Source organism: Drosophila kikkawai, chromosome 3L, assembly GCF_030179895.1.
Source record: "Drosophila kikkawai strain 14028-0561.14 chromosome 3L, DkikHiC1v2, whole genome shotgun sequence".
Classification (NCBI taxonomy): domain Eukaryota; kingdom Metazoa; phylum Arthropoda; class Insecta; order Diptera; family Drosophilidae; genus Drosophila; species Drosophila kikkawai.
Genome location: NC_091730.1, coordinates 33,811,302 through 33,955,480, shown reverse-complemented (window position 1 = coordinate 33,955,480; position 144,179 = coordinate 33,811,302). Strand labels below are relative to the sequence as shown.

The following is a 144,179-nucleotide window of genomic DNA, read 5'->3' as shown; positions in this document are numbered from 1 at the left end:
GAGCGCTGAGGACTTCTTGTTCAGGGTGGAACATCTACAGGAGCACTATGGAATGCCATGGCCAGACCTATTACGGGATTTTCACCGATTACTCACCGAGGAAGCATCTGAGTGGTACTGGCTGCAAATCAGAAGCAAACCTCCGAGGACCTGGGAAGACCTTAAAGAGGCATTGCAACGGCGCTATTGTGACAATAGAAGCAATTACGACCGGATCCAGGATATCGCCGAGAGGAAGCAGCGCCCGGGAGAATCTCTGGAGGAATACTTCACAGCCCTCCGGCGACTAGTGGCATCTATGGGTGGTAGAGTGGACCAGGAATGGGTGGTTAAAACAGCGAAGCGAAACTTGGCGGAGCCGATGAGACAGTGGGTCTATTCGATACGAGTCTATACGCTGGAACACCTCCAGGACGAGTGTAAGGAAGCGGAACGCACTTTGGATCCTGAGCGTGAAAGACGGAGAACACAATTGCCAATCAGTTACAGACCCCGGCAGGAGCTGCGAACTAGCAGAGTGGAGGAAATCCGAGGCTGCGATCTGGAAAACCAGGAATCTACTGATGGAGCAGAAGGATCGGTAGAGGCGATATCAGGTGGAGCACCTAAAAAGTTGCTGATATGGAATGTGAGGCGGTGCAGCGGAAGCTTTTCTAATATAAATGCGGATTGGCAAATACCGTTGCGCCCAAATGCCCTAACTGTAGGCAGGGAAACGTCTTGCGGAACGTAGTATGGACGGGCGAGCCGCGTTCCGTGAGAGACCCACAGAGGAGATCCCGGACCAATTAAGCAGCAAGAAGGAAGAGAGCGCAAAGCCGATGGTGCGGGGACCAGATCGGATGTTCCTGACCCTAACTGAGCGAGTTCGAAGGTACAAAGACGCTCGTCAACGAATATTTGGTGAAAATCAGCTTGCAGGTATAACCATGACAACAAAAAGGATACAAAAAGCCATGGATCGGTTCAAGAAAAGGAAACAGGAACGAGGCAGGGTACAGCAGTCGGTGAATTCTGTTCGAGACCAGAGGAAGAATATAGATCCACGCCCGTATGCGGTCGTGAGCATCCTTGGAAGGATGGTACGGGGTCTTTTAGACTCAGGAGCATCAGTCAGTCTACTGGGCAAAGGTTGTAGAGAGCTTTTGAAAACGCTGGACATCACCTGGAAGCCGTACTTCGCGAGAGTTCGAACAGCCAATGGGACAACACAGCAGATCCTGGAAAAAGTGTAAGTCCCTGTAAAGGACAAAAAGAACACTGCCACGATAAACCTGTTTTTGTGCCCATCCCCCGAGCAGGAACTATATCTGGTGTAAGGATGCGTTTTGCTGGGGTCGGCGTCTCAGTCCGCCCAGAGTCGTCCTCATCAGACAAATTTATTTATCTTTGAGACAGTTGAGGAGGGGTTTCATAATATTCTATTTGGGGAAAACTTACTCGGGTCACCGAGTCGCGTACCGTTGGCTATGCCGCGACGGACGCTTATGGAAGAAAATATATATGAATAGGAGAATCTATAACGCATATGTATGGCTACGCTCTGACACTATCGTAGCTAGCCCTGGTGGTACAAACTTTGTGCGTGTGCCCGAAATACTCACGGCCGGCGCTGTCGCGGCCAATCCTGCCCAGAAATCCTTCTACGAAAATGCCCGGAGTACTCACGGTCGGCATTAACGGAGGTAACACTGGTGGCCACAAATATTGTCACAGGCCCGAAATACTCGCCGACGGCACTGTCGCAGCTAATTCTGACCAGCAAAACCTACTACGAAAATGCCCGGAATACTCACAGACAGCAAAATCGGAGGTAACACTGGCAGCCCTAACTACTGCGCAAATGCCCGGAATACTCGCAGACGGCACTGTCGCGGCTATTTCTGGCACGCAAATCCTACTACGAAAATACCCGGAATACTCACAGACAGCAAAATCGGAGGTATTACGACCAGCCCTAACTACTTCGCAAGTGCCCGGAATACTCGCAGACGGCACTGTCGTGGCTACTTCTGGCACGCAAATCCTACTACGAAAATGCCCGGAATACTCGCAGACAGCAAAATCGGAGGTATTACGACCAGCCCTAACTACTGCGCAAATGCCCGGAATACTCGCAGACGGCACTGTCGCGGCTACTTCTGGCGCGCAAATCCTACTACGAAGATGCCCGGAATACTCGCAGACGGCAAAATCGGAGGAATTACGACCAGCCCTAACTACTGCGCAAATGCCCGGAATACTCGCAGACGGCACTGTCGCGGCTATTTCTGGCACGCAATTCCTACTACGAAAATGCCCGGAATACTCGCAGACAGCAAAATCGGAGGAATTACGGCCATACCTAACTACTGCGCAAATGCCCGGAATACTCGCAGACGGCACTGTCGCGACTAATTCTGTCGAGAAAACTACTGCGCATGTGCTCGGAATACTCGCAGACGGCACCGGCGCGACTAAACCTGTCGAGAAAACTACTGCGCACATGCCCGGAATACTCGCAGACGGCACGATCGGGGCTTGACAATTGCACCAATAATTCTAACACTTTGATTCCGAGTTACTTTACTTTTATTTTCTGGATTTTTCTTTCTAATCCCTATCTGTCCCTGTCGCACTCTTTATGCTCACCCTGCTTGCCGAAGCCAGTGTTTCTGTGTCTCGTCGGTTGATTGCTTCCACTTCCTGGCCACGCGTCGGTTCAATCTTGGACTTGGTGTCTTTCTTCCTCGTTTTCTCCGCTTTTCTCAAACTCCGAACTTTTCTCGCCGCGCACAAAATTTCAAGTCCCGGAAGTTAGTGTGGCTGTTGGTCTCGTTTCCAAGAAACCTCCCCTGTGGGATTTTATCGGGGATTTCTTCTTAGTATTTTCCATGGCGTGATCGTGGTTGGTGTCCTGGCTTCGGCGGGAAATTCAACTATTCTCCTGACTTATTCGATAGTTTTGGGTTGCCACTTAGGGCTAACTTAAAATTATTTACTTCAGGGATCTGTCTCTTAAAAACTACTGCAGTATATACGCTTAAAAACTATTGATTGTGAACTTAAACTACTTAATTCTAACTATGTACATATAAGAAACGTAAAAATGTGAAGGCAAAAAATGTGAGTCTTCACACCCCCCCTTTACTTTGGGGTGGGTGAAAAGTTGGTGACGCGCCCACTCCTGGAGAGATGGACTCTGTACGGCCTGCCGTCGATCTTCTCCTGGCGTCGTATGTCCCTGTTTCGTGGTAATCCCAGCTCTCCCTCTATCCAGGTGCGTGATTACCCGTCCAGCCGTCTCCACTCGCCACTGGGCCGGGGCCACTACCATGGAGGGTTGTTGTCGCAGTTCTGCTGGTGTATGGCTGCCCGTGCCCTGGCTGCTTGGCCGGATGTGCTGGGGCCCTCCAGGAGCAGCTCGTCGCTGAGTCGCCGGGTGTTGTTGTGGCTCGGCTGTGGTGCATTTGCCAGTGCCCTGGCTGCTTGGCTGGATGTACTGGGGCCCTCCAGGAGCAGCTCGTCGCTGAGTCGCCGGGTGTTGTTGTGGCTCGGCTGTGATGCAGTCGCTGCTGGCAGGTGCTTCTTGGCCATGGTGCGGGGGCTGTCGTAGGGGCCTGGTCCGAACAGTTCCTGGTACGACGGCGGTGGGGTCTCTGGCCGTGGTGGTACCTCCCTCCACAGGGGCGTGCTTCGGTCGTCGGAATCCGAGACTTCTATAATCTCCTCGGGCCGTGGCTTCTGCCTCGTCGGCACTGGAGATGTCCTCGTACCGTGGCTGTGGGTTGAGCATCTCGCCGGTCGTCCTGGTCGACCTGTCAACGCTGGGTAGTGTGGCGTCGGCGGAGGAACCACCCGAGCTGGGTAGCAGTACGTCGGCGGAGGAATCACCCGAGCTGGGTAGCAGCGCGTCGGCGGCGCAATCACCCGAGCTGGGTAGCAGCGCGTCGCCAGAGGATCCGCTGGATCCGGGTAGCAAGGCGTCACGCGAGGATCCGCCCGAACTGCCCGGGATGGTGCCGCTTGATGTCCCGCTGGATGCTTCGCTGGCACTAGTTGGTGCTGCGGCGTCAGCAGGGGGTCGCTGCCGTGGCGGACTCGGGTTGCGGTAGCTCCCAAATCTGCCGTCTGGTTCGACTTCTCCATCGCCGATACTTCCCAGCGGGTCCCCTGATGCGACGCAGAGGTCGAGGGCATCATCCAGGGAGAGGCCGGTGGCCTCAGCCTCCAGGATCAGCTGGTCTGCTTCCCACAGTGGATCGCTCAGGAGGTCTCGTATTGAGTTGTTCAGCGCCTCCTGCATCTCCACATCGTCGTCTGCACCTACGGTGCCCGTCACTGGGCGTCTCGGGTCTCTTGAACTCATGGCACTGCGGGTAAAGAAACTTAGTATATCTTAAATATTTGATATCCCTATGAGTGCGAATGACTAAACTAAGCTTAACTCCTTCCTATGTAACTCGTGTTTTCTTAGTCTAACAAAGTTTTAGTGATAATAGTAAATGACAAAAAAAAAAGTTTTGAGTGGCCAGTCACTGAGTTCCCCCTTGATGGGGAGGGACGTTGGGTAGTCGCAACTACCAGCAAGTGGCCCCCTTTTCTCAAGACTTGTTCCCCTCGGCGGCAGCGGTTGGCTCGTCATCGTCGGTATCCTCGTAATGGTATTCCTTTACGTCCCCTAGTCCGGCTGTGCGTCGTCGTCGACTCCCTGGTACCTGTAATTGTAAGAGATTAGGAGACAGGAACTTGTGATCCTTGTATGGTCCATCGTATTTGGCCGCTTTGCAGTGAATCCCTCTGAAGCCTTGGATAGTACGTGGCGGCGGAGGAGTACCAGTGATCCCACGGCCGGCCGCCATTCCCGGCGTCTGAGATTGTAGTGCCGTCTTTGTTCGTTGGATGCTCGCTCGCTGTTGTCTTTGACGATCCAGAACAATTCCTGCATCTGTTCCGCCTTCTTTCCTGGTGGTGGCTGATTCGACGTGTGACTCGGCGTGGCCTGATCGAACAATGTATTGGGTAGTCTCGGTTCCCTCCCTTGCATGATGAAGCGCCAAAGCGACTAAGAATCCGATTCCGGAAAGATCGTTCGAGATGGGGTGTCGTCGCTTTCCGGAGTGGGACTAATTCTACCCATTTGGTGAATGGATCCAAAAATACCAGTAGCATGGTATTTCCATGACGGGAACGGGGAAATGGGTCCATGAAGTCCGCACATACCACGCTGAACGGTTCTTCGACTTGGCGTGTGAACATCCGGCCGCGCTTGCCGGTTTTCCGTGTCCCGAGATGTCCAGCTGACGGATGATCGTGGCACTCCTGTAGGACTCGTTGCCGGTACTCCTGGCCAACGCATAGCTTCCACGGAATCTGGTCTTCCTCCTGGGGTGTATTCCCCGTCATTCGGTACAGCTGGCCTCCTTCGATCCGGTAGTCTGGAAATTTTCCCGGTTCCTGAGTTACTTGAAGTATCATCCTGCGCACCCATTTGCATTGCGATGGCTCTACGTTGGCTTGTTGTACTGTGTCCAAGGGCTGACGGGAAAGAGCATCGGCTACTATGTTGAATTTCCCTCGTCGATACTGAACGTCGAACTGATATTGTTGTAGTTCGAGTGCCCATCTGGCGATTCGTCCGGTTGGGTTGTCGATTGAGTTTAACCATTTAAGAGCCAGATGGTCCGTCACGACTTCGAACCGATATCCTTCCAGGTAGCAACGCATTTTGCGAATGGCCCATACGATCGCGAGGCACTCCTTTTCTGTTACCGAGTAATTTTCCTCAGCTCGGGTTAATCGTCGACTGGCATAAGCTATGACCCGTTCCACTCCGTCGATGCTTTGCAGTAGGACTGCTCCTAACCCGTGATCGCTAGCGTCGGTTTGCAAGAAAAACTTCTGCGTAAAATCGGGGCACGCAAGTACTGGGGCTTCGGTGAGTCGGGTTTTAACAGTCTCGAAAGCTTGCTCCTGTTCCGTGTCCCAACTCCATTTCCTTCCTTTCCGGAGGAGTGTGGATATCGCTTCTACGATTTCTGCAAAGTTCGGGACGAAACGGCGGTACCACGACGCGACACCGAGGCAGCGTCGCAATTCACGGACATTCGTAGGCGGTTGTAGTTCGCGAATCGCGGCGGTCTTATCACGGTCAGTGTGGATCCCTGACTCGCTTATCACGTGACCCAGGTATTTTAGACTCCGCTGAAAGAAACTACATTTGTCTCGGTTGAGTTTCAAATTAGCTTGCCAGAGTCGCCTAAATACTTCGCGCAGGTTTTCGATGTGTTCGTCGAGAGTCGTGCCGATAACAATGATGTCGTCTAAGTACGCGAAGGCTGAAGGTTCTAACTCCGGACTTATGACGCTATCGAGAGCTCTTTGAAACGTCGCGGGAGCTGAATGTAACCCGAATGGCATCACCTTCCAATGAAAGAGGCCTCGTCCCGGGACGGTAAAAGCGGTGTATTCCCGACTGGAAGGCGCGACCGGAATTTGCCAGTATCCACTCTTAAGGTCGAGAGTGGAAATGAACCGCGCGTTCCGTAAGCGTTCCAGAATGTGATGAATTCTGGGTAGGGGATACGCGTCGGGAACTGATCGCGCGTTCAGTTTCCGATAATCCACGCACATTCGGATATCGCCTGTCTTTTTCCCGACTAGTACTATTGGTGCACTATGAGGGCTTTTTGATGGCTCGATCCGTCCATCCCGCAAAAGTTCATCTACTTGTTTGTTTATAACTGCTTGCATTGCTGGATTTTTAGGGTAATATCGCAGCTTAATGGGCTTATCATCCCTCATAACGATGTGATGTTCCGCGATATTAGAAGTGCCCGTCAGATGGTCAAATTTATCTAATTCGGTCTGCAGAAAAGCACTCACCCTCGGATCCATGGTGTCCGGTGCCGCTGTCAAGCTCGTGTTGGTGTCGATGCTGGCTAGGCTTTCCTCTCTTCGGATGTCCGTTGATGTTGATCCGTCAGGCCTAACGCCGTCTTCGCTTTCCACAATTGGTTCTCGGAACCGGACTTTCCTAGTTGGTAGAGGTGTCGCTGGTCCTTGTCGGAAAGGATTGTGTTGTCGAGCGGTCTGGCTGCTGGTAGGCAAGGCCGAAGTCCAGCTAGGTTGGGCCTCCCTTACCATCGGGTCTCCGTGTCGGTTTCAGTTCCGTCTGGCACGATTCGGTCGTCTGTGTTTGACTGTGGGGGCCTCCTTTGTGTCCTCGTTGCTCCTGGATATTCCGGGGGAATCAGCCACGCACTCCTCGTTCGGTGCGTCGTTCCTCGCTGAAATTTCCAGATTTTCCTCGTTGCTTCGCAGGATTCCAGAAGGAGCAGCCACGCACTCATCGTTCGGTGCGTCGTTCCTCGCTGAAATCTCCAGATTTTCCTCGTTGCTTCGCAGGATTCCAGAAGGAGCAGCCACGCACTCCTCGTTCGGTGCGTTGTTCCTCGCTGAAATCTCCGGATTATTTTGTTCCCCGGAGGTTACCTCGAATCCAGTTGCAAGTGTTCTCCTCCGCAGCTAATGATGGCCTTGATGCCACAAAGGAAGTCGATTCCCAGTAGTATGTCATCTAGCACCGTGGGCATCACTAGTAAGAACAGTTTTACCTGTTGTTGGCCCAGGTGAATGGTTACTACAAGGCCCCTGGTGAGGTCTCGATGGGATCCATCCGCCAATCGGATCCGGGTGCGAATCTCTCGCCAATCTCTTCCACGTCCGATCTGCGCCGCCCGCTGTTCGCTAATGAAACTTCGGGTGGCTCCCGTATCCAGGGTGGCCTTAAACGCGTTTCCTTTGATACGGACCTGCGCCTGGATCCTACCCTGCTTTAGTCTTAGAACTTGGCTTACTGGCTTGGGGAAGCTCTCGGGTTCCTCGGGCGATCCTCGCCTGCTCGAGGCCCGTAGCCGTTTCCCGATCTGCGGCAGCATTCCACGGTGCGAAGGCCACGTCTGCCGCAGTCCCAGCAGAATAAAACTTGCGGCTGTCGGCATTCCCTTTGGAAATGGCCATTCTCCCCACAGTTCCTGCAGGCGTTGAGCGCGATGATCGGGGCCTCTGATTCCGGCATTATGGTCCCATGCTGTATCTCAGCACCTGGTCCGTTCGGCCCCTCCGGGTTTGAGGGTGTGCGTACACCAATCAGGTGGGCACCTGTAGTTCCTCGGTGGGGTGCACTAAATCCTTCGCGCTCCTGACTACCCAATTGGCTTCCTTGTCCTCGACTTCTTATGATCTCGAAGTTTACCACTAGTTGTGTCAGCTCGGCTAGCGTGTGAAAATCCTGACGCCTTGTGTACAGTTGGTACTCCGGCAACATATTTTCGTACACGCGCTCCAGTTCTTGCGCCATGGTGTATCCCGCTCGTTGCATGAGTATGCGGAGATCGATCATGTAGAATTTGAACAGGTCACCTGGTCTCTGTGTATGCGTCCGTATCTGGTCTTCCAGCCTTTGGAAGTACCGTGGTGGTAAGAAAAATTCCAGAAACTCCTTCTTAAAAGTTTTCCATGTCGTGCCCTGCAGTCTGCTCGTTCGGAACCAGCTCTCTGCCCTTCCGGCTAGGAGCACTGGCATTGCCTGGGGTAGGGCCCTTAGATCGACCTGATACGTGGCTGCTCTTTCTTCCATGTGTTCCATAAATCGGAGTGGGTCGCCAGATCCATCAAAAGTAAGCCCCCATCGGGCCATCTTGTCCACCAATGTGGCGCAAGAGGTGCCTTCAGGTCGCGCGCTACGACGTTCGCTGCTTGCAGCAGCGACACCAAATTAGGAGCCGAATTGGTCCGTGGTAGCTGGAGGGTGTGACTCCTGCAGTCGCCCGATACTTTTTCGCTCGTAGGTTCAACCACGACGGCAAGCGGCGATTTTTGGTCAGGAGTAACTGCATTCCCGTATGCCGTTTCCATTTTCGCCAATTGTCCTTGCGTTTCTGGCGACAGATCCTCCCGCCTCGAAAATTCGACGAGTCGTTGGCGTAATTCTTCGACGGTTCCAACGCTATTTAAACCGAACGCGGCGGTCAGGGTCTCGAGTTCCTGTTTCCGACGATACGAGATCCACTTAACACCCATTGTTTGAGGGTATACACGCGGTTCGACTCACGTGACGTTTAGATTCCCGACGATGGCACACAAAAAAAAATTCTCAAATATTGTTTCGATGACCACGGACTACTGTGTTGTTTTTCGTTTGAAATGCCAGCCGCGAATGTTTAATTAATTAATTTTTATCTGTATGGTGCACGTGGTTCACGATTTTTAATTGCACAATGCACGCGGTTTTATTCCTCGGCGACGCACGACTGTACATGTTTTGCACGATGCTCACGATAAAAAAAAAATGTTCTTGTTGTTTGCTGGTCTTGACCGATGTTGACTGCTTGAGCTCTCCCGAACGACTGTCCTCCTGACGATGAGTTCTCGTTGTTATATACCCGGTGGCGGCGCGATCACGTTGCTTCTCGTCGGTTTTTTTTTTTTTTTCGGGTCAAACTCACGCACGTGGTTCTCTGCTTACTATGGGTATTATGAGCGTGCGATCTCAGAGGTTAGGTAGAGCCCTGTTTTCACTACTGTTACTACTATTACTACTACTTTTGTTAGTATTTTCCTCATTAAAAATTCTTTTCGTGTTTTCGGATATGTTTTATTTATCTCGCTGATTCCGAATTTTTCAATTTAACGTTTCTCTCAATGCATTCGGAATTTCTTCTCAACAACAAAATGTAACAAAATTTCTCCCAGAATTTTTCTATGTGTATTTTCCCCTTGACAGAAATTTTCCCAGTGGTGGAGAATAAAATGATCTAGTGGTTCTTTAGGCCACGATGGTTGGAATTTTCCCCTAAATTTCCTCAACTAGTCCCTGCTCGGGCGCCATCTGTAAGGATGCGTTTTGCTGGGGTCGCGTCTCAGTCCGCCCTCATCAGATAAATTTATTTATCTTTGAGACAGTTGAGGAGGGGTTTCATAATATTCTATTTAGGGAAAACTCTTACTCGGGTTACCGAGTCGCGTACCGTTGGCTATGCCGCGACGGACGCTTATGGAAGAAAATATATATGAATAGGAGAATCTATAACGCATATGTATGGCTACGCTCTGACACTATCGTAGCTAGCCCTGGTGGTACAAACTTTGTGCGTGTGCCCGAAATACTCACGGCCGGCGCTGTCGCGGCCAATCCTGCCCAGAAATCCTTCTACGAAAATGCCCGGAGTACTCACGGTCGGCATTAACGTAGGTAACACTGGTGGCCACAAATATTGTCACAGGACCGAAATACTAGCCGACGGCACTGTCGCAGCTAATTCTGACCAGCAAAACCTACTACGAAAATGCCCGGAATACTCACAGACAGCAAAATCGGAGGTAACACTGGCAGCCCTAACTACTGCGCAAATGCCCGGAATACTCGCAGACGGCACTGTCGCGGCTATTTCTGGCACGCAAATCCTACTACGAAAATGCCCGGAATACTCGCAGACAGCAAAATCGGAGGTATTACGACCAGCCCTAACTACTGCGCAATTGCCCGGAATACTCGCAGACGGCACTGTCTTGGCTACTTCTGGCGCGCAAATCCTACTACGAAAATGCCCGGAATACTCGCAGACAGCAAAATCGGAGGTATTACGACCAGCCCTAACTACTGCGCAAATGCCCGGAATACTCGCAGACGGCACTGTCGCGGCTACTTCTGGCGCGCAAATCCTACTACGAAGATGCCCGGAATACTCGCAGACAGCAAAATCGGAGGAATTACGGCCAGCCCTAACTACTGCGCAAATGCCCGGAATACTCGCAGACTGTCGCGACTAATTCTGTCGAGAAAACTACTGCGCATGTGCTCGGAATACTCGCAGACGGCACCGGCGCGACTAAACCTGTCGAGAAAACTACTGCGCACATGCCCGGAATACTCGCAGACGGCACGATCGCGGCTTGACAATTGCACCAATAATTCTAACACTTTGATTCCGAGTTACTTTACTTTTATTTTCTGGATTTTTTTTCCTAATCCCTATCTGTCCCTGTCGCACTCTTTATGCTCACCCTGCTTGCCGAAGCCAGTGTTTCTGTGTCTCGTCGGTTGATTGCTTCCACTTCTTGGCCACGCGTCGGTTCAATCTTGGACTTGGTGTCTTTCTTCCTCGTTTTCTCCGCTTTTCTCAAACTCCAAACTTTTCTCGCCGCGCACAAAATTTCAAGTCCCGGAAGTTGGCTGTTGGTCTCGTTTCCAAGAAACCTCCCCTGTGGGATTTTATCGGGGATTTCTTCTTAGTATTTTCCATGGCGTGATCGTGGTTGGTGTCCTGGCTTCGGCGGGAAATTCAACTATTCTCCTGACTTATTCGATAGTTTTGGGTTGCCACTTAGGGCTAACTTAAAATTATTTACTTCAGGTTTCTGTCTCTTAAAAACTACTGCAGTATATACGCTTAAAAACTATTGATTGTGAACTTAAACTACTTAATTCTAACTATGTACATATAAGAAACGTAAAAATGTGAAGGCAAAAAATGTGAGTCTTCACACTGGGCGTAGATTTTTGGAAGAGTTTCCGGATAGCACCCGAGGTATTTGGTGTAGAATCGATTCAAGCCAATTCAGACCTGCAAATAGAAACTAAAGGGGAACCAGAGCCACACGAACTGACCGAAGACCAACAGCGGAAGTTACAAGAAATCCGCGACTCCTTCTTTACCTTTAAAGCCAATGGCCTGGGAAGAACTACTAGGATGAAGCACACGATAGATCTGGTTAAAGGAGCAGTCCCAGTGAAAGATCGCCACTACCCGGTGTCACCAGCAGTACAATCTCTTATCTACAAGGAAGTAGACGAAATGCTTCGCTTAGCTGTTGCCTTTCATAGCGAACGGTCGTGTTTTTGTTTTGCGCTCCGAACTTTTGTGTTGTTTTGCATTTAAACCACCGGGGTCCAAATTTTAAATTGTTAAAATACAATTCGTAATTTTGCCGTTTCGCTACGCGAGTGCATGTGCATGAGGCTTTCAGTGTTTAATTAATATATATATAATTAATCACCTTTAGTTTTTGCGTTTTTTCTTTTTCTTATCCCCTCTTTGTGTTGTCCCGTTTATTTGCTTCTAGCAGCAGCACTTAACCGGCTCCACAGCTTTCGTGTTTCTCTTCTCACCCACGCTTACGCTCCCGCTCTCTTCTTTTTTTTTTTCGGTACTGCTTATCTGCGCACCGTGGTTAAAGGTTAGTGAAAATGGTTTCAAATATCATTTGTGATATTAAAGGCTGCCAAAAAGAGGGTTTTGGCAGATCAGCCCGGGCTTTACTGCTGGCTTTGCGATGCGGTCGTTCACGCTAAGTGTCTAGGCTTAACGAGCCGTATCGCTGACGCAATTTCTGCCAAAAATGGCTTGCGCTATTGTTGCCAAGCCTGTCGTGAGGTGGAGAAGGATATGTTATCCTTTATGCGGCAAACCAGAAGTGGTTTTAGTGAACTTAGGGTCAATTTTCGCAAAACAAATGACCTGTTCACAGCGCTAGACGCTCAATTTAGCGGCATGAAGCTGCTAAGCGAGTCGCCGAAGCGCAAAAAATCGGCTGCTGGTCGGCTGCAGTTGGCCGAACCCCAGCCACCAAAGATTTGGCACACTCCCTCGGCACAGCCCCCGACACTGACGCCAACTCCCATGGTGTTGAGATCGGGAACGGCTAAAGATTCGGCATTCGAAGGAGCCGGGGCAGTAATGGAAGCAGATCCCCCAGTATTATCAGTTGAGTCCGCTGCGGGGTCTCAATCTCTGACACCGCAGACTTCAAAAAAAATCTCAGCTATCCCAAAGGGCAAAAATAGGGCTGAACCACTAGCAGAAGTCGGTAATGCTGCGTTACCAAAGACCCTCACCGATATTCCACCATTAAAAGCATTATTTGTTTCTCGGCTTGCCCATGACCTCTCATCGGAAGATGTGTAAAACTATCATTTCCAGGTAGATTTATCTATATAACATGTTCTTACGTTCCTCCATCTGCTGAAGAGCTTATTTATTGGAAACACATTTCGGCAATTCAGGCCGTTTCCAACATGCTTTCGGATAGAGACCAACTAATAACTCTAGGAGACTTCAATATACCTGGACCTCGTTGGTCATCAGATGGTACGTCCAATGTCCTCCAAACTGCGGCACAGCATAACCTGATAGATGGCTTGCTTGACATTTCCTTGTCCCAAGTTAACCATGTCTTAAATTCTTTAAATCGCCTACTAGATCTGTGTTTCGTCTCTGATCCTGTAGGTGTAAACTTAACAAGAGTCGATCCATTGACGCTTCCCAAAGATCCTTACCACCCTACTTTCGAAGTGACCATCGATTTGGGAATTGTCGTAGAGACCAAACCTGATCTGAGTCGCTCAGCCACTAAAGTTCGCTGCTTTCGTAAAGCAAACTTTCATAGGCTAGATATCTTGATCTCTGAATTCAATTGGTCTGAACTTTACAGGTGCACTGACATGGCGTCCGCCGTGGATATTTTTTACAGTGCCATGAATGCGTTCTTTGCATCGTGTGTTCCGTTGACCTATCCTTGGTTCACTAAAGAGCTGACACGCCCAAAAAACGTTAAGTCTAGGCTTTATAATCGCTATCTATCTATATCCTTCATCGCTTTCGTTCAAGAACGCTACAGCAAACTCTGATCAGGCCATCGCCGATCTCTTTGCCGAGTTTTTCAAAACTACGTATTGTTTCTCAAATAGCTTAGATCAGACTTACTCTTTTGATTTGCCCAGGTCGAACCTAATTTTCAGTCCTATTTTATCCGAAAACTCCCTTAGTTAGGATCTTCGTCGTGTAAAACCAGTTTACTCACCGGGTCCCGATGGAATACCAGGCTGCGTGCTCAGGTATTGTGCTGGAGCTCTGTGCAATCCCCTTCTGAAATTGTTTACCTTATCTTTAGAAACCTCAGAATTTCCCCTTATTTGGAAGGAATCATTTATCATTTCTCTCCACAAAAAAGGTAGCAAATCGGACGCCAGCAACTATAGAGGAATCTCTAAGTTGTCGGCAATTCCAAAACTTTTCGAGAATGTAATTACTCCCCACTTGCAGCATTTATGCAGATCCGTAATTTCTCCATGTCAGCATGGTTTTATGAGGCGAAGATCGACCACTACAAATCTCCTGGAACTCACCTCTTTCGTTATTAGAGGTTTCAACATAATTTTCAAACCGACGTGATTTACACAGACTTCAGTAAACCTTTTGACTCGGTTAATCACTCTCTTCTTGTAAGGAAGCTTGACTTAATCGGGTTTCCTGTCGATCTTCTTGCATGGATTTTGAGCTATTTGAGTGACAGAACTCAAAATGTTCTGTTTAAAAATGCTCTATCCAAATTCCTCAGAGTCATTTCTGGCGTCCACCTCGTCCACCTAGCCACCTCGGCCCGCTGCTATTTACATTGTTTATCAATGACCTCCCGCTGGTTCTAACGAATTCTAGAGTACTTATGTACGCTGATGACGTTAAGCTATGCTTGCAGTATAAGGACAGCTCTTGCCAGTCAGACCTGCAATCGGATCTAAATAACTTTCAAGCATGGTGTCGTGCTAATTTATTACATCTCAATAGCTGTAAATGCAAGCTGATGACATTTTCACGTGTCACTCCCTAGTTTGCCACTTATATGAAAATGATTGCGCTCTTGAAAGAGATATCTCTTGTTGATAATTTAGGCGTTGGCTTAGACCCTAACTTTCGTTCTCTGAACATATTTCGTGCATGGTTAATAAAGCCAAAGGCATGCTCGGTTTTATTAAGAGGTGGTTGAAGGAATTCGATTCCCCTTATATATATATATAATATATAACGAAGACCCTTTTTACTTCATTAGTTCGTCCTATATTGGAGTATGGTTCATGCGTCTGGAGTCCTCAATTCGGAATCCATATAAACCGTATTGAATCTGTACAAAAGAACTTCTTACTTTTCGCCCTCCATGGCCTACCTTGGGATGCTGATGAGAGGCTACCGTCCTATTCAAGTAGACTCGTATTAATTAACTTACCCTCCCTAGCTAACCGTAGAACGATGCTTGGTGTCGTATTTCTTAACAACTTAATAAACGGTGATGTTGAAAGCCCCTATCTCTTAGGGCAGCACAATTTCCACGTTCCTCGACTAACATCTAGAACCCCTATCCCTTTAGTAGTAAATCACTGTAGGCGGGAGTTTGAAGTACATGAACCCTTTAGGGTTTTATGTACGGATTACAACCGCCTCTCTGACATTATAATTCGTAGCGATAGCCCTTCTGTACCAAAAACTTTAATACATGTTGAGTTAGCTCGTAATGTATCACCTTAGTCTAATTTTACATGCGTTCTTATTTATTTATCGTAGGTTTTAGTTAGTTACATTATATTATATGGGCATTTCCACAGAAATGTCAACTGCGGCCAAAAGACTAAAACTTCTCTAAAATATTTTTTTTCCAACATAGTAACATTAGGAAAAGGTCAATTGATTAAATTTGAAGGGCTTTATCATATTCTAAAACAAATTTCGAAATATTCGAATGCATATTCGCGCAAACACGATTTTTCATTATTTTGATGACAAACATCATAAAAATGGGCCTGTTTTCTTTTGATAATTACATCCAAACCGAGGCATTATGTATTAAAACTATTGGAACAATGTAATCTCTAATCCTATAATATGTATCGATAGTTTTAGTTTGCAGTCTCCAGAAGTATCGAATAAAAACTTCATTCCTTTTCTTGTTTACTCAACCTACCGGACGTGTGTTTTCCACTAAAGCAAATATAACACCAATAGGTTATGGGCCCAGGTCACACACACATACACATGTATGGGCCACGCGTTTTTGAGTAAAGAAATTTCGAGAAGTTGCGAAATAGGCTCTTGCATTACGAGTGCAAGCAGTGTAATTGGAATCGGATCGCTACATACAAAAGTTTCAGCATGAGTGCGCTATACCAGATTGACAAACTGGAAGAAAAGAATTATGATTCTTGGCATATACAGATGCGGAGCGTACTGGTACACGCGGAGCCATGGGACGTGGCGTCAGGCGAGTTAAAGCAGGAAGATGCTGGCGAAAACTCGAATTGGGCAAGCCGAGACAGTAAGGCTCTTGCCATGATTACCCTCAGCGTTAAAACATCGCAGCTGAGTTACATAAAAACGTGTGAGACATCGTTTGAGGCTTGGACAAAGTTGAAGGAGACACATCGACCGAGTGGGCCAGTCAGGAAAGTATCGCTCTACAAGACGTTGCTGAGTTTAAAAATGGAGGACGGCCAAAATGTTTCCAGTCACCTAAATGCGTTCAGCGAAGTGTTGGATCAGCTATCGTCGGTGGGAATTGACATAGGCGAGGAGCTTCGAGCTATAATCCTTCTATCGAGTCTACCCAAGGAGTACGAGAATTTCGTGGTTGCCATCGAGACGCGCGACACACTGCCGGAGTTCGAGGTACTGCGAATCAAGGTCAAAGAAGAGGGAGAGAGAAGATCTCAATCTGGATCGAGCGACATGCGCGCACAGGCTTTTGTGGCAAGCAACACAAAGCAAATTTCCAAAAAGAATTGGAAGAATGTCATATGTTATAACTGTGGCAAGCGTGGACATGTTAAGGCCGAATGTCGGTCAGATGGATCTCAGAAGAATAAGCAGACTCCAATTGTTCAAAAGCAGTGCAGCTTATTGGGAGCCCTAGACGCAGACGGTTTTGGACGCACAAAATGGTGCTTGGATAGCGGAGCTACAAGCCACATGTGCTGTGATGAAAATATGTTTTCAACACTGGAGAAGCACACCGAGTCAATTAGATTGGCAGGAGACGGATTTCTGCAGGCGGAGGGAAAAGGAGTGGTCAAGCTAATCACAGATCGATACACCCTTGTGCTGAGCGACGTACTATTTGTTCCCATGATGAAGGGAAACTTCATGTCCGTAAGTCAAACCGTTTCGAAAGGCAATTTGTGTCGAATCAGTGTTTTGCTGCTTCCAGTGCTGATGGAATTTTGTGGCATATGCGATACGGTCACATAAATTATCGAAGCCTGGCTGATATCGTCAAAAAGAAAATGGTTCGTGGAATAGAGAGTTGCAATCTACCAAAGAATACATCCTGTAAAACCTGTATGTTGAGCAAAATACATGTTCAGCCATTTCCACACAAAACTGAAAGCAGAGCTAGTGAGATTTTTGAACTAGTACATACCGATGTATGCGGACCTTTTAGTACAAGATCAATTGGTGGGAATCGATACTTTCTCACGTTCATCGATGACAAGTCACGACGCATCTTTGTTTACTTTCTGAAAGGCAAAGACGAAGTATTCTCAAAGTTTGTGGAATTTAAGGAACTCGTTGAGAGGCAAACTGGAAAGCTTCTCAAGTGCATACGCAGCGACAACGGAAAGGAATTTGTAAACGCAACCTTTGACAATTTCCTGAAGGCGAATGGGATCAGGCGGCAGTTGACAATCCCGTACACCCCACAACAAAACGGAGTAGCTGAGCGAGCTAACCGTACGTTGGTCGAGATGGCCCGATGCTTGCTGACGCAATCTGGCCTAGTGGAGTCCTTATGGGGAGAAGCTATATACACAGCCGTGTATTTGCGGAACAGAGCGCCTACGAACGCGCTGAGAGATATGACGCCGATGGAAGCGTGGAACGGTAAAAAACCATCAATATCTCATTTTAAAGTTTTTGGTTCGCTCGCAGTTGCACTGGATAAGGGTCACGCAAGGAGCAAATTCCAACAAAAAGGAAAACAATATCGAATGGTCGGATATTCTCGAACAGCCAAGGGCTACAGGCTCTACGACCCTAGCACTGGACAAGTTATCGAAAAGAGAGATGTGCTTTTCGATGAGAGAGCTGATTACGTGTCGAAGGATGGCGGATACGTGTTGTTTGACCTACCACAAGGCGGTGGTGTTTCAGACGGCCAATTGGAGGATGAGAGGGACAACTGCAGCAACGATGGAAGCTCAGATGGCGAAGTCAACCCGAATTTGTACGGATACGGTAATTCCGAAGATGAAAGCTCATTCGACCAAGACAAGGTCGGCATAAAAAATGATCACAGCAGCGACGAGTTCATCAGTGCAGACGACGTGGACAGCGGAGAAGATGACAACACCGGAGAGGACGAGAACACCGGAGAGAGGGACAATGCGCAGGATGGAACCAAAGTGGGTCCTGGCAGACCTAAACTAATCCGCACGGGCAAACCTGGACGCCCACGGAAGCAATACAATGTCTTAGGAGCAGCAATCAACAGCGACGTGTATATTCCGGTGAGCTACGACGAAGCAATTAGATGTCCAGATTCAGAATTATGGTTGGAGGCAATGAATCGAGAGTACGAGGCTCTTATGAACAACCATACATGGCAGATAGTAGATCTTCCTAAGACAGAACGCGTTATTGGCTGCAAATGGGTTTTCACTGTGAAGAGGGATGCCAACGGACAAGTACAGCGATATAAGGCACGACTAGTAGCCAAGGGTTGCTCGTAGCAGTATGGTATTAATTACTTTGACACTTTTTCACCTGTCTGTCGAATGGAAAGCATTCGTTTTATACTTGCCCTGGCTGCACAGTTAAAATTATATTTGCACCAGATGGATTTCTGTACAGCTTATCTGAATAGCGATTTATCAGACGTTGTTTACATGAAACAGCCAAGCGGATTTGTAGCCAAAGATCATGCGGACGGCGTGCTCTTGCTAAAGAAGGCAATATATGGCCTTAAACAGTCTGGCAGAGAATGGAACTCTAAATTGGATGGAGTTCTGCGTAGCATTGGCTTTAATCCATTTAAAAACGAGCCTTGTCTATACATGAACAGAAGTGGACCGCATCTCGCACTTATTCTTGTATATGTCGACGACCTGATCATAGCTTGCCAAGATAAAAGTGATCTCATGAGCATCAAAAGCAAAATAGCTCAATCTTTCGAATGTGTTGATCACGGACAGTTGCACCTGTTTCTTGGTATGGAAGTTCAACGAGGAGGTGAACTAGACGAGATAATGCTGAGTCAAAGCCAATATATTGAGAATCTGCTTCAGCGGCACGGCATTAAGGAGTGTAGAGCAGCTGCAACTCCACTGGATGCAGGATTCCAGATCACATGCGACAAAGAGGGATGCGAAATTGTCAACGAGAAGGCATATCAAGCGGTCATAGGCGAACTGATGTGGTTGGCGCTTTCATCAAGGCCAGACATTCTACATTCTGTATCTAAACTGGCGCAGCGCAACAAGAATCCCCACACTGAGCATTGGACAGGAGTAAAACACATACTCAGATATTTGGCATCGACAAAAGACCTAAAATTGCATTACAAGATTTGCAATGAGCCTCTAAGTGGATATGTGGATGCTGACTGGGGAGGCGACAAAACAGATAGGAAGTCATACACAGGATACCTTTTCTATCTAGCTGGAGGACCGATATCCTGGAAATCTGAAAAGCAACGCAGCGTAGCCCTCAGTAGTACGGAAGCGGAATACATGGCGTTATCATCCGCATGCAAGGAGGCGATTTCAATAAGAAGACTTATATTGGAAATCGGTTGCGGCGAGTCTGAAACATCAACAGTTGTGCATACCGACAATTTAAGCGCTCAACAATTGGCTAAGAATCCTGTACATCACTCGAGGTCGAAACACATTGACATCAGATACCACTTTGTAAGAGATGTAATTAAGGAAGGGCAAATAATCTTAAAGTATCTATCAACCAACCAGATGATTGCAGACATATTAACGAAGAACCTTCAGAAACAAAAGCATTGTGAGCTTACTAAAAAGTTAAGTTTGTATTAAAAATTATGATATGTAAGCTTACATTGAGGAAGGGTATTAAAACTATTGGAACAATGTAATCTCTAATCCTATAATATGTATCGATAGTTATAGTTTGCAGTCTCCAGAAGTATCGAATAAAAACTTCATTCCGTTTCTTGTTTACTCAACCTACCGGACGTGTGTTTTCCACTAAAGCAAATATAACACCAATATTATGCTTTGACTGTTGTTTACTAACATCACAAGAAGAATGCAAAAAAATCGAATTAAAATGGATATATGCTCTTCTAATTTACTTAAATAGTAAAAAATTACATGCAAAGTATGATGATAAAAACTGTCGCGTGCGACCTGTCGCGTGCGACACCTTATTAAAATTAAATAAAAAATAAACTACGCTAAATTTCTGATTGTAAATAAAAGCATATGAAATTGACATTATCGCATAACATTTTAAAATTTGTTTCATTAAAATATTCCCAGCCGTTTCGCTAAAATCAGTGTTTAAACAGCTCGCCGCGTAAAGTGACTTCTGTTTTTGTCGCGTGCGAACTCTTCAATTTTTTTTAAATTTCTTAAATTTGAGCATACACTCAAAATCATTAATAACACCAATTATAGCCCTTGGCAAGAGCTATAAGTTAATATTTTTAAAAGAAATAAAAATAAAATTTACCATACTTTTTTTTTGCTTTGAATGCGTACGAATGTCGCGTGCGACACCATGGAAATGCCCATATATTTTTTTTTTATATTTATTTTGCATGCGTTTTTACTTATATATATATTTTATTATATTATATTTTTTTCTTATTTAATTTTATTTTTGTACTCTCGTAACGTTTCCTTGTTCTTTTCTTCCTTCATTCACCGCGTCTATCTAGTTCGCGATTCGTGCCGTACGTCACGCGGCTGCGCCCCTCGGTCGGTTGGGGGGGGGGTGGAAGCGGGGCCCCGCGCGAAATAAAAAAAAAAAAAAAAAGAGCTTAGATACCTGGGTTTTATTATAGGCGGCGGCGTTCTTAGAACTGATCCCAAGAAGGTCGAAGCCATTCAAAATCTAGGAATTCCCAGTGAGGAGCTTCTTAGGCACGGCGGGTTGGTACCGGAGGTTTATCCGGAACTTTGCAGACCTCGCAGCGCCGCTGACAGATACTTTGAAAAAGGGCCAGAAATTCAAGATGACAGCGGTGGCAGAGGAAGCGATTAAAGCCCTAAAGATTGCACTAATCGCTGCGCCGGTATTAGCCAATCCTGACTTCTCCAAGAGGTTCTTTGTGCAGTGCGATGCGTCGGATTCCGGAGTCGGAGCAGTATTGTTCCAGGAGGAAGATGACGGCGGCGAACGACCTTAAGCATTTATGTCTCAGAAGCTGAATCCGTGTCAGGTTAACTACAGCGTGACAGAAAAGGAATGCTTTGCGGCCGTATTAGCTATAAAGCGATTCCGACCGTACATCGAGCTCATGCCGTTTACGGTGATAACGGATCACTCGAGCCTAAAGTGGTTAATGTCGCTGAAGGATTTGAGTGGGAGACTGGCGAGATGGTCGTTAAAATTGCAGGCCTACGACTTTTGTATCTAGCATTGAAAAGGTTCGGAGAACGTAGTGGCGGATACGCTATCTAGGATGGTGGAATCGGTGGAGGACTTAGAAGACGATTGCATGTTGGGATTTCAGACCGTGAAATTCGAGTCGCAGAAATATCGCGAGCTACGTGACGTGGTCGAAGCGGAAAAGAATAAACGGCCAGATATCAAAGTGGTGGATGGTTTCGTATTTAAACGGACCATGTCCAATAGCGAACCTGAGCTGGAGGAGAACCGCTGGAAGCTGTGGATCCCAGCGTCGCTGACCAGCACATTGATAGAGCAAGCACACGAGCCGCTGACAAAGGCTTATGGCGGAATGGCCAAAACGCTGCATCGTCTGCGACAATGGTATGGGGTCTCAGGTACGGGGATTCGTTCGCGACTGCCAGATATGCAAGGAATCTAAACCGTTGTATGGAGGTCCAAAGCCGGGACTGGGAACGGAAATAGTAACATATCGGCCGGTCCAGAAGATTTATATCGACTTTCTGGGAAAATATCTTCGGTCTAAGAAGGGTCACGCCTACATTTTTATTGTGGTGGACCACTTCTCGAAGTTTGTGTTCCAAGGGGCAATGAAGGAGGCGACCACGCTGGAAGTCGTCAAGTTCTTGACCAAAACAATATTCCACACGTTTGGAGTGCCGGAGGTTATACATTCGGACAACGGGAAGCAGTTCGTAGCGAAGCGGTTCCTGGAGATGGTCGAGCAGTATAAGATTAAGCACGTGAGAACTGCTGTGTACTCTCCTCAGTCGAATGCAGCCGAACGGGTGAACCAGTCGGTGCTCAATGCAATCCGGGCGTATTTGGAGGAAGATCATTGGGATTGGGATTTGTATCTCCCGGAGATCGAGGTGGCTTTGAGAAGCTCAGTGCACCAAGCTACAGGAGTAACGCCGTACTTTGCCTTGTTTGGGCAGAATATGTTCACCAACGGAGCTGATTATCAGCTGGCTCGGAGGTTACATGCGTTGGAGGACAACGACCTGGAGGGCCTGGAAACAGGAGAGAGGATGGCGCTGATGAGGGACACAGTAAGAAAGAACTTGCATGAGGCGCACGAGAATAGTGCAAGGTTTTTCAATCGCCGGACACGAGAGATAGCATTCCGCCCCGGACAAAGGGCGTAGTGTTTCGGGAAGTGTTTCAACGCAAAATTTGCCAGGAAATTTCTAAAATACCGGATTCGAAGACCCATAGGCAACCTCATGTACGAGGTGGAGGATATGAATGGGAAGTTGGCAGGGTGTTCCATGTGAAGGACCTAAAGCAATAAAGGACACGCGGAAGGTGAATTGTTCCCTACACAGAATGGGGTCTACGACCAACGATGAGGACCTGGAAGAGAAAAAGGGAATAAATCTGGCATTTCAAACGCACGGAATCACTTGCTCGGAATGGTAACGTGGAGGTGATGCTGGCCAAAGCGATGAGGGCGTCGGATCGTGGATTCAGGGTCGTGGGAAGTCTCCCGCGTTGGGCGCTTGTAAATTCCAAGGTCCAGCGCTAATCTGGCTCGTCAGGTTTCCTTTTCTTTAACAATAGCCGGAATTCTGACATTTTTTCACTGCCAATGTTTCTTTGTTTACATCGACCATTGTCAGTGTGGTGTTGTGTCCGACGGACATATCGGTGATCGAAGGTCACAGATATCGATAGGTGGGAATGGGTAGCACTGGGAATAGGACTGTCAACTGAGCCCATTTAGGGAAGTGGGTTCATTCACCCGATGAAGGAGAACTCGAACAAGAAACCTAACGGAGTTCGATTTCGAATGGCGTGTTGTCGGTTGTCGCTGCCTCCGTTGGTTTGAATCCGGAGAGAAGGAAATTCGATCGAGCACGAGACAGTGCGGCGGTGCGAAAATTTGAAAATTGTGAAGTGGCCCAAGAAAAATTTAAAAAAAAAACTATATATATTAATACCAAGTGGCAATTAAAAAATAATAATCAAGTGGAGCAGTTATATTTTTTGGAGACAAACAGAAGGAAGTAGGAACCTGGGAAGCTGGATCGGCGAACCCTCGAGGTAAGTGGTCGGGGACTAGGCAGGACAGTTAGAAGAAGATAAAGAATTTTTTTTTTTTTAATATAGAAGCCGACCAGGACCAGGTTACAAAGAAGGAACGCCAGGCCAAGATCCGGGCCTGGCGAAATTTTTTGGTGCTGGAGCATAAAATTTTTATTGTGGGCAAATTATTTTGGTGAAAACATAATTTTTGAGCGTGGTGTATATATTCGGTGGCTGCGTAATTTTCATATTGTTTGGCCGCAAAATCGGTGGTTTTCACAACTAAGTCTGTTGGACTTCTCCACCGGCCATCGAAAGCAAGTTTGCCCAAAATTTTGTCCCGCGACTGTGGTTCATAACCTCGCCGGCACAGTACCACCTACCTGAGGACCGACACGCCTACCAAGGGGCGGCATCGGGAGCCACCGAAGGCTTCAGCCACAGTTTTTTTTAGTCTGTTTAGAGTTAGTCGTCGTTTTGTTTTTTTTTTGGTATTATTTATTGTTTTTTTTTTTTTGTTTATATTTATTTTTTTTTTTTGAGTATTTCCATTATTTATTTATTTATTACTACAATGTTTAATTAAGTACCTATTTATTCGTTATTTATTTATTAATATTTATTCCCCAATATTTATTTATATTTTTATTCAATGTGTTAAATTTTTGATGGGTTTTGCCTAGCTATTGTTTTTGTATATATTTGCTTTGTGTATCCGCTTCCCCTGGAATATTCTTCCCCCCCTAGGGCGGGATGTTTAAAAACAAAAAAATTGTATCTGGTACGTGTGTTAGTGGGCCGGGCCAAGAACCTGTGCCCGAGAGTGCTAGCCGAGGCATGACCCTAGCCGATGGCTGCATACGCAGGACCTATAGGGTCATAACAAGCCCCGCAGCTCCCGCAACGAAAACTCTCGAGCAGTTGTGCAGCACATTAAATACTCATTACACGCCTCCCACAATATTATTTCAGGAGCGAAAAAAATTTCATATAGCTTGCAAAAGAGCCGACGAAACAGTAGCTGAATGGTTTGCGAGGGTCAAACATCTTGCCCTTAGCTGCAAGTTTGGCTTACATTTAAATGCATTTGTCTGTGACAAATTCGTCGTAGGAATGAGTAATGCGATCTTCGAGCGGTACAAGGACTGCAAGTGCCATATCTGCAAGAAATATGGACATCTGGCATCAGTTTGTAGATCTAAGGAAGAAAGAAATAGAAATGTTAATCATGTATCAGTATCCAATTCAAGTTTAAGCGAAGAACAGTATATTAATCACAGTATTTTCAGCGTAAACAGCAACAGTATCACCAATGGAGACGAAATGTACACACTGCCAATTGAAATTCAATGCATAAATGTTGTGGCAACCTGTGATACTGGTGCGCCATATACTCTGATTCCAGCCAACATGTTACATAAACTCAATGTATCGCTAAGACATTGTAAGATCCCATATGTGGAGTATAGTGACGACCGTATTCAAATTAAGGTGAGTTTGATGCATTTATAACGTTTCGCAGCACAACTAAGAGCATTGTCGTAATTGTATCAAATAACAATAACCCAGCCTTGCAGGTAAAATCATTTTTGAGAGCATTTAACTTGGAACTTTGTCAAGTAAACTCAATTAATAGCGGTACTGATTACACAGCTGTAGCTAAGCAGATTGGAAATGAATTTTCGGAAGTCTTTCAGGAAGCACTAGGTTCATTTGTAGGTCCGAAAATTTCATTAAAATTATCAACGGAAGTTAAGCCAGTATTTTTCAAACCGAGACCTCTACCATTACGTTGGAAGGCAAAAGTAGAAGAAAAACTTAGAAATTTAGTTGATCAAGGCATGTTAGAATTTATTGACGATAGTGAATGGGGAACACCTCCAGTTCCAATATTGAAACCAGATGGCGACATTCGAGTATGCGCAGATTATAAGATCACAGTCAATAAGTTCCTAAGTGACTTTAGATATTCATTACCTCGCATAGACGAGATCTTTGCAACACAACAAGGAGGAGAGGTATACACTAAGCTTGATTTATCACAAGCATACAACCAATTACTATTGGATGAGAATTTTCAACTTTTATGTACCTGGAGTACACACATTGGCATTATAAAAGTAAAACGATTACCATTTGGCATAAAAACAGCAGCAGCCATTTTTCAGAAAACCATTGAAAATGTGTTGAGAGGCATTCCAAATGTAGTGGTATACCAGGATGATATAACCATTACAGGTCCTGATTTCAAAACACATTTATCCAACCTAAAAACGGTCTTAAAAAAAATTGAAAATTGCAGGTCTGCGATTAAATAAAAATAAATGTAAATTTTTCCAAGATAGCATTTCGTATCTTGGTTTTACCATAAATAAAGAAGGATTAAGAAAGAATAATGAAAGAATCTCTTCTGTACTCAATGCACCAGCACCGACAAATGTTTCAGAGCTAAGAGCATTTACGGGCATGGTCAATTATTATTCTAAATTCATTGATAAGTTGTCTCAGAAAATGTATCCACTATATCTTTTGTTGCAGAAGCATTAAAAATTTATATGGAATTCAGATTGTCAAGCTGCATACGACAACATGAAGAAAGATATAGCATCTGAAAACATTTTGATTCATTTTAACCCTGAGCTGGAAATCGTTCTTACAACAGATGCATGCAACACTGCGGTTGCAGGCATACTTTCTCACAGAGATAAGAACAACACTCTAAAACCTATTGCATTTATATCAAGGGCACTTCAAAAGAATGAACAGAAATATAGTACAATCGAAAAGGAAGCTTTAGCTATTATATTTTCAGTTATGAAGCTAAGACATTATTTACTGGGCCAAAAATTTACACTGCGCACTGATCACAAACCACTTCTTGCCATATTTGGTGAAGGAAAAGGTCTTCCGTTGATGGCGTCTGCTAGAATGCAACGCTGGGCGCTAATCTTATCTGAATACGTGAAAGGCATTTCCAATGAAGCTGATCACTTCTCGAGGATTCCTCAAGTTAAGACACCAGATAAAACACACGATGAAAGTACTTATGTACTGTTTGGACTATAAGGAGATAGCAAGGCAAACACGACGTGATCCTATCTTATCAAAGTTACTAAGTGCAATTGATGACGGATCCGTGGCTAAATTACAAGGTGAAGAATACAAGGCATTCAAGCTAAAAGATATTGAACTCTCAGTAGAGTATGGTTGCATTCTATAGGGTTACCGAACAATCATTCCCAAATGCTTACAAAAACATGTTCTTGAATATTTACACTTGTCTCATTTGGGAGTAGTAAAATCAAAAGCCATGGCAAGGTCATACATATGGTGGCCAATTGCGATCCCTACCAACAGCAGGAAAGTCCGAATAAGAGTGCCTTGATACCGTGGTACCCGGAACGCATCCATATAGACTTTGCAGGTCCAATTAAAAATAAATACTTGTTTGTAATTATAGACTCTTTGTCAAAATGGCCTGAAGTTTTTATAACGTCAGACATCACTTCTCATTTCATTTCATTTGCAGGTATGGTTTAGTCCGAACTTTAGTCAGTGACAATGGACGACAGTTCACTTCAGACCAGTTTAAGGAATTTATGGATATAAATAAAATAAATCATATTCTCACAGCCCCTGGGCATCCCTCCACCAATGGCCAGGCTGAATTTTTGTAAAAACACTAAAGAAATCCACTTATGCGTCACTCAAAGATAATCCAAATGAAGACTTAGAGACTGTTGTCAATAGATTTTTAGCAGATTTTAGAAATACTAAACATTGCACTACAGGTGAGACTTCTGCGAAGGTATTCTTAAAAAGATCGTTGAACACTAGCCTCAATTCACTTAGACCACCACTTGTTCGTGACAAAATTTTGCATGAGCAAAGTAAAAACATAAAAAACTTTAAGGGAAAGAGAGAATTGCAGTTCAGTCATGGGCAACACGTCTATATTAGGGATTATAGGAACGTCAATAGAGCTAGTTGGTAACCTGCGAAAATAGCCAAACAACTTGGAAAGCGAACGTATTTATGCACTCAACTGGCGGCAGAGTCCTTGGAGAACGTGGCGCACCCAATCGACCTGGAATGTTCAAATAATATGAAAAGCAGTATGGATATTTCGACTCCAATGCGGATGTTGAGACCGCGCGCAGGAGGCAAGGTAGTTAAGAACTACGAGAGATTGCACACCCATTGTTAAACAAATTGAAGGGGTAACGTGTTAGGTATTTGCATAACGACTAATTTGAATTTTAAGATCAATCTGACAACGCTAGTAATACGTTACACAGTACTTAAGAATACGTTGTACAACACTAGTGAATAAGAGACAAAATCAATGAAGAAGTAACTGTGATATGGAATAACCAGAATCGGAATAAAAACCTCGTGAGAAGACATCACATATAATATAATATAAATATATAAATAAATAAAAACGCATGCAAAATTAGGAGAGAACTAAATAAATATAAAAAAATATATAATATAATGTAACTATATAAATAAGTAAATAAATAAAAACGCATGACAAAATAAGGCTACGGTGCTACACTAAGAGCTAACTCTACAAGTATTAAAGTTGTTAGTATAGAAGGGTTATCACTACGAATAATAGTATCAAAGAGGCGGTTGTAATCCGTACATAAAACCCTAAAGGGTTCATGTGCTTCAAACTCCCGCCTACAGTGATTTATTACTAAGGGGATATGGGTTCTAGATGTTAGTCGAGGAACGTCGAAATTGAGCTGCCCTAAAAGAAATGGGCAGTGACACGTGAAAATGTCATCAGCTTGCATTTAGAGCTATTGAGATGTGATAAATTAGCACGACACCATGCTTGAAAGTTATTAAGATCCGATTGCAGGTCTGACTGGCAAGAGCTGTCCTTATACTGCAAGCATAGTTTAACGTCATCAGCGTACAAGTACTCTAGAATTCGTTAGACTCTGAGGAATTTGGATAGAGCATTTTTAAACAGAACCTTTTGAGTTCTGTCACTCAAATAGCTCAAAATCCATGCAAGAAGATCGACAGGAAACCCGATTAAGTCAAGCTTCCTTGCAAGAAGAGAGTGATTAACCGAGTCAAAAGCTTTATTGAAGTCTGTGTTAATTACGTCGGTTTGGAAGTTTCGTTAGAAACCTCTAATAACGAAAGAGGTGAGTGTCAGAAGATTTGTAGTGGTCGATCTTCGCCTCAAAAATCCATGCTGACATGGAGAAATTACGGATCTGCATAAATGCTGCAAATGAGGAGTAATTACATTCTCGAAAAGTTTTGGAATTGCCGACAACTTAGAGATTCCTCTATAATTGCTGGCGTCCGATTTGCTACCTTTTTTGTGGAGAGGAATGATAAATGATTCCTTCCAAATAAGGGGAAATTCTGAGGTTTCTAGAGATTAAGGTAAACAATTTCAGAAGGGGATTGCACAGAGCCCCAGCACAATACCTGAGCACGCAGCCTGGTATTCCATCGGAACCCGGTGAATAAACTGGTTTTACACGATGAAGATCCGAACTAAGGGAACTTTCGTTTAAAATTAGGTTCGACCTGGGCAAAGGTTAATTCGGTGCAAAACAGACCACTTTTCAAACGTTTATTGTGGCGGAACGGCTAAAGTTTGATTAATAAATTAAAAACCATATAATAACACAACATTTGAATAGTTTTTGATAAATTTTGTATTGAAAACTATTTAGAGGTAGATGAGTTATTGGGAATCTCCCGAGTCGTCTCCAAAAAAAGATGGTTTGCGGTGTACATCCTAACTGTCCACAGAATCATCCGATCAAAAAAAATTATACCTCATTCGTTAAAGGATAAATGTCCCGAGGTATTCACGAAGCGTTTTTATATTAACATTTTTTTTCCCGATTTTTTATCATAATTTGAAGTCAAAATTCTCATGCATTGAACATTAACCGACCTTCGTTCAACTCTGCATAACTTCGTCAATTTTCCTATGATCGATGTAAAACTTGGACACAATATTCTTAAAAAATTGAACTTTAAAATAAAACAAAAATTTACGAAAAAAAAATTAAATACCTTACCCCCCCTTAACGGAACACACGATGCAAAGAACGCATTCATGGCACTGTAAAAAATATCCACGGAGGACGCCATGTCAATGCACCTGTAAAGTTCAGACCAATTAAATTCAGAAATTAAGAAATCTAGCCTTTGAAAGTTTACTTTACGAAAGCAGCGAACTTTAGTGGCTGAGCGACTCAGATCTGGTTTGGTCTTTACGACAATTCCCAAATCGATGGTCACTTCGAGAGTAGGATGGTAAGGGTCTTCGGAAAGCGTCAATGGCTCAACTCTTGTTAAGTTTATACCTACAGGATCAGAGACGAAACACAGATCTAATAAGCGATTTAAAGAATTTAATACATGGTTAACTTGGGACAAAGAAATGTCAAGCAAGCCATCTATGAGGTCATGCTGTGCCGAAGTCTGGAGGACATTGGACGTACCATCTGATGACCAACGAGCTCCAGGTATATTGAAGTCACCTAGAGTTACTAATTGGTCTCTATCGGAAAGCATGTTGGAAACAGCCTGAATTGCCGAAAGGTGTTTCCAATAAATAGGCTCTTCAGCAGATGGAGGAATTTAAGAACAGGTTATATAGATAAAACTAACTGGAAATGATAGTTTTACACAGATAAATTCAATACCTGTTAGATCGTCAATTTGTACGGGCCATAGTGAGTACAAACAAAGTTTTTCAAGTTACGATTCAGAGGACAAGAGCCTATTTGTCACATCATACGTACCTCTCCAACTAATTTCAAAAAGTAGTCATACAATAATTTGGAAGAATCCGCTGCCTTCATCGACACGTTACTGCAGCCAGTTCGTTTTCAAAAAGGAGACAACTGAACTGTCAATCGAAGAGGAAAAATACTTTAAGGAGAAAATACATCAACTCAAGCCGACAGAATTTTTGAGTCGCTTTAAGTGAGTCGTCCTCTACAAAATGTTATATATGTGGAGCAGTTCCAAAAGAAATTAATAACTTGGATAAATGTTTAAAGAAAGACGTGAACAGAGAATATTTCGAATTCGGTTTATCCCCACTTACGTATGTTTCTTTGAATACTTTCTGCATCTTTCCTATAAGTCCGTTATCAAAATGTGGCAAGCTAGAGGCCCAGAGCAAAAATTAAAATTTTTAGACCAAAAGCATAAAATTCAAGCGGCGTTTCGGAAAAAATTGGGAATAATAGTGGACAAGCCCAGAGACGGAGGCAGGGGATCGTCAAACGATGGAAATGTGGCTAGAAAATTTTTTTCAAATCCAAAATTGGCTTCTGAAATTACAGGGCTTAATTAAAACTTTATCCATCGCCACTATACTCCAAGCTATCGCCTCGGGGTACAAAATAAATTTGGACAAATTTAATGATTATGCCATCGATCCTGCTAAGGAATTGATAAAAGAGTATCCATGGTACTATTTGCCAACAATAGTCCATAAGGTGTTAGTTCATGGATCTTCTGTAATTGAGCATGCACTCGTGTCAATCGGAGAGGTTTCGGAAGAAGCTGCCGAGTCTAATAATAAGGAATTTAAAAAATTTAGGTTGTATCACAGCCGAAAAATGTCCAGGATTGCAACAAAAACAGACATATTGAACACACTCATTTTACGGTCGGACCCATTTATAACTGGGCAACGAAAACATGGAAAGAAGGATAAATCAACGTTACTTGAATCTGTGTTCAACTTACTTGAAGAAACATTATAAATCTTTTTTATAATTATATTAATTCGTTAATAGCTGTGAAAATATTAATATAATAAATTGGCTTACAATATGATTGTTTAATTTATGATTTTTTGATATGATATTATTTTAGAAGGTGTATAAGCTTGAGAATTAGACGGGGAAAGATATTTAAATTTATGAAATATAAGCAAAATAGTTGATTTTTCCTATGGCAGCAATTGTAAAACTACACCAACCTTATAGTCTGGGAGTTTAGATTTTCATGCTAATTTTGTATTTAAAACGATCGTTTCTATAGCAACTATGTTATATCATATAGATATGGCCATTTCTTATACTATACATATATTAATAATATTTTTTTTTAATTTTGGGGAAAATTTTGTAACAATATAACAACCAAAAGTAATTATGGCCGCAGCTCCATACAAGCCGAACCACTGTGCAAGTGTGGAATGAGTGAGGAGGAGTATACTGGATAGCTTCAATTGGAATCCAGATTCGGACGTTTGTGGCCAGTCAATCGCACAAGGGTTGCGATTTTCTGACCTGTGGAGAGTGACGTCATGGATGACGTAATTGATCGCGAGAGTGGCGATCAGAATGCTGAAGCCATGGGCATTGAGGACGGTTCTGTTGGAAGCTCTAATTGTAGCTTCACAGGACCATTCGCAGGCTTCTACGATGGAAGCTCGACTGCACAGACCGTGATGGGGTCGAATCGGTGCTCGCCGCTTCAAAGTGCGAGCACGCCGATCAATGTGAACCAAGCGCGTTTCGACATGTTGCAACCAAATGCTGCTACACAGTTTTCTGTGCAGCAAATGAACACAGTAAACGGAAATACCCCATGGACAACGGCTCCCTATTTGCAACAGAGGGCTGCACGTAGTCCAATCTTGACGCCTGTTCCCTATGCACGATCACCGTACACCGTGGCCGGTTCCATAACGAAATGAGGTTGGATTTATGGCAAATAATGGAGCACAGGCCGCACCACCAAGGGGCGCGGCAGGATTCATACCAAACAGAGCAGAGCAACCAGTACTGCCAGGGAATGCTGCTGGATTCATAGCGAATAACGAAGCCATGTTTGGATTCCAAGGCGGTTCAGCGGGATTTGCCCCGCCATTCAGTGGATTGGGTTTCATACCACAATGTAACCCCAATACGGCGAACTTTTCCCAACCCTACAATTCTGGAGTTAATGCCGGCAGGCAGGGAACAATGCAGTTATGCTGACGCCGACTCAGATAGCTGCCCGTGCCTTAGAGGATCACCTTTAGATGCTGTACAAGGTAAGCATATGGTTCCAGCTATGCTATGCTATATGGACGCTCGGAAATAGTGCACGCTAGTCTGCAACGTAAACTAAAGGAGGAACCAGCAATCAAACCGAACAATTTGAAGTCCGTAATACGTTTGGCACTTGCGGCTTAGAATTATTGCGCGACCATGTTGTCGATAGGTCTACGTGATTACCTAAACGATTCAGCCCTGCTGTGTGATTTGGTAGTTAAGCTGTCGAACAATTTGAAGCTAGATTGGGGCAGACATCGTTTGGCTGCAGGCGGCGGAAATTTAGCAGCCTTTGATAATTGGTTATTTGGCGTAGCTATGTGCGCTTTGATGGTGAAGCCTTATGATTATCAGCCAGCAGAGAAAGAAAAAGGTGGCAGACACGTGAAGGAATGCCTATTAGTCCACAATACGGTGGAAAGCGATGACAATCAGAATCTGCAGGATGTACAAGAATCATCGTGCCCAGGATGTGACGATGACCATGAACTTGTAAAACCCAAAGAATTTTTGGCCATATCAATCAAGTCTAGATTGGACATAATAAAGGCAAAACGACTATGCTTCTGTTGCTTTGGGAAGCATATTGCTCGGAACTGTAGAGAAAAGAAGACTTACAATGTCAATGGATGCAATTTACAGCACAATAAGCTTCTACACTTGGAGCGACTTGTGAACGAGGACCAGATCGAACCAGAGAAGAAAACTAGCGATATAATAACTAGTGAGTAAACTGTTTTCTTCCATGATAAAACGACAAAAAAAGGAACTCAGGCCTGCTCCGGTAATCGAAAACGGCAAGATTTTTTCGGTTTCGTTTTTGAAAACGAGAAATTGGTGCTCCGGTAATCGAAAACGAAAGATTTTTTCGATTTGAAAAACGGGCACCTTTTTCTGGCCGGAATGAAAAGTAAATGGCTTTTTTATATGAAATCATATCTTATTTACAAAAGGAAAAAAATAGTTTACTCAGTGGCCTATTGATGTTTATTCCACACCACCACAAGATCATTCTGGCAGGTAGTTATTTTATAAAAAAATTATTTCTGACCCCTCCTCAGATTTGACAACAAAATTTTTGCCCTGTTCAACCAGTTTTCTCGTTTTGGCGATAGGCCGATAAGTTCACCGCAAAAAGTTATCGCCAAGGTTGCCATATTGTTGGTGGAACGAAACAGCCAGTTAAAAATACTTATAAAATATAAATGAATACATTAATAACTTTAAAGGACCGCCAAAATGGTTGTTTATAAATAATGCTATTTAATGTGATTACTTAAATAGTCAAAATTAACCAAATAATTATTTGAGACCACCGGAATTAAAACTGTGAAAAGTGTGGCAGCATCTTAGGTGCATAGATTTGCTTAACTCTACCATTTTTGCCTTTTTCTGGCTTAGAAAAAGGGCAATTGTAAATATAAAAGGCAGTTCTTCACGTTGTTTGCTTAATACCAAATACACAAGTTAGCTGCTTGAGCAGTGAGAAACGATGAGAAAACGAAACATTCCGATAGCAGAAATTTGCCGAAAACCGGAGCAGCTAAAAACGAAAACGGTTCGTTTTCGCCCAAAACGAAATCGAAAAAATTTTACGATTACCGGAGCGGCCCTGACTGTTCCGATATATACCAGTAACTTTGCACAATGGATCAAGATCCGTAGATGTCTTGGCCCTTATCGACGAGGGATCATCATATACGCTAATGGTGCGCAAGTTAGCTGATGAGCTGGGCTTAGACGGACCAGAAGAAGAGCTCTGTTTTAAGTGGACCGGCGATATGACGCAGACTGAAGCCAAATCCAAGCTCGTCTGTATCAATGATTCCGCTGCCGGTTGCCTAGATGTGAAATATGTGCTGAAAGGAGTGCGCACTGTGAGCAAATTGGATCTGCCATTGCAAAGTATTGATGATCAAATGCTTAATGATCACAATCACCTAAGGTCCGTTCCTGTCTCGACGTACTCAAATGCTAGAGCCCAAATGATCATTGGACTGGATCACATTAAGATCTGTGTGCCACTGCAGGTACAAGAAGCTTCTAATGACGATCTTATTGTGGTTCGTTGCCAATTGGGATGGTCTGTTTATGGCCGATATGGACTTGAAGAAGCTATGCCGCCACGTGTGCTGCATGTCTGCCAGTGTACATGCGCTACACGAGCACTCGACGAGGCTGTGAAGGACCATTTTTAGTTGGAAGCTATTGGTGTGAGCCTTCCCGCAAAACCACTGCGATTGAAGGAAGATGAGTAGTCGCTGAAGATCATGAACCAAACTACGAAGTACATTTCCAATGACAGTCGCTGGGAAACTGGATTATTGTAGAGATACGAGAATGTTAAGCTGCCTGATTCCTATCCCATGGCTCTTAGACGTCTCAAATATCTCGAGTCAAAAATGCTTAAGGATCCGGAGCTGAATGAGTTTTTCACTGATACTATGCGGAACTACGAGAAGAAGGGTTACATTCGAAAACTGAAAAAACGAGAGCTGACTCATAATCAACGTTCTTGGTATCTGCCTGTCAACAAAAGAAAGAAACGTTTGGTCTAGGACGCCGTAGCACAGGTCGATGGCGTGTCTTTGAACGATACACTTTTAAAAGGACCGGATTTGTTGGTATCATTGATGGGAGTACTGCTCTTCCGAGAGCGACCTGTGGCTGTAACAGGTGACATACGAGAGATGTTTCACCAGATTACAGTTCGCGCCTCCGACCAATCTTCGCAGAAGTTCTTATGGAGAAATGGAGAAATGGAGAGAAACGGAGAAGCGCGATAAAGGCGATCTTTCGAAACACGTTTGTTGACGACTGGCTGGAGTCGGTAGATACGGAAGATCAGATGATTCAACTGGCAACAAATGTGAAAGATATCCACACCAGAGGTGGATTTGAAATGAGGAATTGGCTTTCAAACTCCAAAAGCGTCCTTCAATCCCTGAATAACTCACGGGAGGCGTCACCGAAATATCTGTGCGTGGAGCATGAACTTCAGGAGAAAGTTTTAGGCATGTGGTGGCTACCGGAATCAGACATGCTAACGTTCGTCATCAGGCCCGAGTTGTTGCAGAGGTCGGCAACCCACACAAAGAGTCGAGTGTTGAGTATTGTAATATCCATCTTTGATCCCCTTGGGATACTTCGATTTTTCAACATCTGCGCCAAAATCATCCTGCAAAATATATGGAGATCAGGAGTGAGCTGGGATGACCCCATTAAAGAACCGGAAGAGAATGACTGGATGGCATGGAAGGCTTTACTGAAGAAACTTGAAGAACTCCGCATTCCACTCTTGAACAGGACATGTTCAAGTTCCGTCAAAAGGGTTTTTTTTTTTTGTATTCATTTTTAATTTATTATGTAATAATAAAAATAAGAAATATATATATATATATGTCGCAGATTATTTTGTTAATTCAAATTATAACGATTTTTGTGGGTACACACTTGTTTAATTTATTATTGACTCTCTGTTCTTTCGTGCGAGGCATACACTGTTTTGCCAACGTAGCCTGGGCGTGGGTATGAAAGAGACGGATATTGTTTTCTGAGAACTCACCACACCTGCGTGTGTGTTGCAAGGTAAAGAGGAGTTGAAAATGAATGACACAGCGTTTTTGAGTGGCAAGCAGATTGGTTGAAGATTTGAGGAATCATGCCACGCGCCAGGAAACGTTTCGCAGAAAGTCCAGTTGAGGACTCCGATGCTGGATCGTCGTCATCAGAAGTGGGATTACCTCCGCGTCCAGCCAATGATGCAAATCTTCTAACAATTCTGGAGCTGCAAAACCGTAATTTCGTCGAGTTAATAAAACAAGTACAGTGCTCTCGAAATGAACCAAAAGACGCAAAAACCATTGTGCTGCCAAAGTTCAACCCTGATCGGGCAGGATCAGACGCGCTGTCCTGGTGTTCAACAGTCGACTACATATTGTCTGAAAACCAGCTCGTGGGGAGCACTCTTGTAATGGCCCTCAGCAATTCATTGGAGGGCACCGAATCTCACTGGCTCTCGCAGACATGTTTTCCCGGCATTACATGGACGCAGTTTCGAGAATTATTTTTGCAATATTTTTCCGGAACTGAGACTTTGGCCGCGACTGTTATGAATTTGCTAAACGCACGCCCAAATGAAGGAGAGTGCTTGTCGTTATATGGGAGCAGAATGGTCACCTCACTAATGGCCCGCTGGAAGTCGCTCAGCGTTGAGCAGATTGCAGTATCCGTCACGTTGGCACATGCAGCTGGCATAGATACACGGTTGCGCCGTTTGGTTTTTACGACGGACATCAAAAGCCGAAATGAGCTGCATCAGGAACTCAAAGCCTTTTCGTTTGACGCCGGACAGAGACAGCATTCGAGTGACAACGTATCGGCACCAGAAGGAAAAAGAGACACGTGTTACAACTGTGGCAAACCCGGCCACAAGAAGGCGGAATGTCGCTTTAACAAAGAGACAACTCATTTGGAGCAGCCCCGCAATCAACAATCTGGATATAAAGGAGCAAAAGATCTATCATCCGTGATCTGTTATAAATGTGGAAAATCTGGACATGTTTCTACGGTATGCCCGGATCGTCAGAAGCGTTAACTGGTCACGAGCAATACAATCAAAGATGCGAACATATGCACCGTACTTGACCCATAGGAACGTTGCTGCAGTTTGGTGAGTCGTTCCAATTTTACTTCGACTCCGTGTGTCCGCTCATCGAAGAGACTGTGTTCTCGAGATTATTAAAAATAAACAACAACAATATGTTTTGATTTGTGAGCGTTATTTTGATGTCTTATTTTACGTAGTTCATATTAAGTACGACGCTCCGATTGGTTGCGAAATTTTGAGTAGGGGCATCGGTGTAACAATTACATCAAGCGCACTTATGGTTAATGAAAAAAAAATAGGAAGAGGACCGTTTTAAGTGACAGAAATATTAGGAGATTGATATAGACTTGAGGAATTAAATAATAATTATTGAGACATATGCCTGAGAAGGGGATTACCACGGAATTTGGTGGTGATGAAGAGAATTGGATGATGAAGGTGGTGATGGAGAGACCACGGAATTGAATGATGAAGGTGGTGATGAAGAGACCACGGAATTGGATGATGAAGGTGGTGATGAAGAGACCACGGAATTGAATGATGAAGGTGGTGGTAAAGGTGCCACAGATCAAGCCGGTGAGGGCTGTGATTTTGAAGTAGAATGAAGACGTGTCATGACACGCTCGAATAAGTTCCAGGTTTCAGAACTTTCTGTGCAGGTGGGTGCCCGAGTTATGTGGTTCGCCATTTGTTGCAGGAAGGCTGAAATTTTGGTAACGTTCGATGAATTGTTATTTGGCCGGCCTGTGGACTAAATTGCGAGCTATTTCAGATGGCCGGTTTGTCAGGATATAAGCTGTGGGCTAAAGTAACTTAATAATTGACTGGCCAGTTTATCTTGTGGATGACTGTGTGCTAGTGGTTGGCATGATGTTTGAAAACGAATGAATTGTTTGGACTTAAGTTGGTGGTAATCCGGATCTCATGGCATAAGTTGTTTAAAAGTAAGAAATAAGAAGTCTAAGAGAAAACTTTAAAATAGTTTGTTTGATTCTGATTCTGAAATGATCTCAGAAAATGTAATGAAGAAAAAAGAAGAAATGTAATGAAGAAAGAAACTTGAATGAAGATAAGAGAATGAATTTGTAAAACCGTTATGTTATAGACTCACGAGGACGTGAGATATGTCAGGAAGGCCGTGTCGCAGATTATTTTGTTAATTCAAATTATAACGATTTTTGTGGGTACACACTTGTTTAATTTATTATTGACTCTCTGTTCTTTCGTGCGAGGCATACACTGTTTTGCCAACGTAGCCTGGGCGTGGGTATGAAAGAGACGGATATTGTTTTCTGAGAACTCACCACACCTGCGTGTGTGTTGCAAGGTAAAGAGGAGTTGAAAATGAATGACACAGCGTTTTTGAGTGGCAAGCAGATTGGTTGAAGATTTGAGGAATCATGCCACGCGCCAGGAAACGTTTCGCAGAAAGTCCAGTTGAGGACTCCGATGCTGGATCGTCGTCATATATATATTTTTTTTTTCGCGCTGGGTCCTGCTTCTACCTCCCGCCCAACCGACAACAAGATAGACGCGTTAGAAGGAAAGACGATAATGAACGAGGAAACATTAGAGAACAAAATATAATATAAAATAAATAAATCTAATATAAATATATAGGTAAATAAAAACGCATGCAAAATTAGGAAAGTATTATATAAATATATAACTATATAAATAAATAAATAAGTAAACAAAAATAATAAAAAAAAATACAAAAAAAACAAGAAAGGAAGCTAACTTCGGCACGCCGAAGTTTGTATACCCTTGCAGATATTATTTCATTGCATTCTACCTATACTTATTATGTTGAGAGTTTGACAGTTACAGTTATACATTTCCAGTTTTACATTTTCCCTACATCTACCGATCGGTTTATATGGCAGCTATATGATATAGTTGTCCGATTTTCATAAAATTTATACCAAAACTCTGAACTAATAAAATAAGCTTATATCTCAGAGTAGATAAAAATAGTTTGAAAAACAACGAAGTTATAATTTTTTTTCTATTAATTTCCTGCTCGTTCCTATGGCAGCTATATGATATAGTCGTCCGATTTTCATAAAATGTTTACAAAATTCAGAAATAATATAAAATGGTCATATGTAAAAAATAGTGCACATATGTTGGAAAACAGCTAAGTTATAATTTTTTTTCTAAAAATTTATCGAACATTTGTATGGCAGCTATATGATATAGTCGTCCGATCCGGCCCGTTCCGACATATATAGCAGTGAGAGCATATAGAAGACTATATGCAAAGTTTCATTCAGATAGCTTTAAGGGGGTTTCCTGAATTAGGAGGCAAAAAAAATCGATTTTTTTTTTATTGCTTAAATCGATAGATAAACTATCTAAGAATATACCACAAAAATTTCAGAAGCCAATTCGAAGTATTTTTGAAGATACAGAGATGAAAGCAAAGGAGCGCCGGGTAGGTTTGCAGGCGCTTGGCGAACTTTGAGGCCCGTTTTCTCACTTTTAATTTTTACGATTCTTTCGAATTGGCGGGAAAGATAACAAAAAAACTTATGGACCGATTGAAACGAATAAAGGCTTATTCTCTTTAGAATTAAATTCTCTTCTATTTGAACTAAAACGGTTGTTGAAAACCGCTTTTTATATTTTTTACAGCATGTTAAAGTCAATATTTCATTTTTCGGGATAAAATATTGACTTTAACATGCTGTAAAAAATATAAAAAGCGGTTTTCAACAACCGTTTTAGTTCAAATAGAAGAGAATTTAATTCTAAAGAGAATAAGCCTTTATTCGTTTCAATCGGTCAATAAGTTTTTTTGTTATCTTTCCCGCCAATTCGAAAGAATCGTAAAAATTAAAAGTGAGAAAACGGGCCTCAAAGTTCGCCAAGCGCCTGCAAACCTACCCGGCGCTCCTTTGCTTTCATCTCTGTATCTTCGAAAATACTTCGAATTGGCTTCTGAAATTTTTGTGGTATATTCTTAGATAGTTTATCTATCGATTTAAGCAATAAAAAAAAAATCGATTTTTTTTGCCTCCTAATTCAGGAAACCCCCTTAAAACTGAGGGACTAGTTTGCGTAGAAACAGACAGACGGACAGACAGACAGACGGACAGACGGACAGACGGACAGACAGACAGACGGACAGACGGACAGACAGACATGGCTAGATCGACTCGGCTGTTGATGCTGATCAAGAATATATATACTTTATAGGGTCGGAAACGTCTCCTTCACTGCGTTGCAAACTTCTGACTGAAATTATAATACACTGCAAGGGTATAATAATAATAAAGACGCATGCAAAATTAGTGCTACTACTACAAGTCATGCAAAAATAAATAACTAGGTAAAATAAAAAATAACAAGAAAGGAAGCTAACTTCGGCACGCCGAAGTTTGTATACCCTTGCAGATTGGTTTCGATGTTTATATTATAGATTTAAATTCTGAAAACACTCACAAAACAGAGTTTCATTACATTTTACTTATACTTATTATGTTTACAGTTTGAAAGTTACAGTTTTACATTCCCAGTTTTACATTTTCTCTACACCTACCGATCGGTTTATATGGCAGCTATATGATATAGTTGTCCGATTTTTATAAAATTTATAACATAATTCTAGAATAATAAAAAAAGCTTATATCTCAGAGTAGATAAACATACGTTGAAAAACAACGAAACTATAATTTTTTTTCTATTTTTTTCTCGACCGTTCCTATGGCAGCTATATCATATAGTCGACCGATTTTCATAAAATTTTTACCAAAATTCTGAAATAATAAAAAATGGCCATATATAAAAAATGGTGCAAAAATGTTGAAAAACAGCAAAGTTATAATTTTTTTTCTACAAATATATCGAACATTTGTATGGCAGCTATATGATATAGTCGTCCGGTCCGGCCCGTTCCGACATATATAGCAGTGAGAGCATATAGAAGACTATATGCAAAGTTTCATTCAGATAGCGTTAAAACTGAGGGACTAGTTTGCGTAGAAACAGACAGACGGACAGACGGACAGACGGACAGATGGACAGACGGACAGACGGACATGGGTAGATCGACTCGGCTGTTGATGCTGATCAAGAATATATATACTTTATAGGGTCGGAAACGTCTCCTTCACTGCGTTGCAAACTTCTGACTGAAATTATAATACCCTGCAAGGGTATAAAAAATAAAAACGCATCCAAAATTAGACTACGGTGCTACACTACGAGCTAACTCTACAAGTATTAAAGTTTTTAATATAGAAGGGTTATCACTACGAATATTAATATCAGAGAGGCGGTTATAATCCGTACATAAAACCCTAAAGGGTTCATGTACTTCAAACTCCCGCCTACAATGATTTACTACTAAAGGGATAAGGGTTCTAGATGTTAGTCGACGAACGTGCAAATTGAGCTGCCCTAAGAGATAGGGGCTCTCAACATCACCGTTTATTAAGTTTTTAAGAAATACGACACCGAGCATCGTTCTACGGTTAGCTAACGAGGGTAAGTTAATTAACAGAAGTCTACTAGAATAGAATGGTAGTCTCTCACCAGCATCCCAGGGAAGGCCACGGAGGGCGAAAAGTAAGAAGTTCTTTTGTACAGATTCAATACGGTTTTTATGGACTCCGAATTGAGGACTCCAGACGCATGAACCATACTCCAATATAGGGCGAACTAACGAAGTAAAAAGGGTCTTCGTTATATAAGGGGAATTGAATTCCTTCGACCACCTCTTAATAAAACCGAGCATGCCTCTGGCCTTATTAACCATGCACGAAATATGTTCAGAGAACGAAAGTTTAGGGTCTAAGAGAACGCCTAAATCATCAAAAAGAAATTTTCTTTCAAGAGCGTAATCATTTAGCATATAAGTTGCAAACTGGGGAGTGACACGTAAAAATGTCATCAGCTTGCATTTAGAGCTATTGAGATGTAATAAATTAGCACGACACCATGCTTGAAAGTTATTGAGATCCGATTGCAGGTCTGACTTGCAAGAGCTGTCCTTATACTGCAAGCATAGTTTAACGTCATTTATAAACAATGTAAATAGCAGCGGGCCGAGGTGGCTAGGTGGACGAGGTGGACGCCAGAAGTGACTCTGAGGAATTTGGATAGAGCATTTTTAAACAGAACCTTTTGAGTTCTGTCACTCAAATAACTCAAAATCCAATTAAGAAGATCGACAGGAAACCCGATTAAGTCAAGCTTCCTTACAAGAAGAGAGTGATTAACCGAGTCAAAAGCTTTACTGAAGTCTGTGTAAATCACGTCGGCTTGAAAGTTACGTTGAAAAACCCTAATAACGAAAGAGGTGAGTTCCAGGAGATTTGTAGTGGTCGATCTTCGCCTCATAAAACCATGCTGACATGGAGAGATTACGGATCTGCATAAATGCTGCAAATGAGGAGTAATTACATTCGAAAGGAAAGAGGTGAGTTCCAGGAGATTTGTAGTGGTCGATCTTCGCCTCATAAAACCATGCTGACATGGTGAAATTACGGATCTGCATAAATGCTGCAAATGAGGAGTAATTACATTCTCGAAAAGTTTTGGAATTGCCGACAACTTAGAGATTCCTCAATAATTGCTGGCGTCCTATTTGCTACATTTTTTATGGGAGGAATTATAAATGATTCCTTCCAATTAAGGGGAAATTCTGAGGTTTCCAGAGATAATGTAAAAAATTGCAGAAGGGGATTGCACAGAGCCCCAGTACAATACCTGGTTTTACACGAAGAAGATCCGAACTAAGGGAACTTTTGTTTAAAATAGGACTGAAAATTAGGTTCGACCTGGGCAAATCAAAAGAGTAAGTCTGATCTAAGCTATTTGAGGAAGATTAAGTAGTTTTGAAAAAGTCGGCAAAGAGATCGGCGATGGCCTGGTCAGAGTTTGCTGTAGTGTTATTAAAAGAAAGCGAGGAAGGACATAGGTTAGGTTTTCGTATAGTGTTAACAAAGTTATAAAACTGTTTCGGGTCCTGCGTGAACTGAAACCTACAGCGAGTTAAATAACTTTTATAACACTGCGTGCTAAGCACGGTGAAATTCGACCGAGCACTGAGATATCTTGAATGAACAGTTGGAGAAGCCGTGCGTTTATAGCGATTATAAAGCCTAGACTTAACGTTTTTTAGGCGTGTCAGCTCTTTAGTGAACCAAGGTGGTTTACTAGACACCGACGGATAGGTCAACGGAACACACGATGCAAAGAACGCATTCATGGCACTGTAAAAAATATCCACGGCGGACGCCATGTCAGTGCACCTGTAAAGTTCAGACCAATTGAATTCAGAGATCAAGATATCTATGAAAGTTTGCTTTACGAAAGCAGCGAACTTTAGTGGCTGAGCGACTCAGATCAGGTTTGGTCTGTACGACAATTCCCAAATCGATGGTCACTTCGAAAGTAGGGTGGTAAGGATCTTTGGGAAGCGTCAATGGATCGACTCTTGTTAAGTTTACACCTACAGGATCAGAGACGAAACACAGATCTAGTAGGCGATTTAAAGAATTTAAGACATGGTTAACTTGGGACAAGGAAATGTCAAGCAAGCCATCTATCTGTGCTCCTAGGTGCAAAAAAACCGCAACTGGTGTGCAGCATCTACCCAGCCACCAGTGATAGGCTCTCAACAGCAGCCTCCCTCGACTCTGCCCCCGACCCCGGGACAAATTCCAAGAATCCTGAGATCGAGCGCTAAAAAAGATTCGGTATCCGAATGCGTCGCGGGTGAGACCGTGCCCCCGGTGTTGTCCAGTTCCGTTTTGTCCACTGGGGGGTCCCAACTGTTGTCAATTTTCAAACATGGTGCTGCGTGAACTTATTAAACTTAAATGGCTCTAAGTGCAAGCTAATGACATTCTCCCGTGTCACTCCTAAGCCTGCAACTTATACGCTAAACGGCTGCTCTATGGAAAATATTAATATAGTTGATGATTTAGGTGTCCGTCTGGATCCTAAACTCGACTTAATCAATCATATTTCGAGCATGGTGAATAAAGCTATGGGTGTGCTTGGTTTCATTAAACGGTGATCGAAAGGTATTCTATGACCCCTATGTTACAAAAACGTTATATACTTCACATGTTCGTCCTATCTTAGAATATGGATCCTGCGTTTCAAAAGAACTTCTTACTTTTCGCTTTACGCGGTTTAAAGTGGGATGCAAACCAGAGGTTACCGTCTAATTCTAGTAGACTCTTACTAATTAACTTACCCTCCTTATCTAATCGTAGAACCATGCTAGGTGTTACATTCTTATACAACTTAATCCGTGGTGACGTGGAAAGTGCTGACTTGCTCGGTCAGCTAAATTTTCACGTACCAATAAGAAACACTAGATCCTTTTTACCATTAGTTTTGCCCCACTGTAGAACATCCTTTGAACTGCATGAACCCTTTAGAGTCCTCTGTGCAAATTATAACGATTTGTACACAATAATATCTAATGTCGATAGCCTCCCAAAACTAAAAACTTCAATCTTAACCTACTTAGTACGCATGCAAGCAACCAATTCGGCAGTGCGCCAGTAGTAGTTTCCTCGCATCCTTTTTTTTTTTATTCCTTCGCGTTTACTAATTGCTAACAGAACAAGCACGTGCTTGGTGTCGCAAGTTCCACTTGATATGTACTGTACATAGTACATCAACGTCTTGCATAAAATCTGGACCCCAGTGGTTTTAAATGCAAAACAACACAAAAGTTCGGAGCGCAAAACAAAAACATGACCGTTCGCTATGAAAGTCAAAAGATTTTTTGACATAATATATATATATAAAAAAGGGTAGTAAACTCAGGAGACTAACAGCTGGGAGGGTGACAAGGGGCACAGGGAAAAAGCGGTCGTCCGGACCTGAAAATTGCGAGTGACACCGTCGCGAGAAGTCTCAACGCCGGATAGCAAAAGGGAATGAATGTGAGGAACTAGCCGAATCAAGAGAACAAAAGGCAGCAAGAAGATGCATGCTGAATCGTGTCGGAACAATTGGAAGGCAAAATGAAACTGTTATTGCAGTTGAAAGTAGCTCGATCGACGAGAACACAAGAACGCTTAAAGACCTTGTGCAGCTGCTTGCCATAAAGTTTGGAGCGGAGGAGAAAAACAGTGGATGCTCGATTATAGCGGAAAGCTTCGCGAAAATTATTCCAGAATTTGACGGAGAATCCATTCCAGTAAAGTACTGGTTCGACAATGTTGAGCAGAATGCTGCAGTCTACGGGCTGAACATAAAACAAATGTATGTCCACGCTCGGGTGAAAATGGTGAACACTGCAAAATTATTTTCGTTCGTTCATCAATATTTAGAAATGCGTATGCTGATGGAGACAGAGTTTAGTCGTCAATATGTGTGCAGTGCTGATGTCCATGAGCGGCTCCGTACTCGGAAGAAACGCAAGGACGAATCATTTCATGTATACCTACTGCAGATGAAAAAGATTGCGTCACTTGGCAACATCGATGTACGTTCAGTAATCCGTTATGTTGTTGACGGCCTAAGCATGAGGAGTGACTTTAGATACTCTCTCTACTGTTGCAAAACGTACAAAGAGCTAAAGGAGCAGTATGAGGTGTACGAACGCGTGGGCGAGAAGCCGTTCAAGCCGAACAATGAGAGGTCGACACCGGAAAATAGGATGCAGCGCGAGTTCAACCACAGGAGGAATCACTGCTTCAATTGTGGATCTGCAGATGCGGACATTGAGTATGATGCGCTGCTGGGTTTCGATTTCATCTCGAAGTTCGAATTTTCGATGTCAGCCGATGGATACAAGTTTTCTTCCCAGCTGGAGGAGAAGGCTTGTGAGAAGCCAAATCAGTATGCTAAAGAAGTGTCGCAGCTGATCAAGAACTACAAGGCCGTGAATACAGTCGCAGAAGTCCCAGGCAAGATGCGGAAGAAGGTGCTGAAGAAGCCGCCAACAGATGGATATATAAGAATCTTTGGCTATGAGGGAGTGACCAAGAAGCCGACCCGCTGCGATGCTGAAACAACCCAGGAGTGGTTGGCGGAGACGCCGCGAAGAGCAAGTATAACATCAGGTTTGACCAGCAACCACAAACTGCGTTAATTGCGCAAAGCCCAGATTGATGGCACCAAGAAGGAGAAGTCGCTGGCTAGAAAGAAGCGCCAGCTGCTGCAGAAGAAGTCGACCCAGGTTGAGATCTTCTCCCGCTGCCAGGAGTTGGCCTACATGAAGATGCGTGAGTCCCAAAAGTCGGCCATAGAGGACCGCAGAATTTTGAAAAAGAAGCAGGAAAATCGAAGAAAATATACAAAGATAGAGATTCAACGAGCACAGGAATTGTATAAGAAACGATTCCCAACGAGTCTAAGCGAAGATTGAAGGTAAAGTACCAAGAAAATTAGTAATAGTCAGCAAGTGGTCTGATGAGTTGTGTAGCTCCAACGAAACGATCGTCACCACAGCTGCTGCTTGTCTATTGACAAGTTCCTTTTGTTGTTTTTAGCAAAAGCCGAGTCTTTGATTTTTATAAAATCGAAGCCGGCTATGACCTCAAGTCCCGCAATTACGAATGCTAAACAAAAACAGGTCGATGCAACAAAACAAACTAAACCTTGAAATGCTTTAAAAACTATCTTTACATTGTTATTATTGGCAGACATTTAAGTTTTTCCTTATAGAACGCTTTTGGTTTTTCTATTTCATCATTTACTGCGAAAATGCAAAGAGCCCTGTGGATGTTTTGGTTGCGAATATGCCATGGTGCCCCAGTGATAGTTCTCAAGATTTTGTATTGAGCGTGCTGTATAATAAATATATTGGTGTTGCTCGCGTTCCCCCAAACCTGTCAGCCATACGTCTATATTGGCTTTACATTGGAGTTGTAGAACAGGACCCTGTAGTCCAGAGACAGCGGCGATCGGGCGTTTATTATCCAATAGAGACTGCTAACTTTTAGTTTTAGGCTTTCGTTTGTGTAGTTGTCGTACTGCCTACAGAAAAGACTCTGTTGTAGAGAAACGACTTAAGTAATATATGGGTGTACACAGGAAATACGCGATCGAATGCCTGTGATACATTGCGCTGCAGTATTCTCGATTTTCAAAGGTTGTGCGAATCTCTAATGTGTCAGTTAACTAGCTCGATGTTTTTCACGGGAACCAAATTGATTTTATGTACATTAAAAGTAACATTACGAAAAATTTTGACAGGCATGATAATAAACGTGTGGGTCTTTAAGATGTCGCCACCTTCGGCAAATTATCCGTTTCATTGAAGTGCTCTTTGGTAAACCACATTTTTTGTGATGTGTTGTGGTATTATTATTAGTGTATTACTGAAATTATCTAGGGACCAAAAAGCCGCTGGGATGTTAAAATTTCTAAGAACATGTAATAACAATGTGTTCGGCTGGGGGGAAACTTGTTGTCCGTTCCGTAAGATGAGCACAAATTATTATTAAAAAACACTCCCGCGCCGCAGTCAGCGAAAACACCGTAGAAATAGCGAAAAGTCACCACCAAAGGAAGAGAAAGAGTAGTAGGCCGGGGGGGCGTGGTTAATTTCAGAATATAAAATCGTGGACTTGGTCCGTTTTATTAGACTTCAGTATAGGAATTAAAATGTACAAGTTGGAGTGAGAGATCAGAACCGCCGATCGCCCAGAGTCGAAAGCCTCCGCTAGAAGAGCGAGAGAGCAAGCTGCGCAAGAGCGAAAGCTGAGAGCGAGAGCGCGCTGAGGAGCTTTGCAGAAGCGGGAGCGCTTCGGAGTCGCGCGGGGGGGAAACGAAAGCTCCTGACCTGAACATTCCGCCCCCCTTGCAATCACTATGGGTTGCAATAAAGTCTGCTCCTCACATCGGCGTGTGACAGGCCCCGGACAGGACCCATCCAAATACGGTGCTTTGGGCCACCGGCAATCCATCCTGCACTTTCAGGAACCCAGGCTGCATAACTTTGGGGTACACATCCGCGCCCAGGATGACGGAGATCGTAGCCGGAAGGTAGAATCGTTCATCAGCCAAGGTGATGTCCTTGAAATAGGCCCGCACAGTCTCATCCAACTGTCGGATCGGAGTGCGGACGCGCACGTGAGGCTCCACTTTGAAAACGAGGTCGAGCCGGACATGGGCGTTCGTTTTCGAGCCGACGGTGGCTGAGCAGATCTGTTCAGCACCCACCGCTGTTGTTGAAAGTCGCAAAGAAGTCGCCAGCGACGCGTCAATGCAGCTCATAGGCGTGCATGGGTCGATAGCGCCGCTGTGTCGAACACTCGCATCCCGGTGTCAATCCGCACCAGCGCTGTCGGGAGGAGGTTCACGCGGTATCGCTGAAGCAACGTGGCCAGTGAAGGCCCTGTCGGAACTCCCTGCGGGGCGAATGCCGCGGTTCGTGGAGAGGCCGACGAATGCCGTGGAGAGGCCGAAGAATGCCGAGGAGAGGCCGACGAAAGCTGAAAAGAGGCCGCAGAGCGCCGAGGAGAGGCCGAAAAGCGCCGAGGAGAGGCCGAAGAGCGCCGAGGAGAGGTCGAAGCGTGGTGAAGAGAGGTCGAAGCGTGGTTTTTTTTTTTTTTTTTTTTTAATTCGTTTATTAAGGGAAAGACTAAATACAATAGTGGGGGATAGAGGGTTGGGTCACACAAGTATCGGGACGTTTTGCTCGCGCGGTACGGCCGCGAAGCAATGCTTCGCGCGGGCGCCGATCCCGACCTATGCTGCCTCGCTGTTCCTACGTCGCTCCTCCGCTCGGAGCTCCGTCGTAACTATCGCTGCGTAGTCCGACACGGCCTGCCAGTTCTCATCGGACATTAGCATCAGAGGAACCAACGTTTCCACTGAGATGGTGCTTCTCAGCCTGGCCTCCAGCGTATCTCGCTCACCGGCAAATCTCACGCAGCTGAAAACTGAGTGTTCTGCCGTCTCCTCCAGCTGTCCCTGACAGTGCGTGCAGATATCAGATTCCTCGTGGCCGAATCTCCGCAAGTAGCTCCGGAAGCAGCCGTGGCCGCTGAGGATCTGAGTCAGGTGAAAGTTTACCTGGCCGTGCTTCCTCTTCAGCCAGCTGTCCAGGTGGGGAATCAGGCGATACGTCCATCTTCCCTTGGTCGTAGACTCCCATCGCGTTTGCCACGCTGCAGATGTGGCGTCTTTCGCCGCGGAGCGAAACACCTGTTTCTCGCGAGGCGTCAGCGTCCTGCCGTTTGACTGGCCGTAGATACTGGCCCTCTCCGTTGCCAGCAGGTCCAACGGAGGAGTCCCAGCTAGGACCAGCGCAGCCTGGTCGGACACCGTCCTAAAGGCGCTGCAGATTCGAAGTGCCGCGAGGCGATGAGCTGAGTTCAGACCACGACTATAGGCCGGGGTCGTTAGTGCATGCCCCCAAACTGGTGCCGCATAGAGCATGCTGGCTCTAGCTACGCTGGACAGTAGCAGCCTGCTCGCCTGCTTCGGGCCCCTGTGGTTCAGCATTAATCTGCCGACTGCTCTCACCGCTGTGGTGGCCTTCGTGCTAGCAAAAGTTAGGTGCTCGCGGAAGGATAGCCTCGTATCGATCATAACGCCCAGATATTTAATGGCTCTGGCCGACATGATCGGGTCCCCGCACACCCGGATGGTTGCGACCTCCACCTTCTTCCGGCTGCTCACCAGCACGGCTTCCGTTTTCTGTGGCGCTAGTTGTAGGCCAACACTAGACAGCCACGAATTTATGCGGCTGATGCTCCTGTCGCACAGCTCTTCGGCCCCTGCGAGATATTTGTCGACTGCGACTACAGCTATATCGTCGGCGAAGCCCACCAGCTCGGTCCGACCTGGGAGCGGGAGACGCAGAACACCATCGTACATGGCGTTCCACAACAGCGGTGCCAGGACCGACCCTTGCGGAACTCCGCAGGAAAGCTCTGTGGATCTGACACCGCCATCGGAGTCGTACACCAGGGTTCTGCCTCTAAAGTAGCTCTTCAGCAACTCCAGGAGGTACAGGGGTACCCCGAAGCTGGATAGAGCATCCAGTATACATCCCCATCTCGCCGTGTTGAAGGCGTTACGGATGTCGAGCGTGGCTATCAGGCAGTACTCCTTCGCGCCTCCTTTCCACCGATGCCCCGCAATGGCTGCTTTTGCGATGCCCACCACTTTGGAGATGGCATCCACCGTCGACTTAGCCTTCCTAAATCCGAACTGGGAGTCAGATAGATCGCCGGATGCGGCAATGGCCTTCTCAAGTCTCGTCCGGATCAATTGCTCCAGAACCTTGCCTGCCCCATCAATCAGACAGATTGGTCTGTAGGCGGATGGGTCTTCAGGTGGCTTTCCTGGTTTCGGGAGCAGGACCAGCCTCTGGACCTTCCATCTCCCAGGAAATATACCTTCTCTGAGGCACCTTTCATACAGGTCCGCGAATAAGTCCGGGCGAAGCGAGAGAGCCAGTTTCAGGGCTCTGTTGGGAACCAGGTCAGGGCCAGGGGCTTTCGCCTCCCTGATTCTCATCGCCGCCGCCAGGATTTCCGTCTCCAGGACTGGCTCGAACCCTTCCAACGAGTGCATCGCAGTCTCCAGCGTGTCTCTGGGGTTATCCGTCTTCGGGAACAGATGTTCGACTATCCTGTCGATGCTCTCTGCGTCGTGAGGGGCGCCCTGTTTTGCCCCATGGATCTTCTTGACTATGATCCTGTAGGCGTTTCCCCAGGGATCGTGGTCAGCGGTGTCGCAAAGTTCTAGGAAGCATTTGGTTTTGCTTGCCCGGATTGCCGCCTTGAGAGCCTTGCGGCATCTATGGAACTCTAGCCGCCTCTCCAGGTGGGAGCTCGAGCGGTAGGAGCGCTGATACCGGCGCCTCGCCTTGATGCACTCCGTTCTGGCCGCGGCGATCGTCTCGTTCCACCAATACACAGAGTCCCTGTGACGAGAGTGGGCGCGCTTGGCAGCCATGCAGTCGTCGCATGCGGCCTGCAATTGGATCATGGCAGATTCCGCCATCTGCTCTGCAGAGCCAATTGCTTCCATCCCCTGCATATGCTCTGCGAAGGATTGGATGTCCAGAGTATCGGCCTTGTATCCCCTACGTGCTTGGGGGGGCAGTGGTGTGGGCTGCGATCGCTCTGTGTCCAGCTCGGTGAGGATCGCCGCGTGGTCGCTCCCCGTATAGACATCGCTCAGGGCCCAGGTACACTGGCTAGCCCTGGAGCAGCTCACAAACGTGAGGTCGACCACCGAGCTCGCCCCGGCTCTGCTGAAGGTGGGCTGTGCCCCGGTGTTGAGGAGTGCGACGTCGAGTGTTGAAAACGCCTCGAGGAGGGTCCTGCCTCTGGCGTTGGTGAGGCAGCTGCCCCAGTCCACCGCCCAGGCGTTGAAGTCTCCGGCTATAAGGCACGGAGTGTGACACCTTGCGTCTGTGGCCAGCCGATCCACGGCGTCCCCAAACTCCTCCAGAGACATGCTCGGAGCCAGATAGACGCTGAACATCCACCAGCCTGCCACCCTGGCACGCACGAAGCCTCTCTCCGAGCGAACGTCCGCCATTCTCTTGGGTGTAATGCCGCATGACCACAGAGCAGCTTTGCCAGAGCTGTCCACCGCCCAGTATGGTCCAGGGCCTACCCTATATGGCTCGCTCATAGCGGCAATATCGGCACCGCGTTCTCGGACCGATTGCGACAGCAAGTCCTGTGCTGCCGCACAGTGGTTCAGATTCAGTTGAACCACTATCATGCCCTTTTCGTTCTGGCTGCACTACGCGACGTCACCAGGGGGCAGTGGCGGCTGCCCGCCTGGTGTTTCGTGTCGCTACCCTTTGCCTCGGCGCATCTAAAGCAGCGCGGACTGTTGTTGCAGGCGGCTATTTTATGGCCCTCCTGCCCACACCTGAAGCAGGAGCTGCTCCTGTCGTAGGAGCTGGTGCATCTGGCCGCTATATGCCCTGGCTCCATGCAGCGGAAGCATCTGGGGCGGGATTCCACCATCTTGATGCGGCACCTCGTCCAACCGACTTTCACCTTCCCGAGACTATTTATGGAACCAGCCATTGTCTCTGCGACCGAGAAAGTTGCCACCTGGCCTCCACTAGCGAGGGAGCGGATGCTCTTAAGTGAAACGGAGCCAGGTGGAAGATTAGCCTGTGAGGCGAGCTCTGCCGCAAGCTCCTCCCTGGTTACCAGCTCGTCCAGGTCCCGGATTAGGAATGTGGTCTGCGGTGACACAGTGCGGATCGGCAAGCTTCCGCCTATCACACACCCAATCTGCTCCTTCAGAGCGGTAAGGGAAGCTCCAGAGGACTTTTTCAGCTCGATTAAGAGCTCGCCCTTCGCCGTTTTTCGTACTCTGGTCACCTTGTCGCCGACTCCTGCCATTCTGGAGTCATGGGTGCGCGTGACCATGTTGAGGACCTCGCTATAGGACATCTCTGCCGCGGGGGTTATGATGATCGCATCATTTCTGCCCCGCTTTCGGCCCTCTCGGCGCTTGGTCGCGGCCCTTGTCTTCGGGCCGGAATCGCAGTCGCCCAGCTTCTGCGCTCTTTCGGCGTTTTGGGTGGGAACCCTGGGTGGGGGGCGCGTGTTTGTGCGACCGGTGGGGGCCACACCGGGGTTACGGCTGGCGGGACGGGGACGACCTTTTGGAGAAGTCTGAGCAGCTTTCTCCGCCGTGGGCTGGGCCCGGGTCATCGGTGGCGCGGTCTGGCTCCACTGGTCAGCAACTCCGATGGCAACGCCATCATCCCTATCCTTCCCCTCTAGCAGCGAAATCTCCTCCTGGAGCTCCTTTAGTCGCGCAAAGGCATTCTTCATGGCCTGGTTTATGCTTCGGACTTTCTGCTCGTTAACCTTGGCTAACAAGTCATCCAGGATCTGGCCCATCTCTTTAATCTGCGGATTGGGCGCCTTGATCTTCTTCCGTGGGTGGGCCGTCACAGGGGGGCTAGGGGAGTCTCTTACTCTCTTGGTGTGTGGGGTCGACGAACTCGTCTCCCGACCGATTGGCTCCAGGGCTATCTCAGAGTCTTGGCCAGACGCCGTAGGGCCTCCGCTAGGTGGGGTTCGCTGCAGCTTGGACCGCCTTTGAAAGGCTCCCAAGTCGTTTCCATCTTCACTTGTCGCTGTTGAAAGAGCACCGGCCAAGTGGGCCGCCGGAGCTGCAGTGTGGGTTGGAATGTGGATTAGGGCCTCCAGAATCCGTGCCCTTGCCGCGGGATCAACCGCGGGTGGATTTCCACATTTGTGGCTGCCACCTGGAGTAGTATTGTTATTACTCGACATTCCTTTTTTGCGCATTATTGCCCAATGCGGGGGCTGCATTTTATACCTTCTGCCAGGTGGGTAATAAACTGCCGGCCACTATGGCACAGACGCAGACCAAGTAGCCGCCCAATGTGGGTCAGACGCTACCTGGGTTTGGGTTAGTGTGCAGCTGATACCTGCTGCCAGGTTAGTTCCACTGCCGGCCACTATGGCGCAGACGCAGATCACGCAGCCGCCCAGTATGGGCAGACGCTGCGTGGATTAAGTCGATTGGGTGTGGCGGTCACTTCCACCAGGTCGGGACGACACGGAGCCTCCCTCGCTGGTCGAATATTTCCCTCCGACTTCTAACTGATGGGGGTTATACCGCCCCGCCTCGGTCGCCAGAGCCCCTTTTTGGGTGTACCGCCAGGGCGGAGGGGATGGCAGTCGGTCGGATCCGTGACCTTTTCCACCATTTGGCAACGTGTGCGAACCTCAATTCCGACGGAACATGGCCAAATTCCGACTCCTTGCCAAGGACTTCGGGCAGCAGCCCGGGAATATATGCTACGGATTCCGCAGCGATCGTTAGCTGAAGCTTGTAGCAAGCAGCTTCTGTCACGTGCCGGGGTTTTTTACACCATAGGTGGCGCTAATGTGCGCATGTATAGTGCATCGGCGCTGCAGTGCTGCCACACAGCTGCATTGCGCTCGCTTCACTACACTGCACGCCAGCTGATCGAGCAGTCAGCTGGCGTGACCAGCACAAATATGTGGAGGCATCCACATTTTGGCCCACAAAGAGAGGGCGGCAACTAAAGAGATAAAAGAGAAAGTTTCGGAAGAAAAGATCCCCCCTTCCCCCTGGCCGTCGACCATCTCACCGGAGCATAGGGGCACAGAAAGTGCCCTCCGCGGACCGCAGGAGCCGTGCCTCGACAGGTAAGTCTGGAGACAGCCCTCATCCTGCATCCCGCGCACTGCTACCACTTTTTCCCCCTAGGGGCACTGCCACAGCACGAGACTTAGCCGGAGCGCCCGCGCGGGCGTCCGTTCACCGCGACTTCACACACACCCGAAGCGTGGTGAGGAGAGGTCGAAGCGTGGTGAGCAGAAGCTCGAGCGCGACGAGAGGGCGGCGTCAACTGACGCGAACGACGTAAATACAGCGGCTGCTCCTGCATATGCAGCAGTGTGTGGTGCTCTCCGTTGCGGTGGACTCCGTGGCAGACTCGGCAACGGTAGGAATTTGTACCTCGTGTACGTCTGCTCTCCATTTCGACGGCGCTACGTAGACGTGGGAACATTGTTTATAATCTGGAGTAGGATACAAAAAAAAAAAGAATTAGTATGGAGTCGAAAATATGACTTAGAACTAGCGAAAGAAGCAAACTACGGAGTGAGGATACGGCTAGTTATTGAGATTTTTCGGAGGTCGCCCCCGGAAGCAATACGACTTTTGCGACAGGGCGCTTAACGATTCCCCGAGCAGTACGAATATTCACTACTCGGACATGACCATCGGGTCCGGGAAACACGGAGTCAATCTGCCGAGCCGCCACTCATTGGGTGGCAGATTATCGTCCTTGATTATAACCATCTCGCCCACCTCGAGATTTCTGGTGGGGACTTTCCACTTTGTTCGCTTGTGGAGCTCCTTGAGGTACTCTTCCTTCCATCTCAGGCGGAATTGCTGATGAAGGGCCTTAAGGTGCTGCCACCGGTTGATAATAGAAGTGGACGCACCCTTAATTTCGGGTTCGACGGTGGCGAGAAGGGGTCCACCTACGAGAAAATGACCTGGCGTGAGTGCTAACAAGTCTGTGGGGTCTTCGGACATCGGGGCGAGTGGACGCGAATTTAGACAGGCCTCAATCTTGGCCAGCAATGTGGAAAGTTCTTCGAACGTATACTTTCGAGTGGCTGTGGATTTATAAAACAGCGTCTTGAAGCTTTTAACTCCAGCTTCCCATAATCCTCCCATGTGCGGGGCTCCTGGTGGTATGAATTGCCACAGGAGTTCCTGGTGACTATAAGCATTCGTCACGGATTCCTTGACCGCTTGCAGAAATTCACGCGACAGCACTGCGGCTGCACCAACAAAGGTCTTCCAATTGTCTGATTGAACTTGTCGAGGGCACCCTCTTCGCGAGACGAATCGGGCGAATGCTGCGAGAAATTTCTCTGTTGTGAGGTCCGAAGTAGGCTCTAAATGGATGGCCTTCGTGGAGAAACATACAAACACCAGCACATAGCCCTTGGTAATCAGGCAGGCTCTCCCGGTGTAGTTCTTTATATCAAACGGTCCGGCATAATCCATGCCCGTGTACGTAAAAGGCCGCGAAAAGGACGTTCTTTCTTTTGGTAATTCGCCCATGAGTTGGGTCTGCAACTTCTTTTTGTGGATCACACATATTTTGCAGGAGAAAATTACAGACTTGACTAAGTTCTTGACCCTTGGTATCCAGAATTTTGAGCGGATCAGGCGTACCATTAGCTGATTACCGCCGTGCAAGGAGATGCGATGCGTAAAGGATACAAGGAGACGCGCCAACTGACAGTTGTATGGAAGAAAGATCGGATGCCGTTCATCATATTGGAGGACTTCGGAGGCCGTCACCCGACCACACGCCCTGATGAGGCCGTGAGGATCAAGGAAGGGATTCATGTTCTTAATAGAACTGGATGCTGGAATTGGCCGCTTTTGGCTCAGGCAGGCATATTCAAGCGCAAAGTATCTGCGCTGTGTTATGAAAATTAGGAGTCGCTCAGCTGTGGAAATCTCTGTATTGGATAGCTGCAGCTCGCCTGGAATAGGTCGTTTTTGCGAGCGCTGGATGAAGCGCTGAACATAAGCGAAAACTCGTAGTGCCTTATCGAGCTTGGAGAACCGCTCAAGCATGTACTGCTCCGGGCATGCTAAATGGCAACGTATGGGTCGCTTCTCGATGTCGATGTCGGAAACTGATTCATAAGGTGCAGGCCAGGAGTCTTGTGGCTGAGTTAGCCATGAAGGCCCATGCCACCATAGCTCACTGGTAGCTAACTCTTCAGCCGCTACTCCACGACTGGCTAGATCTGCTGGGTTGTGCTCGGAACGCACGTGAGACCACTGGCTGGCATCAGTATTTTGAGCGATTTTTGTGACTCTATTTGCGACGAAGGTCGTCCACTGACATGGTGGCTTGTTCAACCATGCCAGCACAATAGTGGAATCAGTCCATAGAAAAGATTCTATACGACCGACAGGAATCTGAGGCAGAATTGCAGTCCACAAGTCTGCCAGAAGGACGGCTCCACACAGTTCTAGACGCGGGAGCGAGACGGTTTTTACCGGAGCGACCTTGGTCTTTGACGTTAGAAGATTTGATGAAATGATTCCATCACGCTGGATGCGAACGTAAATCGCTGCGCCATAAGCCTTTTGGGAAGCATCACAGAAACCATGGATTTGGACTTGTACTCCCGGTTGAAATTGTACCCAACGCGGGATGCGAACTTGGTGGAGGAAACTGTAGCTCCGAAGGAAATCATGCCTGCGATGTAGTAGTTCTGCAGGAAGAAACTCATCCCATTCGACACTGGCTAACCAGATATCCTGCATCAGGATTTTGGCCTGAACCACAAATGGGGAGAGCCACCCAGCTGGGTCGAACAATTTCGCGATTTGGGATAAGACGTCGCGTTTCGAATAGTTTGCCTGAATGGTGACCTCTGTTGGGACAAAATAGAACTCATCCGTCTTAGCGTTCCACCGTACTCCCAATGTCTTAGTGGTGCTGACCTCTTCGAGATCAAGAAAATCAGTCGAAAGTAGATGCTCTTTAGGAAGTGCTTTAAGGAGTGCACGTTCATTCGATGTCCACTTGCGGAGAGGGAATCCAGCTGAGTCCAGAGCTGCTTGCAGCTCCCCAATGGCTAAAATAGCTTCAGCCTCTGTATGGGCTCCTGCTAGCACATCGTCGACATACATATAATTTAAAATTATATGCGACGCCCGTGGATATTGGGCGTTGACATTGTCGGACAATTGTTGCAGTGTTCGTAGGGCCAGGAAAGGGGCACAATTCACTCCAAACGTGACCGTCTGAAGCTCGAAGTCGGATATATCCCCTTGGCCATTTCGAAAGAGAATTCTCTGAAACGGAGTGTGCTCTTGGTTTAGGAGAATTTGCCGATACATCTTGGTGATGTCGGCATTGAAAACGAATTTAAACGTCCGCCACTTCAGGATTTGAAGAGTGAGATCGGACTGCAGTACTGGCCCTGGATACAGAATGTCATTAAGGCTGTTCCCATTGGAAGAAGGACTGGATGCGTTGAAAACTACGCGAACTTTCGTGGTCGCACTTTCGGGCTTAAATACTGCATGATGGGGGAGATAGAAATTTATCTTGTCGGTATTCGGAGGCACCGGCTTCATATGTCCAAGATCGATATATTCTTGGATCACTGAGTTATAAGTGTCTTTGAGAGCGGGCTCCTTCTTCAAGCGAGTCTCATTCCTCAGAAACTGTGCGAGTGCGGAACTCCTGGAATGCCCCAAGTCAATGTGCTCTGAATCTTTGAAGGGCAGGGATACTATATATTTCCCCGTCGCAGGATCTGGTAGTTGTTCGGACGAAAAAGTCTTCACACAACTTGTCCGTCTCCTTTTCCAGTCTACATGAAAGGTCCTCCACCTCCCAAAATTTTGTGAGAAGTGTTTCCATGGTTGCTTCGGACTCTATGGATATCTGTGTGGTAAAAGACGAAACCCTACTAGTGGTTGAAGACAATGGGCCGGTCAAAATCCACCCGAAAATGGTCTCTTGCGCTAATAAAGACCCACATACGTTTGGCCTCCAGCCCGATAGCAGGACAGACGGAAGAATATCCGCACCTAGAAGAAGGTCTATCTGAGACGGCTGGAAAAACGACGGATCTGCCAATGGCATATTTGACAGCCTATCAAGAATGTTTCGATCAATTGTGCTTGTCGGAAGATTGCCGGCCAGGTTCGGCAGCACAAACGCCGTCGTGTCGATCTTGAGCATAGGTTTGGCCGGAGTGCCCATCTGGAAATGACACATTTTTTTGTGAGACACCGGAATTGGCTTGGTTGAGCCCTGTGACTCTCGTTGTTACGGCTTGAAATGTAAGTTTAATCCGGTTGGCAAGCCTCTCTGAAATGAAAGTGCCTTCGGAGCCTGAATCTATCAGGGCACGTGCTGGAAAATTCTCTCCTCGGTGGCTCACATGAACTATGGCCGTACCTAGAAGTACTCCTTGTTGGTTAGAGGCGAAATGAACCGACGTGTTTGAGATTGGCTGCTCTGGAGGGTGAGCCGGCGCTGTGCTAACAGCGTTAGACGGAGTATCTTTGTGCAAGAGCGTATTATGCCGTCCCCTGCATGTGAAGCAACTATGCCTGCTCGGGCATTCACGAAGATTATGTCCCCTTGCAAAGCAATTAAGGCACAGTCTCTTTTGTTTAATATATGATGCTCTTTGTGGTTGAGTCATCTGCAAAAAACGAGGACAAAGCCGAACTGGATGAGGCTCTCTGGAGCAGAGATCACAAAATCGTGCGCGTGGCCCGACTTGTGTCTCGAAGGTATTTACCCTCCTTGACTGTGCACTTCTGGGCTCCCTTGAATGTTGTGTGCTGGAAGAATTGGGTCGGACATCCTCAATTGCTTCTAACGTCCGATATCTCTCCTCGAGAAAGGAATTCATTTCTTCCCAGGCTGGGATCGCGGACTTATTGGTCAAGGACTGCTCCCACAACGAGAGAGTGACCTTCGGCAACTTGGAGGAGATTAGAAAAATTAGAAGGCAGTCCCAATTTTCCGTGGAAATTTGTGAATGCTCGAGGGCTATCAAGCACCCTTGGATTGTGCTCTGTAGATCTTTCAAGGCCGTGCCTGATTCACTGCTTTGGGTCGGAAGACTAAACAGGATTTTTAATTGGCTGTTTACCAACAATCGCTTATTTTCAAAGCGATCCTGAAGCGGGGGCGGACATACGGTCGATGTCTTCATTTAGTTTCGCAGCACATCTTTCGAACACCGCATAGCAGTGCTCATATTTGTTTTGCAGTAACGGAAGATTTCCGCTACCTCCTTCGCGAAGAGCTGCTTTGGAAGCGGTTTCATACTCCCGTTCAACCTTTTCCCATAAGGATTGTATCTGATCCAGACGGATCTTTAAGGTAAACAAGCTAGGCTCGGAAGAGGATGCCGTAAATATCTGGCTTTCAAATTTGCTAAGACGGTCACTAGTTGCTATGAACTCAAGCAAAATAACGTCTAAAGTGCTCTTGGCTTTGGATCTCAAATTACTTGCCGGTCCCGCGCCCGTGTTTCTCGGACTCGGTTCCCGCCTTTGACTTCCATCTATTGGAGGCGCTAACTGCGCTGCCTCCCTCTTCTGACTCGCGTCTTGCGGAATTGGTTCTTGTCCTTCCGACATTTTTTTTGGATTGGATTGGCAAGAATATGCCGTAGAATTCGAATGTTAGACTTAGTTGTGGTCAATACCGTCAACTAAAACGCCGAAGTAGAAATGTGAGACGGTAAAAACGTGGTGAATATGGATGGCAGGAATATGCCGTAGAACTCGGATGGTAGATGGTGGATGGTGGAATTAACCAATCTCAGAATTGCAAGTAAATAAACTGGAAAAAATTTACTTGACGTAGAAGCGACGATAACCGAAAATATGTGTAGCGGACTCACTATCAGTTGGAGCAAATGCGACGAGAATGGAAAAATTATTTGTAGTGGAGCCAATATTAATTGGAAAGTATTAAATGAGCAATTAATTGATTAATTATTAATTAATAAAAATATTAATTATAAGGAAAAAATAATTCGATCGGAATGGTGGGATCGGAACACCTGACACCTTTTTTTCTCAACTCAATGTTCGTTGTAAAGAATGTAAAGCTCTTGGTTATGTATGTATATAGATGTCGCGTCGGCAGCGGAACAATATAAGGCGCACCAATAAATGCAGAAAAAAGACGGACACTGGCTTACAAATTTTGTTTTAATATTTTATTCTTTATTTATTATGTTTTTATTTTCTTGGTTTTAAAATGTTGTATGTAACTGTATGTGGAATGTATGTACATATGTGTATGGGGATGAAAATATAATGTGTAATATATATATTATATGGAGAAAATATAATCTGGATTAATAATATAATAATATTTATGTATATACATATATGGATGATAGCGGACTGTATTTTGATTATTAGTAATTTTTTATTATGGAATTTTATTTTCTATCGTGCTTAATAAAGTAAGCCGATATGTATGGACATATGTATGTAATTTTTATTCTTGTGTCGGAACCGTTTTGTACATTGATGTACGGATAAATGCTAATATGTATAGAGGAAAGCGGACGAAAAAGAATATGGCGACGTTTAAAACGGAGACGGATTGAAAAAATTTGCCAATTTTATGAAATGGAAAATAGGAAATGGAAAATTCCTCAACTGCCGTTGTCAGGAAAACTCGCTCTTGGAGTCGACACGGAAAATTAATCTTGCATCAGAGTGACCGAAATTAATTGTTCGGACTACTGCTGAAGACCGTAAGTGAGGGGGCGACGGAATAGTTCGTACTTATCTTGGGAAATAAGAAACGCCGAGAACTGCTGGTGAGGGGTTGAAAAATCCGGAATCCAGAAAAAATCCAAAATCCAATAAAATCCGGAAATCCAAAAATCCACAAATCCGGCTCGAAGGACCAAATGTTCGGCTGGGGGGAAACTTGTTGTCCGTTCCGTAAGATGAGCACAAATTATTATTAAAAAACACTCCCGCGCCGCAGTCAGCGAAAACACCGTAGAAATAGCGAAAAGTCACCACCAAACGAAGAGAAATAGTAGTAGGCCGGGGGGGCGTGGTTAATTTCAGAATATAAAATCGTGGACTTGGTCCGCTTTATTAGACTTCAGTATAGGAATTAAAATGTACAAGTTGGAGTGAGAGATCAGAACCGCCGATCGCCCAGAGTCGAAAGCCTCCGCTAGAAGAGCGAGAGAGCAAGCTGCGCAAGAGCGAAAGCTAAGAGCGAGCGCGCGCTGAGGAGCTTTGCAGAAGCGGGAGCGCTTCGGAGTCGCGCGGGGGGGAAACGAACGCTCCTGACCTGAACACAATGGAACCACCATTAACTGGTAGCTTCACGCAAAGGATATCAACATCGTTGCACTTCTCGACAGTTATTAATTCGGACGTGAAAGTGGAGTCGACCGCTATAAGGACACCTCCCCCACATCTAATAGGGTGATCTAGCCGGAATACTGTGAACACACACAGCTGGAAAAAAAACTTCGGAGGTCAGAATCTCCGGCTTTAACCAAGTTTCTGTGAACACAATACTTGGGAAGCAAATTTGACACTATTAGAGTACATTTTAGGAAACGTACTACGTAAGCCTCTTGTATTCTCATAGAAGATACCAAGGGAGTTAGTTAGTTTTTTGGGACGGAATTGGAGAAGAGTAATTTCTACTGTCCTCTTTTTCTCTTTCTTTGCTTCGAATTCCTTGACAATCACATTTGGCCAGATTTGGGTAGAGCATAGAATTCCTCAGGAACATTTATTTTGAAAGATGAAATGTTCCTATCATAAGCAAATTAAAATTTTTCCACCCTAATTTTTTTTTTTCGGCTTTTATTTTGCTTTGAATAAAACCTATAACATCTTCCGATGTTTGATCAGGGGAAAGCCGCGAAACAACTAACTGTCTCGTTGGGGGTATTGCCATAAAGGGTTTTGGCAAGGCAAGCTGATTATCCTCCTTATCAATTTCAGCCGGTAGTCCGGGCCTGACACCCTGGCAGGGAACTGGACTGGGGCTCTGCGGGGACAAGTGTTGGGACCCCCCAGGGGACAAAACGGATATGGGCAACACCGAGGGCACGGTTTCACCCGCGACACATTCGGATACCGAATCTTTTCTAGCACTTGATATTAGGATTATTGGAATTTGTCCTGAGCAATAGAGCGTGAGATTAAGCAAATAACTATAACCGTTTCTAGCTGTCGCGACTGCACAAACAACATCAAACGAAGAAGGCACAAAAGGAAATGCAAAAAAAAACAAAGCAACTGCAGCAGCCAAAATTAAAATGTAATTAAATCCGTTCACTTTGGAAGAAGATAAGGAATCTTCGCACATGGGGTACAATCCGCTCTTATAACAAATTTGTGCGCATCCGATGGCATTCGTTCCATTGGTGTTTTGTAAACCACATCATTGCTAGCGTGAAAAATGCTTCAACGGTTCAATAATTCGTCTCTTTAGACTATTATGACATTAGCGCATTAATTACAGATTTCATAAAAGATTTGACAGCGCTATAGCGTTTTACACAGCGAGCAAGACGACTATAAGGCACTCTAATGCATTAAAACAATGCATTAGCTACTTCATTGCACGAAAATCTACATAAAATATACTGTATACTCGATAAAAAAATACAAAAATTAAGAAAATTGTAATTGAAAAGTGTATTAGCCAGCTCATTAGAGCTCGAAACTCAAAGTGGTCTCGCAATGAGAATTTTATTTTTATATAATTTCGTTGGTTATTGAACTGAAAAAATATTAGAAAATAAGGAAAAATAATATGTTTTCGGTGGCAAGGATATTGCGCTGTAAAATTAATTTAATTATTTTTTTTTGGTAATAATTAAAAAAATTGCATTATAGGTTAAAAACATAAATCGAAAGGTTTCCGCATTCATTTATGCGTAAATACTTCGACGTAGAATTCAGAAATTCATAGTAATACGCCGCGAATGGCGTTTTTATTGTTTACCTTTTTCGATCGGTGTGACCGTCGTGCTACCAAAATAATCCAAGCGAAATTACACATATAGTTGTCCCTTTCAAGGTTTTATTTAATGAAATCTGCATTATAGTGTCATAGGGCCTTTAACTGTTGTGTTCCCTGAATATTGCACCGCACATTTAGCTGATCCACCATCGACGAAATGAAATATATTTGCAGAAATCATCTGGTGATGGCATTATTGAACCACGCAAATGATATATTTGTCCTTTAATCTGTAATTGCAAACAATCATTTGTTGAAGAATCGTGTGATGTGTGTTGTACGAGTATATGTAGTTGTTATGTGTTGCAATTCATTCAATTCATTTCAATTTGAACTTTAACGCATTGCAATATAAAGTCGTCATAGGTCCAATATCTATATGTTAATCATCACTGTAGTTCGCAGGGGGATAATATATTATTGCAAGACGTTGATGCACTATGTACAGTACATATCAAGTGGAACTTGCGACACCAAGCACGTGCTTGTTCTGTTAGCAATTAGTAGGCGCGAAGGAAATAAATTGAAAAAAATGCGAGGAAAACTACTACTGGCGTACTGCCGGATTGGTTGCTTGCATGCGTAAGTAGGTTAAGATTGAAGTTTTTAGTTTTGGGAGGCTATCAACGTTAGATATTATTGTGTACAAATCGTTATAATTTGCACAGAGGACTCTAAAGGGTTCATGCAGTTCAAAGGATGTTCTACAGTGGGGCAAAACTAATGGTAAAAAGGATCTAGTGTTTCTTATTGGTACGTGAAAATTTAGCTGACCGAGCAAGTCAGTACTTTCCACGTCACCACGGATTAAGTTGTATAAAAATGTAATACCAAGCATGGTTCTACGATTAGATAAGGAGGGTAAGTTAATTAGTAAGAGTCTACTAGAATAAGACGGTAACCTCTGGTTTGCATCCCAGTTTAAGCCGCGTAAAGCGAAAAGTAAGAAGTTCTTTTGAACCGATTCTATGCGTTTACTATGGACGCCATACTGAGGGCTCCAAACGCAGGATCCATATTCTAAGATAGGACGAACAAGTGAAGTATATAACGTTTTTGTAATATAGGGGTCATTGAATTCCTTCGACCACCGTTTAATGAAACCAAGCACACCCCTGGCTTTATTCACCATGCACGAAATATGATCGATAAAGTCAAGTTTAGGATCCAGACGGACACCTAAATCATCAACTATATTAATTTTTTCCAAAGAGCAGCCGTTTAGCGTATAAGTTGCAGGCTTAGGAGTGACACGGGAGAATGTCATTAGCTTGCACTTAGAGCCGTTTAAGTTTAATAAGTTCACGCAGCACCATGTTTGAAAACTGTTAAGATCTGTCTGTAAGTCTGATTGGATTGAATAACGATGCTATCGTTATATTGCACACAAAGCTTGACGTCATCAGCATACATAAGTACTCTGGAGTTGGTCAAAACTTCGGGCAGATCGTTGATAAATAACGTAAACAGTAGGGGACCCAAATGACTCCCTTGCGGGACGCCAGATGTAACCCTAAGAACATTAGATAGTTTATTTTCGAAAAGGACCTTCTGCGTCCTGCCATTTAGATAACCTGAGATCCAATTAAGAAGATCAGTCGGAAATCCCATTAAATCGAGTTTCCGAACAAGAAGAGAATGGTTAACAGAGTCAAATGCTTTACTGAAATCAGTATAGATTACATCTGTCTGAAAGTTATTTCGGTAGCCCTTTATAATAAAGGAAGTGAGCTCCAACAGATTGGTTGTAATTGATCTTCGCCTAATAAAACCATGTTGACATGGAGAAATAATTGACCTACACAGGTGCTGCAGGTGAGGAGTAATAACATTTTCGAACAGTTTAGGGATGGCCGACAACTTAGAGATACCTCTGTAATTGTTGGCATCCAATTTGCTACCTTTTTTGTGGAGAGGAATAACGAATGATTCCTTCGAAATAAGGGGAAAGTGGGAGATTTCTAAGGATAAGGTAAACAATTTGAGAAGTGAATTGCACAGGGCTTCGGCACAATTCCTAAGCACACAGCCTGGTATTCCGTCGGGACCTGGTAAAAAAACTGGCTTAACACGATGAAGACCTATAAGAAGAGAGCTTTTGTTTAAGGTAGGACTGAAGATTTAGTTCGATTTGGGGATGATGTAAGGATAAGCCTGAATTGGGTCTATTGAGCTGGAGTAAGTGGTTTCAAAAAACTGAGCAATAAGATCGGCTATTGCCTGATCATTATCTGCTGTTGAATTACCAAAAGAGAGCGAGGACGGACGTGTAATGGATTTACGCTTGGATTTAACAAAATTATAAAACTGTTTTGGGTCCTCAGAAAACTGAGACCTGCAACGAGTCAAATAATTATTGTAGCACTGCGCGTTATACACAGTAAAAGTGGATCGAGCTGGTAAATAACTAGATAGGACAATCGGAGAACCGGTACGTTGATATTTAGCATATAGATTTGATTTTCTACTTTTGAGGCGGGTCAACTCTTTGGTAAACCAAGGAGGCTTGTTTGATGTAGACGGACAGTATAACGGAACACAGTCAATAAAAAATGAATTCATAACACGATAAAAAATACCCACGGCTTCCGCCATGTCAGTGCATGTGTGTAGATCGGACCAGTTGTAATTAATTATGAAATTATTCAGCCGTACGAAATCCGTCTTGCTAAAGCAGAAGACTTCTTGGGCTGGACTGTCAGATTTATTCCGTGAAACAGTCCCCATGTCGATAGTCACATCGAAAGTGGGATGATAGGGATCTTCGGGTTGCGTCAGGGGCGCCACCCTAGCTAAACTAACTCTTTCCGGATCTGAGACAAAACAAAGATCAAGCAAGCGCTCTAAGGAATTTCGAACATGATTGACTTGGGACAGCGAAATGTCAAACAAGCCAGCAATAAAATCATGATGTGTTGTCGTAAGAAGTGTGTTTGTGGAATTATCTAGTGACCAAATAGCCCCTGGGATGTTAAAATCACCAAGAACTACTAAATGGTCCCTATCCGAAAGTCTTTTGGAGACCAACTGAATAGCGGAAACATGGTTCCAATAAATAGGAAGTTCCGACAATGGAGGAATGTAGGAACATGTAACAAAAATGGAACTACCATTAACTGATAGCTTCACGCAAAGGAATTCAACATTGTTGGATTCCTCGAAAATTATTAATTCGGACGTGAGAGTGGAGTCGACCGCTATAAGGACACCTCCCCCACGTCTGATAGGCCGATCTAGCCGGTATACTGTGAACGCAGCTGGAAAAACTTCGGAGCTCAGAATCTCCGGCTTTAACCAGGTTTCTGTGAACACAATAACTTGGGAAGCAAATGCGACGCTGTCGGAATACAATTTAGGAAGCTTACTGCGTAAGCCTCTTGCATTCTGATAGGAAATACAAAGGGAACTGGTTAGTTCTTCGGGACGGAATTGGAAGACGTAGACGGAGCATTGGGCAAATCTGGCCTAGGAAGAGTAATTCCTACAGGCCGCTTTTTCTTTTTCGTACCTTCAAACTCTTTGACAACCACATACTGTGGCCAGGTTTCGGCAGAGCATAGAGTGCCAAAGACTTCGTCAGGAACATTTATCTTGAAAGACGAAATGTTCCTAAGGTAAGAAAATTTAAATTTTTCCACCTAAATTTTTTCTCTATCGACTTTTACTTTGCCTTGGATAAAAGCTATGACAACTTCCGATGGCTGATCAGGGGAAAGCCGCGAAACAAATAAATGTTTTGTTGGTGGAATTGCCGTAAGGGGTTTTGGCACGGCAGACTTAGCCACCATACCACTTTCGGCCGGTAGTCCGGGCCTGATACCCTGGCAGGGACTGGGATTAGGGCTCTGAGAGGGCTGAGACAAGAGTTGGGACCCCCCAGTGGACAAAACGGAACTGGGCAACACCGGGGGCACGGTCGCACCCGCGACGCATTCGGGTACCGAATCTTTTTTAGCGCTCGATCTCAGGACTCTTGGAATTTGTCCCGGGGTCGGGGACAGAGTCGAGGGAGGCTGCTGTGCAGTGCCTATCACTGGTGGCTGGGATCCGCCAATATGCTGCCCACCAGTTGCGGTTTTTTTGCGCCTAGGAGACTCATTTAACAGCTTGAGGGTATTAAATTGAGTATCCAGCGCCAAGAGCATATCTTGAGTTTTGCGAAAATAAAATAAAATAATAAAATAAAAGCTCTTTAAAACCACCCCTGGTTTGCCGCATAAAAGACATCATTTCCCTCTCCACCTCGCGGCAAGCCTCGCAGCAGTAACGTACGCCGATATTTTTGGCCACGTCATCTACTGTCCGTGCAACAACGCCAATGCACTTGGCATGTACTATGTTGTCACACAGCCAACAGGTGATGGTGAGTTCACCGTAAGTAATATTTTTCTTACAATTTTTAGCGAAGCAGACCATATTAAGGGACATTATAAGGACTTACCACTGTACCTCCACTATTTAAGAGAGGGCGCAAGGAATTAAATGCAGCGGCACTAGAAGAGCGGGGGGGCAAAGAGCGGGAGAGCGTGAGATAAGCCCTGAGTAGAACCGTTTATAGCTATCGCGGCAACGCAAACAACAACAAACGCTAAAGGCACAAAAGGGAATGCAAAAAGAGCAAAATGCAAAGCAACCGCAGCAGCCCAAACTAAAATGCAATTTAAATTGATTTAAATAGCACAAAATAGACAAGTAGCATGCACACGCGAAGTGAACGGGAATTATTAGAAACACCAAATATTAAATGATAATAAACCCCGGAGGTTTTTAGACAAATTCTACACAAATCGGGAGCGCAAGAAAAAAACACGTCCGTTCACTTTGAAGGAAGAATAAGAATATAGGAAAGTCAAGCGATTGTATGATGCCAATTCCGATACCTTTCCAACGAATGCAAAACCGTGGAAATCGGTTCGTGCGTTCTGGAGTACTAGCATTATATAGGAAAACCCGACTTATTTTTATATAATAGATATACATACATATACATATTTCTTCATGCTCAAAAATTAATCCGAATCCATAAGCTTGCTTAGACATAATTCATACAAGGCAAGCAAGTAGCTCTAAATCAATTTGTTCTACCGCAAATCCAATCTGAAACGGATTCTTCGCCAGCATCATTTCGTTCGAACGAGATCACAAAGGCTATCAGGTAACTGCAACTGTAAACTTTTCAATGGGATCATATCATCATCACATCATGGAAATTATCGATTATCATAATGTTTCCAAAGCCTGGAAAAGACCACTCGTTTCTGTCTTCTTACAGACCAATCAGTTTATTATCATGCGTGTAGAAATTATTTGAAAAATGGCTGCTAACGCGCATGTCTGGGAGCTCACAACATCATCCCAGCACATCAATTTGGCTTCAGAAAAAAGCATAGAACATTCGAGCTAGTTAACAGAATAGAGATTAGCACATATTCGATAATCGAGAATATTGCAGCGCAATATTTCTCCCATGTATTTCTAGCATTCGATCGCGTATGGCTCAACGGCCTCATAATTAAAATTAAAAAACTTTTGCCACAATTAAAGGTGGAGTCGTACAAGGTAGCGACATTGGGCCAACCCTATTTGTCCTTTACACAGCGGATATTCCGACGTGCGACTGGCTCACAACATCCACTTTCGCGAATGCCACTTCCGTGCAACAACCTAACTCGCAAACCACCTAATGGTAGTTGATAAGTGGCTATCTGACGCGTATAAAAAACTAACAAATATTTAAGCACATAACGTTCACTCTCAACAGACAAACAACCCATAGTTCTGCAGAAATATCAGTTTACATGGTATTAGACAAGCTACCGTATTGACTTATTTATTTCAATAAAAACCTTTAGCAAAATGTTTTTTTTTTTTTTTTGTTGTCTTTCAGATATACAAAGCTATTTGTTAATAAAAAAAATCATTATAATGGTTAATTATTAAATCTTGTTACTTACTTTGACATTTTATCAGCTTCCAAAAGCTGTAATTTGTAATAAGAATTTTTATTTCGCTGAATATCAGTCAAGCCGAGTACTACATTGTATTTATCTTTTCCGTGAACGTATACATGTGCGATATCCTCAAGGCCACTGTCCGGATCTACAGCTGTTCCATCCTTAACTTTTAACGTTTTTGAAATTGGCACAGATTTTGTATATATACTTTTGTTCTTTGAACTCTTTGAACCATCCAGAGGCACTCTTAGAAGGGGGTCAGTACCCCAATTACACAGGCTCATACTATTTATATAATTAATAGCTCTGTCAGCGTCAGCTTCCACAAAATCCAAATATTCTAAGGGTACAATATGTATTCCAAGTTTTTTTGCAGACTCCATACGGATAGATTTTTTTTTTATTTCTGATTCGGTGGATAATATGGCTATGGTTGTATCAGATATTTTATTATCATATTGGCCGCCCAATTTTTCTATTCTTCTCTTTATTTCAATCTCCATATTTTTCATACCGATAACGGAAAACTTCAAGTTGTACAATGGAGGCTTTTTACGAATAATTTTTGGACTGAAATGAAATATAAATAAATATATAAGCTCAATTAAATAGTATAGCATAATGGTATTTATTGCTTGAAAAGTATATCGCGGGTGAAACAAAAATCGCTTAAAGACTCTGCAGAGGCATAACAGAAAAATAAATCCCAGCAGAAAACTTTACCATATATTACTTCAATTTTATATTTATAAAAACACTGCGATTCGTAATGGCTTCTTTTTGCTTCTAGCGTCTTTTGATATACGCCTTCAGGCCACGTTTCAATACCCCATATTAAGCTTCATGCATTATTTGCCCTGTGTAAAAACGATAGGACTATGGTGTAGACAAGAGGATAATGTTGACTTTTTGGTTTTTTTTTATACCTTAACAAGCTATTAAAGGTTTGACACTAATATTACAATTCACAAATTGCTATTTTCGATCCTATAAAGTACATATATGTGGGATTGGAGTAGTTTAGAGTATTGGGGACAGCCTAAACTGCTTCCTATTTCACCATAACCGCAAGTATTTCATCAGCAGAGGAGTATAGTATTGTTGTCCCACTCCAAACTCTGATCTGCCATCACTTTTGCTCTCATACTCTCCAAAACCCTAATTTCGTAGAGTCGAAATGAGTCGCTGTAGAAAACTGAACAAGGCCAGTCAAGTGCGTCCATAATACGAAAGAAGAATTTTCCATAAATAATCTAAACATTAATTATCTTGTGAACTTTCTCTGAAATAAAATTAACTTAATTTGTATTATCCCTACAAATTATTGGGGGCTCGTCCGGGATGAGTCCAAGAATAATTAAAAAAAAAAATTGCGTTAACACAAACAGCAAATAAAACTTGCCAAAACGACGGAAAATTAATCAAGACGGAGCCGGCAAAATTTTGAAGCATTGAAGAAAAAACCCCATTAAAAGTGTACTCGAAGAAGCATTTTCTAACTGAAAAGGTGTATTCCTGCATGTATTGGTAGACAGCGAAGTCACGAACGCACAAATGCTCACAACACAGACGAAAACCTCATTGTAGTGTGTGTGAGAATTCTCGAGAGCGACGAAAAAGAAGAACTGGAGTACAGCAGAAACCGAATTCGACGAAACAAAACTGGAGGAAATGCTGCAAATATTTTCGGACGAAGTAACCGCAGATGAAAAATAGACCCTGTGAATAGAAACAGTAGTTAAGAAAGGTAACTATTGCAACGACAGTTTGAAGAGTGCAGCAACCGAGGTATAAGCTCTGAAAAATAGTGTACTATGTTGACTTTGATTGTTAACAGCATATCTAGTTAATCGCTATGATCGGTTTTAGTATTTTTTTTTTTGTATATGGGCATATCCGCCAAAAGGTAAACCACGGCCGAAAAAAAAATCTTCGTTCTCCTGGTTTCTTTTGGTGTATTGTCATAAAGAAATATCTAAATTTTCATAATACAATGGATCCATATTATATCTCAGTTGTTTTCTGGAAGAAATTAGCCTGAAAAGTGAAAAAATGTATTTTTTTTCCCTTTTTACTACTTTTAAAGGCATGTTCATTTTAATTTATTTCGCAAGGAAAACGTATGTTATGTTGGGACTTTTTCTACCAAATCTCTTTATTACAATCTAATAAGAATAGAAAAATTCAAAAGAGAGCGAAATATTGTTCAATTAACTGTTAATTTTAAGTTTACTTCTTATCTATGTTTAAATCGTACGTTCGCGACCCAAAACATCATGTTTTTGTCATTGCTTTGCGATAAGTGCAAGCAGGTAGATAAAACCTCTTGTCTAAAGTCATTTCGGTAGTACTATTTGAAATATATAAAAACTTCTTAGTTACTACTAACCATTGATTTTATATTGATTTTCAAAGTAGCGTACGTTCGCGACCGTGAGTATTTTTTTTTTTTACTTTTATATTTTTTTTTTTTGTTTAACAAGCATATAAATATTGTTAGATGGCTAAAATAAAGGACAAAAGTAAAAATATGTAAATTAAACACAGTTTAGACAGCCCATTATTTATTTAAAGAAACATGAAGATATTCATAAAGAACAAATACAACAACAGCATGTTGCTTATTTTTGGTTTAGCACTACATTTTTATGAATAACTTCATATTTCCTTAAATAAAAAATAGGTTTAACTAAATTTTATTTTTTTTTCCATGTTGGAAAAATCGTACGTTCGCGACCCGTACGTTCGCGACCGGTACTTAATTCAATTTAAAAAAAACCAATGGAGATATTTCTTTGGGATAGGACTCAATAGAAAGCTACATGATTCTATTTTAAAAGTAAAGTTATTGCTTTAGAATATTCCGTCCCAATTCGCAGATTTCTTCATTTTACTAGATTAAGCCAAAGTCGACTTCCATTTTTCGTACGTTCGCGACCGCATGTTTTTTGGCAATATTATGAAAATGAAAACTTAACGAAGCCCATCATTTGCACTTAGCAAAGAGCTAACAAAATACTATCGAATGGCAAAAAAAAAAGTTTCGGAAAACATTTTTTTAATATTTTTTTTTTTGCACTTAAAGCGTACGAACGTACGTTCGCGACCCGTGGACATGCCCATATATGATTATATTACTATGGATAGAAAATAAAACTTTTATTAATTTTAACAGTTGAAAATATTCTTAATCTGCCGCTAGAACAGCCAAATTGGCCACTGTGCTACGGTCTGAACATCAAACAAATGTATGTGCAAGCTCGTGCTAAATTGACGAACACGGCGAAATTGTTTTTGGATTCTTCTTTTTTACACCAATACTGAGAGATGCGTATGCTGCTGGAGACAGAGTTCAGTCGTTAATATACAGTGGACAAATAAAGTTTAAGTACATTCTGGTTCTGCAACTAAATGCATGTAAAAACCTACTAAAAAACAAGATAGAAATTTTTAAAAAGTTCCATTGGGTAGATTATATATTTAATAACATAAAAAGCTTTTCAGTTGCTTATTTAATATAAAAACTAAATAATGAAAATTAAAATTATAAAAATACCTCATGATTTATGTCAAAAAAGTTTAAGTACGCTTAGAAAAAATTTAACTTCTGTCTCCTTAATATTTAGTTGGACCTCCTTTTGCTGCAATGACTGCTTGAAGACGTCGTTGCATGCTATTTACCAACACTTTGGTATCATTTTGTGTTATTTTCTCCCACTCAGATTGAATAACTTGCTTAAGAGACTCCTTTGATGATATTTTGTGCTTCCTGATCCTTTTATCCAGCAAATTCCAAATGTGCTCAATGGGATTGAGGTCTGGAGACTGTGGAGGTGTATGTAATTGCTTGCAGTTATAAAGAAGCCACTCCTTAACCAAATATGAGGTGTGTTTGGGGTCGTTGTCCTGTTGAAAGAGAAATGAAGTCTCGTTTAACTGGAGCTGAGCCGCGCTGTCCTTAAGGGGGGACATCTGAGTAACTGGCAAAAAAAAAGCCCATTTTCTAGAATTTTTTTTGGCCAAATGAAAAAGCCAATCGAAAAATTTTAAAGTAGGTTTGATAATGTTAGATGTGAACTACAAAATAAATTTTTTTTTTAATTAATCGAAAACAAAATGGCGGCTGTGCAGCATTTCTTCGTAGGCCCTATTTTTTTAAAAGGGGTCCATGGCCGAAAACCTAACGTCCTTAGTTTTTGATCTAGAACAAAAAATCAAATTTTGTTAGTTTCTATATCTCAACCGCTATCGGCGTACGTAGGATTTTTTCGATATTTTGATTTTTAGCAAAATGGTGAGTGATTAAACAAAATTTTCAATTTTCATGAAAAAAAAATGTCACAAAATTGTTGATAAAAAAAAAGTAAGCAAAAAAAAAAAAAAATCCTACGTACGTCGATAGCCATAGGTATTTTGGATATACTGTCAAAATTTCAGATCCATCGGTTAAGATTTGTTCGAGTTATGTTTTCGGCCAAGTCAAAAAAAGTGGTTTTGAGAAAAACGCGTTTAAAGTTTTAAAATCGTATATGATTACATGTTAGGCATCGCCGCAGAATAGAAAATTTCGACACAGAAACTTTTGCCAGACTCTATCTTTTGATATGTTATTTTTTAGACCCTAAAGTATTTTTTAAGCAAAAAAAAAATTTTTTCGATTTTTAAAAAAAGTTACTCAGATGTCCCCCCTTAAGATTCTCCTTCAAAATTTTCAGGTATGCATGCTTGTCCATTGTAGTGTTTATAAAGACAAGTTTTCCGACTCCAGCTGTCGCCATGCAGCCCCAAACCATCACGTTACCGCCTCCATGCTTAACGGTTGGGGTTAAATTTTGTAGATCCATTTCTCTATTGGGCTTTCTCCATACTTTTTGAGACCCATCGGAACCAAAAATGTTGAATTTGGACTCATCACTCCAGATGACATTATCCCAAAATGATTCCGGCTCGTTTAAATATTTATTTGCAAAATCTAGCCTCTTCTTCCGGTTTACAATAGAAATGAAAGGCTTCCTGCGAGGTGTTCTTGCGTTGTACCCGTTCTTGTGGAGCACATTTCGTACCGTTTGAGGGTGAACTTTTTTGCCTGAGCTTTGTAATAGTTCCTCCTGTATTTTAGGTGCAGAATTTTTGGGATTGGCTTTTACTAAGCCCAGGATTTGGCGTTCGTCCCTTTCAGACAATATTTTTGGACGACCTGATCTTGCCTTTACTTCCAAAGTTCCAGAGTTTCCGTAGGAATTAATTATAGTTTGGACACTTGATGGAGGCCTCTGAACTATCCTGCCAATAATACGTGCTCCTTTTCCTTCCAAATAATGTTTTAAAATTATTTTTCGCGTATTTCGCTTCCTCGACCCATCTTTACTCTTCACGACAGCTATACCAAATGAAATGAGCTTAAAATGCATAAAAAACAACAGCACCAGAAGTAGACTAACGGAAGAATGCACGATCACCGCTAGATTTGCCATCAAAATTCCATGGAAAGAAAGAGATGGCAAACGTACGTAAACTTTTTTGGCGTTCTTTTTGGACATTTCTTTCGTTTTTTAGGAATTTTAAAATTACGTTGAAGTTACAAAAGTATGTTTATTATATTTAAAGTCTTAAAAGCTTACTTAATGAAATCCTAAAAAAAAAATCCATTTTGATAAGTCTTGTTGCTAATTTTGACCAAAAAAGTAGTATAATTTGTACTTAAACTTTATTTGTCCACTGTATGTGCAGCGCTGATGTTCATGAGCAGCTCCGTAATCGGAAGAAACGCAAGGACGAATCATGAGGAGTGACTTCAGATACTCTCTCTACTGTTGCAAAACGTACAAAGCGCTTCAGGAGCAGTTTCAGGTGTACGATCGCATGGGCGAGAAGCCGTTCATTCAAGTTGTACGGAGTGCAAATCGCATTGAAAAGGTGACCATCAGCGACGTGGAAGTAGAGTGTCTGGTGGAGCCGACGTATCTATTTTGCGCAAGTATATCTTCAAGAAAATACCGAATGTCATTTTGGTGAGATGTGCGTCGAAGCTGCGTGGGCTGGGAATGAAGATCACGTGTCCAGTTGGCTACTTTTTGGGTGAAGTTGCAGTAGATCAGGAGAGAACGCCACACAAGTTTTTTGTTGTTAAGGGGTTATATACCTTTTTTTTCAAAAAAACGGAAAAATTTTTTTTGCTGAATCCTAAAGTATATCCCCTAGAGAACAGTTTCCCAAATTTTCATAGAGATCCGAATAATAGTTCGATAGGAAAACCGCGTTTTGAGGCGCGACTTCAGTAGTTGCATATACTCAACGTAAAACTTTGAATGCGATTATCTCAAAGTCGTGTTTTTCCAAAAGTGCCTTTGCTGTGACCGCGATTGCACAAGAACTATTTGATCGATCTTCTTCATTTTTTTTTTTAATTATTCGTAATGATTGTGACGAGTTCGGGAACGATTCAGTTTCTATGCGCCAATTTTGATTTTGCAGATCAGAATTTTTTAATAAAATTTTTAGAACTCGAAAAATCAACTTTTTGGAAAAATCGTTACTGTATGCAGAAAAAACCAAATATTCTTGAAATCGTTCACGAACTGGAAATAATACTATAGTAATAAAAATTTTTTGGTTTTTTTATTTCCCTTGACCTGCTGGACTTCCATCGTGGTCACCGCAAGCCGCTATAAAAAAAAGGGTTCCGAGAGAATCGCCATAACTTCGTAAATTATTTATATTTTTTCAAGAACTAACGCTTGTTGTTTCGATAAAAACATGTACTATTAATAAATAATAACTTCAGTGTCATAAAATAATTGCTACACACCTGAAAAAAAATCGAAAGTTCCCTCAATTTTTTCGCTCAAAAAGGTATATAACCCCTTAAGAAAGACGACATCGAGTATGACGCGCTTCTGGCTTTCGATTTCGACTCGAAGTTCGAATTTTCGATGTTGGTCAACGGATACAGGTTTTCTTCCCCGCTAGGGGAGAAGACTTGTGAGGAATCAAACCAGATGAGTATTGTGACGAAGTCACAAAACCCTATTTTGTAAATAATGTAAATATTAGTTAAGTTTATAGTTAAGTTTAGCAATTAGTAAGTTAGGATTAGCCATACCACACACCCACACACCACACACACACTCACACACACAACTGTACATTTAAGCGGGCATGAAGCCCAAAGTTAATTTGCCCAAGAAGGGCCAAATTAGAGTTAGATTAAGACCGCAACGCACAGGCGTATACATTTTTTCCAAGACGGACTGTAGCGACCGCGCTGAAGACATTTCCCCTTTCCGCTGCTGACGCGAACAGCGGCAGAGGCAGCGACATTTCCCCTCCGACGATCGGGCGTGTTTACGTTTTGGTCGTGTTTATTTACATGCCGATCAAAACATAAACAATAACAATAACAAAGCCGACGGCCGAAAGCTGCGCTGCCCGGACATTTTTGGCAGAGACGAGGCGACAAGGGCTTTGCAAGCTGCGACCGCGATCACTTCTCTGGCAGCTTCGAAGGCGAACAGTACGCTTACCTCCCGCCGCGGGCGACAAGTCCTCAAAGGACACGTGGTTTTCCCCAAACGACTAAGTCCCAAAAGGGACACGCGAGTGCCCTTGCATATCCTGGCTGCAGGACACGTGTCCCAGTCCACCGATAACAGCGGGTGAGCCGGCTGAGAGCCATGTCAGAGTAGCGTTTACTGGAGTGTGGCGTAGGGCCAGGTTAGGGACGGCAGTCATAGTTTAGAAAAATGTAGACAATAATTAATTAATGTAATAAAGCACAGAAAATGAATTCAGAAATTTCATCGTCTTTCTCCCTCGCACCCGCTTAAAACTCCGCGTTGTTAAAATTAATTTCTTATCGTGACGCGCGCCAAAGTGTTCCCCTCCCGCTCACTCACTCGCCGAGCTGGTGGCTGGGTTCTCCCGCACCGACTTCGCGTGGCCGCTGGGCAAGCTCCGGGCCAGAGCAGCGGGACGGGAGCGGGATTTGTCGCCGTTGGGGTTCTCCCGGGCACAGATCTGGCGTAGGGCATCGGGGCTGCTGGGTTTTTCCCGAGCTACGAGCTCCTCGCCGCCGGCACGTGCTCAACGATTTTTCCCTCTACCCTCTCCGTTCCCTTTCGATCTGCATTTTGCCCGCCATCGCCGCTGGGTCATCCCGGGCGGCGGAGATTTTACCGATCGGAAGAGTCGCCGCTGCTGGGCAACCGGGCAGGCGCCGGAAACGGAGGAGCACCTGGCCATCGCCAGGGTGATCGCGCGTTTAAGGTTTCCCCTTCCCCTCTCCCTTTCCCTTCCGATCTGCATTTTGCCCGCCATCGCCGCTGGGTCATCCCGGGCGGCGGAGATTTTGCCGATCGAAAGAGTCGCCGCTGCTGGGCAACCGAGCGGGCGCAGGAAAACGGAGGAGCACCTGGCCATCGCCAGGGTGACCGTCCAAGATTCCCATTTTCCCGAAGCCAGAGTTCCCCTTTTGAAAACGAGCCCCTTTTCGCTGCCATTTTGCGCCTAGAAAGTTCAATAAAAATTCGGCGTCCATGTCCTGGCCGTCTCTAAAATATAAATATTTCTGGAGAGGAATCCTGGGCCGCTGAGCTTTACCCCGGCCTAAGACACATCCTTACAGATGGCGCCCGGAGCAGGGACCGGTCAGGACAGCTAGGATAATTTTTCTCAGTGGATTAAAGCCCCACTGGCCGAAAACAAAATTTGTTTTCAGTAGAAAAATATATAAATATAAATTTTTCGCAAAGGCAAAAACCGGGAAATTTAGTTTTCTAAAGGACGAGGATAGAAAATTTAATGTCAGGAAATATATTTTATAAACATATTTTTCGACCAGCGCGCATTCGTTTTTGCGAGTGTAAGAAATTTTCGTCCCACGTGTCGCAACGTACGGTCGCCGGCAAAAATCTGCAAAAATACAGGAGAAAAGGGAATAGAAAAAAAAACGCATGGTAAATTTCCATTGGTGCATACGCATCGTCGCCAAAACAAGCGGTACAGTTACGCCCGAAATCGTAGTCAACGTCACTGCCAGCGTCAACGACGGCAGAGGGACGCTTCGAGCAAGCACACACACACGTGGCCCACACACATCTCCAGTTCTGCTCTGCCCGCGGCAGCAGCGTCGGCTAGCTTAAGCATTAATATATACAGGGGACCCTCGCCGGGAGGGACACACACTCATTAAATACACATCGCTCGCAGACACTTCGCAAGATCAGCCCTTTGAATACACATCGCTCGCAGTCTTTAATACCCTCTTAAAACCATCGTTGAATACACATCATCGCAGACCTTACACCTCGAAAGATCCACTTATCAAAACTCGTCGTCGTATCCTTGCACACCGGGAAGATTATCACTATCCTTTAACCCAGTTAAGGACGCCCACGAATCCTCAAAGAATCCTGCGAGATCCTGCCGCCGAGAACATAATAACAAGTTTCATAAAAAAAATAATTAATGCAAATAAATAAACGGAATCAATAAAAATTAAAATAAATCAATAAAATTAAAATAAATCGAATTAAAATAAATAAAATATAGGGCAGACCCTCCGACTGCGATCGAACGACCAGCGAAGAACAACAACAGAGCCACGCTCTGACCAGCGAAGACCAACGACAGAGCCACGCTCTGACCAGCGAAGACCAACGACAGAGCCACGCTCTGACCAGCGAAGACCAACGACAGAGCCACGCTCTGACCAGCGAAGACCAACAACAGAGCCACGCTCTGACCAGCGAAGACCAACAACAGAGCCACGCTCTGACCAGCGAAGACCAACGACAGAGCCACGCTCTGACCAGCGAAGGGAGCCACGCTCCAACCCACGGGACCAGCCCGCAGAGCCACGCTCTGACCAGCGAAGGGAGCCGCGCTCCAACCACGAAGAGCCATCCACGGCGTATCACTCAGAGCCACGCTCTGAGCAACGAAGCACATCGACGGAGCCACGCTCCACATCCGAAGAGCCACCAACGGCACATCACTCAGAGCCACGCTCTGCCCAGCGAAGCACACTCCAACCTCGACGAACAGCCACCAATGGCCCACCATGCAGAGCCACGCTTAGATCAGCGAAGGACGACAACGGAGTCACACTCCACCCACGCCGAGAAGCCACAGACGACAGCCCAAGGAGAGCCACGCTCTACCCATCGAAGGCAGCCAAGGGAGCCATGCTCCGATCCCGAAGACCAGCCAAGCACCTCACCTCGAGCACAGTTTCGGGGCACAGCATCACCAGCGAAGGAGAACCAGCCGCCCTGTTGGAGACAGGCTTTGCCCGTGGCAGATGCCACAGCCGCGCAACGGAATCCCTTCCGTACCTCCACAAAACGTGTCCGCTTCCAGGATCACGTCGAGGAAACGCCGGAGCCAAGCCCGCCCCTATGCGGAACCGTCAATTCGGTGAGTCATCCACGGCGCCGGCCAAGCCAGCCGCTTCCCAGCGACAGCCTCGCCGACCCCTTCCGGCCACGGGCTCTACCCATCGAGGATATCACCATCGACGCCGACGACATGGCGTCCCAGCATACCAGCCCCAGCGGGCCACGACCACTCCCTCTGGAAGTCGCCCATCACCGCGGCGATGACGAGGGGGGGGTGAACGCGGATGACCACGCCGAACTACGGCCATCATCTGCAAGGGGAATGCCGCCCCTAGTGCCCAGGCACATCGGCCCCATTGGGCCACAACGACTCCCTCCAGAAGTCGCCCACCGTGGCGACCGTGGCTGGATCTTCGCCGCTACAAGGCCGGGCCCCAGCCACCACCAGTCGCAGCCGATCTCCTCCGCCCTCGTACGAGGAGATATTTGGCCCAGGTCTCTACGCCGGCCCTCACGCTACCGCCCGATGCGCCGCGGAACCCCAAGACGCGATCCTCGACCACGCCTGCCCACCATCGCGGAACTGGCCGCAGAGGAGGTGCGCCGAAGAGCGGAGGACCTCAGCGAGGAACTCGGCAACCCACCGGTTGCCCAACCGCCAACGAATGGCCCACCATCACCGACCCCGCGCCGCTGAGCACGGCGCCGGAGCACACCATGGGCAGACAGCCCGCCCAGCTCATCCGACGAATCGTCCTTGGACACCGACGAGGGAGCCCTCAATCCTCCCCGCTGGGTGCCTGCCCCGGCGGAGTGGACCACACCGAACGGCACGCTGCCGGCAGCCCTGCTTCGCCGGATACACGGGCGCCTGGCAGTACCGAGGCGACAGACGATCCGGATCCTGGAGGAGGAGGGAAACCATTGCTTTCGAGTCCAGGTGAACCGGAGCGGAAGGGTTATCGTCACTCTCCCTATTTTGTAAATAATGTAAATATTAGTTAAGTTTATAGTTAAGTTTAGCAATTAGTAAGTTAGGGCCGCTGAGGTTTACCCCGGCCTAAGACACATCCTTACAGTATTTATAAAATAATAAATACAGATGAGGAAATATATGTTCCTCCGCAGTACGCTAAATAAGTGTCGCAGCTCATCAAGAACTATAAGGCGGTGGATTTGGTAGAAGAATTTCCAGTAAAGCTGCGAATTGTACTGTATGGTGAAATCATCCCAATTCGTCAATTCCCGAGTAGGTTGGCGATTGCCGAGTAAAAGGACGTCGAAAAGCAGATCGGTGAATGGATAGCTGCTAGAATCATATGTCCATCTACAGCTAATTTTGGCAGCTGTATTGAGAGACTGCTTTCCCGTCCTTGTAATCGACGACGTGCTACAAAAGCTGAAAAAGGCATGGTTCTTTACCGTAATGGATCTGGTTTCTGGTTTCTTTCACGTGGCTATTAAGGAAGATAGCAAGAAATTCACGGCGTTCATCACCAAATCCGGACTGTACATATCCAATAGGACCCCGTTTGGATTTCGGAACACTCCAGCTGTTTTTATTCGCTATGTTAACCATGTGTTCCAGGAGCTGATAAACAAAGATGTACTCGACTTGTACATGGATGATATAATAATTTACGCCGGGACTGCTGGCGCCGGGAAGTGGCGAAAATGTCACTTCTTCCAGAAGAAAATGTACTTTTTTAGCCACAACATTGAGGACGGAAACATAAGGCCTGGACAGGTAAAAACAGATGCGGTTAGAAAATTTGCTGTGCCGAAAAACGTCATAGCAGTCCAAGCTTTTTCGGGGCTGACTGGATTTTTTAGAACATTTGTTCCGAATTATTTACAGATTGCCAGCCCATCTGCTGCGAAAAAATACTGATCTGCTGCGAAAAGATGCTTGCTTTTTAATGGCTGAGACTCAGATGAATGCATTTCTATGTTTGAAGGATGCATTGGCAAAAGAACCCGATTTAAAGCTGTACTGAGTTACCCACGAATGCATAAAAAGATAAATTTGCAGCGGTCTTAATGCAGTAGTTTGATGACAGACTCCATCCAATACAATATTGGAGCAAGAATACGTCAGAAGCTGAGTCCCGCCAGCACAGTTATATCTTAGAAGCGAAAGCTGTTTATTTAGCGGTAAAGAAATTCAAACATTATCTGCTGGGATCGCCATATAAGTTGGTCACGGATTGCTCCGCTTTCAAGTAAATAATACAGAAGGAGTATGTGCCAAGAGCAGTCACACAGTGGATTATTTATCTGCAGGATTTCGAGTTTACTGTGTAACATCGCCCCGGAAAACGGTTGAAGCATGTATATTGCCCTACTGGAAAACAGTATGAATTTGCATATTTGTACATATTTGCGATGGTGGATTCATTTACAAAGTTTGTATGGCTGTTCCCAACGAAAACTACAAGCAGAAACGCTGAAGAAGTTTAAGATTTGGTCCGAAATTTTTGGCAACACAGTGCGGGTAGTTTCGGAAAGAGGCACCGCTTTCACGGCCAACTTGTTTGAAGAGGACATGAAAGAAAATGGAATCGAGCATGTTTGGAGCACAACCGGTGTTCCCCGTGGAAATGATCAAATTGAAAGGGTTAATCGCACAATTTTATCAATTATTTCGAAGATTTAGGCAGATGAACCAGCTAAGTGGTTTAAGGCAGTTCCCGACGAGCAGAGAGCGGTTAATTCACACTTGCATGCGTCCACTAAGAAGTCACCATTTGAGCTGCTGTTTTGTGTGAAGATGAACAAAAAACCAATGGATCGTATGCTTCAGCTTCTGGAGGAGGAGATATACTTAAACTTTGACGAGCATCGGCAGCAACGGAGAAAGGATGCAAAGATCGAGATTCAACGAGAACAGGAATCGTATAAAAGGAACTTTGACCGAGAGCGAAGACAGGGAGTCGATTAAAAAGTTGGACACTACACGCCGAACACAGTTTGTAGTTGGAAAGAAGTTGGCTGGAGAGTACATGGACCGTACGACGTTGCAAAATTCAAGAGAAATGGCAATTACGAAGTTGGGAAGGCAGCAGACTTCGTAGGCCCATCTAACACTTCAACCAGTTGCGATTACCTAAAGCTGTGGCGGTATGTGCAGGACAATGAAGATGATTGGTCATCTGGGACAAATGATTTGTCAGGATTAGCCGAATGTAAAAAAGGGTAATGAACTCAGCATGCTTACAGCTGGGAGGGTGACTAGGGACACAGAGAAAATGCAGAAGGCGAGTATAGAAAAGTCAGTCAGCAGAGAGAGATGAAAGAAGAAAGAACAAAACGAAAGCTGAAAAAGTAAAAAAGAAGAAAAGACGAAAAACTTGAAAAAATCTGAATAAATATTATTTAACAAAAACTTTCTCCAAGCTCAGTGGAGTTATCAACTCATCTTACATATATAATAAATTGTTTGGTTTTGAAAAAAAAAAAAAAAAAAAAAAATTGATCTTGTAAAAAAAACTATAGGTTAGGTTATGTTAGGTTTATCCGGATGGCCCCCATGGGGCCACGCATAGGCCAATATGGCCGGGGAAATTTCTGGATGGACCTAGAGACTATTTATGCGGGTTTCGAGATCCTTGAAGATCAAGGTGTTATTCGCAAAGGCAAGTAGTTCGCCTGGCTTCCTCTTGGAGACATCTTCTAGCAATTCCAGATCCGGAGAGCCTAGGTATCTCATTCTTGCACTCGTTAGGGCCGGACATTTGCAAATGAGATGCTTCAAGATTTTAGTTGCCTCGGATTCATCACATTTCCGGCATTTGGCGTTGTCGGTAATACCCAGCTTGACTGCATGTGCAGAAGACATCTAGTGACCTGTTAGAATATCCGTTAACATTCTGCAAATCCTTCCGCGGAAGACGCAGCGCGTAGTGAGTGAGTTTTCCGTTGCGCTCTTTGTACATGATTTTTGATATTCTGCAGGTTGAATTACTCCTCATCCTGCTTTTTGCGCTTGCGTCAGCCCGTCTCTCCAGCTCGCTTTGGAGCGTTCTTAGGGAGATAGGGACGTTTTCTGCTCTTTCGCTCGCCAGTCGTTACCGTCTATGCCTTGGTGGCTGGGAACCCAATAGAACCTCACTGACTTAGTCGTGCTCAGGGTATCTAGTGACTCCCTGCTTGCCAGTACATTTTTGGAACTGACCGCTGATGATTGCATGGATCTTATCGCCGCTTGTCTGTCTACGAACAAATTGACCGCCTCATGTGGACGGTTTATGCTCTGCGCAAGTTTTGCTGCTTTCCTGATGGCGAATACTTCCGCCTGGAATATACTGCAGTAGCTTGGTAGCTTATACGACAGCCTCATTTCAGGGTCCAACTCCTCCTCCAACTCCTCCTTCCATCTTGGAGCCGTCGGTGTATATATTGAGATATTGAGCATGGTCCTGGCCTGACTTCCAGTCATTTGGTCCCATGAATACTGTTGTGTTTACATCCGGGCACGTTCTGGGTATCATATAGTCAGATGTACTGCCCATGTCTCGACCAATTGAACTGTACCCAAATCCTTGTAGCGACCAGGTTCCTGATGCAACCAGACGTTGGGCCGCCTTTCCTGTTGTCAGTTGCGCTTGGGTATCTAGGGGTATATACCGATTATGGTTTCGAGAGCTTTGGTGGGGGTTGACCTCAGCGCCCCTGATATACAGAGCAGTGCCTGCGGCTGGGTTCTCTCCATAAGCTTATTATACGTTTTCTTATCAATGGCTTGCCACCACAATAAGACTCCATACAACAGAGTCGGACGCACCTCCGATATATAGACCCAATGCATTAGAGCGGGAGAGAGGCATATAGTGCTATGGTGGCCTTTTTTACCCTGTGACGCGCAGACGCTCACAAATGGATAATATAGAATAGGGATTATACTATAGACAATATACAACCATGAATATGGAATAGATTTGAATTAAATGCGCGCACGCGCCATGATCATGCGCAAAGGGTCACACTTGCCCAACTAAGGATCGGGCCACACTCTAATGGCAAATTTGTCCGGGCGCGTCGGTCACACTCGGCCGCACCGGAGCGCTATATAAGGCGAGCTCCAGCCCTTTGGAAGCATTCAGTTTTCGGCCGGCGATCGGCCAAGTCCTCCAAAGGGAGCCAAGGGTAAGCCATCAACAAGGAGTCATCACCTGAGGAGCACGGACAAGTAAGATATTCTGGTAAAGCGGTAACACATAGTCGGACCCCGACCATATCTTACGTCTATATATTTTGGAAGACCTTAGGGCATTTGTATGTCTCGATATATTAGTAGACCTTAGGGCCTCTATGTACGTCTCAATCTTGGAAGACCTTAGGGCCTCCCTATAATTCTCTATATCTCGATAGACCTTATGGCCTCCGTGCACGTCTCAATCTTGGAAGACCTTAGGGCCTCCCCAAACTTCTCAGTCTTAAAAAACCTTAGGGCCTCTACAAACTTCTCCATCTAAGAAGACCTTAGGGCCTCTACAACCTTCTCAATTTTAGAAGACCTTAGGGCCTCTACACACTTCTCTAATCTTTGGAAGACCTTAGTGCCTCTACACACTTCTCTATTCTTTGGAAGACCTCAGGGCCTCCACAAACTTCAAGATTGGAAGATCTTAGGGACACCACAAATCTGCTCGCTAACTGGAAGATCTCAGGGTCTCCGCTAACAACTTATTCCGCTAACTGGTAGATCTGAGGGCCTCTATAAGTTATTCTTACTCTAGGAGATCTAAGGGGCATCCGCGCATCGGCGTTTCACCGACACTGTCGACCCGAGCGGGAAGGATTTACGTGACCCTGAAGTGCGGCGTTCCAGAGCGGCTACCCGCGGCAGCAGACTAAATCCAATCTTTTTAATAGTTGTAATATTCAAGGCAATATACATATAATTATAGTTATGGCATATTCCTCGGCGTTCTACTCTGGGACCGGGTCGGCATCTCTTTCAGCAACCACCTCATACAACAAATAAATTTCTGAGACGAACCCTGGCCATCCTTGAGCCACTGGAATGACCAACCGTTACAACCCTCTCTACTACACTGGCCTTCCACGTCAGCTTGCAGTCAAGTATAATGCCGAGGTATTTGGCTTGTGTTTTCGGTAGACCTTTCCGTACAATTACGGCAGTTATATTCCTGCTTACCGTTGGTGGATGGAGCAAATTGTAATTTTCGACTGGCAGTGCCTGATGCGATCCATGGCTCCTAGACCAAAGCTTTGTAGTCGGATCCTAAGCTGCAGCACCCTGAGTGTCATGGGTACTGGGCACACCTCAATACGACTGGTTGACTACTACGGTGAGGGGACCGTCCTCTCTTTCGTCGGACTTATCCAGCGTCATTTCCTGGTCGGCATCTACGATGGTTTCCAGACCTAGGTCCTTCTCCACCACGGCTGCCTTCAGGGTGTGAGCATCCTTATTCCCGGGGTGGCGTTTTTTGAGGCGCAGGTATACGCTACCCATGCACCACGCTATCTTCCCCTTGTTTATCTGGAGGACTGCACTTTGCCTCCCCCCCCCCTCCTTGGGTAATGGGGCCGCAACGAGCAGAACCTCCCAGTCCGCGGTTGGTATATCCGCCCGGCTCCCTTGGTTTGCGTAGAAGAGTACCTTCGCTTTTGAAATGGATGGGACTGTTCACCACCTCCAGATTGGCCCCTTCCACAGCGCCTCCAACTGGAAAACCGCTTTCGTCTGCCACTTCCTCGTCGAGTCATCCATGCACTTGAGGATTTTAACCCCATTTAGCCACCCAGCGCCATCGAAGGTGGGCATGGGAGCATACATACATCCGTGGGCTTTTTCGCCATTTGGGGAGGACCTAAGCCCCGCTTGCCGCTTGCTCCCCGGTGCGTCCAGCCCCGGTTCCATCTTTTAAACCCTCCAGAATGCTGTATTTTACCGCCAGGCACCTCTAGCTATGGCTAATTGTTCATTTCCTCCGGCCCTTGGGCAGAAGGACTAGAACCGTAGCCTTTGCTAGACAGTGTATTATCGCGGACGGAATAGACAGCGATGCATTACCCATATCCGGGTTAATACAAGGCCTATTGCCCACCCGGCGCCCTTGGGGAGGGTTCAGATGGAGGATTTATGCCAGCCCAAAAAAATAATTAATCGTCACGAGACGACAGAGAAAGACGTATTTGTTTGATCGCTCCGTGAAAATTTTTAAAACCATATGAAATCTCACTTATTGTGGTGCAAAATATATTTACTTGGAAGAATCACTCAGTTTTTTTTATCTAAATTGATTGAATCCTTGGTGAAAAACACAATAAAAACAATTAAAAGTGCAAAAATAATTTTTGCCCGCGCAAACAGAAGCAGAAGAAACAGAAGCATTTAAAGAAGGATCGACCCTCTGATGCGCCGACATCATCGAGAACAGGTTAGCCGCCCAAACAGCCAGTATTTCAGCCACTATAACTGATGCGGTTCAAACCTCTGAAAACCGCATACTACGTGAGCTGAGCGAAAAGGTGAATGTGATAAGTGCGACTATAGAAAAACTCACTCAAAGAGTACTACAGCTGAAAGGAGAAGTCGCCGGTGTGGAGCAACTAAAGAAACGGTTGTTGCAGCTGGAGGCCTCTGTTCAAGAGGTTCAACATTTGGGAGAAGTGGAGGCTCAGGTAGCTACTCAGCCTAACGCCTGCATTGCGGCAGACTTGCGAGTCCACGGAGTTCCCTATGGTGAAGGTGAAAATTTAAAAACACTGATCCACTCCCTATGCTTCAGCCTAAAACTCACGCCACCGCCTGAGATCCGCGATCTTTTCCGGATAAAGCCGAGGAGATCTAATCCAGCCGTGGATCCGGCCATTATTATCAGATTCGAACACGTGCGAGATAAGGTGGCGATGCTGCGTGCGGCTGGTGCGTACCGAAAAGAATTTCAAAGAGGACATGCGCTTAAAAAAGCTTAAGCGTCTGCACTGGGTGTTTACACGACGGGCTGTCGTACATGTTACCCAATACGAGGGAGCCGAGGCAGAAATAATGCGAATTGATGGCATGCATGGGCTTCCCCTTGACAGCCCCTATCAATGCCACCTTTTTCATTCAACTTTCCCTCCATTAGGGGTGTCTAAATAAATCAAATGAATTATTTAGACAGCGCGAAATCAGCTGTTTACTATCTTGATCTGGCAACGCCATTCAATTTTCGCAGGCTTCATTTTCGTCGTCAGAGTACCGGAAAAAACGACGTGGCTAAAAGTTCTTCTTCTTTTTTCGACACCGTTTTTTTTATATGGAGTTTGGCCGCTGTCTAAATTTATACAGCGGATTTTTCTCGTCAGAGTACTAGGCTTTACCTTTTACGGTCGGTGTGACCGTAGTCGTGTTACCAAAATAATCCAAGAAAATGACACATATAGTGGCCTCTTTCAAGGTTCTAATGAAGTAGCTAATTAATGAAAACTGCATTAGAGTATCATATGGGCATAATCTTTTAACTCGTTATGAGTCTGAAAAATTGCAGTCGCAAATGTATTTACTCACTTTATAAAAACCAATGGTTTTACTTGTTAATCACTAGCGAATTAATACGTCACACTTTAAAAAGTTTTCCAGTATTGCCAGATGAAAATTTAGCTCTCCCCCTAAAAAAATCTCAAAAAATTCAATTTTCCCCCTAAAATTAAAAAATCAGGTATATTTTAAAATATAAAGAAGAATCATCTTTTTGTTACTTTATTTAAGGGGTTATATACAGTTGTGATAGTCGTAAAAATTGATATTGCATATTCTTAAAGTATATACTGTTGAGAATACTCTCACAAAAATTCATAACGATCGGAGCATTAGAACCGAAGTTGTAGCTATTTATAGCGCACTACCTCCACGTCGACCGGAACAAACTTGAAACTTTAAACGCGATTATCTCAGAATCTTGTTTTTTCGAAATTACCTTTGCGGTGGACACGATTACTAAAAAACTATTAATCCGATCAACACCAAATTTTGACCACTTATTTATTATAATAACGAAGGATTTTCAATTTTTTTAAAAACTTCTTTTTTTAGACCATAAAAACGGAAAATTTTACCCCTTATTTTTTGTTAAAATCGTCGATATTTTTTTTTTAATCAAAATTTTTACAAATCCTTCGTTCACGGACTAGACAATTCAATATACTAACGAAATGTTTTTGAATTTTTGATTTCTGATGAACCGTTCTCGGGATATGATGTCCACCGCAAGTCAACATCGAAAAAAAGACGATCTTGGAATTCGGCCATAACATTTTTAATATGTAATATTTTTTTATGAAAAAATGTTATAAAGTACCCAGAAACATGTACTAAATTACGTCGGCAAAACATTTTTAATATTTTGTTTTTTGTTTTTTTTTTTTTTGTGTATTGTGTGAGTGTATTAATGTATAGATGTGAGTGTGTATGGCTATACTAAATGCGAATTATGAAATAAAGATTTTTAACCTATCCTTATGAACTGTTTGAGTCTTACGTTTATCGTTGGCTATTACTATATTATCCCTATCACCTATTTCCGTTACTACGTAAGGACCGGTGTATTTAACATCTAACTTATGACCTGTTTCGTTTTTTAACAAAACCTGGTCGCCTACTGATATATCTATATCATTAACCCTATGGTCGTACAATAATTTATTCCTATTCTTATTCGATTCTAACATAACCCTAGCTCTTTTATAAGCTAGTTCTAATCTATACTTAGATTCCTTAGCATAGTCATCTATATTATAAAGAGGTTCTATGCTATCTATGCTATTGAAGTGTTTCGGTAAATTACTTGTTTTACCGAACACTAACTCATGTGGACAGTAAGTATGTGCCATAGATGGGGTCGTGTTGAAACAAAAGACGAAGTATTGAAGCCATACGTCCCAATCAGTTTTGTCAACCGATATGTAGGATCGTATATACTCATTAAAGGTTCTGTGGCTTCTTTCTACTGTTCTGTGGCTTCTTTCTACTGTTCCAACTGTCTGGTGATGGTGTGCTGTTGATGTAATATTTTTGATTTTCAAATATTTGCACAGATCGTCTATGATTGAATTCTTATACTCTGTTCCCATGTCCGTAATGAACGTCTTCATTGGACCATACTTCAGAATAAAAGATTCAAATATGGCTTTGGCTACAGTATTAGCATTTTTATTTGGAATCGGTATTGCAAATAAAAATTTGGTTAGATCACATATTAATGTGACTGCATACTCGTTACCATTTTCAGATTTTGGTAGTGGTCCGATGGTATCCACTATCACTCTGTCGAATGCATGTGCTGGTGTTTCTGTTAGTGTAAAAGGGGTCTTTGTGTGCTTTGTTACTTTAGCTTTCTGGCATTTCGGACATTTTCTTGTACTCTTTTATGTCGTTGGACATATTTTTCCAGTAATAGTGTCTCTGGACCTTGGCCAAGGTTTTTGTGATGCCTGTGTGACCTCCTTGTATTGGATCATCATGTAGCGTAGACAAAATTGCTTCTTTCTCTGTATCTTTTGATACTAGGGTCACCGGGTTGAGTAGCGCTACTCTTAATGTTTTCAGTATCTTATTGCCCATTAATTTGGAATTACCTGTTAATATTTTATCAAAGATATTTTCCCACGGTGCCACTTTGAGGTGGCTGATATTATGTATACCGGCTTGCATTGCAAGCCTTTGGAAAAATTGACCTAAGTCGATAACTCCATTAGTATATAAATCGCTAACTTCATATCTTGCATTAATTTTCTTGCCATGTTTAAATAAACACAACATTTCTTTTATATGCAAGCCCACTACTTTACGTACTTCGTCATTGTTTATGACGTCGTAAACGTTGGGCTTAGAAGCTTTATTCAGAGATGGAGTTGGCAATTCTTTTTCTTGATGTTCCGCCCGGAATTTTTGTGTACTTTGGAATCTTGTAGTGACTTTATTTATTGATCCGGTAATGTTTTGTAATTCCTTGATGGTTATCCTCGATAACGCATCAGCTACATAATTGTCTTTTCCCTTTAAATACTCGACTGTAAAGTCGTATTCTTCTAGTTCGAGCGTCATAAGTGTAAGTTTAGAGCTTGGATTAGTCATTGAAAATAAATATGGAAGGGGTCTGTGATCCGTTTTAATTACGAAATGTTTTCCATAAATATACGGTCGAAAATGTAATATTGCCCAATGAATTGCAGATAATTCCTGCTCAGTAGTACACTTGTTACTTTTACCTTTAGTGAATGCTCTTGATGCGTATGCAATGGGAAGTTGGAGTCCATCATGGTTTTGAGTTAAAACCGCTCCACATGCTTGCTTACTTGCATCTGTTATTATGCAAAATTCTTTTGTGAAATCTGGATATTGTAACAAGGTAGGTTCCATAAGTTTTGTTTTTAGATACTGAAATGCATCTTCACAATCATCTGTCCATTTAAAAGAAACATTCTTTTTACATAATCTCGTTATGTGCCGTGAATAGTCGGCGAAATTTTTTATAAAACGTCTGTAACAGTTACAGAACGTGACGAAACGTCTAGCACTGTCCGCGTCGTGCGGGACTGGGTAATTCTTGATGACGTCATTTTTCTTGTCATCTGGAAGTATTCCTTTATCTGTGCATTTATGACCTAGAAAAGTCACTTCATGCATAAAAAATGAACATTTTTCTGGATGTAACTTTAGGTTGTATTTCCTGCATTTCTCAAAAACATCTGTTAAGTTCTTAAGCATATGTTTTTCGGAACAACCTATTACTATTAAGTCATCCATATAAAGGAATGCTTGAGAAGGTTCTAATCCAGAGAATGCAATAGTCATCATTCTCTGAAACGAATTTGGAGCTATTTTCAATCCGAAAGGTAATCGCGTGAAGCGATATGAGCCATTGCTCGTTGAAAAAGACGTTATATCTCTTGAACCTTTTTCTAGTTCAATTTGATGGAATCCTGACATTAAGTCAAGGCATGAAAAGTATTTAGCTCGACCTAGTTGATCCAAAATAATATCAATTCTAGGTAATGGGAATTTATCAGATAGTAATTTTTTATTAATCTGACGATAGTCAATTACCAATCGTCATTTCTTTAAATTGGACCCTGGGGATGATTTCTTAGGAACAAGTAACAGAGGGCTATTATATTCAGAAACAGATGGTTCGACAATCCCGTCGGAGATTAATTTTCCGACTTGCTTTTGAATTTCATCAACCTGACTATGAGGGCTTCGATAGTTCTTTATATAGACTGGCTCATCATCTTTTAATCTCAGTTTTTGTTTATAGAAATTGTTCGTTGTTATTGATTCGGTTTCCAATCCGAATATATCGCTATACTGAGTGCATAAGTTGGAAAGCTGTGACTTGAATTGTGGAGGGAAGTTTTTTGAAAGTTGCGATAGTACAGATTTTTCTCTATTGTCTGGATATGTGTTGACTACATCGTAGTTCGAAAGTGGTTCACATGTTAGATTATCTGTACTTACTATTTGGTTTGTATTTGTTGTATTAATTAATCTTATGAAGGCATTTTGGGATGTTGCTATGGTATTCGTAACGTAAATACCATGCTGAATTTCCTGATTTGGAATTAATACACTGTCTTCTTTTGAATTAAGTACAATTTTCCGAATAACTTGGGATCTTGCTGGCAGAAGTATTGAATTGTTGGCAGAACTGTAAGTTATTGGTACATTAATTGGGAATTTCAAATTATTGGGTCTAATTATAAGCCAGTCTTCAGATGGCTTGAAGTCTAATTGACAGTTGTATTTTTTAATAAAGTCAATTCCTAATATTCCATCGCATGGAATAGGGAAGTGTGAATCTACGATATGAAAATCGTGTGGAATTATGTATTTAGTTGTTTGTATCTCAATTGAAACTAAACCTTGAGATTTGGTTATTTCTTGACTTTTGCCTTTGATATCTATTATGTAATCGTATTGAATGTTTTGGAAGTTATCCGAAGTTTCTTTTAAAATTGAAATGTCTGCACCCGTATCTATTAAAAACGTAAGCTGTTTCCCAGTAGCTACATTGAAAAATGGAACAAATACATTTTGGCTGAGATTAACTGTGTGAATTCTAGCTTCGTCTAATTTTGAATATTTAAAGGGGTTTGCGAGTTTTCCGATGTGCCTTGGGCTACTCGGACATTGTTTTGATTGTTTCGGTTCGATCCGCTGCTATTTCCGCCGCGGTTGTTTCCGCCACGGTTGTTTCCTCTATAATAATTATTGTTGTTATTGTTGTAGCTGCGGTTATAACCGTTATTTTGGTTATTCTGGTAGTAGCCATTATTTCGGTAGTTACCTCGGCTATTACCCCTACCGCGATAATTATTTCGGTAATTATTACCGCGATAGTTGTTACCTCTCTGTGTGTACAATATGGCGTTGGCATTACCCGTCATTTCAGTACTACATTGTAGGTACTTAGTGACGGCTTCATTCATGGTGGTGAAGTTGCCAGCTTCCAGTATTGTCTTGAGTCGGCCATGCTCACAATTTTTGACCATTGTGGTTATGGCTTCCTTTGTGCTGAAATTATCAGCGTGTTCGGCTGAGAGGCCTTCATCAATATATGAAGCTTCTAAGAGCTTTCGCAAGTTGTCTATATCGGTAGTGAATTTTTCGGCAGTTTTGCCTTTCTGTATTGTTTGAGCCATTTTAGCCTATATTACGTCGGATGTTTCACCGACTACTGTGTCGTTTATTGTGGTCTCATCTTGAACTTTGTATAGAGTAGATCCTACAATTTTGGACTTAATAACTTCTACGGCTATATGCTCGAAGGTTCCCTTCGTTAAATTGACTAATTTTAAGGCCGTAACAAATCTTTGTAGATGAAGCTTTTGACCGTTAAATTCAGGAATGGCGCTCGAGATTTCCTTAATATATGCCCTTTGGGCAATTGTTTCATCGGCCATGGTTATTGTGTTGTTTAGTTTATTATTTTGTGAGTTATCAGCGTATATTGCGTGAATAGTGAGATTATTTAAATCTTCTTCTTCTATTTTCGGGCTTACTTCAGGTGGCTCTTCTGACTCTTCCTCGTCTGTTTCTGTCGATTCAGGGTCAGGTGCAGTTGAGACTGCTATTGGTATGGTCAATACGGTTGGTACCGATATTTCCAAACCGAATTTTTGTTTGATAGATAATAAATTAGATCGGAGGCGTATCAGAAGTTTAGATACTTGTGTCCAATGATCGTGAGTCAATTTATCCTTATACTCATATATTAGTATACGTGCTTCGTTAAAGCACTCTACCAATATCTCGACGTGTTTCCTGACTGTGTTTTTCTGGATTGGTCTATTCTGAGCTAACGATTTGTATGATCTATCAAAGTTTGTTTTTATTTCTGATAATTCTTTATAAATTTAATTCCATTCCATACTTTAGTTTAGCCATACTTTGTGGAATAAAAACGTGTGTGTGTGTGTGTGTTTGTATTTTTGTGTTGTTTTATTGAAAAATTTTGAAAATTTTAATTATTGAATATGTGGATTTTAATCATTGCTCCTATTGCCATTTTCTTTATACTGCCTAAATCTTATCCAGGTCATTTCCCCGGCTTATATATTTCTGTTTTAAGCATCTGCTGTGCAGTTTGTAAATTTTATAAAAGAAATTAGCGCACATGATAACAACAATGATTATCAAAAGTATGTGTACCCAATATAAATCGATGTTACTTGACTCTACTTTATTAATGACGTTGGCAGTGGAATCCACTGTTTTTATGTCCAAAGTCATTTTTGTGGGTTTTACATATATTTTTGGTTTGTATGTGATATTGTAATTATTGTGGTCCTCCAATGAAATTTTACTTATTGCATTACTGTGCATCAAATTTAACAATCCACCTGCCTACTTTGTCGCATAGCTTTACGGGCTACGCTGCTAATCGGGCAGATAGGATTCCGCTCAATTTTTCAATGGGTGTTGAAAAAAAAGGTGCATCGCAGTGCACTCGCAAAAAATTATGCAGCGCAGTGCAAATGATATTATTTTTCTGCTGCCCGGGATCCAGTGGCGTCGCGCTGGTCGTCGCCAGCGCTGACGCTCCCTCGTAGGTGTAAGAGGCGGCCTGCCACCCGCACTTGTATTATCGGCTGCTGCTGTCCTGGGCCTATGGGCTCAGGCGGCACCGGTGCTGGTCTTCGCACAGGTTGGTGTTCAGCTGCTGTTGTCCTGGGCCTATGGGCTCAGGCGATACCGGTGCTGGTCTTCGCACAGGTTAATTATTTGGCTTCATGCATGTATATTTGCATTCAGCGATGTAGAGTGGTCCTGGGCAGTCCTTCGGGCAGTTTTGCGGCTTTTGCGGAATTGGCTTCGGAAGTGGTTGTATTGTTTTATTTTTATGTGTTGTTTGTATTGGTTGGTCGGCGCTGCGAGAAATTATGGGGCTTCTGTTTTCAGGAAGTCTAGTTCAGCTTGTAATTTCTGGGCTGTAGCCCACGGCGGCGGTGGCTGGTTGGTGTATAAAAGCCACTTTAATTGGGCTATTCTTTTCTTCATGCGATGTTTTACGCCAGCTCTTCCCATCACACTCTATCACTGAGTAGCGTTGTCCTTAAGTTGGAAAAGTACTACCTCCACATCGTAGTAATAGTGAATGTATTTTTCTTCCCGCTATGCACTGCCAATTCCCACCATGGTGGGTGTTGAAATAAGCTCTTATTTCTGTTGCGATGTCTTCATGATCTGTAACACCTCTGCCTATAATGTCGAACATCAGTTCAAACGCATCCCATTCCAGGAATGCTGGTAGGTTGCTCCGTTTTACCCCTTGAGGCTTAGGGTAGGACATTGGTATTTTTTTTTCTTTGGTTAGCACACTTTCACTTTTAGCTCAGCACTTAGCACTTATTATTCCTTGGGATAATTATATTTCTTTTGCAGGTTCTTTAATCGCTGTCACGGTCGCCATGAAATAAGTTTATTCCGCCATTCAATATTTCCTCCAAAAAGGACAAGACTTGGTATTGTTTTGTGTTTGATAATAATTGATTTTTATTTTATTTATGTTGGTGCGGCAATGGTGCCGCTCCGGAGTTTTTAAGAGTTAGCTAAGGGCACCTATGATGCCGCTCCAAGGCTCGATGAGTTAGTGATTATACAGAGTTCCTTAAGTTATAAAGTAAGCTAAGTCTCGGAGCTGCGCTGCTCGCAGGCGGCGGCAGAGAGACGGTTGTGTATAAGTATTCTTATGTATAAGGAAATGTACTTATGTACAGCGAGTGGAGGCGCGAGGGGTATGCCCGTGTAGTCCATTCGATGCAAATATGCCGACCCTAGCACTTTCTGAGTGCAGGCTAAGCCTTAGCGATCGGTTCATATTTCGGCCACTCATGGTTTATGACCGGGACTTTGATTTGTATAAACACTGCAACATTGTATTACAGTGCGCACTCTTTAAGTACTCTGGGTACAGTGCGTATTCAATATGTGTGCATACTACATTACAAATCTAGCCCACGTGTCTGTGGACGTGTGGCTGCCGATCGCGGTCGTTGCCTGGCAAAAGATTCGGCGCGTGAATGCTGGGGCTCTTGTAGCTAGTGTCACTGTGTGGGGGCGTACGTCGCGGTCGTCGACAAGGACACGATGCACTTAGATTTCGACTTGGTCACGGAGACGCGGCGATGGGCACGTCTGCCTCGGTGCAAAGTTTTTAGCGGAAGAAGCGAATGGCGGAAGACGCGAGCTGTCATAGCCTTTGAGTGAACCGGTGGTTCGAACCGGTTCACCGAGAACTGATCTGGTTCGACTAGTTCGACTAGTCGATAATGTACCCGGTTCAGCGACCTCTGAGGTGCTGAACTTAGCTTATTATTTTAACTTAATTATTCCAACTTTAAATATACTTCAAGGTTGTCTTGCTTACGGCTCCAATGCCAACAAAAAGGTTTAATAGTTATAATGGCTTCAGTGCCGTCCTTCTACCTATAGTTACAAGCTAGTTATAATATAAGGGGGATTATTTATATGCTTAGTATCTATGCTTATTTTATAGGAGAGGTTGTGCGCCGAAGGAATGGAGGCGTCACACTCCCTCCCTACTCCGCCGAACCGAACGAATTTGGACCTCTCCTGATGTCTTCATTGTGACCTGGTAGGGGCCCTCCTGGGTGCGGACGCGGAAGCGTTGGCGGCTGTAGCGAGCGGCGTAGCATCGGCGCTCGATCTCTTGCCAGACCGGCAGTGGGACCCGCTGGTCGGGGGTGTTGGTCCACCAAGCGGCTGGGATGGCGACTCGTTCGGGCATTGGGTCATCGGTGGTGTAGTAAGCGTCCACAGGGACTTGGCGAGGAAAGCGTGGTGCTGGAGGAGGGGCCTCGTCCGCGGCGGTGGCCGGGGCTGGCGCTGTCGGGGGTGTGATCAGGTCCCAGTCTGGGATTAGCTCCTGAACTAATCCCTCCACTGCAGGCTCGAGGTCTTCCATCAACACGTCCAGCGTGCCTGGAGAGAGGTCGATTCCGCGATCTCCGGGGCCGGCACGTGGGGTGGCCGGTGGAGTGACCTCCTCGTCGATCGTGGCGCGGCTGTGGGTCGATGCTCGGCGGTTGGTCTCGGCAGCATTGGGCGGCGTGTTCCTCTTGGTAGATATCACACGGCGGTAAGCCGAGGGTTGGCGGCTTGGTGCGGAAACGTCTGGCGGCGGCAGGGGTTGCACCTCTTTGCGTCGGAACCTCTGTCCAGTCTCCGTCTCGCTGTCGCTAGACTCGGACTCCCACTGCATAGCCTTTCCGGTGGGCTGGTAGCCATGCTCGTCTGTCTCGTCGGCGGTGTGAATCGTGCCTTGGCTCGTGGACGCCAGTGGAGCGTTGTCGTATGCCTCGTCGGTGATGAGGAGCGCGCATTGGCTCGTGGACGCCAGTGGGGCGTGGTCGTATGCCTCGTCGGTGATGAGGAGCGCGCATTGGCTCGTGGACGCCAGTGGGGCGTTATCGTCTGCCCGGTCGCCGATGTGGGGCGAGCATTGGCTCGTGGACGCCAGTGGGGCGTGGTCGTCTGCCTGGTCGCCGTGGAAAATGGGTAGGACCGCATCGTCCCCCAGTGCTGGCGACGGCGGGTGGACCTCGGGAGCATTTCCGGCGTCCATTTCCCAGTCTTCGTCTGGGGCCAGCATACATAGCCTCTCGGGTGACGGCGGAAAGGTGATGATGGGGTCAGGAGTCGGCCGGAAAGGGGCCTCGATGAAAGTCGAGGTATAGCGGGTGTGGATCAACTGGATCCACGATCCCCGCCAGTAGCCGCATCGGTCCTCTCCCTCCCATCGGTAGTGCGCCGCCGAGGAGGCGTCATCGTCGAGCTCGCTGCTTATGGTTTGGGCGTCGTCGTCCTGCTCGCTGGCTCCCTCTCCGTGGTACCCGGGATATGGGGGCGTGGCGTCACTGTCGGTGATGTCCTCTAATAGGAAATCCTCGTCGCGCGTAGAGGCAGCCAGACTGGGGGTTCGTGGCTCCTCTTCTTCACCCTCCGTGTCCGTCTCGGGGTCCTGTGGACGAGGGCTACACCGGCTGTAACGTTACCCCGGCGGTGGTGCCGAAGCGGCCGGGTTTGGCTGCCCCTGGTAGTAACCTGGCGTGCCCGGGTTGGGGTACCATTGAGAGTGATCCGGCGCACCCGGGTTCTGGTATCCTCGATAGGGTCCCGTGTATTCCGGGTTCAAGAAGTCCAGTCGGGCCGGCGGAGCTTCGGAACACGGAATCCGGCGCCCAGTGTTGTCTACATAAAACGGGGAGATGGAGCGGCCCAAGGGGCGTGGGGGCGTTGGTGGCGCGACGCGCTGCGGTGGCGATGCTGGTGGTGACTCATCCGAGGACTCGGGTACAGGGCGCGGCGCTGCCCGGCGGGATGATGTCCTAGACGCGGTGGGCCGATCCGAGGATGTTGTCACTCGTACCGGGCCCGGGGTCTGGCGTATTCCCGTCGGGCATGACCTTGTGAGCCTCCCGGCGTACAGCGTGCCAGGGCGTAGCCGGGGGTCGCGGGTGGTCGCTGGCCTGTCGTCGTGCCCGTTTGGAGCCATGTTCTCCTCGTCGCTGGAGTCTATGATGATGGGCTCCATCGGGGTCGGATGCTTGCTGGCGTCGGTGAGCGTATACGTAGGTACGTCTATGGGAAGAAAGGAAAACTATCCAAACTTAGGCTAACTGGTACTTAAATGTTAATGTCCTAACGGGCAGTAGTAGGCAAATGTTCTAATGTTAAATCTAATTGCTAACCCTAGTCTTAGGGTAAGAGAACACCTAGTTGGCTACTTAAATTCACCCCTCGCTGATATCGTGGTCGGGTGACCGTGGCTTGCCGGACCCGGCTTGAACACCGGTGTTGTCCTCCGACATGGCGTCGTCGTCGGTGTCTGCATCACCTGTGGGAAGAGAAGAATGGAACTCTTTTAAGTCGACGATATTGGCAAGGCGGCCCTTTCGTTTCCCGGGCAAGCGGATTTGGGCTATGTTTGGGGACGGAAGGGCGACCACTCTGTATGGCCCGACGAACTTGGGCGCGAGTTTGGCAGCGAACCCATCCACGGCCTTGGATAGGTGATGCTGGCGCACGAGGACCAGGGAGCCGATGGTGGGTTTCCATGCCCGACGCCTGAGGTCGTATTGCCGTCCTTGGTCGCGGCTAGCCTTTCGAATATTCGTCTGAACGATCTGAAAAATCTCCTTCAGCCGTCCAGCTCGGTCGACAGGGGTCTCCGGTGCTATGCCTGTTCCTGGTGTCACTTGATCATACCATGAGCCTGGTAACCGCGGCTCTCGCGCTTGTAACAGGAAGGCGGGGCTGTATCCCGTGGTCTCCGAGACGCTGGTATTGATGGCAAGGCTCAGTTCGGGTATCAGTTGATCCCAAGTACTCTGGTCTCCGCCGACGTACTGCGAAATCATGGTCTTGACCGTACGGTTTGCTCGCTCCGTGGGATTCTCGCGTGGGCAATATGGGGCCGTGTACTGAAGCTCCACGCCCGTCTCCTTGAGGAATTCTCTGAAGGCCTTGCTGGTGAATTGGGTGCCATTGTCGTACACCAGTTTCTTTGGGGCTCCGAACCTCCCAATGATTCTCTCGCGAAAAGCCTGTATCAGCGTGGTCGTGGTGGCCTTACGTAATGGGACCAGTTCCCCCACTTGGTGAAACTGTCGAAGAAGACTAATAGCATCGTGTTTCCCTCCTTGGAGCGCGGTAGCGATCCCACAAAATCCGCACACACTATGCCAAAGGGTTCGTTGACCTGTCTCGTCAGCATCTTTTCTGCTTGTGCTTTCTGTTCTGCTTTATATTTCTGGCAGAGGACGCATTGGCGGACGTATTGTTTCACGTCGCGGAACATTCCTGGCCAGTAATATATTTGCGAAATCCGCAGGATCGTCTTCCGGGTGCCAAGGTGGCCAGCCGTGGGCGCGTCGTGGCATTCTTGAAGAATCCGTGCTCGATGCTCAGCCGCAACGCAGAGCTTCCAAGGGATATAGTCCTGGTCGTCTGGGCGGTGTCCGAGGTGTCGGTACAGCTCTCCGTTTTCAATAACATAATCGGGAAATCTCTGGGGGTCATCTTGAACATCTGCCAGTTTCCGTTTCAGCCATTTGCACAAGCGTTTGTCTGGCACTAACCGTTGTAGGTGCTCCAGTGGCTGCCTGGATAATGCATCGGCGACCACGTTATATTTCCCGCGGCGATAGTGGACATCGTATTGATACTGTTGTAGTTCTAAGGCCCACCTGGCGATCCTTCCAGTCGGGTTCTCAATCTGATCTAGCCATTTCAGGGCCAGGTGGTCTGTGGTCACATCAAAGCGATAGCCCTCGAGATAGCATCGTAGCTTACGAATTCCCCAGACGATGGCTAGGAATTCCTTTTCCGTAGGGGAATAGTTGAGTTCGGCAGCGTCTAGCTTCCAACTCACGTATGCGATGACCCGTTCTTGTCCCTCTATTTCTTGCGTCAGAACGCCTCCAAGTCCATAGTTACTCGCGTCGGTCTGGAGCGTCATCTTAACGGAAAAGTCTGGACATGCCAGTACCGGAGCATCCGTCAGCAGACTTTTTAGGAGCTCGAAGGCTTTCTGTTGTTCTTGCTCCCACTTCCACCGCTGGTTCTTGCGCAGCAGTTTCGTCATGGACTGAACAACTGACGCGAAGTTCGGTACGAACCTCCTATACCATGAGGCCATGCCTAGGCATCTGCGTAGTTCCCGAAGACTCGTGGGTGGACTCAGGTTCCGCACGGCGGCTACCTTTTCAGGGTCCGTGTGAAAGCCCTGGTCGCTAATGACGTGGCTGAGATAAACCAACTTCCGTTTGAAGAAGGAACATTTGTCTTGGTTTATCTGCAAGTTCGCCTTCCTGAGGCGCTTGAAGACTCTCCGCAAATTCTCCATGTGCTCTTCGAGGGTGGCACCGATGACGATTATGTCATCGAGATAAGCGAAGGCATGGGGATCCAAATCTGGTCCGAATACGCTATCGAGCGCCCGCTTGAAGGTGGCTGGAGCCGAATCTAGCCCAAAGGGAATGACCCGCCACTGGAAAAGACCGCGGCCGGGGACCGTAAAGGCGGTGCACGCCCGGCTGCCTGCTTCCATGGGGATCTGCCAATAGCCGTTGCGCAAATTCAGGGTGGAGATGTACTTCGTGTTTCGCAGACGCTCGAGTATATGGTTGATGCGGGGCAGTGGATACGCATCGGGGATCGACTTAGCGTTCAGCTGGCGATAATCTACGCACATGCGCCATTGTCCAGTATTTTTCCTGACCAGGACCAAGGGGGCGCTGTGCGGACTGCGCGATGGTTCGATACAATGCTGATCGAGGAGGGCGTCCACCAGCTCGTTGATGATCCTCTGCATGACCGGGTTCTTCGGGAAATACCGCTGCTTGATGGGCCGATCGTCTCGCATGGTAATCCTATGCTCGGCGATGTTGGCCACTCCTGTCATTCCCTCGAACTGGACCAGCTGCTCGTATAAGAACGCTTTGATGCGAGGGTCTTGTTCCTCGTTGGCGGGCTCCTGAGCTTCGAGGATGGTGGTGCCGATCGTGGCCAGGAAATCCATGCCCAGGATCAGGGGTTCCAACATGGCCGGCATGACGAAGAGGGGCACCTGGATTTTCTTCCGAGCGAGGGTGATGTCGGCGCGCAGGAGTTGTCGAACCTCGACTCGCGAGGTGTCGGCCATCCTGAAACTGGTGTCGTTGGCCAACTATGTTGGCGACTTCCTGGCTGATGAAGCTCTTCGATGCGCCAGTGTTGATGGTGGCCAGGCGTAGATGGCCGCCGATCTCGACCTCTGCGGCGATCCTCCCCCTCTCGATTCTTAGTGGCGCGTTTACAGGGTGTTCGCTGCGGGATTGGTCCCCAACGGACTCCGCCGGTCGTGGGGACCCACTCCGTTTCCCGGCTGGGGTCGACGACAGCACTCTACTGTGCGAACATCGCGTCGTCCGCAGTCCCAGCAAAAGAATAGCCGAGGGTTCCGGCATTCGCGGCTGAAATGCCCGGAATCCCCGCAATTTCGGCACGCATCCCGCACGTTGATGTCGGCGCGCAGGAGTTGTCGAACCTCGACTCGCGAGGTGTCGGCCAAGTTAATTTGGGTGCGGATCTCCTGAAACTGGTGTCGTTGGCCAACTATGTTGGCGACTTCCTGGCTGATGAAGCTCTTCGATGCGCCAGTGTTGATGGTGGCCAGGCGTAGATGGCCGCCGATCTCGACCTCTGCGGCGATCCTCCCCCTCTCGATTCTTAGTGGCGCGTTTACAGGGTGTTCGCTGCGGGATTGGTCCCCAACGGACTCCGCCGGTCGTGGGGACCCACTCCGTTTCCCGGCTGGGGTCGACGACAGCACTCTACGGTGCGAACATCGCGTCGTCCGCAGTCCCAGCAAAAGAATAGCCGAGGGTTCCGGCATTCGCGGCTGAAATTCCCGGAATCCCCGCTATTTCGGCACGCATCCCGCACGTTGATGCGGCGGTCTGGTGTCGCTACCCGGTTTACTCGCACGGCCGCGGGCGGCCGTACCTGACCTGGTGTCCGCGAAGTGTCGCCTGACCCGGTGCACCCGGGAGAAAAGGTTTGACCCGCACCGTGGGGAGGCGGACGGAAGGTGGGGCAACTCGAAGGCGTTGAAATGGCTTGGGGTCGCCCTAGGCTGCGTCGTCTGACAGCTTCGAATTCGGTCGCCAGCTGGGCCAGCTCCCCAATTGTTTGGAATTCGCTGCGCCGAATGTACATCTGGTATTCGGGAGCGATATTCTCGTACAGGCGGTCGAGCTCCTGAGTCTCGGTATAGCCCGCGTGGCGCATGAGAACGCGAAGGTCGAGCATATAATCCGCTCTGGGACGCACACAAAATCACGACCGGCCGGTCGTAGCTCGGCTCAGAGTAGGTTTCTCGAGGGGTAGTGAAGGTAGGAGGGGCGGCGACGGCGAGGCTTGGGGCGGTGACAGTGAAGCTGGGGGTGGTAACAACGAAACTAGTTAGAGGAACTGGAGTAGTGGAACCGGGGACGCAACGTGGGCGTCCAGAATTTGCATTTTTGCTCGTGGAGAGACCACTGGCCGCTCTTCTCCTTGAGGCACAGGGCTCGGGCCCCGAGTGGTATACCGACGCTCCAGGTCGGCGAGTCGAGTCCACACTTCTGTGGTTGTTCGGATTCCTTAATCAATGTGACAAAGCTCCGCCGTAAGTCATCGACGGCCCCGTCGGGAGAGAACCCAAATTCTTCCGCGAAGGCTTGTAATTCGGCCTTCGGGCGGGAATAGATCCACCGCGAAAAGACCCCAGGGTTTTTAAGTAAACGTGGAACGAACTCACCGGCAGGTTTCTGGTCCGAATCCATGGCTTCCATTGGTCCCGCTTGGCTGTCTTCTCGTGTGTGTGTTGTATCAGGAAGCCTTGGCCGCTGGAACCCTTTGCGTGAGTTAAATGTCTGTGGGCACTAACACTCGTTCGCGTTGACTTGGCGGAAGCGCGGATGAGCTCGTGGGCTCCTGGACACGGCTACTGGTGGACACGTTTGTCGCGGTTACTGGGCGGTGCGATTGAATTTCGCGGTCGCGGGCACTTTTCGGCGGATTTTCGCTCGCGGAATTCGGTTGAAATTAATTTCCGACTTCAGCTCGGAGTCCCACGGCTGTTATACAGGTGTTATTTTTCCTGGTTTTTAACCCAATCTTGTCCCTGCTCGGGCGCCACTTGTAACGAATCTCTCCGGCCGGGATAGATCCCAGTCGTGACCAGGGATCCTCTTCAAGAAATTTATTTAGAGGAGACGGAAATATTTGTAGGAAATTATTATAACAGCGTATGGGACCTGGGTTGCGAATTTACGCGCACTAATCGCACCGATCGTCGAGGGACGGCAAGGTGGATGCCGGACGAGGTGGTCACTAGATACCCTAGGGGCAGGTGGGGCACACGCGCTGCTTGTCAATGGCTGGCCGCCGCGCTGCTTTTATCGACTCGTCGATCTGCTTGATCGGTCGGTCCCTGACAAAAGCTGCTCGTCGCGAACTGCTTTGAGGCACTGCTTGCGCCCACTGCTTGTGTGTACTGCGTTCGTGGAGGCGCGGAGTGGCAACTCCGGCGGACTCCTGGCGGAATTTGCTTGATCTCGCCCAGCATTCGGGTGACGTGGGTCGGAGGGAGTGGCCAGGGCGTCAGGGAGCGTTAGCTAACTCCGGTTGGGCGCGGAGGCTAGCTACGGGTCGGCCAGGCAGAGTTTCACTTGTCACCGTGGTGACGCACGGTGCACGGAATGGCCAGTGCGGGCGTGGCGGTAGCGTGTGTCGAGGAGTCCCTAATCTAGTAGTGGATACAGGAGCGCATGCGCTCGTAGTCGGGGCGGTGCACAGTGGGAAACCAGCGCTGGTGTGGCGCTGCGACTACGGGCACAAGAAGGGGGTCCCTAGTGGGGCGAGGGCAGAGGAGTACGTGTCCTCCAGTCTCGGCGACACGTTGAGCACGGAATGAGCCTGTGCTGGCGTGGCGCTGCGGCTGTAGGTACGACAGAGGGTTCCTAAGCTGGGCGTGGGCGGAGGAGTAAGTGTACTCCAGTCGCGGCGGCACGCTGTGCACGGAATGAGCCTGTGCTGGTGTGACGCTGCGGCTGTGGGCACGGGAAAGGATTCCTAGCTGGACGAGGGCAGAAGAGCAGGTGTCCTCCAGTCGCGGCGGCACGCTGTGCACGGAATGAGCCTGTACTGGCGTGACGCTGCGGCCGTGGGCACGGGAAAGGATCGAAAGGAGGCTGGATGGCCGCAAAACACGTGCGAAAGGAAATTGCGAAACGCAGTATTTGGGTCTTCAGCGGGACATAGACCGGAGGAACCTGAAAACCGTGATCAATACTACTAGGGAAATACTTCGATGGGTAGGGTCGATTGTTAGTTTATTGTTTTATATTTTGTCTAAGTGTGAGTCCTACTACTGCCTCACAGAAATCAATCCTGCAACTTACAAATCTAGCCCACGTGTCTGTGGGCGTGTGGCTGCCGATCGCGGTCGTTGCCTGGCAAAAGATTCGGCGCGTGAATGCTGGGGCTCTTGTAGCTAGTGTCACTGTGTGGGCGCGTACGTCGCGGTCGTCGACAAGGACACGATGCACTTAGATTTCGACTTGGTCACGGAGACGCGGCGATGGGCACGTCTGCCTCGGTGCAAAGTTTTTAGCGGAAGAAGCGAATGGCGGGAGACGCGAGCTGTCATAGCCTTTGAGTGAACCGGTGGTTGGAACCGGTTCGCCGAGAACTGATCTGGTTCGACTAGTTCGACTAGTCGATAATGTACCCGGTTCAGCGACCTCTGAGGTGCTGAACTTAGCTTATTATTTTAATTTGATTATTCCTACTTTAAATATACTTCAAGGTTGTCTTGCTTACGGCTCCAATGCCAACAAAAAGGTTTAATAGTTATAATGGCTTCAGTGCCGTCTTACTACCTATAGTTACAAGCTAGTTATAATATAAGGGGGATTATTTATATGCTTAGTATCTATGCTTATTTTATAGGAGAGGTTGTGCGCCGAAGGAATGGAGGCGTCACAAGTTCTTAAATTGCGCGTGAGTTTAATTTATTATTTTAATTCAATAGCTTTGATTTAGCAGCATCCAGAGTGATTAGTAGTGCTATTATAAGGGTTCTTGCAAAACAAAAAGAAAGGTTGCATATTAACGCTCAAAGCTTATGCAAAAAAATAGATGCGTTCCGGTATTTGTTTATAAAATCTAATGTTAATGTTGTGTGTGTTTATGAAACTTGGTTTGTTCCTACACTTAGTGATGTCCTAGTTGAATGTGAAGGTTATGACCTTCATAGATATAATATAAGATAGAATATCTTTTTTGGAAGTACATGGCCGTGGATGCTCATCGAATATGCTCCTTGGATGTGTCTACAGGCCACACAGAACGGTTAACTGTAGTGAATTTATAGACGAGTTATCTTCTTTATGTTCCGAATATACTGACGTTTTAATAATTGGGGACCTGAATAGTAACATGCTAAGGGAACGACAATTAAATTCTGAAATGCGAAGTCTTGGACTACAACTAGCAAATAAGACTTTACCAACACATTTTACAACAAATTCAAATACACTTCTTGATGTCTTCTTTGTCAGCAATACTGACAGAATTCTTCTATATGACCAGGTCTCAGTGCCGGCTTTCTCAAATTATGACCTTATATATATGACGTACGAATTTAACCCTAACTCTACTGACCAAACAATATTCTATAGGGACTTTAGGAACATTCAGGCCTGTTCTAGTTTCCACTTCCGCAAAATTTATTCGGATTCGGATTTCCCTGACCTGTTCTAGTTTTCACTTCCGAAAAATTCTTACGGATTCGTATTTCCCTCTGTAAATCCGTGAGGGTTTTCCGGACAAAAAATTCGAATAAAAAAGGCGACTAGCAACTAGCTGCCTAGCTGGGGAATTTCCACTCGAAGCAAAGGAAAGAAGACGAGAAGAACTGCAGTCGCACGAAAAAGTTTTATTGCGCTGGCGCAGCCAGCAGTTCCAAAGGTTAATCGGCTACTACCTTTACACAAGCAGCGTCCGAATTGCCTCGCTATGAAAGCTATACGTTTCGGCTATTCAGCTCGGCTGAGTGCAAGCGATAAGCTTTTTGTTTTACATTGTTTACGTTTAGTTCTATTTTTTCTTCATGTAAATTCATTTCTAACAATAATATCAACCGCTAATCTAGTGCTCCAACATTCCGGCCCCGTTGAAGGCCTCCGGCGCTTTAACCTCCTCGTTAGGAGCGATGTTTATCGGCAGCAATGCCAACTTCTGGATGGCGCGCTTGATGACGCCTCTTGACGTCTGGATGTGTGCTACACGCACTTTACCGTCCGCGCCTACTGTTGTTGCCACCACGCGCCCTGTGAGCCACCGTTGTGGGGGCGAGTTGTCCTCGTGTACGAGCACCAAGCGTCCGACCTCCAAATCGCTGCATCCGGTGCTCCACCTGTTGCGCTGCTGCAGGCTGACGAGGTAGTCCTTGGACCAACCGTCCCAAAACTGCTGCTTGAGAGCGGACAGCATTCGCCACCGCCTCAAGTACTCGCATCCGCCCTTGCTGGAGGTTACGCCTGTGTCGGACTCTTGCGGCAGCGAAAGAAGAGCCTGACCGATCAGCAGGTGTCCTGGTGTCAGCGCCTCTCCATCGTTGGGATCGTTGCCAGGCGATGCGATTGGTCGAGAATTGAGCAGCGCCTCTACCTCGACCAGGTGGGTGCTCAACTCGTCGGCCGTTAGCTTGGCGTTGCCGACCCCTCTCAGCAGTCGATGTTTGGCGGACTTGACGGCTGCCTCCCACAGTCCTCCGAAGTGTGGTGACCTCGGCGGTATGAAATACCACTCGACGCCTCTCTGAGCCGCGTACCCTCTCAGCTGATCCTCGCTGTGGTGAAACGCTGCGTTCAGCTCCTGCAGCACGTTGCTCGCTCCTACGAAATTCGTGGCGTTGTCGCTGTACACCTTCTTCGGCAGCCCTCTCCTCCCGACGAACCTTTTAAAAACAGATAAAAAACTGTCAGTGGATAGGTCTATCACAAGCTCAAGGTGAACAGCCTTTGACGAGAAACACACGAAGACGGCCACATAAGTCTTAATCGGGGGTTTACCGCGGATCTTCAATGATACATAAAATGGACCGCAGAAGTCTACCCCACAAACCAAAAAGGGGCGAGCCATTTTGACCCTATCGGCGGGTAAATTACCCATTATCTGGTCCATTAGCACTGGTTTGTACCTAAAACAGTGTACGCAGCTACGGACAATTTTATTGCATGCTCCTCGATCATTGATGAGCCATATCTGCTGTCTCAAGAGCGATACCAAAACCTTGACACCAGCATGGTAATGAGTCCGATGTAGGTTGCGAAGATACAACGAAACAAATTCTGACTTCGATGGCAGTAACAACGGAAATTTGGCATCATACGGAATTGGCGCGTTTAATAATCTTCCCCCAACCCGAATTAGTTGAAACTTCACACCATCTATTTCGCTGGAGTGTATGAAAGGATTTAGACGTTGTAGATGTGGACTCAAACTTTCAGATTTCTCTATCTTGACATATTCTGACTCAAATTCAACTCTTTGCAAGACTTGGACCATCCTAAGAAACGACAGCTTCAGTTCGTTGGCCGAAATAACAACATCGCGTTGACGCTTCTTCCCTTGAATAAATCGATTTACGTATGCCATGATCCGCATTAATTTATTAAATGACGAACATCGTCCAACAAGTTCAATAATGACATTCGGTTGGTTTTTTGTGACGGAACATACTGCTACGCTTTTTTTATTCTCGGACAACTGTAACTCCTGTGATACCTCAACCTGATGAGAACTAGGCCACTCGTCTGGATTTCGCAGTAAGAATTCAGGTCCATTTTCCCATAGAGTACGCTTCAAACCCTCTATATCTGTTCCACGTGACACTAAGTCAGCCGGATTCTCTTCTGTAGGCACATGACGCCAGACTATATTCTCTGAGAGTTCCTGGATTTCAGCAACTCTATTCGCGACAAATGTTGCTAAAGTAGACGGATCCCTCTTTAACCAGTATAGAGTGACTTGGGAGTCCGACCAAAAATTAACGCTCTCCAACTCTATCTTGTGTAGCAAAGGAGATACTTGAGTCCATAGCTTGGCCAGCAAATGCGCTGCACATAATTCGAGCCTTGGAATTGATTTGGTTTTTAGCGGGGACACTCGTGACTTAGCGGTTAGCAGTCTCGATAACCTATTTGTCCCAGCCACCGTGCGAACATAAATGCAACAGCCGTAGGCGTGGCTCGATGCGTCAGCAAATCCGTGGATTTGAACAGCGTCATAGGCCGACAGACAGATATATCGAGGAATGGATATCTTGTCAATCTCTGATAAATTCTGCTTAAATTCGTTCCAACTTGTATGCAATTTCATGGGAACTGATTCATCCCAATCTAGTTTTTGTCGCCAAAGCTCCTGAAGCACAATTTTTGCTCTTGTGATCAACGGACACAATAGCCCCAAGGGGTCAAACAAACGAGCTGTGACGGACAAAATGTTGCGTTTCGTGGGAGGTAAGGATTGAAACGAATCCTCCAAACTATAATGAAATGCATCATTCTGAGGGTTCCACCTCATTCCAAGCGTCTTAACGGACTCAGAGGTGTTAAATATAAGAGATTTTTCTGGTCCCTGGTTAGTCATCAAACTTGGATGATTTGTTGCCCATTTGGCTAGATGGAAACCCCCTAACTCCAAAACCTCAGTGACTTCCTTGCGAATCACTTCCAACTCGTCCAAACTGTTCGCTCCTGTGAGCATATCGTCGACGTAAAAGTCGCTCGAAATTACTTCCGCTGCCACCGGATGTGATTTAGCGTAAATTTTTGATAGCTCAAAGAGACAACGAATGGCTAAGAATGGAGCTGAGGCTGTCCCATAAGTGACAGTGTTTAGGCGAAAGGTTTGGAGAGCTTGAGTAGATTTTTCCCTCCACAAAATTAGTTGGAAATTCCGGTCTTCATTGGCAACGTTTACTTGCCTATACATCTTTGAAATATCTGATGTCAAGGCATATTTGTTCAATCTAAATCTTGCCAAAATAGCGTAAAGCTCCCTCTGAATAGTTGCACCCACCATTAGTGTCTCATTTAATGAGATCGAGGTTGACGTTTTGCTTGACGCATCAAAAACAACTCGCAACTTTGTGGTGCTACTATCAGGTCTCAGGACACATTGATGTGGAATATAGTAGTGTTGTCCTGGAGGAGGCGTTGGAAGCCGTGACATGTGCCCAAGATTAAGATACTCTCTCATAAACTCGTGATACATGTCTTGCAACTCGCAGTTATTCGCAAGTCTGCGCTCCAACGAAAGAAATCTGCGTCTTGCCGTTTCGAAGGATAAGCCTAGAACACTTGGATTTGTCTTGAATGGCAGCTTCACCTCAAAACGACCTGAAGAAAGTCTTTTTACTGTGTGCTCGAAATGCTTCTCACAAGCAACTTGTTCAGCTGTGTAAACAGCCTTCGATCTCTCAGGGACTTGTTCCAACTCCCAAAATCGTTCCACCAGAGAGTCGAGAGAACTTATATTTTCACTGACAGTGACGCTGCCTACTTGAGCTTGACTCGCTAAGCGTTGAGTGTACTTTCCCGACACCATCCATCCTAATAATGTTTTCTGAAGCGAAGGATGGTCGGAACCCAATTTTATTTGGCCTACGCTTAGAAGTTCAAAAAAGGATTCTGCGCCAATAAGCAAGTCCACTTTTGCGGGCTTGTGAAAACGAGGGTCTGCCAATTCAATGTTTGCTGGAATTTTCCATTGGGCATAATTGACCTCATAGTCAGGTTGATATGATGAAATTGACCTTAACACCCAAAAATCGGTTGCGAAACTATGAGCATTGACGCGAGAGTGAATTGACGTGTGCACCTTGTGCCGCACTACCGAATCGTTCTTCCCGACAGTAGTAATATTCAAATAAGACTCCTCCCTATGTAGCCGCAAACGTTGTGCCAAATCTTCGGCCATAAAGTTTATTTGCGACCCGGAATCTAAAAGAGCTCGTGCTAATTGAAACTGTCCGAATCTATCCCGCACCTTAACGACGGCAGTGGCAAGAATCACTTGGTCGCTACTTGCAACATGACATGAGTGGGCTTGATTTGAATGATCAAATGCTACAGGAAACGACTGTGACTGCACTTGAGAACCTGATCCCGAAGCTACAGGTTGCTGCTCTGCCCCATATCTGTGAAGAAGTGTGTTATGAGGCTTAGAGCAGACGCGACACTTTGTTGCTTTGCATTTTTTAACTGGATGACCAGGATTTAAACAATTTATGCACAGCCGATTATGTTTCGTAAAATCAAAACGCTGAATCACGGACAGAGCCATAAAGGCTTGGCAACTACCTAAATTATGATTCGTCGCTGAGCAATATTGACATTTCGAATCTGGTTTGTGATCTGCTTTTGTGCATGAGAATGACGATTTTGAGTATCCCTTATTCGAACCTTGGCTAGGCTTCCCTTTACTTTTCGTTGATTCCTCAGCAGCTAAATGCTGGTATCGCCGATTCAACTGAAACGCACAATCAGACCATGTTGGCAACTTATTGTAATCTAGCTGCTCCTCAAATCGGGATTTTGTTGTGTGATCTACCTTGGACATAGCTATGTGAATAAAAATTGCATTATTGATCTCCTGTTCACTACCCAACGACTGCAATGATGCATACAGAGCCGATATCTCATCAACAAGAGACCTTAAGCCTGATGCAGAGGGTTTCGATACCTGGGGAAGGTCAAACAACTGAGAAATCGTGTCGAAGAAAATCAAACATTTATTGTCGTACACGTTTTTCAAGCTAGCCAATGCTTTCTCATAATTTAACTCGGAAATTTGAAACGCCTTTACAGTTCTTAATGCATCACCTGTTAGATATGTAAGCAAATGGTTGAACTTTTCTACCTTTGTAAGGGATGGATCGTTATGAACTAAACTCTCGAATAGACTTATAAAATTTTTGTAGTCCGAATGTTTTCCACTAAACTTCGGCAGATTCATTTTTGGTAATTGCGATGAATGACGATAACCACTGAAATCCCCTTGACTAATTCTCTGAGGTTCAACTTCTATCATTGCGGAGCGATACAATGCCTTTGTAATGATACATGCATCCTCAACCGACGCTCTCAGATCATTTTCTGGGTATAGTATATCAATGTCTGCCTGGATATCCATTAGTTTTTTACAGTACGATTCGAGAAGTTGCATTCGATATTCCATTTGAATTTTGTCGAATGAAATAGTTCTTTCCTCAAATGCCTTTTTCATTCGCTCGATGTCACTCAGAACCATATCGTGTTTCTGCATAGCCATCAAAAGTTTTGCATTTGGCTTTGCAGCCGAATCTCTTTCAGCCATTTTGAAATTGATTGGGAATTAATAAAAATGCTCCAAATGTAAATGATTTGATGAGTTTTAATAAATCACTTTCGCAAATGATTCCGTAATTATTATTCACTTGATACAATTTCGCCGATACCCCAATATTAAATTTTATTAATATAAATTCACAAGCACACCAAATTTTATTTGGGTTATATAAGGGTTAATAATGCCAAAAACCACCGCCGAAATTAAACACCAAGTTGAATTTTATTTGACAAATAAACTGTCCGAAAATATTTAAGTGGATCCCATACGGGTTAAAGATGCCCACAAGCACCGCCAAAGCCAGAAACTGTATCACAATTAATGTCGCACGTAAATACATACATATGTACATATAATAATATGTGCAGAATTTAATTTCACTGCCGAGTTTTGCAGGAATTTTACTTTGAATACTCTTTGAATACCACTGACAGAGTATATGCTGTCGAAATTAACCGATATGCCACTATGTACGGTTTGAAAGCCACTGACCAGAGTATATAGCTCAAAAATAACTGCTCTGCCACTGCACAAAAGGGAAATGAACTTGGCGGCAAAACGCTGGTATATAAGTATGTAGATATGTATGTATTTAACTGTACCGACGCACATCAATTTTCTCACAATTTAATTCCAAAAATTATTAAAGGCTGTTCACTTTTTATTTGTTTATTTGGAGGTTTTATATGTTGGTTTTAAATTGGTTTTCCAATATACAAAGTGCCAAGAATTACAGCCAGATAATTGCACACAAACACACGTAACGTGGAGTGCTTCCAAGTTTTAATTTTTGGCACTGAATACCTGATCGTTGGGCATGATTTCCAGAACTTTCCTTTTTTCCAAAATTTGATCCAATCCGATCCAAGATTTGCCGAGTTCCGCCAGCTAGGTTTTTTCGCCAAATATATAAAAAAAAACGGAACAAGTGCCGAGACGACGAAAATGCACTATTTTTGTTCGTTTTTTCGACGCGAAATCGAAAAGCTAGTCGTAGTCCCTGCTCGGGCGCCAAAATGTAAATCCGTGAGGGTTTTCCGGACAAAAAATTCGAATAAAAAAGGCGACTAGCAACTAGCTGCCTAGCTGGGGAATTTCCACTCGAAGCAAAGGAAAGAAGACGAGAAGAACTGCAGTCGCACGAAAAAGTTTTATTGCGCTGGCGCAGCCAGCAGTTCCAAAGGTTAATCGGCTACTACCTTCACACAAGCAGCGTCCGAATTGCCTCGCTATGAAAGCTATACGTTTCGGCTATTCAGCTCGGCTGAGTGCAAGCGATAAGCTTTTTGTTTTACATTGTTTACGTTTAGTTCTATTTTTTCTTCATGTAAATTCATTTCTAACAATAATATCAACCGCTAATCTAGTGCTCCAACACCCTTTGTTAAGTCTCTGTTAATTTGCAGGCGAAACGTTCGGAAACTTTCCGTGTGCCATTTGGCCGGCGGATTCAAATCCGCAAAATCAGAAATTAATTATTTTAAAATACAATGCGATTATGTATATTACAAATGTTAATTGTATTTTATTTCTTGAAGTTTTGGGAACATTATTGCATAATTTAATTAATTAATACTAACATACTTGATTTAAAAATAATTATTTTGTGGGTGCAGCTCAAAATCGGTTCGATTCTAACCTTCAACATAATTGCAAATCCGTCGCCGCTGTGTCGTATTTGAGAGGGACCATTTAAGGGTTGTCAGCGTTTAAAAACAACGGCATATATTTAAGATTAATTTCGAACAATTACTTTTTATGTTGTTTTACAATTAAAAGATCTGCTATTAGAGTAACTAGAGTGGCACTTAGAGCCATTTAAGTTTAATAAGTTCACGCAGCACCATGTTTGAAAATTGTTAAGGTCTGTCTGTAAGTTTGATTGGCAAGTAGCGTCGTTATATTGCACACAAAGCTTGACGTCATCAGCGTACATAAGTACTCTGGAGTTGTTCAAAACTTCGGGCAGATCGTTGATAAATAATGTAAAAAGTAGGGGACCCAAATGACTCGCTTGCGGGACACCAGATGTAACCCTAAGAACATTAGATAGTTTATTTTCAAAAAGGACCTTTTGCGTCCTGCCATTTAGATAACCTGAGATCCAATTAAGAAGATTGTGCCGCACTACCGAATCGTTCTTCCCGACAGTAGTAATATTCAAATAAGACTCCTCCCTATGTAGCCGCAAACGTTGTGCCAAATCTTCGGCCATAAAGTTTATTTGCGACCCGGAATCTAAAAGAGCTCGTGCTAATTGAAACTGTCCGAATCTATCCCGCACCTTAACGACGGCAGTGGCAAGAATCACTTGGTCGCTACTTGCAACATGACATGAGTGGGCTTGATTTGAATGATCAAATGCTACAGGAAACGACTGTGACTGCACTTGAGAACCTGATCCCGAAGCTACAGGTTGCTGCTCTGCCCCATATCTGTGAAGAAGTGTGTTATGAGGCTTAGAGCAGACGCGACACTTTGTTGCTTTGCATTTTTTAACTGGATGACCAGGATTTAAACAATTTATGCACAGCCGATTATGTTTCGTAAAATCAAAACGCTGAATCACGGACAGAGCCATAAAGGCTTGGCAACTACCTAAATTATGATTCGTCGCTGAGCAATATTGACATTTCGAATCTGGTTTGTGATCTGCTTTTGTGCATGAGAATGACGATTTTGAGTATCCCTTATTCGAACCTTGGCTAGGCTTCCCTTTACTTTTCGTTGATTCCTCAGCAGCTAAATGCTGGTATCGCCGATTCAACTGAAACGCACAATCAGACCATGTTGGCAACTTATTGTAATCTAGCTGCTCCTCAAATCGGGATTTTGTTGTGTGATCTACCTTGGACATAGCTATGTGAATAAAAATTGCATTATTGATCTCCTGTTCACTACCCAACGACTGCAATGATGCATACAGAGCCGATATCTCATCAACAAGAGACCTTAAGCCTGATGCAGAGGGTTTCGATACCTGGGGAAGGTCAAACAACTGAGAAATCGTGTCGAAGAAAATCAAACATTTATTGTCGTACACGTTTTTCAAGCTAGCCAATGCTTTCTCATAATTTAACTCGGAAATTTGAAACGCCTTTACAGTTCTTAATGCATCACCTGTTAGATATGTAAGCAAATGGTTGAACTTTTCTACCTTTGTAAGGGATGGATCGTTATGAACTAAACTCTCGAATAGACTTATAAAATTTTTGTAGTCCGAATGTTTTCCACTAAACTTCGGCAGATTCATTTTTGGTAATTGCGATGAATGACGATAACCACTGAAATCCCCTTGACTAATTCTCTGAGGTTCAACTTCTATCATTGCGGAGCGATACAATGCCTTTGTAATGATACATGCATCCTCAACCGACGCTCTCAGATCATTTTCTGGGTATAGTATATCAATGTCTGCCTGGATATCCATTAGTTTTTTACAGTACGATTCGAGAAGTTGCATTCGATATTCCATTTGAATTTTGTCGAATGAAATAGTTCTTTCCTCAAATGCCTTTTTCATTCGCTCGATGTCACTCAGAACCATATCGTGTTTCTGCATAGCCATCAAAAGTTTTGCATTTGGCTTTGCAGCCGAATCTCTTTCAGCCATTTTGAAATTGATTGGGAATTAATAAAAATGCTCCAAATGTAAATGATTTGATGAGTTTTAATAAATCACTTTCGCAAATGATTCCGTAATTATTATTCACTTGATACAATTTCGCCGATACCCCAATATTAAATTTTATTAATATAAATTCACAAGCACACCAAATTTTATTTGGGTTATATAAGGGTTAATAATGCCAAAAACCACCGCCGAAATTAAACACCAAGTTGAATTTTATTTGACAAATAAACTGTCCGAAAATATTTAAGTGGATCCCATACGGGTTAAAGATGCCCACAAGCACCGCCAAAGCCAGAAACTGTATCACAATTAATGTCGCACGTAAATACATACATATGTACATATAATAATATGTGCAGAATTTAATTTCACTGCCGAGTTTTGCAGGAATTTTACTTTGAATACTCTTTGAATACCACTGACAGAGTATATGCTGTCGAAATTAACCGATATGCCACTATGTACGGTTTGAAAGCCACTGACCAGAGTATATAGCTCAAAAATAACTGCTCTGCCACTGCACAAAAGGGAAATGAACTTGGCGGCAAAACGCTGGTATATAAGTATGTAGATATGTATGTATTTAACTGTACCGACGCACATCAATTTTCTCACAATTTAATTCCAAAAATTATTAAAGGCTGTTCACTTTTTATTTGTTTATTTGGAGGTTTTATATGTTGGTTTTAAATTGGTTTTCCAATATACAAAGTGCCAAGAATTACAGCCAGATAATTGCACACAAACACACGTAACGTGGAGTGCTTCCAAGTTTTAATTTTTGGCACTGAATACCTGATCGTTGGGCATGATTTCCAGAACTTTCCTTTTTTCCAAAATTTGATCCAATCCGATCCAAGATTTGCCGAGTTCCGCCAGCTAGGTTTTTTCGCCAAATATATAAAAAAAAACGGAACAAGTGCCGAGACGACGAAAATGCACTATTTTTGTTCGTTTTTTCGACGCGAAATCGAAAAGCTAGTCGTAGTCCCTGCTCGGGCGCCAAAATGTAAATCCGTGAGGGTTTTCCGGACAAAAAATTCGAATAAAAAAGGCGACTAGCAACTAGCTGCCTAGCTGGGGAATTTCCACTCGAAGCAAAGGAAAGAAGACGAGAAGAACTGCAGTCGCACGAAAAAGTTTTATTGCGCTGGCGCAGCCAGCAGTTCCAAAGGTTAATCGGCTACTACCTTCACACAAGCAGCGTCCGAATTGCCTCGCTATGAAAGCTATACGTTTCGGCTATTCAGCTCGGCTGAGTGCAAGCGATAAGCTTTTTGTTTTACATTGTTTACGTTTAGTTCTATTTTTTCTTCATGTAAATTCATTTCTAACAATAATATCAACCGCTAATCTAGTGCTCCAACACCCTTTGTTAAGTCTCTGTTAATTTGCAGGCGAAACGTTCGGAAACTTTCCGTGTGCCATTTGGCCGGCGGATTCAAATCCGCAAAATCAGAAATTAATTATTTTAAAATACAATGCGATTATGTATATTACAAATGTTAATTGTATTTTATTTCTTGAAGTTTTGGGAACATTATTGCATAATTTAATTAATTAATACTAACATACTTGATTTAAAAATAATTATTTTGTGGGTGCAGCTCAAAATCGGTTCGATTCTAACCTTCAACATAATTGCAAATCCGTCGCCGCTGTGTCGTATTTGAGAGGGACCATTTAAGGGTTGTCAGCGTTTAAAAACAACGGCATATATTTAAGATTAATTTCGAACAATTACTTTTTATGTTGTTTTACAATTAAAAGATCTGCTATTAGAGTAACTAGAGTGGCACTTAGAGCCATTTAAGTTTAATAAGTTCACGCAGCACCATGTTTGAAAATTGTTAAGGTCTGTCTGTAAGTTTGATTGGCAAGTAGCGTCGTTATATTGCACACAAAGCTTGACGTCATCAGCGTACATAAGTACTCTGGAGTTGTTCAAAACTTCGGGCAGATCGTTGATAAATAATGTAAAAAGTAGGGGACCCAAATGACTCGCTTGCGGGACACCAGATGTAACCCTAAGAACATTAGATAGTTTATTTTCAAAAAGGACCTTTTGCGTCCTGCCATTTAGATAACCTGAGATCCAATTAAGAAGATCAGTCGGAAATCCCATTAAATCGAGTTTCCGAACAAGAAGAGAATGGTTAACAGAGTCAAATGCTTTACTGAACTCAGTATAGATTACATCTGTCTGAAAGTTATTTCGGTAGCCCTTTATAATAAAGGAAGTGAGCTCCAACAGATTGGTTGTAATTGATCTTCGCCTAATTAAACCATGTTGACATGGAGAAATAATTGACCTACACAGGTGCTGCAGGTGAGGAGTAATAACATTTTCGAACAGTTTAGGGATGGCCGACAACTTAGAGATACCTCTGTAATTGTTGGCATCCAATTTGCTACCTTTTTTATGGAGAGGAATAACGAATAATTTCTTCCAAATAAACTGGGGAAACTGGGAGGTTTCTAAGTGAGAAGTGGATTGCACAGGGCTTCGGCACAATTCCTAAGCACACAGCCTGGTATTCCGTCGGGACCTGGTAAAAAAACTGGCTTAACACGATGAAGACCTATAAGAAGAGAGCTTTTGTTTAAGGTAGGACTGAAGATTTTGTTCGATTTGGGGATGATGTAAGGATAAGCCTGAATTGGGTCTTTTAAGTTGGAGTAAGTGGTTTCAAAAAACTGAGCAAAAAGATCGGCTATTGCCTGATCATTATCTGCTGTTGAATTACCAAAAGAGAGCGAGGACGGATGAGTAATGGGTTTACGCTTAGATTTAACAAAATTATAAAACTGTTTTGGGTCCTCAGAGAACTGGGACCTGCAACGAGTCAAATAATTATTGTAGCACTGCGCGTTATACACAGTAAAAGTGGATCGAGCTGATAAATAACTAGATAGGACAAACGGAGAACCGGTACGTTGATATTTAGCATACAGATTTGATTTTCTATTTTTGAGGCGGGTCAACTCTTTGGTAAACCAAGGAGGCGTGTTTGATGTAGACGGACAGTATAACGGAACACATTCAATAAAAAATGAATTCATATTCATTCACTTTTTGGGCTGGACAGTCAGATTTATTCCGTGAATAGTGGAAAGATGGTTCCAATAAATGGGAAGTTCCGACAATGGAGGAATGTAGGAACATGTAACGAAAATGGAACTACCATTAACTGATAGCTTCACGCAAAAGAATTCAATATTGTTGGATTCCTCGAAAGTTATTAATTCGGACGTGAGAGTGGAGTCGACCGCTATAAGGACACCTCCCCCACGTCTGATAGGCCGATCTAGCTGGTATACAGTGAACCCAGCTGGAAAAACTTCGGAGCTCAGAATCTCCGGCTTTAACCAGGTTTCTGTGAACACAATAACTTGGGAAGCAAATGTGACGCTGTCAGAATACAATTTAGGAAGCTTACTGCGTAAGCCTCTTGCATTCTGATAGGAAATACCAAGGGAGTTGGTTAGTTTTTTGGGACGGAATTGACAGACATAGAAGGCGCATTGGACAAATCTAGCCTAGGAAGAGTAATTCCTACAGGCCGCTTTTTCTTTTTCTTAGCTTCAAACTCTTTGACAACCACATGCTGTGGCCAGGTTTGGGCAGAGCAAGGAGTGCCAAAGATTTTGTAAGGAACATTTATCTTGAAAGACGAAATGTTCCTAGGATAAGAAAATTTAAATTTTTCCACCTTAATTTTTTCTCTATCGACTTTTACTTTGCCTTGGATAAAAGCTATGACATCTTCCGATGTCTGATCAGGGGAAAGCCGCGAAACAAATAAATGTTTTGTTGGTGGAATTGCCGTAAGGGGTTTTGGCACGGCAGACTGACCCACCATACCACTTTCAGCCGGTAGTCCGGGCCTGATACCCTGGCAGGGACTTGCATTAGGGCTCTGAGAGACAACAGTTGGGACCCCCCAGTGGGCAAAACGGGGGGCACGGTCTCACCCGCGACGCATTCGGATACCGAATCTTTTTAAGCGCTCGATATCAGGATTCTTGGAATTTGTCCCGGGGTCGGGGGCAGAGTCGAGGGCAGCCTCCCTTGAGAGGCCTATTGAGAGCCTATCACTGGTGGCTCGGTAGATGCTGCACACCAGTTGCGGTTTTTTTTTGCGCCTAGGAGGCTCATTTAACAGCTTGAGGCTATTAAATTGAGTATCCAGCGCCAAGAGCATATCTTGAGTTTTGCGAAAACTCGATAATAGCTCTTTAAAACCACCCTTGGTCTGCCGCATAAAAGACATCATTCTTCGTTTCTCCACCTCGCGGCAGGCCTCACAGCAGAAGCGTACGCCGATATTTTTGGCCACGTCATCTACTGTCCGTGCAACAACGCCAATGCACTTGGCATGCACTATGTTATCACACAGCCAACAGGTGATGGTGAGTTCACCGTAAGTAATATTTTTCTTACAATTTTTAGCGAAGCAGACCATATTAAGGGACATTATAAGGACTTACCACTGTACCTCCACTATTTAAGAGAGGGCGCAAGGAATTAAATGCAGCGGCACTAGAAGAGCGGGGGGGCAAAGAGCGGGAGAGCGTGAGATAAGCCCTGAGTAGAACCGTTTATAGCTATCGCGGCAACGCAAACAACAACAAACGCTAAAGGCACAAAAGGGAATGCAAAAAGAGCAAAATGCAAAGCAACCGCAGCAGCCCAAACTAAAATGCAATTTAAATTGATTTAAATAGCACAAAAATAGACAAGTAGCATGCACACGCGAAGTGAACGGGAATTATTAGAAACACCAAATATTAAATGTTAATAAACACCGGAGGTTTTTAGACAAATTCTACACAAATCGGGAGCGCAAGAAAAAAAACACGTCCGTTCACTTTGAAGGAAGATTTATGAAGAATTATTTAAGTGACGTAAACGGCCAATTGCAATATTTAACGCACTACATTGACTCATTGTACGAAAGGTTTGTGCCACTTAAGCAAAAGGTTCTTAAAGCCAAAGGCAATCCGTGGTTCAATAATAGTATTGCTGCTATGATTAATCGATGCGATATTGCCTATAGACGATGGAAAAGATACAAAATTGCGAGTTACTATGATGCATTTAAGTCTTTGAGAATGTCTGCTAATTTGATGATTGCCAATGCAAAGAGCAATTATTTCGCTCAAAAACTCACTAGTACAATGACAATGAAACAAAAATGGAGGGAACTTAAAATGTTGGGAATCGGAAAATCTACCCACAATAGCAAATTTGACATAGACCCCAATGATCTCAACAGAAAATTCTTGCAATCAAATGTACCTGAAACATTGACTAACTCTTATTTGGACATGACTATGAATAATATCTGTGATAATAGCTTTAGTTTTATGTGTGTTTCCGTGTGATGTTCTAGAATCAGTCCTTTCTGTAAAGTCGAGTGCTGTTGGGCTTGATAACGTTCATCCCACTTTTATAAAAATTATATTGCCAAAGATTTTAAACATAATAACATATGTGTTCAATTCCGCCTTGACTATGTCTAGTTTCCCTACCCGCTGGAAATCAGACAAAATTGTTCCTGTCCCAAAAACTAACGGCGAATATAGGCCGATATGCACGATAACGCACCATAAGTATTTATAAAGTATTTACGTCGAGGCAACCGGATATCAACCTAATGAATGAAAGTGCAACATTGACCATCAATCAATCAATCAATCATATATTTATTTCTTTTTATACCCTTGCAGGGTATTATAATTTCAGTCAGAAGTTTGCAACGCAGTGAAGGAGACGTTTCCGACCCTATAAAGTATATATATTCTTGATCAGCATCAACAGCCGAGTCGATCTAGCCATGTCCGTCTGTCCGTCTGTCCGTCTGTCCGTCTGTCCGTCTGTCCGTCTGTCTGTCTGTCTGTTTCTACGCAAACTAGTCCCTCAGTTTTAAAGCTATCTGAATGAAACTTTGCATATAGTCTTCTATATACTCTCACTGCTATATATGTCGGAACGGGCCGGATCGGACGACTATATCATATAGCTGCCATACAAATGTACGATACATTTCTAGAAAAAAATTTATAACTTTGCTGTTTTTCAAAAATTTTGCTCCATTTTTTAGATATGGCCATTTTATATTATTTCTGAATTTTGGTAAAAAATTTATGCAAATCGGCCGACTACATCATATAGCTGCCATAGGAACGATCGAGAAATAAATAGGAAAAAAATTATAGCTTCGTTGTTTTTCATCGTATGTTTATCTACTCTGAGATATAAGCTTTTTTTATTATTCTAGAATTTTGGTATAAATTTCATAAAAATCCGACAACTATATCATACAGCTGCCATATAAACGATCTGTAAATGTAGAGAAAATGTAAAGCTGGGAATGTAAAACTGTAACTGTCAAACTGTAAACATAATAAGTATAGGTAAAATGTAATGAAACTCTGTTTTTGTAAGTGTTTTCAGCATTTAAATCTATAATATAAACATAAAAACCAATCTGCAAGGGTATACAAACTTCGGCGTGCCGAAGTTAGCTTCCTTTCTTGTTTTTAAGTGAATTATTTTCAAATTCTGATACACAGCATTGGGCCTCCACTTTTTCATATTTTGAATGTGTCATCATTGGTGCTACGGGTGTAATTGGTATCCATAATTGCTGTCTTTGCACCACTTTTAAACGTGTTGTTAACTGTTTCTTCCATTTTGTTCGACGATTTTGAAACCATGTTTTTATTTGAACCTCCGTCAAGCACAGGGACTTAGATAGCTCAACACGTTTACTGACACTAAGGTATTTCTCTATATTGAATTCCATTTCTAAACGTTCCAATTGAGAAGTACTATAGGCCTGACGGGGTTTTCTGTTGATAAGTTGTTTTTTAAATGCTTTTGCTTGAAATAAAAATATTGTTTTTTAATTTCACCATTTTCTAGAAAACCTTTGTTTAATTAAAGTAAATACCTGGATTGCTATGAATATTATTTCCACAAGAAGTGATAGCACCGTGTGATTGGACATCAATGTGGCCGTAATATTTAAATGGTAAGAATTCCTTGTTTTTAAATGGATGGAAATAGGCAAAATCCATTGCTCTTAATTTATCTGAAAATATTTGAAATGACAAAAATATTTTATTATTTCTTTGTTTATATATAAATATTATATATGTATATATATTTATATAATAGTTCAAATGCTGTTCTGGTGACTGATACTAAGCCTAGTCAAACCGAAGCAACAAAATTGTAGTCTTATCGGGAAAGCTACCATTTTTTAAGGACTTACGAAAAATGCGAAAAATAGTTCGATTATAAGAAACTTTGATGTCGGCAAAAAGGGTCATAAAAATGCAAATAAAATGTCAATTAGAGTTTTATATAATAAAAATGCAATTAATTGGGGGAAGTTGTCAACCTGTCAATAATTTAGGGTCAGTGCATGTGAACAAGTGTTCAAGTGTTCCCACAGGGATATGGATACGAGTGCGAATGCAACGGAGCGATCCTTTAAAAAAAGAGAGGGTGAGGCAATTGATCCTGCTCCGCCCGGAATGATCCTGAGCCGCAAGGGGTGTAATTGAAGAAGGAGGCTAGAGTCAAAACAGATGCTCACCCACGACCCTCGACTGTGATTTTCCCTGTGAGATACCGCACTTTAAAAAAGGTCATTTATTTTTCCACTGAAGGGCGCACCGGGGCGATCCTGCTCCGCCCAGAGTGATCCTAAGCATCACGTGTACGTTCACCCACGATCCTCGTTTAAAAAAGCGACGGGGTGTAATTGAAGAAGGGCGCTAGAGTCGAAACGGAAAATCCAAAGCACGTCCATATGAAAGATGCTCAGGGAAAATGCAAAGTGTAAAAATTTTTGTGAAAATATCATTTGCCAAATAAAAGCAAATGATAACTTTAATCAATTAATAACAAAATAAAAACAAAAGCTTAAAAGCATAAGCTATTTTTAAACAAAAACAATCAAAAATAAAAATGCACGCCAACAACAACATAAACAACATCAACAACATGAATGCAATATGTATATTGAAATTCCTGCCAGCGGTACCTCCCCATAAATACACAATGCCACAACCATGTGCGGACGGAGCAAGATAAATACTTTGCTATCCGACCCCTGGATGGGAGTGTAAAGCAAATCATCGATGGATACAAGGGACTCATCCTTCAGTATATGTTTTTAAATTGTGACGGTCTGTCTGTCGGGTAGCCTCGGGGGACGTCCAGGATCCGTTTCCGGAATTAATTTGGTTCAGGCGTGGTTGCTGTAAGAGATTCCGACCCAGTCCCAGAGTAGAACGATAGATTATGCCGTAAAAATGTATCTTAACTTTTATTGACTTAAAGGGTACAATTCTGAATAATTTCATGCCGGGACTCGATTCTGGGGTACGCCGTGGTTCCGATTCGTCCTCCTCGTCCCGATTGCGGCTGTCCGGTATGGAGATGCCGATAGTTCCGCCAGAATTTGGGTTATTTGGCCTCGAAAGCAACCCACAAGCGATTTCGTTCGGACTGGAAGGTCATCCACGAGAGAATGCGTTCGGACTCGAAAGTCATCCACGAGAGAATGCGTTCGGACTCAAAAGTCAACAGAACCAAGTGGTTGTCGGACTCGAAAATCAGCTCGGAGAAGTTCGGACTCGAAAGTCAGCAGAGATTCGGACTCGAAAGTCAGCTCAGAGAGTCGCGGACAGGAACGAACTTGCTGTATGTATGTATGACTATATGCCTGCGCATTTTGATTTTAAAAGTTCTGGAAAACACGCACAAAATTGCATACATATATGTGTAAAAAGACATACACTGGTAAATTTCGTCGGAAAGAACGCACACACACAGAAATTTATGTATACATATGTGACCACTTAATTTTAATTTTTTTTGTTATTACGAAGAAAATTAAAAATGTAATGCGTGGTATATTTCAGAAAACCACCAAAGGTGAAGGTGATCAGCTAGATCAACCAAGCATACAGGAAGCTTTTTTGGGTGCAGCAAATAAAAACGGTGAGGAAAATAATGGGTCAATGAAAATTGAATATTTTAAAATAATTTGTTGCCAAATTTTCAGCAAAAGACCGAAAAATTACCGATTCATTGATCCATATGATCTGCAAAAATAATATGACAGACCAGCATGTTACCGAATGAGTTTTTCTTAAATTATTAAAAACAGGTTTGTATTAAATGAAACCACTCAATGGTCTATACCATATCCTTCAAAATGTTGTTGTTATATCTATACCAGGGATCGTAACAGTTATAATTTTTATAATAAAAATTATGAAATAAGAGTTATTTTACAATTATATAGAAAAAATAGGAAATTAATTCTTATTATTCAAGTTTTATAAAAAAGTTGTAGAATAATTATTATTTTTCAATTTGTATATAAAAGTTGAGTTATAACAATTATTTGCAATTTTTAAAATAATAATTAAAATTAAAATTATTCTTCAACTTTTTATTTTAAAAATTGAAAATAATAGTTACGTGTCAATTTTAATTTTAAAAATTGAAAATAAAAATTGAATCGCAATAACTTCAACGGAGCGGTATATCTTAAAGATTGGCATATTTCCATATTTTCATTTTTTTCTGGCTAAAGTAGTCAAGATGTAGATGGATGGGCTGAGCCACCTACTACACTATAACTACGACCTTTGTGGATCTATTCTGTACCAAAATCAACTTACATCTCCTGCGTTGAGCTCCAAAACTACTCAGGGTTAAATATACTAAAGTACCGACACAATTTCATACAAACCAAAAAATATACTAACTGTAGCGCGAAGCGGTTACACTTTGAACTAAAAAATTTTTTTTTTCAGTTTTCAAATTATTTTTATTTTAGCAAATACATAAAAATGAAGATAAAAAATTAAGTAAAAAATATTTAAAAAAAATTGCCTTCATTGAAAAAAAATATTTTGTCACTTTGACACCCTATAAAAAGACGAGTAAGTGGGCGTGGCACATTTTCCAGAACATATTGAAATTTTACAAGAATTACCTGTCAAATGGCGTTTAAATTATTTAGTTATGTTATTTTGTTCAAAAGTTATGATTTTTGCAAAGTAAAATGAGAAAAGGCGCTACTGTGCCGCGGCCAAAAATACTGCCAGATGGAATAGAGAGCTAAAACTTTCTGTACTGCTACATAGACCCAATAACATGAAGAACATTATAAATCTAAGCCCGAAAACATCAATAAATAATATTTTATAACAAAAATTCAACTGCATACTTTTAGGGTAGCGAAATCCAATATTAACTAAAGATAAGTTATTTCAACTATATTATCTATATACAAAATAAAATCAAAATGGGTTAGTAGTAGATTTAATAATAAATCTAACTAATTTAAGGCGGGGGGGGGGGTAAGGTATCTAATTTTTTTTCGTACATTTTTTATTTTTTATTTTTTTTAAGGCTCAATATCTGAAGAGGTCAGGGAGGACGAATAATTAATTACCATTCAAGACACCCAAAAACCATGATTATTAATACAGCAATCGACTGTATCAGACGGATGATAAACATATCGGACGAGATATACTATGACGAAATAACTGAAATTAAAACAATACTACGAGATAACGACTTTCCGAACAAAATCATCAAGACTCTTTTAAAGAAATACAGAACAATTAACAACATAAAACAATCAGAACAGCCAAAAACGTATATGTCCACTATATATGTACCCAAACTGTCCGAAAGATTGTCAAAATCAAATTGCTTCAACAAAGACGGAATAATATTAGCCCACAAACCAACAAACACGTTAAAAGACTTTTTTAATAAAACAAAATCAAGATTATTGACAACAGAAAAAAACAAGAAAGGAAGCTAACTTCGGCACGCCGAAGTTTGTATACCCTTGCAGATTGGTTTTCATATTTATATTATAAATTATAATGCCGAAAACAGACACTAAACAGAGTTTCATTACATTTTACCTATACTTATTATGTTTACAGTTTGACAGTTACAGTTATACATTCACAGCTTTACATTTTCTCAACATCTACAGATCGCTTCTATGGCAGCTATATGATATAGTTGTCCGATTTTCAAATTATTGTTCCCAAAATTCTGAAATAATACTAAAAGCTCATGTCTCTAAGTAGATAAAAATACGTTGAAAAACAACGAAGTTATAATTTTTTCTTTTACTTTCCCTATCGTTCCTATGGCAGCTATAAGATATAGTCGTCCGATTTTCATAAAATTTATACCAAAATTCTGAAATAATACCAGAAGCTCATGTCTTAAAGTAGATTAAAATACGTTGAAAAACAACGAAGTTATAAGTTTTTTCGATTAATTTTCCGATCGTTCCTATGGCAGCTATAAGATATAGTGGTCCGATTTTCATAAAATTTTTACCAAAATTCTGAAATAATATAAAATGGCTATATCTCAAAAATGATATTGAAAAACAGCCAAGTTATAATTTTTTTTCTAAAAATGTATCGAACATTTGTATGGCAGCTATATGATATAGTCGTCCGATCCGGCCCGTTCCGACATATATAGCAGTGAGAGCATATAGAAGACTATATGCAAAGTTTCATTCAGATAGCTTTAAAACTGAGGGACTAGTTTGCGTAGAAACAGACAGACAGACGGACAGACGGACATGGCTAGATCGACTCGGCTTTTGATGCTGATCAAGAATATATATACTTTATAGGGTCGGAAACGTCTCCTTCACTGCGTTGCAAACTTCTGACTGAAATTATAATACCCTGCAAGGGTATAAAAATTATTCTTACTTGATAATATGAGTGCGGAAGATGTCTTGTTGATATTCCAATCGTTTTTTTTTTCATTGGATTCTAAATGCAAAATACTGTCAATACTAAAAACACTGAATTGATTAATCTTTTTAACTGTTACACTTTCGTCACTTTTATTACACATTATTTAGAAGGTTGTTTTTTTAATTATTTGATCTGTTTTCTTATTTTTTTCTGTTTTCAAAACTGGACATTTCTGGACTGTGTTCTGTTCTCGATATAAAAAATTGATCCCAACGGTTTGAGCTCTACCCAAATGTCACACTGAGCTATTCCGGTTGTCTAAAACGTGATAATGAAAATCATCATCCGCATTCACAGTCAACAACCAATTAATCTGGAATGGACATGTTTACTTTTCTTTATACATATGAACATAGATACATACATAGACATAAGCACACATTAAAATTGTAAAGTGTCTCGACAATTCGATTTCCTATACAGAATTAATAAGATAGTGAAGGCAGACTTAAAACCTATAATTTTAGTTACGGTAAGCTTTTTAACCACTGTACAATGCTCTAAATGGTAAAACGGGATTTATTTATCATTTCCCCAATCCTCAGCATACGATTTGCCCTTATTATGTAAGTACAAAACTATTTTCCGTTGAAATTCGATAGTTTACTTTTGTTTGCCCAACATTTTGGTAAAATTCGCTACTTTGGCTTAGAAAATAGGCGCTTCGACGATTTTAGGTTAAAATTTTATCAATAATCATATTCTAAATAAAGATAACGAGGCTTCCCAGATGAAAAAAGTTAACAGATCGATCAAATTTTTACAAAATAATACTCTATGTGCCAAATGTGCCAATAATTTTGTTCAGGGAAATGTAGGAGTTTTTTTAGTTTTTTAATTTTTATAAATTAATGGAATGATATAAAAGGATAAAACTAAGTTAATTTTGTTGGAAATTGATCAATATATTTAAATAAAATTTGTTTCATGTAAATATCGCTATATTTAATGGAGAAAATCGGTGCCAAAGTTAGACATGCAAACTGTGCCAAAAATTAAGTTCGTCACTGTATATATACAGTATGTCAAGAAACAGTTTACACAACAAAAATAAACTTTATTTTTTGACTTTGCATGCTAAATTAAACACCTTCTTTTCAATTTTATAAAAATTTTTTAATGCAAAACGATTCATATGTGTTTGCTTTATTAATTAAGGGGGTCTTCTCATTGGGCAATTTTTTTTTTCGATTTTTTTTTTTGCATTTATTTATAGCTTGGGATGGTATGTATATGTCCCCAAAAGGATTTTTAGAAATTCGAATTACTTTAGAAGATACAGCCTTTTTTGTGAAGCAAGTTCTTCGCAAAATGAGCTTTTTTCAAACTTCAAACGCGTTTATCTCGAAACCACGTTTTTCGAACTGGCGGCCATGATATCTCCAGTTCAACTGAACCGATTTTCATGAAACAAAGTGGAGTCGACGCAGAATTGTCACCATTCTCGGGTGACGGAACAGATTTTTTTTTAAATTTTTTTTCTATTTTTTTTTTCTATTTTTTTTCTATTTTTTTTTTACACTAAACTACAAAAAAATAGCCCAAAATTGAAATTTTTTTTTTGAATGGCCGCCATTTTGTTTAAAAAAATTTAAAAAAAAATCTGTTCCGTCACCCGAAAATGACATCAATTCTGATTATAACCCCGTTTTTATTTTTCATTTCGGACGCTCTGGAGACCCTGAATCGTGGCCGCCAGGACGACACCTTTTTTTTCGACCACCAAGTTTGAAGTCTCATTACTCTTTGAACAACCCTCGTATCGAGGCAAGAACAACTTTTTTAGTTACTTTGAACATTTTTGAATACAATAATTAAAAAAAGTTTTCAATTATTCTTTGCGTTTTCAAATAAGAATTTTTTTAAAAAGGGTCAAAAAAACGGCTTTTGAATGAGAAGACCCCCTTAAGGGGGTTTTCTGAATTAGGAGGCAAAAAAAATCGATTTTTTTGTTTATTGCTTAAAACGATAGATAAACTATCTTAGAACATACCACAAAAATTTCAGAAGCCAATTCGAAGTATTTTCGAAGATACAGAGATGAAAGCAAAGGAGCGCCAAGCAGGTTTGCAGGCGCTTGGTGAACTTTGAAGCGCGTTTTCTCCACTTCTCATTTTTCGAATTGGCGGGAAAGATAACTAAAAAACTTATTGACCGATTGAAACGAATAAAGGCTTATTCTCTTTAGAATTAAATTCTCTTCTAAATAGACTAAAACGGTTGTTGAAAACCGCTTTTTATATTTTTTACAGCATGTTAAAGTCAATATTTTATCCCGAAAAATGCAATATTGACTTTAACATGCTGTAAAAAATATAAAAAGCGGTTTTCATTTCAATCGGTCAATAAGTTTTTTAGTTATCTTTCCCGCCAATTAGGAACTGCTGTGACGAGGCGCTTCAGTGAACTACTTATAAGTCCGCCATTTTGAAATTTTTTTTTTTTTTTTTAAATTTATTTAAGCGCTTTAAATATGTATAAAAATATACCAAAAATTGCAAGAAGCTTGGTCGTTTCTTTACCTTCCAAAAAAAAATGCGAAAAACAACTAATTTTTGGCCTCCTAATTCAGGAAACCCCCTTAAAGGAAAAAAACGAAAACATAACATTCAAAGAAACATAACAATTAACTTATATATGAGATTACACATTTTTTCTTCTGTCAAGAAACTACACAAAAACTATTTTCTTAGTTTAAATCTAAATATTAAGAAACCTTTACTATTTTTTTTTAATATTAATACTTAGTATGACCAAAGACAATAGAGCTATAAGATAAGTAACGCTATACGATTTTTTTGCACACGATTTTTTCGTGCTGGCTTTTGAACTGGCTCCAGGCTCTCTTAAATTTTGTTCAAAAGCCAGCGAAGGGAGCGCTCTAGAGCCAGCCGTTCTCTTGTACGCATTCAGCGACGCCGCCGGGTGTTTGTGTGCAAACGGGCCTCAGAAGGCCAATTTCGCTAATAAATTTATTTTTTATTTAAACATCTCTTTAATTTTATATACTTATTGATTTATAAATGAATTTTTTATAATGTATAAAACATAATAATATATTGTTAATTTATTAGTCAATTGAATTAGATAATTGTAAATACATATGTAATTATATATGTATTTAAATCAATTATTTGTATTATTTTGCATATTTATTTAATAATAAAATTATAAAATATACATACAGATGAAAATAAAATTTAGTTTACTGATTTTCTGGATTGAACTTGTTACAATTACAATCCATATTCGAGATCAGCTGTTTTTGCTGCCGCTACTATCGCACGGTGGCTCCTTTTCTCATTTAGCGTTGCAAAAATCATATATTTTGAACCAAATAAGATAACCTAATAATTTGAACGGACAGATAATTGTTGTAAAATATATATATGTACTGCATAATAATAAAAAAAATAAGCTAACTGTAGCGCTCACGGTTTTGTGGCGGTTACACTTAGAATTAAAAAAAAAATTTTTAATTGATTTTATTACAGATTCTCAATCCTTGAGAAATGTTCTGTCGAATAAGTATGGTTAAAATCGTTTTTGCGAAAACGACTTTTTCGATTTTTGCAACGCTAATTGTTCGAGAGGCGCTACTGTGCATCGCCCTTAACAAGCGGTCGCTAGCACAAAACACATTTTTACATTTTTTGGTGCTTGCGCGCTGGCGCACACATATTCTCGCACACATACGCGCTTGCGTGTTCTTGTGTTTACTCATACAAGCAAACGCATTCTATTTTTAGAACGCGACTGTCGTTGCCATCAAAAATGAAGCCCCATATTGCAAAACGAATGTATGGGCGTGAGGCATCTTGTTAATTGTATTGTCTTTGGTATGACCCCCCTTAGCATTTACTACCAGCTGGAGACGTTTTTTCATGGAACTGACTAGTTTTGGTAGGTCATATTCCAACGGAAGCTTTTGCCACTCTTCAATTACTGCCGTTTTGAGCGCTTGGCGGTTTTTGGGCTGCCTTTTTGCCACTTTCTTCTTCAGATACGCCCACAAATTCTCGATGGGGTTAAGGTCGGGGCTCTGAGGAGGAGTATCGATGACCTTTTGGCAATTATAAAGGAGCCATGTGCGCACAGTAAGCTCCTTATGTTTGGGGTCATTGTCTTGATAAAACTTAAATGTTGGCTTATTATCGACAATCAAACCCAATTTCTCCGCATTTTGCCTCAAATTTTGTTTGAGAATGGAGAGATATTGCTCAGCATTCATTGTGTTTTCAATGAACGCAAGCTCTCCCACTCCCTTGCTGCTTATGCATCCCCAAACCATCACCGACAATTTGCCAAATTTTACTGTCGGAATTATGTTGCGCTGATCAAGAGCTGTTAACGGTTTGCGCCATACTCTGGTTGGTCCATCGTTGTAGTAGAGCATTATCTTTGTTTCATCGCAGAATATGACGTCATCCCAATATTCCGCCGGCTTGCTGACCATGTTTGCAGCGAACTGTAAACGTTTTTCAACGTTTATTGCTGAAAGCAAATGTTCGGCTGGGGGGAAACTTGCTGGTTTCGTTCCGTAGGATGAGCACGAATTATTATTAAAGAAAATCATTCCCGCGCCGCAGTCGTAAACACCAAAGAAAAAGTCACCACCAAAAAGAATATCGCACGAAAGTAGGAGGCCCGGGGCGTGGTTATTTTCCATGGTAAACGACCGTGGACGTGGTCTTCTTTATTTGATTTTAATATAGGAATTAATGTACAAGTTGGAGTGAGAGATTAGAACCGCCGATCGCCCAGAGTCGAAAGCCTCCGCTAGAAGAGCGAGAGAGCAAGCTGCGCAAGAGCGCAAGCTGAGAGCGAGAGCGCGCTGAGGAGCTTTGCAGAAGCGGGAGCGCTTCGGAGGCGCGCGGGGGGGAAGCGAAAGCTCCTGACCTGAACATTCCGCCCCCCTTGCAATCACTATGGGTTGCAATAAAGTCTGCTCCTCATTACGGCGTGTGACAGGCCCCGGACAGGACCCATCCAAATACGGTGCTTTGGGCCACCGGCAATCCATCCTGCACTTTCAGGAACCCAGGCTGCATAACTTTGGGGTACACATCCGCGCCCAGGATGACGGAGATCGTAGCCGGAAGGTAGAATCGTTCATCAGCCAAGGTGATGTCCTTGAAATAGGACCGCACAGTCTCATCCAATTGTCGGATCGGAGTGCGGACGCGCACGTGAGGCTCCACTTTGAAAACGAGATCGAGCCGGACATGGGCGTTCGTTTTCGAGCCGACGGTGGCTGAACAGATCTGTTCAGCACCCACAGCTGTCGTCGCAAGTCGCAAAGAAGTTGCCAGCGACGCGTCAATGCAGCTCATAGGCGTGCATGGGTCGATGAGCGCTGCTGTGTCGAACACTCGCGCCCCGGTGTCAATCCGCACCAGAGCGGTCGGGAGGAGGTTCACGCTGTGTCGCTGAAGCAAAGTGGCCAGTGAAGGCCCTGTCGGAACTCCCTGCGTGGCGAATGCCGCGGTTCGTGGAGAGGCCGACGAATGCCGTGGAGAGGCTGACGAATGCCGTGGAGAGGCCGAAGAGAGTTGAGAGGCCGCCGAAGAGCGTTGAGGAGAGGCCGCGGAGCGCCGAGGTGAGGCTTCAGCGCCCCGAGGAGAGGTCGAAGCGTGGTGAGCAGAAGCTCGAGCGCGACGAGAGGGCGGCGTCAACTGACGCGAACGGCGTAAATACAGCGGCTGCTCCTGCATATGCAGCAGTGTGTGGTGCTCTCCGTTGCGGTGGACTCCGTGGCAGACTCGGCAACGGTAGGAATTTGTACCTCGTGTACGTCTGCTCTCCATTTCGACGGCGCTACGTAGACGTGGGAACATTGTTTATAATCTGGAGTAGGATACAAAAAAAAACGAATTAGTATGGAGTCGAAAATATGACTTAGAACTAGCGACAGCAGCAAACTACGGAGTGAGGATACGGCTAGTTATTGAGATTTTTCGGAGGTCGTCACCCGACCACACGCCCTGATGAGGCCGTGAGGATCAAGAAAAGGATTCATGTTCTTAATAGAACTGGATGCTGGATTTGGCCGCTTTTGGCTCAGGCAGGCATATTCAAGCGCAAAGTATCTGCGCTGTGTTATGAAAATTAGGAGTCGCTCAGCTGTGGAAATCTCTGTGTTGGATAGCTGCAGCTCGCCTGGAATAGGTCGTTTTTGCGAGCGCTGGATGAAGCGCTGAACATAGGTGAAAACTCGTATCGAGCTTGGAGAACCGCTCAAGCATGTCCTGCTCCGGGCATGCTAAATGGCAACGTATGGGTCGCTTCCCGATGTCACAATAGTGAAATCAGTCCATAGAAAAGATTCTATACGACCGAAAGGAATCTGAGGCAGAATTGCAGTCCACAAGTCTGACAGAAGGACGGCTCCACACAGTTCTAGACGCGGGAGCGAGACGGTTTTTACCGGAGCGACTTTGGTATTTGACGTTAGAAGATTTGATGAAATGATTCCATCACGCTGGATGCGCACGTAAATCGCTGCGCCATAAGCCTTTTGGGAGGCATCGCAGAAACCATGGATTTGGACTTGTACACCTGGTTGAAAATGTACCCAACGCGGGATGCGAACTTGGTGGAGGAAACTGTAGCTCCGAAGGAAATCATGCCAGCGATGTAGTAGTTCTGCAGGAAGAAACTCGTCCCATTCGACGCTGGCTAACCAGATATCCTGCATCAGGATTTTGGCCTGAACCACAAATAAGGAGAGCCACCCAGCTGGGTCGAACAATTTCGCGATTTGGGATAAGACGTCGCGTTTCGAATAGTTTGCCTGAATGGTGACCTCTGTTGGGACAAAATAGAACTCATGCGTCGTAGCGTTCCACCGTACTCCCAATGTCTTGGTGGTGCTGACCTCTTCGAGATCAAGAAAATCAGTCGAAAGTAGATGCTCTTTAGGAAGTGCTTTAAGGAGTGCACGTTCATTCGATGTCCACTTGCGGAGGGGGAATCCAGCTGAGTCCAGAGCTGCTTGCAGCTCCCGAATGGCTAAAATAGCTTCAGCCTCTGTATGGGCTCCTGCTAGCACATCGTCGACATACATATAATTTGAGATTATATGCGACGCCCGTGGATATTGGGCGTTGACATCGTCAGACAATTGTTGCAGTGCTCGTAGGGCCAGGAAAGGGGCACAATTCACTCCAAACGTGACCGTCTGAAGCTCGAAGTCGGATATATCCCCTTGGCCATTTCGAAAGAGAATCCTCTGAAACGGAGTGTGCTCTTGGTTTAGGAGAATTTGCCGATACATCTTGGTGATGTCGGCATTGAAAACGAATTTAAACGTCCGCCACTTCAGGATTTGAAGAGTGAGATCGGACTGCAGTACTGGCCCTGGATACAGAATGTCATTAAGGCTGTTCCCATTGGAAGAAGGACTGGATGCGTTGAAAACTACGCGAACTCTCGTGGTCGCACTTTCGGGCTTAAATACTGCATGATGGGGGAGATAGAAATTTATCTTGTCGGTATTCGGAGGCATCGGCTTCATATGGCCAAGATCGATATATTCTTGGATCACTGAGTCATAAGTGTCTTTGAGAGCGGGCTCCTTCTTCAAGCGAGTCTCATTCCTCAGAAACTGTGCGAGTGCGGAACTCCAGGAATGCCCCAAGTCAATGTGCTCTGAATCTTTGAAGGGCAGGGATACTATATATTTCCCGTCGCAGGATCTGGTAGTTGTTCGGACGAAAAAGTCTTCACACAACTTGTCCGTCTCCTTTACCAGTCTACATGGAAGGTCCTCCACCTCCCAAAATTTTGTGAGAAGTGTTTCCATGGTTGCTTCGGACTCTATGGATTGGATTGGCAAGAATATGCCGTAGAATTCGAATGTTAGACTTAGTTGTGGTCACTACCGTCAACTAAAAATCTCCGAAGTAGAAATGTGAGACGGTAAAAACGAAGCGAATATGGATGGCAAGAATATGCCGCAGAACTAGGATGGTAGATGGTGGATGGTGGAATTAACCAATCTCAGAATTGCAAGTAAATAAACTGGAAAAAATTTACTTGACGTAGAAGCGACGATAATCGTAAATATGTGTAGTGGAGCCAATATTAATTGGAGCAAATGCGACGAGAATGGAAAATTTATTTGTAGTGGAGCCAATATTAGCTGGAGCAAATGCGACGAGAATGGAAAATTTATTTGTAGTGGAGCCAATATTAGCTGGAGCAAATGCGACGAGAATGGAAAATTTATTTGTAGTGGAGCCAATATCAATTGGAGCAAATGCGACGAGAATGGAAAATTTTATTTGTACAAATAACTAATTGCTGGACGGAAATGCCGAGTTGTTTATTATTTTCGTATTAAATAATAACCCAATAAATGCAAAGAAAGTATATATGGAGTACCCTTGACCATTGCGGATATTTAATCGCGTGCAAAACTTTAAAAAGTATTAAATGAGCAATTAATTGATTAATTATTAATTAATAAGAATATTAATTATAAAGAAAAAATAATTAAATCGGAATGGTGGGATTGGAACACCTGACACTTTTTTTCCTCAATTCAATGTTCGTTGTAAAGAATGTAAAGCTCTTTAGTTATGTATGTATGTAAGTATGCAGATGTCGCGACGGCAGCGGAACTACACTGCGCGTCACCAGATTAGCGCCCCCCCTGGTGCTCGCGTTTGAAGTCAAATATTATCAAAACTATTAAAGATTGAACTGTACAATTATTATCCAATATAATTCGATTAATTCTCTAAATAAAAACATATATTAGAACGCAGTTGGTATTTGCATAGAATTGTATTAAATTAAAAACTAAAGAAACACGTTTATTTGGAAGAAAAAACTGCGTCATCAGATTAGCGCCCCCAAAATATAAATTTAAACATCTTTCTTAACTTGCTGAGCACAGCAACTATTTTTTTTTTGCTGTTAAATTAAACATTTTTCTTCAATTTGTCATACAATATGGGCAGAGGAACAATCTTATCTTCGGAGGAAAAATCGAAAATCGAAGCGTTTAATGAATGTGGACTTTCTCTTCACAAAATCGTCGAAAAAAACGAGAAGACATCGCAAAACCATTGCAAATTTTCTTCAAAATAAGAAAAGCTATGGAAAAAATTACAAAGGAGGTAATAACAGTGTTATTAGTTCCGCAGATCGCAGTGCTATACTTCGAGAGGCGTGTAACTCCCCGACTCTACCGCCAAAATAATAGAAAAAACTTGTGTTAAGACAATAAAATCGACTTTTTTAAAGGTGATCAAGAAAGCTGACCCTTTAAAGAAGCTAAAACTAAAAAAAAAACCACCCCTTAACCAAGTGCGAACAGAAATCCGCCTAAAGTTTGCTCACACGCATATGACATGATCCAATGAGAGGCATAACGTCGTATTTTCAGACGAAAAAAATGTAACCTAGGGGGTCCTGACGGATATAATTATTATTTCCACTATTTACGCAAGGAAGAGCATCATCTGGATCGCTTACATAGTCGGGTTGGAGGAGTAATGGTATGGGGAGCCATATCCTATTATGGCAACTGCGAACTGCAGTTTTTAACCCCAAAGATGAACGCGGAAAATTACAATTGCGTTCTAAAAACAGCATTTCCCGTTTTTAAAAACTTATTTCGAAATCTGAAATAGCATTTTCAGCACGACTAAGCCCCAATCCACAGAGCCCGGTCCGTAAAACTATGGAATCAAAAGGAAAATGTCAGTGTCCTGGAGTGGCCCCATACTCCCCAGACCTGAACATAATAGAAAACGTCTGAGGATGGTTAGCTAGGAAGGTATACGAGGGTGGCAAGCAATATGCTACCAAGGAGGATTTAATTCACAGTATAAAACAGGCCTGGTCAACAATAACGTTGGAATATTTCAAAAACTTGTATGACTCTCTCCCCAATCGAGTTTGTGAAGTCCTTGTAAACAAGGGAGGGGCAACCCATTATTAAATTTCCTTAAAAATGATTAAACTTAATCATAAAATTGTTAAAGATAGTATTTTGTAAGAACTTTATCAAAAAAAGTTAAGTTAATGTAGGTGGCGCTAATCTGATGACGCAGTTTTTTCTTCCAAATAAACGTGTTTCTTTAGTTTTTAATTTAATACAATTCTATGCAAATACCAACTGCGTTCTAATATATGTTTTTATTTAGAGAATTAATCGAATTATATTGGATAATAATTGTACAGTTCAATCTTTAATAGTTTTGATAATATTTTACTTCAAACGCGAGCACCAAGGGGGGCGCTAATCTGGTGACGCGCAGTGTATGTATGTAAGGCGCGCCAATAAAATGCAGAAAAAAAACGGACACTGGCTTACAAAATTTTGTTTTAATATTTTATTCTTTATTTATTATGTTTTATTTTCTCGGTTTTAAATGTTGTATTAAAATGTTGTATTAAAATGTTGTTTAAAATTTTGTATGTAAACGTATGTGGATGGGGAAAAAAATATAATATGGAATAATATATGTATGTTTTATATGGCGGAAATATATGTAAGTACTTATATGGATTTATATTATAGCACTGGATAGCTATTCGTAGGCAGCGGACTGTATTATTTATTATTAGTAATTTTTTTTTTTTTTATTATCGGAATCTTAATCAATGTCTTTATGTAGACCGATGTACGGACATATGTATGTATGAATTTTAATTTTGTGTCGGAACCGTTTTGTACATTGATGTACGGATAAATGGCATTATGTAGAGGAAAGCGGACGAAAAAGAATATGGCGACGTTTAAAACGGAGACGGATTGAAAAAATTTGCCAATTTTATGGAATGGAAAATAGGAAATGGAAAATTCCTCAACTGCCGTTGTCAGGAAAACTCGCTCTTGGAGTCGACACGGAAATTAATCTTGCAGCAGAGTGACCGAAATTAATTGTTCGGACTACTGCTGAAGACCGGCAGTGAGGGGGCGACGGAATAATTCGTACTTATCTTTGGAAATATGAAATGCCGAGAACTGCTGGTGAAGCGGAGTTGGAAAATCCAAAATCCAAAAAATCCGGAAATCCAAAAATCCAAGATCCGGCTCTGTAGGACCAAAATGTTCGGCTGGGGGGAAACTTGCTGGTTTCGTTCCGTAGGATGAGCACGAATTATTATTAAAGAATTCACTCCCGCGCCGCAGTCGTAAACACCAAAGAAAAAAGTCACCACCAAAATGAATAGAAATACGAAAGTAGGAGGCCCGGGGGCGTGGTTATTTTCTATGGTAAACGACCGTGGACGTGGTCCTCTTTATTTGGCTTTAAATATAGGAATTAATGTACAAGTTGGAGTGAGAGATTAGAACCGCCGATCGCCCAGAGTCGAAAGCCTCCGCTAGAAGAGCGAGAGAGCAAGCTGCGCAAGAGCGCAAGCTGAGAGCGAGAGCGCGCTGAGGAGCTTTGCAGAAGCGGGAGCGCTTCGGAGGCGCGCGGGGGGAAGCGAAAGCTCCTGACCTGAACAGCAAAGGTTTCTTTCGAGCAACCCTGGAGGAGTACTTGTGTCGCAGAATGGCTTGACGGACTGTTTCGTGCAAAACAACAAGGTTACACTCTTCCAGAAGCTCCTGGGCAAGAGTTCTCGTCGAAATTTGAGGATTTTGAAACACCTTTCGCATCATTATTCGGTCTGCTCGTTCTCCAATCTTCTTTTTGCGGCCGCCTCCATTTGTTGTTTCTAGCCTCCCATCGTTTTCCGCTCGATTTATGACATTGTAGATGGTTTTCCGGGAAACGGAAAACATTTCTGAAAGCTCCGCAGCAGATTTTCCCAATTGATGATTATAGAAAGTCAGCTGGGTGATCTCGAACGTTAATCTTTTGCCAGGCATCCTATAAATGTTTTCAAGCTCCTTTTTGACGCTCACGTTGGCCTATTTCGCAACCAAATGAACGAGAATGCCAAAATGACGCTACATACTAGGCATACATAGCGGGGAAGTACCATTTTCTTCTTGGAAAATACTAAAACAGTATGCGAAAGCGATCTGTGTAAAGAGTTTCTTGACAATGTTAAAATTGTGTAATCTAACATTTTGTCTTCTTCTTAATTTTCCTTTTTATGTTTTGATTTTGTTTTTTGACTTAATAACTAGGCATACTCCAATTAATAGTATGGCATTAAAAAACAATCATAAAATTAAACAGAAAATGCCCATTTTTGCATGCAAAGTCAAAAAATAAAGTTTATTTTCGTTGTGTAAACTGTTTCTTGACATACTGTATGTACATATAATACAAGTGTACATACACACATACATATATAGAAAGAAAAAACCGTACTTCAAATGTGTGTTTGAAAGCTGCAAGATAAGTTTCACAAATATCTCCAATGAGAAAAATAACTTTGGTGGAGTTATGTATGTATATATGATAATACAATACAATCGTAGATATAAAAATGTTGACATAAATAAAAATGCACATTATGTGTAATAAACTGTAATTTATTTATCTAAAATATATTAAGGATATTTATTTATAGCAAATGGGGTTTAAGACAATAAAAATATCAAAAATATTACATCTCATGTTACATCTTATAATATAAAAATAAAAATACAGTAAAGCGGAAAGCCAAAAGTATTTTCATAAAGCAAAATTTGTTTGAAAATGAATACACAATGCCAAAAATGTTAAAGAAATTAAAATACATAAATAAAAATAGACCCTCCTATGGCATCCATTACCTTTTACAGACGTGCAGGAAACGATTTTACTAAATTTTAAAGCGTTTCAAAGGAAATTTCCTTTCATAGTCTCTCGAATTCATCTATTGTCTCCTTTGAGTTCTTGTTAAGTTTGGACTGCTCTTGTATTTTATGTAAGCCCATACTTTCTCTATGACGTTGAGATCGCGACTTTGGGGTGGCCAATATGAAGATTTTACTTCCAAGTTCCTAAAAAATTTCGTTATCATTTGTGCCTTATGGCATGGACCATTATCTGTTGCAGGATGAAGTCTTGCCCAATAAGTCTTTCGCCGGCAAGAAATGCGTGGTCATTTAGGATACGCAAATAGTGTCCTGATTCACTGTCCCATTGATGAGGACCAAATCAACGATCTCGTTAAAGCAGATACATCCAACAAATATGACACTCCCGCCACCATGTGGTACCTTGGGTTAAAGGGCGTACTTTTTTGCGAATATTTTTTTATAATCTGCTGTATATTATATTTTTTGAACCGTGGTACCACTAACCATACAACATATAAACTACTCATTTCATTCAACAAAAATGGACACGAAAATTTCTTAGCGACAGGTCCCCTGTTAGCTGTTAGCTGTTAGCGTCAGGCCTTTACATGTATGCGTGTTCATGCATTCACGTACACGGGTACATGTGTGCGATCATTTCATTTCGGCCCAGCAAGAATATTTTGTCTTTTGCTACTTTTAATACTAGGTTCCCTAACAATATGGGCATATTCACTGGGTTAATGATACAAATAAGAATGTTATATGTTTCGTTGTATGAAATGAGTAGTCTATATGTTGTATGGTTATTGGTGGTACTCAAAACAACTCTGATTGACTCACAAAATCTATTCCCAAAAAGAATAAGGCTTTTTTACAAATGATTTGACAAAAGCTAATCAACGGGCCACTGATGCTGCTTTTGGTGTTATAAAGAATCATTTTTAAATTTTTCAAGGATTGACGATCTTGTCTAGGCGTAGTTTTGCATGGTCGGCCCTTGTATTACATTATCCGCCGAATTTGTCAGCTTATGTTGGTTAATTTTTGTCGGGATACTTTATAAAATATGCTGAGGTTTACTTGCGTGGTACTTTTTTTTAACTTGCGACACCAAGCCCGAGCTTGATCGTGTTGTGTTAGTGGGCGCGAAACAAATAAATAGAAAAGGATGCGAGGAAACTACTACTGGCGATCATCTGCCGGATAGGTTGCTTGCATTACAGCGACTTTAGATTAGGATTAGGATTAAGTTAAATTAATTACATAACTATACAAATAATAATAATAAAATTTAAATTTAGAATATTTTGTTTTGTGACTAGCGCACTAATTTATTAGTTTTTTGAGGCTGTAGCGTTAGGAAGGCAAATAGGATCAAATAAAATTAAGATTAAAGTTTTTAGTTTAGAAAGGCTATCTACATTAGATGTCGTGGTGTACAAATCATTATAATTTGCACAGAGGACTTCAAAGGGTTCATCCAGAATATGGTGATACAGTTGCTTGTAGCACAACAATGTCCAATCTACGTATATCCATATCGAATGCCAACGGCGTCTTACGGTATAAAATTGAAATAACACAATTCCTGAATGTAACCCACATTGACGCCATGTTGGTGGTTGAAACGCATCCACTAGCAGATACAATTTTCATATAGGTGGTTATACCTTCCACCGCACATTGGGCCAGCGAGCCGATAGTTCGACGAAAATTAAAGTTTTAAAGCTAGGTTCTTCAAATTTGGTACATATATTAGTGTCGATTCACATAAAAACATATCTAAGTTTCAGACCGATCTGACCACGCCTTCCCTAGCCGCCCATATATGATAGGTTTACTGTTATTGATATTTGTACGGTAATAATTTAATTAAATTCAACATATGTTTTAAATTCATTTTTTTAACACTTAACCTTAATATTAATATGTAAAAAATAACAATGCATTCAAAATGACTATAAATAAGTATTTTTCAGTTTAAAATGTTCCTAACAGTCGTCTTCTACTTCAAGTTCTATTGAAAACGGATTTTCAGAGTCAGAATCTAAATCACTATCACTATTGCTCCGTGCTTAAGTCGAGTTCTATCAGTTCTTCATAAATCAAACTCGTTACGGCAGATTCTCTAAGATTGTTTTCTATTTAGACATCAAAAAGTTGCTCATAGGCGAACTCAAACACAGCTACAATATGTCGGATTTATATATATAGGTGCAAAAAGATGCAAAAAAGCTTAATAAAATTAGTTTATATGCAATTTGCACTTTAATGGCTCATGGTTACTTTTTGGCACAAGTTGGCACAAAATTTGTTATAATCTACAACAGACGGGTTAGCTGGTTAGCTTTTTTCTACTTTTGGACACCACAAATAAACGCACACAAAGAACACATTATCAAACATGAACAAAATCTTTTTTAATACGAATATTCTACACACCTTTCCCTTTCTTTTCCATTATTTTAGTGAAAATTACTTAAAGCACAACAATTTTGTCGCGCTCGCAAATAAACAAAATCTTTCTCGCGTTTTTGAGTTTCGTACGCACGCAATCAAAGAGCTGACTTTGAAGGGCTGCCAAAATTTCCGGGATGCATCAAAACAATTAAAATCTTTTGATTAATTTTAGTTAAAGTATATACTATTCAAATTTTATTATTAAAATAGGTTTACTTTCTATGAAAAATTTGAATTTTCGTCGATATATCGGCTCGCTGGCCCAATGTGCACCGCAAAGATCATCCAGATGGTAAAGCCCACGGTGGGACCGACATTCTTATCAGAGAACGCATCAAACACCATTTTTACCAAAGGTGTTTTTTGCAACAAATTACTTGCAAGCTACATCCATAAAAGTTGAGTCAAGTAGGGGTAACCTTTGCATTTCCACTGTCTACTGCCCTCCCTGCTTTACAATCTCTGAAGGCCAATTCATGAATTTCTACAGATTTCTAGGAGATTACAACGCCAAGCATACGCATTGGGGATCCCTCCTCGTGACTCCCAAGGGAAAGCAACACTTCTTCAACGCCCAGAAACTACCGACCACCCCTACAGGCTGACGTCGCAAAGAACTAACTGGATAAAATACAAGAAGTATGTGAGTTGCCACATTGAGCTAGCCCCCCAGCTCAATATTGAAGCCGACATCGACTCCTCCACCTCTGCTCTGGAAGAGGTACTTGTGACTGCAGCCAGAATCTCAACACCACAACAGACGAATGTGCAAAAAATCAAATTCAAAACGAACCAGCAGATTGAACAGCTTATCCAAGAAAAGAGGCGTCTGCGACGGGCGTGGCAAACCAATAGATCGCCATGTTCAAAGCAACGTCTAAATGAAGCCACATGCAAAGTCGGGGCCTGAAGAATGACGCCGAAAATGCACAATTAAGATATATTGAGAAACTCTCGCCAACTAGCACAAAGCATCCCTTATGGAGAGCTCACCCAAATTAAAGCCTTCCGACTGAAACCGTAACCTCGATAAGAAAGTCATCTGGTTGCTGTACCCGCAGCGACAAAGACAGAGCGGAAATGTTTGCCTTACATCTCTAGGGCGTCTTCCAGCCGAACCCTCCTGCAAATCCATTTGAACTAACGCTAATCCAAATTGAAACGGAATCTACTCCAGCACCATTTCGTCCGAACGAGATCACGAAGGTCATCAGGGAACTGAAGCCGGAAAAGGCTCCCGGCGATGACCTAATAACTCAAAAAATGATAATAGAACTTCCGAATTGTGCTATTGAGGTCATCTGTAAAATCTTTAATGAGATCATAAGTCTCGGCCATTACCCGACAAAATGGAAAAAATCTATAAGAAATGCCCACACGATTCCATCATCTTAGCGGCCAATAAGTCTACTATCATGCTTGTCCAAGTTATTTGAAAAATGCCTTCTAATGCGCATAATTCCTTATCTGGGAGCTCGCAAAATCATCCCAGCTCATCAATTTGGCTTCAGAGAAAAGCGTGGAACAATCGAGCAAGTTAACAGAATTTTTTTTTTTTTTTTTTTTTTTTTTTAGGCTTTGCTTTTATTTATTGAATCTTCTCATTTATGAGACTAACAATAAGTGTATCAAATCTTACAATACTACCTAACTAGCAGTCATGAGA

General features: G+C 43.5%; 1 protein-coding gene and 1 long non-coding RNA gene across 2 annotated transcripts; both read right to left on the bottom strand.

The window, feature by feature from the left end:
- Positions 1–54,779: 54,779 nt before the first annotated feature.
- Positions 54,780–58,347, bottom strand: LOC121502715 (uncharacterized). Its single transcript, XM_041776418.2, has 2 exons — positions 58,158–58,347; positions 54,780–57,640 (listed from the first exon to the last, which is right to left on the bottom strand). Exons 1-2 carry the CDS (start codon positions 58,345–58,347, stop codon positions 54,780–54,782), a joined length of 3,051 nt encoding a protein of 1,016 aa, XP_041632352.2.
- A 10,727-nt stretch (positions 58,348–69,074) lies between these two features.
- Positions 69,075–127,580, bottom strand: LOC138928329 (uncharacterized). Its single transcript, XR_011444849.1, has 3 exons — positions 127,300–127,580; positions 122,463–122,603; positions 69,075–69,641 (listed from the first exon to the last, which is right to left on the bottom strand). It is a non-coding gene; the product is annotated as an uncharacterized lncRNA (long non-coding RNA).
- Positions 127,581–144,179: the final 16,599 nt, after the last annotated feature.

What these genes read in the sequence shown, in the direction of transcription:
- LOC121502715 (XM_041776418.2), bottom strand. Translation starts at nt 58,347, where the DNA reads ATGTGTCATTTCCAGATGGGCACTCCGGCCAAACCTATGCTCAAGATC. An exon ending in TCAGATAGACCTTCTTCTAG is followed by an intron (nt 57,641 to 58,157) that starts GTGCGGATATTC and finishes CCCATCATGCAG; the next exon opens with TATTTAAGCCCGAAAGTGCG.